Source organism: Leuciscus leuciscus (assembly GCF_965113295.1).
Source record: "Leuciscus leuciscus genome assembly, chromosome: 14".
Lineage (NCBI taxonomy): Eukaryota > Metazoa > Chordata > Actinopteri > Cypriniformes > Leuciscidae > Leuciscus > Leuciscus leuciscus.
This window is the reverse complement of record NC_138738.1, coordinates 7,078,024-7,222,202: the sequence shown is the minus strand read 5'-3', so window position 1 is coordinate 7,222,202 and position 144,179 is coordinate 7,078,024. Positions and strand designations below refer to the sequence as shown.

At 37.3% G+C, this 144,179-nt stretch overlaps 5 protein-coding genes and 2 long non-coding RNA genes across 11 annotated transcripts; 4 read left to right on the top strand and 3 right to left on the bottom strand.

Moving 5' to 3' along the window:
- Positions 1–26,925: 26,925 nt before the first annotated feature.
- LOC309513700 lies at positions 26,926–29,863 on the bottom strand. Its single transcript, XR_014211517.1, has 3 exons — positions 29,548–29,863; positions 29,147–29,219; positions 26,926–28,877 (listed from the first exon to the last, which is right to left on the bottom strand). It is a non-coding gene; the product is annotated as an uncharacterized lncRNA (long non-coding RNA).
- A 12,620-nt stretch (positions 29,864–42,483) lies between these two features.
- Positions 42,484–54,305, top strand: sun2 (Sad1 and UNC84 domain containing 2). Its single transcript, XM_082189624.1, has 18 exons — positions 42,484–42,767; positions 44,454–44,574; positions 44,671–44,798; positions 45,608–45,685; positions 46,511–46,570; positions 46,654–46,747; positions 47,053–47,114; positions 47,296–47,402; positions 47,524–47,601; positions 49,478–49,531; positions 49,709–49,752; positions 49,860–49,977; positions 50,093–50,311; positions 50,400–50,484; positions 51,948–52,063; positions 52,140–52,307; positions 52,388–52,477; positions 53,097–54,305. Exons 2-18 carry the CDS (start codon positions 44,456–44,458, stop codon positions 53,208–53,210), a joined length of 1,734 nt encoding a protein of 577 aa, XP_082045750.1. The 5' UTR covers positions 42,484–42,767; positions 44,454–44,455; the 3' UTR covers positions 53,211–54,305.
- A 2,900-nt stretch (positions 54,306–57,205) lies between these two features.
- Positions 57,206–74,178, bottom strand: slc2a1b (solute carrier family 2 member 1b). 2 transcript variants are annotated; one of them, XM_082189631.1, is made up of 10 exons: positions 73,809–74,178; positions 64,490–64,588; positions 61,821–61,981; positions 61,438–61,678; positions 61,169–61,331; positions 60,880–61,067; positions 60,679–60,783; positions 59,929–60,030; positions 59,587–59,790; positions 57,206–59,491 (listed from the first exon to the last, which is right to left on the bottom strand). In XM_082189631.1, exons 1-10 carry the CDS (start codon positions 73,821–73,823, stop codon positions 59,294–59,296), a joined length of 1,476 nt encoding a protein of 491 aa, XP_082045757.1. In that variant the 5' UTR covers positions 73,824–74,178; the 3' UTR covers positions 57,206–59,293. The 2 variants fall into 2 exon arrangements, with proteins under 2 accessions (XP_082045757.1, XP_082045758.1); XM_082189632.1 differs by having other exon boundaries at positions 64,490–64,585.
- Positions 74,179–75,037: 859 nt separating this feature from the next.
- On the bottom strand, positions 75,038–99,304 carry LOC309513692 (uncharacterized protein; the record flags this gene model as incomplete). Its single annotated transcript, XM_082189660.1, has 6 exons — positions 75,038–75,649; positions 89,611–89,676; positions 90,462–90,592; positions 93,773–93,870; positions 95,380–95,515; positions 99,286–99,304. 6 exons carry the CDS (start codon positions 99,302–99,304, stop codon positions 75,611–75,613), a joined length of 489 nt encoding a protein of 162 aa, XP_082045786.1. The 3' UTR covers positions 75,038–75,610.
- Positions 82,946–86,464, top strand: LOC309513706. Its single transcript, XR_014211523.1, has 2 exons — positions 82,946–85,911; positions 86,253–86,464. It is a non-coding gene; the product is annotated as an uncharacterized lncRNA (long non-coding RNA).
- On the top strand, positions 93,533–124,448 carry phc2b (polyhomeotic homolog 2b). Of its 4 annotated transcripts, none has more exons than XM_082189604.1 (15): positions 93,533–93,671; positions 104,191–104,440; positions 107,668–107,826; positions 107,923–108,000; positions 108,146–108,307; positions 109,670–109,819; positions 110,575–110,857; positions 115,857–116,215; positions 116,306–116,465; positions 120,018–120,226; positions 120,834–120,966; positions 121,477–121,597; positions 121,782–121,908; positions 122,046–122,322; positions 123,332–124,448. In XM_082189604.1, the coding sequence occupies exons 2-15, from the start codon at positions 104,252–104,254 to the stop codon at positions 123,484–123,486; spliced, it is 2,562 nt and encodes an 853-aa protein (XP_082045730.1). In that variant the 5' UTR covers positions 93,533–93,671; positions 104,191–104,251; the 3' UTR covers positions 123,487–124,448. The 4 variants fall into 4 exon arrangements, with proteins under 4 accessions (XP_082045730.1, XP_082045731.1, XP_082045728.1 ...); XM_082189605.1 differs by having other exon boundaries at positions 107,923–108,039; positions 109,670–109,759; XM_082189602.1 differs by having other exon boundaries at positions 107,923–108,039.
- A 790-nt stretch (positions 124,449–125,238) lies between these two features.
- On the top strand, positions 125,239–143,675 carry cttnbp2nla (CTTNBP2 N-terminal like a). The gene is made up of 5 exons (XM_082189627.1): positions 125,239–125,361; positions 129,692–129,799; positions 138,558–138,830; positions 138,997–139,104; positions 141,552–143,675. The coding sequence occupies exons 1-5, from the start codon at positions 125,347–125,349 to the stop codon at positions 142,602–142,604; spliced, it is 1,557 nt and encodes a 518-aa protein (XP_082045753.1). The 5' UTR covers positions 125,239–125,346; the 3' UTR covers positions 142,605–143,675.
- The last annotated feature ends 504 nt before the right edge of the window (positions 143,676–144,179 follow it).

Here is a 144,179-nt window from a genome sequence, read left to right as displayed (position 1 = left end):
GTATGATATTACTTTTTCCGTAGAACATAAAAGCTAATTTTTACAGAACCTTCAAGCTGCTTTTTTTTATACAAATGACAAGGGTGTTTATTCTCTAGGAGCATCCATCACAGAATTTAACTTTTTCTTTTTGCTTCATAAAAATCACAATAAATCATGTTTATTTGTTTATTTGTTTTAGCGCCGTCGCAGAATTTTCATCTTAAAATATAAAAATCTAATGCCGAAAATAAGCAGTTTTCAAAGTTGCACAATGTGGGACTAAAAATGTGCATTTGACTCTTGCACCATATTTCAAGCTTTCTAAAGCCATACAAACAGCTTTGGAATTAGAAAAAGTTCAAAATTGAATTCATTTTGAAGCTTAATGGTCATGGTCACCATCCATTTTCAAAGTATGGCATTTTTTTTAAATGCTAATGAATTTTGACTTACTTATAACCCTAATTCTTGCTACAACTCAATAGTGTCCTCTCCACAGTATACCAGTTGACGTAAAAACTCATTCTCAGACCCACAGGGATTAATTACATTGTGACGGGGCTTAGCCCAAGCACGCATCAGGCTGTTTGTCTGGAATAATATCTCCTGGCAGCCTCAGAAAAATGGTAAGCAACGTGAACAGACCTCATGAATATCAATTAAGCAGTACCGTGGTAAATTAGTAGGCTGGTCTACTGTGGAGGCAATGGGAGCATGTAGACTGTTGCATATTCATAACGGTTCACGGAGTCAAAGAAACTCTGATTTTTGCTTGAAAAACTAATCATTGTTGAAATTGATTCATATTGTGCATGCACTTATGGTTAATTCTGAAAATAGTTACCACAGTAACTCCATTAGACAGCAATATGCATATTTTGTTTAATTACCAGAAGACCATTAGTAGGACACCATTATATTCCCACGGGTTGAAAACATCATGGTGAACAACAGGTTTGAACTGCTACTTGGTTGCGTTTATAAATGTATAAACTGAATTTGCAGCATTTTTTACCGAACCATCACAAGGCAATTAAGATAATGATGACTGTAATTTGTTTTCTGTGAAAGGGCCGCCATCTCTATTAATAGGTGCTGTTGTTGTGTGAGCACTGTTCACATGCCTAATTAGTGTCTAATGGAATATCGCTTATGATCTGTGTGTCTGGGTGTGGGTAACCGACAGGGAGGGGAAAACACAGAAGATATGAAATATACACATCTATCCATTCTTCTATCCATCCATCTCTACACAAAAACTTGTTTTGGGGTTTGGGGTCGGTAAGATTTTTGGTTACACTTTATTTTAAGGTGACGTAGTTCCATTGTACTTACTCAAATAAGTACTGAGTAATATTAATTAACTACATGTACTAACTATAGAGCTACGGTTAGGGTTAGGGTTTGGTTTAGGGTTAGTTACTTTGATTATTCATAATTTACTGTTACTAGTAATTTATTCCTGCGATGCAAAGCTGAATTTTCAGCATCATTACTCAGTCTTCAGTGTCACATGATCCTTCAGAAATAATTTTTAATATGCGGTTGATTATGCTTGCTGCCCAATAAACAATTCATATTATTATCAAAGTTAAGAAACAGTGCTGTATATGTAAGTATATGCACACATACTGCTTCACAAGACTGTCTCTATTTGACTGCTCAATTCTCACTGCGCACTACAAGAGAGTGCAGTAAGACACTGCCGGTTGTCCAGAGCCTCCATTAAATTGATCAATGATTCAATTACACTACTTCCTGGATGTAGGTGTGTGTGTGTGTGTGTGTGTGTGTGTGTGTGTGTGTGTGTGTGTGTGTGTGTGTGTGTGTGTGTGTGTGTGTGTGTGTGTGTGTGTGTGTGTGTGTGTGTGTGTGTGTGTGTGTGTGTGTGTGTGTGTGCCTTCCTGTAATGAAAGCCCTCCAAAACAGTGCTTTAGTTAAAGCAGATGGGTCTAGAAAGCTCATAGCACTTGTGGTCTCCTCCAGTTTTTTGTATTCAACTTTCAGGTCATTGATTCTGGTCTTTAAATTGAACTTCTCCAAAGACTGCATTCACAGCTAGACATATTTACAATAAGATGCTTCAGGATTAGACTAATGTTTTAGCTAGTCAGCTTCACGAGGTTTTTATTTGCTTTCATAGTTTCCCCCAAGAAAAGTTCACACCAAAAAAATTATATTCTGTCATAATTTACTCACGCTCATGTCATTTCAAACCTGTATGACTTTCTTGCTTTTGTGGAACACAAAAGGAGAAATTCTGTGCTCTGCTGGTTGCACTTTTCCATCCAATTACAATGAATGGAGACTGACAAAAAAGCACCATAAAAGTGTCATAAAAATGCTCCTTATGAGCCATGCACGATTTCCCAAGTCTAAAAGCGTCTGCTAAATGAATACATGTAAATGTACAATAGCTTTGTGTCAAAAACAGACTAAAATGGAAGGATGAGAGAACTATAAATTCAGACCAGTTTTGTGAAACAGATCAACTATTAACTGAAAAGATCTGACTGAAAAAGATGATTCGTTAAAGAACTGAACCTCACTATTCCTCTTATGAGCATGAGAGCTTTTATTATACAATTATGATGCTTTTTTGCATCCCATTTGAAAAAATAAAACAAGCAAGACATTATGACAAGTAAATTATAAAAATTATATTTTGGGTGAAATACTACTCAGTTACAATTTAAATATAAAGTATACTTAGTTATATCCCCATCTCACAATCCCTTAGGAGAAAGAAAAATAGAAAGAAAAGAGAGATGTCAGAGTGCAAATCAAAATCTCTGACTTTTGAAGCTTCCTTGGAGACATTTTTGAGATTTCAAAACAGTCTTCTTCCCCAGAGGAAAACTCTGAGCAACATGCAACGTCTCATTTGCACCCCATTTAATCTTGAAGAAACAATTGAGATGTTAAAGGTTTTTCCTTCCTATTTGCAGTCGGTCTGCAATGTTTCCTGTCACTGTTGGTATTTGTTCAGGAAGTATTCCTGATTCTAAACATGTTTGTATGGCATGTTAGCCTTCCATCTCAAAGTGACAACAACAGCAGCATCTGCTGGAATTGATGTTTTAACATCTGAGACGTCTGGAAGCTAATTGGGGTCATGCCGTCAGAGAAAAGAGCTCAAACAAAAAGCGCGGCGAGCAAAATAAGTTCATTTGTTCTCACTATAACACCAGCTGAGTGGCAAACATCACAGTGATGACAAAATCCTTTTATTACATTGTATGCTTTTGTTGAGATTAGAAGAACAGCAACCCATGGGCAATTCAAATATAATGGCAGAATTAAACCAATCAGGAATATTGTATTATGTCAACACAATCGCAGAGGAGAGCTTACAGCAAATAAATTATTCATATAGCTCAGAAGCAACCTAAAACTAATGACAATGCTTAATGAATTCATCATGTTGTGCTCCCTATGCCTACAAATAATTCCCCTAAAGCAGGGCTGTAAGTTAACCTTTATTTTGCATATAACACTGGGGCTACAGAGGTTAAAGGTTTTGTAGCACAGGCCACACAACTGTAGCACATCTGTTACCATCACTACAATACCACAAGTAGTGCAGTTAGATGTGACTGACCAAGGACATTTCTATAGAGGGCAAAAAAAAAAAAAAAAGAGAGAAAAAAACGTAACAAGAAATGTTTTCAGCCAAACATTTTCATTCGTTTTGGTTGAGCACTCAAAAAAAACTTCATGTTCAAATAAATCATTGGACTGGTCTAAAGTTTCATTGTACAATATTAAATTATGAAAAAAATCTGTAATTCCTTAATTTTTGTCAGGAAATTGTATGCATCCACTGAGAGAGAGAAAAAACAATTTTCAACACTGGAAAAAAACATATGGATTCGCAAATGTTTACTTAAAACTTTCTAAGAAATTTTTATTTTATTATTTTTGAGCATTATTGTGTACATGCATATAAAGTAAATGAAGTGAAGTGAAATGAAGCCACGTCATATTACAAAAGTTATTTTTAGTTATTTGTTATTGAAACAATTGAAAGTTATTGAAACACTCGACTGATGTTATGAAGTGACTTTGGAGTAAAAACATGTCATTAAAGTCCAACTGAAATCAAAATGGACCGTATTTACTTTGTTAGCGCATATTACTAGTCTTGTGGTGAACAATTAATCCGTGCAAGTTAAAACACCCCAAAAAAATTTTTGGCTTCGTAATCTTTAATCAAAATCTGAAAATGCCCCTCCCCTCTGCATTGGAGGACCTTCCCTGATGACGTAGGTTTGAGGACTTAGGTTGGGAAACGCTTAACCACTCCCCTCAAATCGTTAGTCTGTAATGAGCGAGAGATGGAGAGGAGGAGCGCTAGAGTAAAACCCTGCCCTCTGTTCAATATTCCTTTTCACTGGGAAATACGTCACAGCACTGGAGAAAAGTCGTTTGCAACTTCCGGTTCACGCGGACTTTAAATGTTATTTCTGTTGGACAGCAGATTTATAAATGCTTCTCATTACAAGTTTGGAAAGATGTTTGGCACGTGTTGCTTTATCAAATGCACGTTATAAGTGCAATACTATATTCCTGCAATACAGTTTCAGGACCGCAGTTCTAGGAGCATATTTCTAGTACCCTAGTTCTTTGTGACTCTGCAACCTTACTCCAACAGAGGAGACTTGAATTGAATACCGTACTCTTTAAGTGACTCAAACTCACAGAGATGAAGAAGCATTTACTGCGAACCGATCGATCCGCTCTGATCACAGTGCTGCGCTTCACCATTAAACACGGTGCACATACAGTGGGTACGGAAAGTATTCAGACCCCCTTAAATTTTTCACTCTTTGTTATATTGCAGCCATTTGCTAAAATCATTTAAGTTAATTTTTTTTCCCTCATTATTGTACAAACAGCACCCCATATTGACAGAAAAACACAGAATTGTTGACATTTTTGAACATTTATTAAAAAAGAAAAACTGAAATATAACATGGTCCTAAGTATTCAGACCCTTTGCTCAGTATTTAGTAGAAGCACCATTTTGATCTAATACAGCCATGAGTCTTTTTGGGAAAGATGCAACAAGTTTTTCACACATGGATTTGGGTATCCTCTGCCATTCCTCCTTGCAGATCCTCTCCAGTTCTGTCAGGTTGGATGGTAAACGTTGGTGGACAGCCATTTTCAGGTCTCTCCAGAGATGCTCAATTGGGTTTAAATCAGGGCTCTGGCTGGGCCATTCAAGAACAGTCATGGAGTTGTTGTGAAGCCACTCCTTCGTCATTTTAGCTGTGTGCTTAGGGTCATTGTCATGTTGGAAGGTGAACCTTCGGCCCAGTCTGAGGTCCAGAGCACTCTGGAGAAGGTTTTCGTCCAGGATATCCCTGTACTTGGCCGCATTCATCTTTCCCTCGATTGCAACCAGTCGTCCTGTCCCTGCAGCTGAAAAACACCCCCACAGCATGATGCTGCCACCACCATGCTTCACAGTTGAGACTGTATTGGACAGGTGATGAGCAGTGCCTGGTTTTCTCCACATACCGCTTAGAATTAAGGTCAAAAAGTTCTATCTTGGTCTCATCAGACCAGAGATTCTTCAGGTGTTTTTTAGCAAACTCCATGCGGGCTTTCATGTGTCTTGCACTGAGGAGAGGCTTCCATCGGGCCACTCTGCCATAAAGCCCCGACTGGTGGATGGCTGCAGTGATGGTTGACTTACTACAACTTTCTCCCATCTCCCGACTGCATCTCTGGAGCTCAGCCACAGTGATCTTTGGGTTCTTCTTTACCTCTCTCACCAAGGCTCTTCTCCCCCGATAGCTCAGTTTGGCCGGACGGCCAGCTCTAGGAAGGGTCCTGATCGTCCCAAACGTCTTCCATTTAAGGATTATGGAGGTAACTGTGCTCTTAGGAACCTTAAGTGCAGCAGAAATGTTTTTGTAACCTTGGCCAGATCTGTGCCTTGCCACAATTCTGTCTCTGAGCTCTTCAGGCAGTTCCTTTGACCTCATGATTCTCATTTGCTCTGACATGCACTGTGAGCTGTAAGGTCTTATATAGACAGGTGTGTGGCTTTCCTAATCAAGTCCAATCAGTATAATCAAACACAGCTGGACTCAAATGAAGGTGTAGAACCATCTCAAGGATGATCAGAAGAAATGGACAGCACCTGAGTTAAATATATGAGTGTCACAGCAAAGGGTCTGAATACTTAGGACCATGTGATATTTCAGTTTTTCTTTTTTAATAAATGTGCAAAAATGTCAACAATTCTGTGTTTTTCTGTCAATATGGGGTGCTGTGTGTACAATAATGAGGAAAAAAAAAGAACTTAAATGATTTTAGCAAATGGCTGCAATACAACAAAGAGTGAAAAATGTAAGGGGGTCTGAATACTTTCCGTACCCAGCTTATAGTATTTTAATAAAAACTTTTGCCATTCCATAATCACAGTATAGCCAAATCACGATTAATTTTGGTCAATCTTACAGCCCTAGATTAACCACACACACAAACAAGCACACAACAAACGCTTACTTCACACACATGCCAAACTGTATCGCATGCATGCTAATGCTACTGTGGTAAATTTATTCACAGACATGTCGCACTGTACAGCCCTGCCTAAAGGTACAGCAGGAACATTTAACAAAAAAAAACTAAACAAAAAACATCCAACTGGAAAAATAAAATAAAATAAAATGAAAGTCATTTATATATCAGCAAGCACTTGACAAGCACTGTTTAGCTATTACAATAAGCACTGTTGCATGCAAAAACAACATAAACCATGGTTGGTCATTGTAAATGTCGCTCAAAAGTACATAGACAAGCTGAATATGTGGACTAGAATTCATGATGATGGTTAAAAGTCTGACTTCACAGACTTTTTAAAATACTTTGTGGTTTAATAAAAGATACTGTACCTGATATTTTTTCTTCTATTTGGGCAAAATGGTTTAAAACCCAAATAATCTATTTTAAAAGCAATCATCTGTAAAAAAACAACAACAAAAAAAACAGGCTTTATGATGCCATTTACTGTTTGTTACAGAGGATTGTAACAGATGTGAAGCTTGTTCCAAGGACGGAAAGTCTTGGCCAACAACATGGACTCCACGCCTGCGCACATATATTCAAACGCGCATCCCTGTAGACTGAACTCGTAGAACGCATGTGCACGCCATCAGCGTTCTCACAGGTTCGCGTTTTTAAAGTTTGCGTAGAGAGAACTTAAAAGAGTTTTCTGTTAAAACGGTGTCATGTTGGCGGCCCCTAAGTTAATAACTAATGATCGTTGCGACGGAAGTGAATCAATCAAAACTAAATTTAGCTGGACAATAACTTTATTCTAGAGCTGCTGTAAAGCCAAAACAATCTCTGTTACTTTAATTTCCTATTATCACTGTAAAGCCGCTTTGGAACAATCTACATTGTTAAAAGCGCTATATAAATGAAGATGACTTGACTTGACTTGACTTGACTTGACTTGACTTGACTTGACTTGACTTGACTTGACTTGACTTGACTTGACTTGACTTGACTTGACTTGACTTGACTTGACTTGACTTGACTTGACTTGACTTGACTTCATATTGACTTCACAGGTTGCGCATATTGAACTCGGGGACAAAAATTATTAAATGAGCGAGTACATCATGAATCCATTTTCCAAACCGTGTTTTGGTCTTATCCTGAATCACTATGGTCCACCTATAATAAGTGTTTATATTCTGACTATTTTAGACTGGTTCGGGTCGTACTGCTGCGGAGTATAGTCCATGCGTGACTCCTCATAGACATAAACAGAGAGAAGGAGCTCCGGCTACAATGTTCTTACGCAAGACGCGTGCAGTTCTGTTTATTAACCGCTAGAGCGCCAAACGTTAAGGACTGTAGCTTTAAAGAAAGACTCTCTAAACAAAGACACTGAAAGACACAAGATGAAGAAATTAAGGGCCCTATTTTAACGATCTGAAACGCAAGTGTCAAGCGCAAAACGCAAGTAACTTTGTGGGCGGGTCTCGGCGCTGTTGCTATTTTCCCGGCGGGATAAATGACTCTTGCGCCAGGCGCAAATCTAAAATGGGTTGATCTGAAGTAGCTTCATTATTCATAGGTGTGGTTTGGGCGTAACGTGAAATAAACCAATCAGAGCGTCATCTCACATTCCCTTTAAGAGCAGACGCGCTTTTTCCATAGCGGATTGCTATTGTAACGGCGGATTTGCCAGACGCACGCCAGGAGCGGTTCACAGCCAAGGAGAGCAACGCTCTCGTCACGGCCGTAAAAGAGAGAAGTTACATTGAAATGGAGAAACCCACCCAAATTAACTTCGGTTAAACAGGCGTATGATAATTTGGGTAAATGTGTAAGCTAGATGTATGCTTTTCTAATAAATTGTCTATCTATCTATCTATCTATCTATCTATCTATCTATCTATCTATCTATCTATCTATCTATCTATCTATCTATCTATCTATCTATCGTAATAATGTATGATTTGCAAAAATGAAAACTGCTGCTTCTGTGTAGATGAGAGAATCAAAGTGTATGCGCGTTGTGCACACGCTACATTGATTATGGCCAAGCATGCGCCCTTAAAATAGCATATGAATAACATGCGCAACGCTCCACTGACTTTAAAAAAAAATGTCCTGATAGTGGCGCAATTGTTTTCTAAACCTGCAAAATAGCATGAAGGAACGTTTGCGCCGGAACACGCCTCCTCTTTGCGCTGAACCGCCCCGGGGAGCGCAAGTGTATTTCCTAACTTAGCGACGTGCTTCTGTGGAGGGAAAAGTCCGCTTTGCGCGGGTGCAAAATAGGAATGATACATGCGTCGGTGTACAAAGTCAATTGCGCTGGGTGCAAGATAGGGCCCTAAGTTTAAAAGGCAAGTAATAGTAAGGAAATTACAAGTTATTGTGAAAGATTAAAACTACAACATGACAGAATGGCACATGAACAGATTAACAAACAGAAGGAAATGCTGAGATACAGGGAACAAGAGGCATTCAGCAACAGAGCATGATGGGAATAAACACCACTGGAACACAATTAAGATAATTGCTCTGCTTCGGTTTCTACTCTCTGGGGAACAACTAAACAGTTTCACTTATCTCCTTGACATTTCACTCCAGACACTCTTGTGTGCGAGTGTTTGTCTGTTTGTGAGGGAATAAAATAATGTCTGTGTGTGTATGGCATGTATACTGTATGTGTTTATTCTTACCAAGCCCTATTGAGGTTTTGAGAACCTGACCTAGAAGTCTCACTCTTTAAAGTTTTTAATGTTGTTTATATGTCTATGTGGTGTTTTTAATATGCTTTAAGACTAACCATGAGGAAATTCATAAGTCAATGCCATTGCTGAGTATTTTCTCCTTCAAACTTCAGTTTAACAAAGACAGTCTCAAAAACGCGGTTTGAAATCGCCTGTGTTTCTTATGTCACAAACTACCTTGTGACCACATCATGGTAAAATGTGATCACATCAACGAGAAGGCGGGCTTTAGCATATCATTGACTGCTGCGAAGCAGGGGAGTCTCAAGAGAAGTCAGGTTATCCCGCTGTATTTTTCTGTTGATATGAAAATCAGGTACATTTAGCAATATAGCAGGTGAATTATGTATATGATATTACACTCTTCATGTATTTGTATGTTATGATGAACTATATGCCTTTCTCCACTGACGTTCTAAGTTGTTCAAAGTGTTTCTAAGGATGCTGATTTTTAGAAGGCATACTGAGATGGCGAACGGGAACATGGTTTGTGTAACATTAGCATTGTGTAAGAAAAATATTAATATTTAAAACTTTATAAAGTAAAATAACTAGCTTCCGGCCAAACGAACATACGGATTCCAAGTGTAAAGCGCAACTTATGCGAGTAATGTGACGTACTGCTGATATTTACGCTATGCCATAACGTACTATGCTACTTCCGATGTCATAGATTTCATAAGTTGCACATTAGGGGCAAGTAGACTGCGTATGGCCGTTTTGCCGGAAGCTAGAATTTTACATTGTAACGTGTTAAATATGAATATTTTTCTTACACAAACTCATCGTTTTTGCTTCAGAAGGCCTTTATTAACCCACAGGAGCCGTGTGGAGTTCGTTTACGATGGATGGATGCACGTTTTTGACAGCTTATGGCAGCCACAGTCTAATAGATTCCCCCTTTGAATTTAATATGAAACTGTTACTAAAGCAAAACAGTGATCATAATTATGCTGAGGGTGCGTAGTTTGAAAAGTATTCAATTTGTGTTGGTACATGGCACTGGACTTATCTCTGTTACTCGTCAGTGCTGTTTTGTCGGCCATGTCGCTTTAAAATATACCATTCTGTGTAGAATTCAAATGGATCCGATATGTTTTGTGGTCTGTGCCGATTCGCATATGATCATCTGCTCTGTGCAGTCGTGTCTCTGGACCGGAGCAGACTGTGTGCGTGACACTAACGCAAAACCAGACTTCATTCGTCTCAATGGAAACATATTTACACTGTCTGAATCGTTCCCTATCCACTATACAGTATATAGAGCACTATGTGCCATTCACAATATAGAAAATAGTGATTGTGTGAATAAGTGACCAATTTCAGCTTCAGCTTCAGCGTCTATTTAATAATGTAGCGGGCAAGACGCTTTAGATTCTAGAGAGCATTTGTTTGGAGGGAAAATCTGATGAGAATCTGAAGTGCAGACTGATGTCATCAAAATCGATGATCCATATTGATGAAAGTGAAGACTATGTTTTGAATGCTTATATCTTATAAATGCGAATTTTGTGATTGTTTTGGAGCACACTAGCTTATAAAATAACCTTAAGGCTAACAAATTCATACTAAAAGCCAAAAAACTTGGGGACTTTATGGAGGACTCTTTTGACTAGTGCCAGTAAACGTATTGCAACCACCCAGAACACCCAAGCAATCACACAGCAATGTGCTAAAACTAACTCAGAACACCTTAGAAACTGCATAGCAACATCCTGCTAACCACCCACAGCACCGTTTATCTTTCTGGCAACCACACAAGCACCACTCAGATTTTCACCAAATCTAGTTTAAATTCAAAAATACACTTTTCAAAACCTTGTGTGGGAGCATAATGCACTCTTTACAAGAGACAGATTAAGATTACGCAACCCGTCCTCACGAAAACACCCGAGGTTGACACGTGCATTCTTTTCTCAGAGCATCCTTTTCATCAGCATGCCTCCTCTGAAACCTTTCTTCCCGTCAACCTCACATCCATCCCGGACTGAAGCACTCTGACAGGGAAGGTAGACATGATAAGAGAATCTAATCTCTTCTGTTCGTTTGCCCCTTTCCTTTCATCATCTATCATTCCATCAGACAGTGAGAGGCGATTGAGGATCTGTCAGTGACAAGTCTTTCAAATCGAGGCTGTGCTCTCAGAGAATTGTGAGGGTGGAAGTGGAGAACAGACATGCAGCCTTCCTCATATCAACTAGATCAGTATTAATGATCTAATCAGAACTAACTCAATGGAACAGGACTGTGCACACAGGCACTCACAGCTAAGTCTTGTTGTAGTCTAGATTACTCTGTCAATGTCATCGTGTATTTAGTATTAGGATTGTATGTTCAAGTGTTTGAACATAAATGTGTGTCGGCAGCGTGTGTACACAGCCACCCTATACAATTTTTAAAATACACCCACTCCTTTTTTGCCATTTGCAGATTCTGTACAAAGCACAGGCCCTGCCTACGACTGACGGACTCTGCTGAATTAGCATTGACCCCGTCCTGAGCGAGTTGTACACTGTCTGCCATTTTCAGCACAAACTTGAATATGCACCTAATAATAGTTCACATTTATATAAGCCATGAAAGTTGCTACAAATCACGTTTCAAATGATAAGCCATATTTGAGGTCGATGTTTTCCTGCACATATTGTAATTAATACAAGGACCTGCCATTAATGATCTGTCCCTCACGGACTGCGTGACTTCACCATGAGTTTTTTTTTTTTTTTTTTACTAACCAACTAATACAAATTTTGGTCGACTTAGCCTTTTCTAGTCGACTAACTATTAGAAAACATATAACTATAGAAATAGTAGATTTCTAACTATAGAAAACAGATGCTTCATCTTTTGTGTGAAGTAATAAACTTCATGAAACTCATCAGTAAAGTTTTGTCCATAATTCGAACAGCAGCAACAGGCTTGCACTAATAGGTTAGTGGATAAAAGCAAAATGACAACATAAGTTATAACCATAATTAAACTGAACTATACCTGTTCTATCTCCATACAGCATATTCTCTGGCTCTAGGCATCCTTTTCCGATTCCGGTTCGAACTGAATACCGATACTAACAGTTTCTGACATTTTCAGTGCGTGAGATTATCCTGTTTTGTTGTGTGCTGGAGCAGGAGCTCTTGAAGCTCTGCCCTCTTCTTTAAAGTTGGGGCCGGAGGCACCAGCTCATTTGCATTTAAAGGGGCACACACAAAAGCGACACGTTTTTGCTCTCCCCCAAAAAGTGGCCATTTTAACATGCTATAAAAATGATCTGTGGGGTGTTTTTAGCTAAAACTTCACATACACACCCTTGGGACATTAGAGCATACCTGTCAAGTATCCCGTTTTGGCCGGGAAAGTCCCGTATTTTACCCTTCTTTCCCGCCGTCCTCCCGTATTAGTATTTTCCCGTAAATCTCCCGGTTTTTAACCTTATTAAAAATAATAATAGCTACGGGCCCGGACGGAGTAAAAAAAAAAAAAAAAACCATTCCTAATCTGAGTCTGTCAGTAGCCTCGCTATAACTGCCACCTGCAGTAGCCTACTACAGGTACTGTAGGTGGCAGTTGTCGCGAGGTTAGTGTCTGAGGTCAGATGATGAGTGACAACCCTTACAGTCTATGGTGACAACGCGGGAAAAAAACAGAAGAAAAAAAACAGAGACGGATGATGGACGCTACAGAGACGGAATGGCACGCACAGTATTTGTAGTGTTCTCTGTACCTATTATCCTGTGCATTGTTCATAATAAAGTTCGTTAAAAAAAAAAGAAAAAAAAAAAGACGGAAGGCACTCCTGCCAAAAAACAAAACCCTCATGTAAATACCGTGAATGCAAAGTCTGCAACAAATTTGTACAATAACTCACTAAAAGAGTAAAGAAAAGTTAGGCTATGTGAAATGAAAAACTGTAAAAGAAAAGCAGTATGAAAAATGAAAAAATTGTGTGGATTGAAAATAAATTGTAAATGTAAAGACAAGCAATGAACAGAAAATATGCAAATAAGCCTTTAAATAAATGCTCTTCATATACACCATTTTGTGTTTTCATTTAGGCTATAATATATTGGGGGGGGATTTCCCTTATTTTCAAATCCAAAACTTGACAGGTATGCATTAGAGACCTATTTTACATATTGTAAATATGACATAATAGGTCCCATTTAAGGGGATTAAAGGAGCAGTTCACACAAAAGTGAATGTTTTGTCATCATTTAGTAACCCTAAAGTTGCTTTAAAAACACACTCAGTGCGTGTATTCTAGGACTGCATGATTAATGGAAATAAAACCAAAAGTGTGATTTGGGAATGCACAATTTAAGAAAGCAACATGCGGCAATCGTCTTCTCAAACTTGTATTGAAAAGCACTTATAAACCAGCTGTTGTCAACAAAAGGGAAGCTTTACGAGCTCCCTGTGGTTTTCATTGAACATTTGGAAATAAAGACAACCAACAAATATTGGTATTGTCATTTTAGTTGTACAATACATTAAGTGCCCCTATTATGCTGTTCAGATATTACCTTTCATACAGTGTGTATAGCTGTTTGTGAATGTAAAAGGTCTGTAAAGTTTTAAAGATCAAAGTGCACAACAAATAAAGTAATTGTCTCCCAAAAGAAAGAACTGACTCTGAACTGCCGAAACGAGTCGTCAGTAATTCCAGTCACACATCCGTAACATTCATACGAAACAATGTAACAAATTCGCATAATGCCAGCATATGAAATAGAATTCATTCTTAATTTTGGAGTTCAACAGCCATGGTTTCCATTCTCTTTCACTGTTTGGAAAACATCAGTAAGGACCTTCTGCAGAAAAAACAACAACAACAACAACTCCTGTTGTTCTGCTCCTGTCCTAAAGATAAATGAGGGTAAGTAGATGATACCAAAATGTCCTTTTTGGAGGAACAGTCCCTTTAAAAATTGGTACTGTGCATTTTCTGGTCACAAAAAAAATAAATAAACCCCACTGCCTCTGGTACACTGAGGTTAATCTAATTGAAGTAGTGGAAGTTATTTATGGAAATCTGCCACCTCTAATACAACACCAAAAATGAATAATGCAAAAAAAAAAAAAAAAAAAAGCTGCAAAACTGACTCAGAGCTGCAAAAAACAGAGCTACATTAAGACAAGAACCGTAATCGGAAATGTTCCAGGAGCGTCTGATGGAGTGCGATTTGCTAATCCAATACCTCTTGACAGCTCAGACCATTCCTGCAATCAAATGCATATTGAATCATAGTGATTTATAAATTCCATCAAAGGCTATTTTATTAACATAACGCCATCTTGCATAAATGCTTAGATGTAGTGGCTATAAGCACTCTGCATGTATTGTATTAAGTGACTATTACAGCGTGGCATGCGTGTATCGAAAAAAAAAAGCAGTTTTATAATGCCAGTTTCAACGCTGGCAGTAGTAATGATCGTAATGCCAATCTGACAGTCCATGGACCATTGGTATTGTATGCTAAAGTGGCACATTGGCATTTTTAAAGGCGAGTTAGAGATGAAAGTTCTGTGATTGACATGTAGATAGATGGTGAATGAGTTTGCTTTGACCATGACTCATAATGACCCTAAAGGCTTGTATGTGTCTGTGTATTAGGGTGAGCACATCTCTCACCCACTCCGGCTGTCTTACCTCATGCCCACAGCATGTCTCAGGACGCCTGAAGCATATTTAGCAGGACTGTCTAGACCACTGGCACACACAAACACACACAGCAAGGACAGATACTGCAAAGTGATTTATACCACCATGTAGGCCTGCATATATAATATTCACAACTTTCAACCAATTAAAGGATATAAATCAAATAAAGTTACATGATCCACTTATTAATTCACACAATAAATTAATAGACATTACAAACAAATGGCTTTATAAGTCAATATATTGTTTGTCATGTAAATGTAATTTAACATACGCCTATTACTGACCTATCATTCATAGAAGATTGAGCTTTGAGAACTAGCACAGAAAGTATGGCCTGCATTGCCATCAAACAGATTGACTGACTAATAGAGCTGCATGATTAATCGTTAAAATATCACAATATCGATTCAAACACCCACGTTGGCGCTTGGTATTACAGAAAAAGGAATTTTCCATCATTGTTGTGTAGCAAAATGATAAAAAATGTTTGTCTTTCTTTTTGCCCCAAAGGTGTCAAAACCAGCTGTAGCGCCAAGGGGTCATATTGGCCTTACTCATCCTAAAAAGGAACTTGCCCTTGCTTATCTGTTCAAACTACACTGAAAACAATTATATGATCAATAAGTTAGGACAACACATGTTTTTACATTGCTTTAACTCATCAAAATAAGTTAAGCAATTTTCAACTTTTTTTTATAGGTTATAAATTCAACTCATTCTTTAAGTCAGTTTAATGTAATTTAAGTTGAAAAGACTTAAACATCCAAGTTGATTGTACTTAAAAATTTAAAGCAGCAACTTTTTTTTTTACAGTGTAATAAATAAATAATTTTTACCATTTCTCTCTTTCAGACTCAAAAACCTCTCTCTTTCTTGCATTCTCGCTCACTGCAAGAGAGCTCTCGTCCACTTTATTCTTCTTAGACAAGAATATCTTACTCAAGAGATATAAGTGATTTTTAACTGTAAAGGTCCTTGCACACTGAGTCCGAAATTTTCGTATGCGTTTTTTCGTAGTTGTCATTCGGTGGCTCTGAATTGTCAAAACACCTCTCAAAATGCTTGCTACTGATGCGAAAAACGCAGAAATTCGAACCCGATCTAAATTTTTTTATGACGGATGAAAATTTTGGAGGCAGTGTGTAAACGTGATTGACAAAACATGCGGTCGTATTTATTTTTTAATGTGTGAAAATTTCGGACGCTAATTTCGGACTCGTTAACGTTTATTTTTTTTATTTTAATTCTGATTATTCCAAAATATTTTACTCATTAATTGTTTTTACCATCTGCAATTAAGAAATAAAATAGATTTCTATCAGCATTCCTTTGCCTGACTGATCTCCTTGCATCACTGACCCAGAGAGAGCAGTTGTCATGCATATGAAACAGCTTCCCAAACAGTCTTTTCAGCCACACAGTATCGTTATTTCTGTTACGAATATTCAAATTATCAAAGAAGAACTGGGATGACTACGGTATAGCAATCAAAATAGTGCTTCAAATAACGATTGTATCGATTACGACGTTACGCCACATTTTAAAATGTATTTGTCATTGAATAATTTTTTTTAAAGATTTGTAAAAAAAAAAAATAAAAAAATAAAAAAAACACTGATTCATCCAGTAATGAAACAAGTGAAGTATTTATAAATGAGTAATTGATTCATTAATTCATAAAAAAAATGTATAGACTGAAGCAATTAGTCAATACCAGACTAATTAATAGTCAAAACCTTTAGTAAATTACATGTTATTTTGTTTAGTTTTCTTTGCGGAATTGTGGGAGAATCGTGTTCTGTTTGAAAAAATGGTAATTCTAAATTTATCCAGAATCGTGCAGCTCTACTAACTCTATTAGACTGCAACAGTGATTCTACTTTTTCCAGAATATGTTTGTCCCAAAATGTGATTCGAAGTAAAAGTTAATATCAGCTGTATACATCGATAAAAGCTTGTAAAAGCAGTGACCTACACTGACATTTAAAATGTTGCCTCTTTTTAAACATCTCTTGTGCCTTCTAAAAAGGCATCTAGAGCTGTTTTAAATTTAGCTTATTTTGCCCTTTCAGCATGGAAACACAAACTGTCCTCAATGGCTCACAGTCAGGAAGATGTTCTCACTGGACTCAATTTTGCAGTTTTGAATATGTACGATTCCCTGCTACCTTAAAGCCAAATGTTAGATGGAAATGTGAAAGGAAACAAAAGGGAACTCATACTGCCCAGTATAGTGCCAAGTAGTAACACACAGTAAAACAGCATAATGCTATAGATGTTTTAAACTGCAGTATGCTACATGCAACGCAATCATGGGACAATTCATTTAGAGAGTGCTGTTATCATCTCAGAAAGAAATTTTTTTTGTAAAAAAAAATTCCTAACTCTCTAGAGAGTCTGATTAAATAAGAACATTTTAAATACATTTTGAATATAAAATATGCATACCGCAGAAATAGAAAGTAGAGAAGTATGTTAATAAAATAGTATGGCAGAATGCTATTCCGAAAATAGTCAGGGATTTTGACACACACACACACACACACACACACACACACACAGTCTTAAACCTTTCTCTTTACAGTTATTATTTGAAAATATTGGCTTGTGTTACTTCAGAATACTTAAAAAAAAATTATTCATGTTATTAAACTTTAATGTAAATTTTGAAGAAAAATTAAATAAAAGGAATTTGTAGCTACCCGGCATTACACAGGAAAAGCAATTTCAGGATAATCATTCTTTTAGTGGTAGGTGCTGCTTCAAACTAGCCCTTTCAATTCTACGCCTAAAAGTGTGGTTTGCAGAAGACTCTGTAGAGGTTAAAAGGTTTTCTCTTTTGGTTTTTCAAATGTTCACAAGAGCATGAATATATCAAGCATTATGTTTTTCAAATGTGAATCACTGCAAACTGTCTGCAAGCTTCAGTTTCTCAAGAATTCAATCACAGACAAAAAATTCAAATCATACCCTACAACCAATGCTTCTCCTACCTCATTTGCATGCATTTGTTGGCTTTGGACAAACAGACAGTGAAATAAGCACAGCCAAACACACGCACACATACCAGAACTAGAGTTTGCAGTTAAACCATTAAAATAACTGGAGAAACAAAATCATAGCCATTTAAAAAGATGTCCTATAGACAAAATCAGGACACAACAAAAAGCATAATTAAAATGTGCTCCACATTGCACTTTTTTAATGTCAAAATATCCAATACGTAGAAATATATACATATTTAGGTCAAAATTGTGGCTCTGTCATACTTTCAAGCAGTAGCGGTTTTTGGCACGGGCGAACCGGGCAATCGCCCAGGGCGGCATTTTTGGGGGGGCGGCGCCGCCGGCACGAGCAGCAAAAAAAAAAAAAAAAATCTGCGCTGCGCTGCGTTTTCTATTATCTATCATTTCACTGTGTGGGGAATTGGCAAATTTGCGCCCCCTGCAGCTGCAGGCGCCCTTGCTTGCTGAGAAGAGGAGAAGGGGAAAGGGGAGGGGGCGCGGAGGCGCGGGCGCGGATGACAGTTCACCTCTGGGTCTCTCCCAAATGGAACGGACAAGGGGGGGGACGGGGGATCCATATAGTTATCTAAGTCAGTCACACCTCGACTTTCTTCCAAATAACGCACATTTCATTCATAATATTATAAATACAGGCCTCTATATTTCATGCACATTTTTGTTTTTCTGAATTGTCTGAATGGCTAATAAAAATAGGTAATACAAAACGATTACTTGGTCACCACCACCAAGGTGAATTGGTTTAGTCTTGACTTCTGGTCGTGACTTAAAGGGTTAGTTCACCCAAAAATGAAAATTCTGTCAGTAATTACTCACCCTCATGTTGTTCCAACCGCGTAAGACCTTCGTTCATCTTCGGAACACAAATTAAGATATTTTTTATGAAATCTGAGAGCTGATAACTTCTCCATAGGCTGCTAGGTGGCCCAAACTTGCTGGCCCAGAAAAGTTATTAAAGAGATCGTTAATATAGTCCAAGTGACTACAGTGGCTCAATCTTAAGTATATCAAGCGACGAGAATACTTTTTGTGCGCAAAAACAAACAAAAATAACGACTTTATTCCACTATTCATTTCCTTCTCTCTGGGCCTCGTAAGTGTTTTTGCGCAGCGCGTCTGTGTTACACGTCACCACGTAGGCTCACTATTGGCCGACGCTGGTCATGTGTGTGACGCGCAGCGCAAAAACACTACGCAAACCAACTAGAGGCCCAGAGAGAAGGAAATGAAAAGTGGAATAAAGTCGTTATTTTTGTTTTTGCGCACAAAAAGTATTCTCGTCGCTTGATATACTTAATGAATGAATGAATGAGGCATTTATATAGCGCTTTTATATGTACTACTGTACACCCAAAGCGCTTTACAATCATATCAGGGGATCTCTCCTCAACCAGGAGATACTTAAGATTGAGCCACTGTAGTCACTTGGACTATATTAACGATCTCTTTAATAACTTTTCTGGGCCAGCAAGTTTGGGCCACCTAGCAGCCTACGGAGAAGTTATCAGCTCTCAGATTTCATCAAAAATATCTTAATTTGTGTTCCGAAGATGAACGAAGGTCTTACGCGGTTGCAACAACATGAGGGTGAGTAATTACTGACAGAATTTTCATTTTTGGGTGAACTAACCCTTTAATGGGGGGGTTTGGGGGAAATCTGTTGATTGTCGATGTCGAGTGCCAAATAAGAGATGGACAAGAAAGGTCAAAGCCATCAGGTGCCCAATTTAGAAACGAGCGAAAGATAAAGGTATACAACTATGTTTTCTCTGTATGATTACGGTATCCATGTCATGAATGAAGGGGCAATATTAATTGTTGGGTATAACTCAATTTGTTAGCCTTTTTGCTATGATTCTTGCTATGCTTAACAATAATTCGGTTTTAACTCAAACACGAGATCTAATTTCACCATAATATTGTGCTTTGCAACAAAACTGCTACAAGTTCAGTTATTACACTGCAAAAAATGCTTTTCTTACTTAGTATTTTTGTCTTGTTTCCAGTCCAAATATCACACATTTCTTAAATAAAGATGCATAAAACGTTTTAGTAAAACGTTATTTTACTAAAGTAGTAAAATGACATAAGATATTAAGTCTTGTTTTCTGGGGAAACAAATTAAAAATTGATTTTTTGCTTAAATCAAGCAAAACATGATGTGCCAATGGGGTAAGAAAAATTCGCCCAGCTCGAAGCGGGTCTCGCCCAGGGTGTAATTCAATGTAGAACCGCCACTGCTTTCAAGACAGCCCAGTTTGACAGACAGGGATTAGATTAAACCAGGATTAGGCCTTAGTTCAATTAGGACAGTAGTTTATTTTAAATTTTTAAACGTGCCAGTAAAGTATTACTGGTGTGCATCTTGAGAAAAAACAATGGCATTGACACATTATAAGATATGTCAGCGCAAGTTAATTTCTGTTAAGACATTTTAAACATGCATTTTAGTCTGGGACTAGGCTTAAGCCTTGTTTGTGAAACCGGGCATCAGTGCCCACAAGTCAACTTCTGGCTCAACCAATGGCATAATTTTGGGGCGATACTGTTCGTTTGTTCAAACAATGGCTGATGAGAATGGGGTGGAACTGTTAGGGAAAAAAAACTGCCCTGGTTTTATTTACAGTATGCACTTCCATTTCATGCCTCTAATTGACCTATGGCTAAGCCACGCCCCCAAACGCGATGAGCCAATCACAGTGCGCATAGCTAACCCAATACACTCAGACATTCTCTGCTTCCACGTCCATTGAAATGCATTGCAGTTAGTCAGTTTTCATTCGTTTTTATATGTTTTTTCTTGTCATTTTAAGTTTGAAATGGTCAAATGGTGTGCATGGGGTACATGCAACTCCGACACTAGGTATCCTGAGAGGCTGGGCGACGGTGTGTATTTTTTACCCTTTCCCACATCTCAACCGAGATAAGTGTCTGATCTGGATTAAGTTATGCGGTAGACCACAACACCAACTAAACGTGGATAAATGAAACAAGGATATCTACATCTGTTCTAAGGTAAGTCAACAACGTATTTGAACGTTATCTTTAACATCTCTAACGTAACGTTAGCCTAACATTAGAAAACGTTAGCTTCTAGCTGCATTGTACATCATGTCACTTAGCTTCATTAACGTATCTATAAATAACCGAGATAACAAATGTTAGCAATGTTGTGCTGAATGATTCATGTAAATACTGTAGCACCAAACTAACGGAGAGGTACTCTTGGTAAAGATGGTAAAAAGGCTTGTCCTGGAAACGTATGCAACTTAGACCTGTACATATTTAATTTGATCATGAACCATTAATTACATCTTGAAGCACAACATTTTATGTATGTGAGTTCATAACCCTCCAATGCATAGTAAGGCCCTTTTGGTGACTTCGAGATGATATATAATCTTTCTGTCTCCAAAAATCATCAATTGCCTCCTGTGAAATGTCTCCTACTGTGACAGCTGTCATAGCGCCTGTCACCGAATGTTGACTGTTTGTCCGTGTGAGTGGAGGGGGCGTGGCTTAGCCATAGGTCAATTGCACAGAGCTTACACAATAATAATAATGATCATCATTATTAAAAAAATGTTTAATTAATTAGAATTTATTTAAAATAAATGTTGGTATAATTTAGTCAAGTTTTAGATTTAAGTTAGTTTTAATAAAAAATTTACTAAAATAAAAGTATTGTGGCAGCAGTTTCTTTCTACACAATCTAATGTGAATGCAAAACACCCCACATGCAAAGCATCTGTCTTCAAAATCTTTCCACAAACAGTAGCAACATGGAGTCGTCCACAGACACAGCTGCTACTGACATTCAGCACACGTTGTGATACACGAAATGTAGCTTCACGCAGTGCAGGGATCAGAAGACCAGTAAGCAATATTATTGTACAGTTATCTTCATAACTGCTTTCACTGAGACAGATTTAGATGCTAACATTTTCAGCCAAAGTCAACATAAATTGTAATTCACAACTCATTATATTTAAAAAAAAAATAGTAAGGTAGAGAATGAAAGACAGAAAGGATTACAAACTACACCGTGAGAGAGAGGCAGAAACAGAGACAGAATTTTAAATCGAATGCAACACATTAGTGTGACATGGGTCTTTGGCCCGACCCGGGTCTCCTTCAGTTTTAGCCCAGTGAACCAGTGTGGCCCCCTGAGGACCTCTGTTTAAATCTTTCACACTGAGAAATCATTACTCACATTGTGCTTGAGGTGTCCCTACTGACCCCAGCACAATGACTAATAAGACTGGTTTTCTGAGGAGACTTTACCCCAGAGGAGAACAAGAGAGAGAGAGAGGGAAAAAATAACCATGTTATATCTCAGTAGATTACTCCCAGTGACAATTACATATTCAACACCCTCCTTAAGTCTCTTTCATACACACACACACAGAGACCGATGAATTCCACCAGCATGAAAATACAAACTAGCAAAATTATACCTTGAAAGCATTGCACAAGCTGCTTTGAAAAGTCTATCAAATGCATATATGCAAATGTAAAACTGTGACATTCATCTATCTATACATCTGTAATGAAACTGTCCATTTTTTTTTTACATATTCATATTTTCTATATTGTCTTGATAAATCTGATTTCAGATAACCTCCTGGATGACAGTGATGGCATTTGCTAGAGATTACTAGCTGTACGCTCCAAAGAAATCTGACATTGGCAATCTTATAAAAGCACATTATCTTTAATGGACAAGAAACAGTTTCCTCTGCATGTTACCTTGAGTTGCAATGGTGCTATCCAACTATCTGTCTACACAAGTGATATGAACGAACTGTTTTTATAACCTCTGCTTTATCCAATCTATCATTTTTACCGCCCACATCACCTCATTTCTTGAAGGTCAACAGACAGTCCATCATCAGCTCTCGTCAAGAGCACGATCACACGTCTCATCTTCAGACAGTAGTGTCACGTAAAGACTGTAAGGCTCAATATGCTTCATGTCAACAATTTAGTGCTAGTAATTGTAAGACTGGAAAAACTGGAAGAGAGGGCAACTCTCTGAGAGAAAGGAAATTAACATTTGAACTCACTCTTCTTGTGCACCATTCGACATGCAAGTCTCACCTCAGAATCATCCTAATCTACATCTCTTTCCCTCTTCCGCCATTCCTTCTCTCTCATGCTGAGATCACCAAAATTCACCCATGAATATATATGGTTTAATGTGAATAATTATCATACAGTATTACACATGTTTGGTATCATTTGAAATGTCTCAGTGCGACTGGTACAAAGCTCTCATTCCCAAAGAAGAAAAACAAAAGGTAATCAAGTTTTTAAGAGTTTAGAGATAAATTGCACACAAAGGAGGATGGCTCCTGCTCTCAAAAGGTGTAAACTCTGAATGCAAATTCCCATTGTTAGCAAATGTTTCCATGTCTTGGTCTGTGTATATAATGAATTGCAACAAGAGGCTCGGGGCGATTTGTAGCTCAAATTAGCCTGTAATGCTGAGAGTGGTCGAGACTCTCAGCATCATGTATTTTCTGATGTCAGGTTCGCAGAGCATTTGATGTTTTGTATTTATTATCTTTGAACTGATTATGAAATTGGCATGATACATTTACCTGACATAATAAATTATTACATTTATTTTATTACGACTGACTCAGAAATTGTTTTCCCAAGTAGATTAAACGGATTCGTATGTTCCCGCAAATTTTGCGTCAGATTAATGACGACTAATATTTGGCATCAATTCAAGTGTACTTGGTTTGCAAAGACAAGAAGTGAATTTCCGTTTAGAACAGCAATGCTGCTTGACCAATCTAAATTTGGGTGTGTCTTACCTCTGTTTTAATGTAATGTTACTTTAGATAAGTGTATGTGGGAAACCACAGCATGGCCTATCCAAAGCTATTATAAGAGAAGTAATGTTGGTTAGCTTTTATCTGTAATAGTGGCCATACCTCTACTGAAGAAAAACATTAAGTTAAATTCAAGTGAATGCAATTCCATGGGGGCTATACCAAAGTATCTTTGATTGTGTAAACGTGAATGTGACCAATCTCAGGTATATAGCAAGCAATTACCTCTGTTTGGTGATCAAAACTGATGAGCTTGTGTACGTGAGACCCACATTAAACAGAAAACGTGAGGACCTCTGAGCGACATAGTTTCCTAATCTGAACGGGTTAAATATAATTAAAGAGTTAAAAAGAATAATCAAACATCGCTCACTTTTAATGATGCTCAGATATTATTAAAACCTTTTTCATTTATGGAGTCAGATGAAATAACGAGGTAATACATTTGAGAAAATGTATTTCATTTAATATTGTTGTGTTGCGTAAGAGGAAAGACAGTAACGTGCAAAAACCTTCACCCGTCCTACCGGAAACCCCCATTTGGACCGTTAGACAGGCTTACATAATAAACATAGATTTTCACTTAGTCTTTGATGAAAATCTTTGGAGAGAGGCATCACTCCATATATCATGTTTTTCAATATGCTGATAGCTTTACAATGGGAAGGACTGTGTGAACGCAGTCATCTTACTTTTCTCAGGATCTTTACATGTTTAAGGTAAAACTCACTCTTAACATCAACAGAACATCACTATCTAACCAAATGGACAAATTCAAACAGCTGCAAGAGCGTCAATCTCATTCTCAATCTAAACCAATTCTATAGCAATTAAAAGGAATTCCAAGCAATCCCAAGTCAATCTTTTGGAGGAGATGAATCTGTCGGTCTAAAAACATTTTTAGTATTATGTTTCATTTATTATGTTTAATAAATTACGTTTAACCACATCCTGAAGGCCAACAAATTGACTCACCTAAGGTGATTCAACAAAATATTACAACATGACCTACAGGCTCAAGACTTAAACTCCTTTGATTTATTTCCAGAGGCACTGGGAATCAGAGCGGAATTCAAAGCAATCCCTGCTGGAAAGGCAGGCCAGGATCCTGGAAATCAGAAGGTCTGGCACAACTGGCCCAGATAAAAGCAACTGATCTATCTGTATGAAAGGAAAATCAGCTGGAGCGCACTTTAACATTTTACATTTCAAACATGTTTTTTATTAATAATCCCAGTCAGATTTTTATCATCAGATTTTTTATCCACTTTATATCATCAAATTTTGATATTCACAATTTAAAGTTTGAAAATCCTACTGTTAACCAATAACGTTTTTTTTCTCCTGATAAATGCCTTCTGGTTTTTCCAAAAACTTTTATAATTCATTCATTATCAGATTTTTATAATGCATTACATTTGTGCTAGACATGCTTGAGATGTTCTACCATAAGCTAAGTTACTATTACTATTATTAAAATATTTAAAATGCACATTTTTATTGTTGTACAGTAGTATGTAGTCTAAGGAACCTTTAGTCATTGTGACAAAAATATACAATAATTAAAAACTGCTTCCGATTATTGGTTATCGGGCAGAAAAATAATCTGTATTGCAACAGTCGCTAAAGAACAATAGCGGTCGATCTCTCCTTATAATGTTATAATGTTGATCTTTTATGGTGTCACTGAAACATTTGCATACTGAATTACAATTTGGCTGCATCCAAAATCGCATACTTTCCTACTATATAGTCGACGAAAAACAGTATAATGTGACCCTGGATCACAAAACCCGTCACAAGTCGCACGGGTATACAGTATTTGTGGCAATAGCCAACAATACATTATATGGGTCAAAATGATCGATCTTTCTTTTATGGCAAAAATCATAAGGATATTAAGTAAAGATCATGTTCCATGAAGATATTTTGTAAATTTCCTACCGTAAATATATAAAGCATTTATTTTTGTGAGTGAATGCAGCACAATCGCGAACATAAATGGACAATTTTAAAGGTTTCGATTTTTTTGCACCCTCAGAATCAGTATCTCGACCAAATAGTGTCCTATCCTAACAAACCATACATCAATGGAAAGCTTATTTAGTCAGCTTTCAGATGCTGTATAAATCTAAATTTAAAAAAATTGACGGGTGTGACTGGTTTTGTGGTCCAGGGTCCAGGTGCATTTATTTGCATACTGAATCGTGATGGTTCTTGTCTTCCATATAGGATACCATTGATAATCATCCTTATCTGGAGAGAAATCAGGACATGCTGAGCATCAAGACCACAGTAAAGCAGCATTTAAAACTTCAGTTGCCCAAAAATTTGGTATTTCCTTCAAGAAATGCAAATAGTAGCTGTTATTGCTGCAATAAATGTATCCCACAAAGTCATTTCACAAGGTCCAGCATCAAGGTTCAGTGTAAACTCTAAAATGATGGTGCTATAAGAAGTACAGCAGGTGGGATTTTGCAACAACACAGAATTAAAAGAATGTCTCAGTCCTACAGAAGTGGTTCTGATCACTAAAGGTAAAGCTGTTGTGTCTTGGGCATGCAGGAAACATTCACTCTCTCTCTTCCAATCCCTCTCTCCACAGAATGCACACTCTACATCATTGGCCTTGATTGCCTTTGATAAAAAAAAATACTTGCTGCCTGATGCTTTCAACACATCCTTTCTATGTCCTTGTCCCAAACTATTTTTTTTTATGTCAACAGGGTCTAAACTAAAGGTGTGTTTATTTGAATAAGCACCAATAGGTTCAAATAGATGTGGACAGTATCTATACTGATTGCATCATCCTCATCTTACATAAACCAGTTTTAACCAGTGTTAAACCAGTGTTTCGTTAAACACACCACTCTGGCATGATCTTAATAAGTCATCAACAAATATTTTATTTTATATAAAATTAGAAGAACTTTTCCAGTACACTGTAAAAAAAAGTTCACCTATTTCAACTTAAAAACTTAAGTTCAGTCGCTGCCAAAAAATGTTCAAGTTAAAGTAATTTCAACTTAAATTATAATAAACTAAAAAAAAAAAATTTACATATATATATATATATATATATATGCATATACAATACATACATACATACATACATATATATAATTAAATAGTTGAATCTTGTATAACTAATAAAAAAGTTGAACTTAATTTATTTTGATGAGTTAAAGTAATGTAAAAACATATGTTGCCAATGCCATGACAACACTACATTGACAATTAATGACTGCGCTAATGCCAGTGACAAGTGATATCCTACTTGTTCATGAAATATACATGCTAAATAAGTTAAATATAGCATGTGCTATGACAAACGTGGATTTTAACAGAAATGGATAAGATTAATTTGTTCCAGGGCTCAAGTAGCTGTGTTACTGTTGCGTTAATTTTTTTGTTTTGTTGAGCCAACATATTATTTTTTAAAGGTTAATTCTGTATTAGTATTAACATTTTAACTTTTGTTGTCACTTTCCAAATGTCACTGTTCAAAGTTTAACATTTCCAATCAAAATGTAATCTAATCAATAGGCCTATATACTGTATTTAAATCAAATATATTTGTACACTTTCTGTAATACTTCATAGAGTAGCTAAATCATTGATTAGTTTGCTTTATGCAAAGTAAATAAAGCACATCAAATTAGATTGATGTAAATTGATTGATGTCAAAATAGACTGATGAATTCACCCTGACATCACATTGCAAAAAAAATTACATTTTTTATTTTTATTATTCCCATTTATGGACAGTATGTTTTATTGCATGAGGCTGATTTTGAGTATAGACAGCATTCAGGTTCACTCACAGAAACCCTTCCTCATAGATTCTGCTCAATTATCGTTCAGCTCATCTATCTTTGCCCTTTCACCCATTTATTTCTCGTCTATAACAAGGCCTAAAACCTACAACAACATTGAACTTTTAGCCTTGGCCAACAGCAACTCTGAACGGTCAATACTCCTCCACTCGCTCTGACTAATCTAATAGTGTTATTTTTCTGTAGTGGAAAGTGCTGCGGGGTCATTAGACTTGTGAGATGGGGAAAAAGCCAACAATCCAGCAAATAGCTGCAGGAACTCTTGCCCTCCGTGGCATCTCGACAGCTGTCCACCACTTTAAATGGACGGACCGCAGAATAATGTTAGCCATAGGCAGGGTGTTAGAGAAAGAGTGCAAGGAAAGAAACAGGAGGGAGGACTGGAGGAACAGACGATGAAAGAGTGTGAGCAAGAGAGAGAGCAAGGGAGAGAGAGGAATGGTGGAGGCAGATAAGAGACACTGAGGAGACAGAAGGGAGGGTGAACAGGGGCGATAAAGGGGTGGAAGAACCAGGGCATTGGACAAACACCAATCGTATGTCTCACTACATGCAGGCTCAAATAAGATTCGGTCATTTCTTATAGTTACACATTAGAAGAAAAGCTATAGTGACAGTGCTCAGAACAGCTCACTGATATACTTTTAGATTGGATTTTTTAAAATGTTATGTATGAATTTCTTTCTACTGCTGAACACAAAAGAAGATATTCTGAAGAATGTTGGTAACCAGACAGTTGATGGACCCCATTGACTTCCATATAGTATATATTTTTATCCTATTATTAAAGTCAATAGGGTAGATCAACTGTCTGGTTACCGACAGTCTTCAAATATCTTCTTTTGTGTTCAGCAGAAGAAAGAGACTCATACAGGTTCGGAACAACTTGAGGGTGGGCAAATGATGACAAAATGTTCATTGTTGGGTGAATTATCCCTTAAATACTGAATATTCTTCAAAATGCAATGAATATGAATTGGTTTACGTCTAAAAAGGAATTATTTCTAATCAATCAAATTTGAAAAGAATCTAATTCCAAACCCAATTTTTCTTCTGTTTCGTTAGGCTCCAAAAAAAAACACAAAAAGCACCAGAAAAGTAGTCTATAATCCACTATATTTCAAGCCTTCTGAACTCACATTGCTTTGTCTGAGAAAGAGGCATACAATGTCGGATTTAGGCCTAAAGTCTTCTTCCTCATTGGTCCCGAAACTCATTTGTGCTTGAGTTCAATTCAAAACAATCCAATGCATTACGATCTGTCAAGGGAAATGTGAGAACTAATGATGTTTGACATCACTTTGACAATCATACTAGCTTTTTGTGTCCTTTTTTGGAGCTCACTTTTATTATGGAAAAAAAGCAGTTCAGACATTATGCAAAACATCCAATTGTGTGGTCCATGAAAGCAAGACAGGTTTGGAACAACATGAGGGGGAGAAAATAATCAATACTATTCGTTTAACACAATGGGATAAGCATCATCACAGCTTGAACCCTTCTAATAAAGCAGAGATGCTGAACACACCTGACTGAATCACAATGACAGGCTCAAAACAGCAAGTTTCCTCTGAGCGCTTCTCTCAGAATTCCTCTCATCTCTGTACACACAAAAAAAGCAGCATTGTTCATTTTTACTGGCAAGCTAGCTTCTGAAATATTTTACTTCACATTCCAGCAACAACCAACCGAGTGTCCGAGTTAAATTATAAGGAAAGACAAAATAAAGCTCCAAATAAAAGACTGAATATTTGAGCCTGACCTGACAGGTTGATGACATGCAGCACAACAGTTCATTCACATAACATATAGTATAACACATAGCTCGTTTAAATTCAATTGCTCCAGCGTGGTGTTAAGGATAAGACAAGCAACTTTAACATCATTGCAGAAAATATGCATAAAGCATCATAAAGTGATGTGGCTTACCGTCAGGTATGTGGAATCTCACTCAGATGATGCTGGGACAGGTGTAAGTGTTCGAGGCAAGGTTGGTTGATGTACCTAATGGCTGTTGTGCGAAATAGTGCTAAAATAGCGAAATTGTAAGGTTTGAGGAAAACAAATGAACGGATGCCCAGGTTTGTTAGTGAACTGCAGTGTTAATAAACCAAATATGTTTGAGCTCTGTGCACTCAGAGATGATGCCAATGAGGAGTGAATGCGGAGCGTTTCCTCTTTCAAAGAATCAAGCCGAGGCTACAGTACAGAATGCCCGAGTCACGTGATCGTCACTCCTCACTCTCTCACCGCGCGCGGGCAACACAATGAACACATTTTCCTTTCTGCTGAAGATTTTCATATATGCTCTGGGGATGTTTTATTGATTCTTTTTATTAAAAAAATAATTACCTGAGATATTTGTACAGTTGAAATGTATTTGTCAGATTGCATTTCGATTTTTTTTTTTTTATTATTAAAAAGCATACAGATTATTAAAAAATAATTATAAACTTGGAGAGCAGTCACAGCAGAAAATATGTAGTCCCTACATATGGGTCAGTTAGGAGACTTTTTTCTATCTTTAATAGATTAAAAATGCTGTTCATAAAATGTTCATATTTAATATAGACTATGTATATTGTTTGTGGGGCTAAAAGTCTAAATGGTCTTGGTGGTCTAAATGACTGGAGATTGTAAAAAAGAAAAGAATCACACACAAAAAAAAGCAATTTTGTTTTTAAATATGCAGTCATTGTGGCCAACATGCAGGAAGCCATTTTTGCTGTTATTTGAGAGGAAAACTATAAATTACCCCTTTAGACCTCCAAAATTCTGTCACTGTCAGGGTTAAATTAAGTTTAAAAAATATATATATATAGAGAGAGAGAGAGAGAGAGAGAGAGAGAGAGAGAGAGAGAGAGAGAGAGAGAGAGAGAGAGAGAGAGAGAGAGAGAGAGAGAGAGAGAGAGAGAGAGAATTTTTATTAACTAACATGCTTTGTAAAAATCAAGCAGATTAAAAATATTTGAAAACTTTTTTTTGAAAATAATCATTAATGATTAAGTTACATTTACATTCTGTATTCAAGGTACAGTATTTGAGTAAATTTATAATAAAGGAAAGTATTTTGAGTAGTTTTTTCTTGACACCATTTGACATTTTTGGTGAAAGTCATTAAATCAAGATTTATGTTGAAAATAGTAGCCTACACACTTTTGATTTTAATGTATGAAACCAACATGAATGCAAAGATATAAAGATTTTCAAGTGTGTGGACAAGTATAGGCTTATAATGTTCTCATCTAATAAAATACAATATCTGGATTTTTTTGTTCCTGAAACCTTTCAAAGGAAATTACACAAATCCCATATGCTAGAAATAACTATAGCTCACAGTTCTCTCATTACAATGTGAATATTTTCAAACAAGAACCATTTATAGTTCACTCTCATAGTCACTAACACATTTTTACCATGACCCATGAGGAAACAACTCACTCTGATGTATAATTATGTTCTCACCAACTACTTGTGGTCCATCGAGCAACAGCTAAGAGGCTGTTAACTACCGCACACAGAAACCCATTATTAATGGCATTGCAGTTGTCATCTCTGCCTGAACCGTCAGTCGCTGCATGTACAACACACTTTTTCCATAGAATTTGGAGACCCTGTGTGCAAAAGAATTTGCTGCTGACTGTTTCTTTGTCTGTTAAATACATGCAAAAGAGCCTCCGGCAATGAAATCTCTTCTCATGTTGTGGCACCAATTAACAAGCTTTACTGCCAGCTTAATTGAAGCATAATTACTAGGTTTGTTCAGTTCAGGGTAAATTTAAAACCAACACATGAGAAAAATGAACAAAGGTAATGCATGCCACAATTAACATTTGTAATACTTTAATGTGTGCACCATTGTCCAGTTGTGCAGCCGGCTTTGGAAAAATAGCACCCCGGTTTCTGTTTTGCCTCATTTGCATTTGTTAGTTTTCAAGCATGTGTATTTTTAGTGTTTGCTTACATTTATATAGGTGTGTTGAGGATCCGACAAAGAACTGAAAGCGTCCCTGAAACTGACCATCCATCCGAACAACTGGCAATAATAAATACTGTTCTTTCACAATCTGTGAGTTTTTGTATCTCTTTGGCAGTCTGCCATACCTCCTCTGTGCTCCCACACACACAGGTAATTTTGGAGCTTTGTGTGGGCAGCCTGCATGGTCCAGATTTCTAATCATAGTAAGATCCAGATCAATAGGTGCCTGTAAGATGGAGTTGAGAGCAGCTGGAAACAAAGCTGTGGAGAGGAGACTAGAGAAATAAATAGAAGAATATGTGGGAAAATTCAATCGTTCAAGAGCTTAAATGATTGCTTATGCAAGTTGAGGAGTGAAGCTCTCAAAATGATCAATTTAGTCCCATATGTCAACAGTCAGTCACAACTCTGCAATGTGTATTATTATATATAATAATATATAATTCTAGTACACACAAGACTGAAGCTTGTCACTGATTGCCATTTCTTGCCATTTCTTTGTAATTATTTGTGAAATTTACTAGTGTAACCGGTCCTACTTGACACGCTCAGAGCGGAACTCAAACCGGGGTCTCCAATGTGTGGGGCTGGCCCGCCTCTTGAGATCAGGGGAGTGAGGTTTACACGGACAACTCTCATTGGCTTACATCTGTTACACTCACCCCCCTAAACCTCACTCCCACCCGGGTCACGGCACCAAATGTAACCGGTCCTAATCGACCCGCTCCGATCAGGACTTATTCTGGCGTCTCCAGCGTGGGACCCGGGCACGCAAACAAGGAAGTTAAAGACCGTAGCCTCTAGCATCAGTCGCTAGCGCGCCTCTTGATGCCATGGGAGTTGTAAATGTTGGAGCACTGCCCACAAGGCTATGGCTCAGACCATTCAAATGACCTTGTAATTGATCTTGATATTATCTTTTAATTGATGCTCACTCTGGTTGCATCCAAAATTGCATTCTCTCTTGAGTAGGCACTTATTTTGAATGAGTACTTACTTAGCGAGTGCTAAAAAAAGTATGTTCTATATAGTATGAATCTGTATAGTATGAATATAATCTGGATGTACATTCGCCATGTTGTCATTATCATGTGACCTACCAGCGTCAGTTGTATCACTTCACTGCCATTCATAAATCCTCTCCCGTGGCCTCATGGGATAGTAAAGTATCCATCGAATGCACATTACTGCAAATTCTTTTGTCAAATACTGTTATTTTGTCACCCAACTATACAGTAGGGAAGTACAGTATGCGATTTCAGACAGCCAATGAAACCCTTCTGCAGTGTACTCTTTACTGCCAATCCTTCAGTAAATTCTGGATATATTTTGCCCTTAGATATTTGTGCATCCTTTTACTGTAGCAGAAGGCAGTGAGGACTGGAATGATAGGACACATGGGGATGCCAGTGTGGTTTCACCTTGGATTCAGCCTGACTGATTTCCCACCTCACTTTAAATAGCAAGTGAACGACTCCCTTGAAGCGCTAGTATGGGCCTTATCTCCAGCAGATTCAATCAGCATTCATTTTTGCCTTACAAAACGTAAGAGAGAGAAAATCAGAAATGATTGATTAATGCTGCAAACAGGATGTGGATAACTAGATTAATGTTTCCTTCCTCAAGTATCTGTGATTGATGTTGCATAGTCTATAGTATTTTCATTTATCATTTATTGTCTGATTGCTTTTAAAAGTTATAATACACATCTCCTTATACAAACCATTTAATTTAACACCTCATTCATATCTGTAGCACAAATAGTGCAAGTGTTGAAAACTTTGATTGATTCAATGCATGGACAATTATACTTACTCTAGTCTATTCCTTGTCTGTACACAAACATGTGCAAATGCAACATGTGATGGGAACTGTGTTGCAATACAAATTATTTCATTTGACACTCTGTAAAGCTGCCATTACTTTCTCATTTTATTTCATACAACCTGGAGGGTGGTTAAATTGTCCACAGGCAATGGAGAGCACACACTCTAGTGACCCAGAATGCACTGCAAGAACATAAGAGCCCACTTTAGTTTCAAAATGAGATAATTGGGCCAATGAGAAAAGCTCCAGTAGAGGAAATGACTTTTAGTCCCAGAGCATGGTCACATCAGAGTGCAAAAATCAGGGGGAGGCACTAGTCATTGTGACCTGAATCTACAAAAAGCCTGCTTGTTAGTGGAGGCGCTGTTACTAAACACAGACAGAGAATGAGGCACATGATGATGTCTCTGAGTCACAGTAGGATGTTTTTTAACTGTTTTGAGTTTCATTGAGATTTTTTGTAAGGAATAAATATTTTGGAAAAAAATATAAGATAATTTAAACAATAAATACATTAAATGCATAAATTAAATTTTAAAACAATTCTTGCAAAATGTGTTTACACAGATTTGTTTAGAGAATAAATGCAATCCAATAACTGTCTTCAACTAGCCTAGATATATGCAATATTGTCATATGAACAACCAGTCTGTACAGCGATTTAAATCAGGTCTCAAAGATTCAAAGATTCAAAGAATCAAACATCAAGATTCATGTTTTGAATTCACTAAAATAACTGGCTTATAATATAGTTCTGCATATGCTTTTTTTTTTTTTTTTTTTTATTCAAGTTATAAAGTCCGAATTGTGAGGGACAAAAACTCGCAATTGTGATGAAAAAATTAAAGATAAGTGAGATAAAAAGTCGCAATTTGTTAAATTAAATATCTGTTTTGGAAACAAGTTTAGCTTGGCTTAGTTTAGCTATAGGGATGTTTTTGATTCAGCTCTGTTTTTTTTTTAAGAGTCCTTCATTCGGGAACTGGACTACACCTATCTGTAGATTCAAAAGTAGTGCAGGAGTGATAGGGATTTTTAGCAACTCTTTCTGGAGTGTGTGGTGACAAGTGATTTTGAGTGAGTCACTAGGCCTGACCCAAATGAAAACCTTCACGATCTTCCTCCAGGTCCACACTTTTGTGACGTAATGCCGCTTGGTGGCCATTGTAAGTCCACAAGACTGATGGCCGTCTTTATGAGGGAGTCATTGAATCATTCACTGAACTGATTTTGCTCTAAAACATTGAATCATTCCGAGAATGAAACAACCACCATATTGCAATCGTAACAAATTGGGTTTAATTGAAACTATTAAAATACGACAGTAATCATCTATGACTATAACATATGAATTATTTCCCTTGAAATTGAAATTCTAAACCAGAACTCTGATATTTAAATTCAGAACCATGCTGTAGGTAAAGTGCCAATCTTTCTAAGCTTCTGTTTATACAGTCGCTCCACTTATCAGGTATTATCTGCACGATAATTACAATTTTGAATCACTAAGCTAATTTAAATTTGATCAATATTTATTAAATGCCCTGTCATCTTTGTAGGGTATAGGCTGTTAGCCTATGTGCTCATTTGACAAGGGAATTGTCTTATGTTTTTTTGTGACTATGATAAGAGAAAGGCAAATACATTATGGTTTCCAGGCTGATTGCATCTTTTCATGGTAGAGTTTCTCCGAAACAGAAAACTGTATATAGATTGTTGACTTCCTGTGAAACAAATTATGCAATATAGCTGTCGTAGACGGTTCCTCACAATTGTCTGGCAAACTAGAAAGATTGACTGTCATTAGGCTGATCACCAGAATGACAGTACAGACTCTGACTGCATTGGGAGAGAGAGAGAGAAAGAGAGGGATGGAGGGAATATTATGAAGGAAGTGAGGGGCACAGAATGCCATGAGAAAGAAGCAGGCCAAACGGGAAAGACAGAAAACAGATTAATTATTCATCAGTACTCCAAACCTGGTGCAGTCCCTGTGGGGGTTGTATATGGAAATGTTGTGGCACGCTGTCATATGTTTCCCTTCAGCCTGAATTCCCCATCATTCTCAACTCTTGACCCAAAGAGTCCTGAGACTTGTAGTATTTGAGCTCTCAAACGCTACTCCAAAGGACCACTTCATCCATGCAAAGTGAAGCTACAGTCTCTTCAATTTCTGTTCTTCCACTTCAGGAAATTAATCCTTGGCTTAAATGTACCCAAATATTATGATACAGAGAAGTAATATGTGGGATCAGCTTCTAGCTACTCCAAAGGCTTAGCTGGAAATGAATTGACCACCGCATTTATTTAAATCTCAGATAAAACCAGAGAACAGAAGGAACGCTTTCATTTTTGTCATCTTGTAAAGATGATAATGCTGAAACTAATTGTGGCCGTGAATAGAATGTAATATTAAAAGTAAAAGCTTTCTGACTTCAACATACTGCTTTACTTTGATAATTATGAAAGTACTAAACTTGCAGCAGTCTACTTAAAGCATGAAGCTGTTTTATTCATCCTTTGAACAAATTTTCTGATTTAGTTCAGTTTATAAATACTTAAAGATTTGTTGCACTGTAATAGTATCTGCTTGTAATTCAACTTAAACACTTAAGTTTAGGTGTACTTAGATTTTTTATATAATCAAATTGGCTGTATCATTAAAATTATCTTGCCTAGTTGAATCAGTTGAAATTGTTGAAAAGTCTAAACTATTTGTCATAAAACAATGACACAAACAGGTAAAGTGAAAGATGGTTTATTTAAAGCACTTAGGAACAGACACGGCAGGTGAGTAGATGAATTGAAGAACGATTTAGATAATGAATGAAGATTCTGGAATTGACTGAGTCTCTTATCTGGTGCAGGTTTGGTGATGTCGAGATGGGAAGAAGATGGACGACAGGCAGAAGACTGAAGGATCAGAGTGGCTGAAGGATATCTCATGGACACCAGGTGAGTATAGCCTACACGATGCAGGAAAGTCTGCTGGAGCGTTCCTGAAGGTCATGTCAAGGTAATCACAACAAGACCAGACAGTGAACTGAGGGAACTGGGGTGTCTTTATGGTGCTGGTGATGAGAGAGCAGATTGCAGACAGGACGCGATGACAGGTGAAGGTGATTAATACTCAGGAGACATGGAACGAGTGGGCGGAGGTCTGGTGCTGTCGATGGTGTTTCCGTGACACTATTTAAATTATTTTGATGAGTTAAAGTAACGGAAAAACATATGTTGCCATGATCATGTAGTTTTTACAGTAACAGAACTATTTAATTAATAGATTACAGGAAGACATTGTTCCACTATTTCTTTGTTTGAAATATATATATAATTATAATAAAAATCATATTTTATTTTTTTGCATTTGTTCAAATTTGTTTGTTTGATGATAAGTAACTGGAAATGTTTAAAAGTTATAGATTGTTTGGATAAAACACCACATCTTGTTAACAGCTTTCTCGTAATGTTAACCTGGTATCCAATTCGTTTCCATGGAGACGAGAGTGTGATAAACAGTCTGTCCTCTTGATTCATCTGTCCATTTGTCAATCCTGCTGTCATTCAACATGTAAAAACACTCAAGCCTTTCCACCTTTTTATGATATTTTAAATCAGCCCATATTGATAGTTCTTGCAATCTGTTAATAATGATTCAAGAGTGACAAAGACTTCTTATTGCGTTTTTATCTATTTTTCCTTATTGCACAAAGACCTGCACACATGCATATCTTGCCCTCCCCTTAAAACTCTACGGTTCAATAGATCAGATTTTATCGATCAGAAGGGTAACGGCCCAGAGAAAGCAGCTCTCTCCCACACTTTCAGACTGCTTGTGAGTGTGTAAAATTTATCTCTACGCTTTATTCCCCTGGAGGAGTGAAATTTTATTTTTTATCTCCATCAAAGTGCTGCCCACTTCAGACACTTCACAAATACTGATGTCTCTTTCCACAGGGCTCTAAACTAGCTTGAACCAGGCAGCCCCCACAACTTCAAAATCCTCTCAAATGATTAATCAGCAGGTATATCTTATAGCCAACATTACGTAAAAATCGAAGAAGCTAATGCAAGATCAAAAACTCAGAATATGCTAATAGAATTACATAAGGGAGATGAAATGTGATAAAAGAGACCCATGCAGGGAAAAGAAATGAACTGAGTGCTCTAAGGAAGTTTTGAAGTTGTTAGTGGTTCTGATGTCCACTAGAGAAGAGTTGATGTTATAATGAGAATTTGTCTTGCACTGTACACATATTAGGCTATCCAAAACCTACAGTGAGCTGCATAACATTTTATGGCATCTTATGATTCCAAGGCAGCATAATTTTCACGTCCCAGAATGCTCTGCAAAAAGCTCTTTAAGAAAATTATAGCTGAACTATTTTAAACAGTATTTATATTTGTTATTATGTATTTTATGATTGCTGGATTATTGCAAATATAAACATGCTAAAGCCAAACTTTAAATGCATCAAGTGTGAGTAAATCACAGTTTCTTCAAAATTATCTTTTGAGGTTCAATTTCCATTTTCTGTCAATGGTTCTTTCATGTGTATTCTTCCATAGACGCAGAAAGATGGCGTACTGTTGGTGCTTTCAAGTCCTCCTGGGAAGTTCATATTTACGAGTTGGAAAGTCGTGTTTACGACATCAGGTAACCTATACGTCAAGTCACTTTCGCCGGAGCAAGATGGCAGTGAACCTTCTCTTAAAGGTATAGCAGAGGATGTTTTACTTCCTGGTGGGTAGTCTAAACTATTGGTCCTCCTAATTGTCAATCATTCTGGTGAATCAATCAAACTTTTCAAAAAGTGGAGAGGGTGGGTCTTATCTAAAATTTGGAAAGATCCTCCGCTATACCTTTAATTAACTAGCTACACAAAAAAACAGCAAGGTTTTCAAACTCTACTTCTAGAAAATGAAGAACAAAGAAAGTGCATCAGGTGTGTTTTGCTTTTTTATGTTGTGCATTTATGTGGTGAAGCCACTGTAGTATCATTACATATTATATTGTTATAATACAATGCTATTATATTTTGTGCAGGCAATTGGCTTATTTTGTAGTAAATAAAAAAGCCTGACAATGTTACAGCAAAAATTGTGGTATTCTGCCATGTTTCTCACTGACACGTCCCCAGCTCGGAAAGATCGGAGCTTAAAGAAAATCCCGAGCTTTGTGTTGGCATTCATGTGCATTCAGCTCAAATACTATCTTTCCGACATGACTCAACGCACCATATTTATGCTCCCTTCACATCTACTAAAGTCGTGATTACGAGCTCGTCACATTCAAGTGCTTTGTTGTCGGAAAAAAAATGGAATCATGGAGAACACTTGGTTTATTCATGCCTATTTATTGTGAAGATCTTATTAAAACAATAATTGGTAACATTTTATTGTACAGTGTCCTTGTCCTGGTTGAGACTTCAGGACTGCGTTGTCATCATGTCCAGGCGCAGGTCCTTGATCGGATCTGGATCCGGCCTGGATCCGGCGGACTGCGGTAAACCTCGGATAAACAGAGAGACTAATATTAGCGCAGACGCCATTCTTCTTACGATGTAACGAGTACATCAGGATTTATGGGAAGTGTTCCCGGTTCCGGCTGACCTAAACTATGCAGCCTAATATTGAATTATAGAAGTCTATAATGTGTTATGTGTAGGTCAAAGAGATGTGTTTTTAGTCTAGCTTTGAACTGACAGAGTGTGTCTGCTTCCCGGACAATGTTAGGAAGACTGTTCCAAAGTTTTGTCCCTGTTCCAAACCAAATCCTAATCCTACCCTATAACCCTATAGTAAGTACATGTAGTTGCTTAATATTACTCAGTACTCAAATATACAATTACACTGTAACAATGACACCTTAAAATAAAGTGTAACCCAATAATTATATTTAGCATCCCATTCATTAACAACCAGGCCTATAAACATTCACCACACTATCTCATCAGCTTGCTTACTTCTCGACGATTCTGCAATTACAGTCAAATAGAGGCTAAAAACAGGATATTTTCGCAGTATATAAAACATACAATATGCTTCAAATGATTATTCATAAAATGTTGTTCCAAACCTGAGATTCTTTCTTCTGTTGAACACAGAATAAGTTATTTTAAAGAATGTTGGTAACCAGTTGACGGCAGCCATTGACTTCCAGTATTTTTTTTCCGACTATGAAAGGCAGTGGCTGCCGTCAACTGATTACCAGCAGTCTTCAAAATATCTTCTTTTGTGTTCAACAGAAGAAAGAAACTCATACAGGTCCGGAACAACTTGAGGGTGAGTAACAAAATGTTCATTTTTGACTCATCTCAATGTGAAATGCACTGGTCTGTGTGTTGTCTGTTCTGTTGCCCAATAGCAAACTCTGTGTTTTTTCTCTTTGTTCTCATAGCTGGAACATTTTCAGACAAATCTATATGCATCATTATGGGAAAAGGCTGTGATTCAGCGTTTCACATCTTATTAAGGACCTTCGTGGTTGTTAGATGCACAAGTGATCTTGATTACCTCTCACATACATTTGAAAAACTGATTCATCACGACTGGCTTAAATAATGAGAGAGAGAGAGAGAGAGAGAGAGAGAGAGAGAGAGAGAGAGAGAGAGAGAGAGAGAGAGAGAGAGAGAGAGAGAGAGAGAGAGAGAGAAATCACCCAGTTTGAACTATAGGCAAAGAACATCTATGGGACAATAGCTTTAACCTTTAACCTGATGTCTTTTGAAATAAAGAGTCATATTTGGGTCCAAGAACTCAGTTTTTTTAATTATTTTTTTTTATGTGCATCTGTGTGTGAAAGGCAAAAAGAACAAGTTGATTAGTCTTTCCTTTAATGTGACCTTATAGCTCAGCTGCTATACACAAACTTCTTTACACACACACACGCACACACACACAGTTTCCTTGGCAACAGCAGAAAGGCACTAAAAACAATTAGGGAAGCACTTCTGTTTTCCTTGCATTCTTCATCTGCTTTTCATTCAAGATGACCTTTAAAATGATTGTACCGCGTATAAGTGAGAATAATCACATTTTCAGTTACAATTGATCCTGACATCATGTACAGATCAGTGTGTATCTGTGACCTTGAGCAAAGCATCTATAGGTGTGATAAAGCAATGTATTGAAAAAAAAAATATATATATATTCCTTTTGTTATTATTTATTTATTGATGAGATATATAACTTAAATAAATTATGACAAAATATGTGAAAGTAAAAATTTTGTGTTTATTGTCCTTATAGCTTGTGCCTATTTAGCTGGTATATGTACTGGATACATTTGTAACAGTAAAATGTTTTGATGAAGCAAAACAAGGTAAATAAAGTAGTGTTGGGGGTCTTTGCAAGCTCAGTTAATGTCATTAATCAGACATGGTCAAACATTGGAAATGGTTCTAAATGCAGAGATAAGGATCTGCCCTTAAGGATGTACTATTGAATGTTTTCTTCAAGGTGAATGCAGCTTAAGGTGAGTGCGACATTTTAAACATTCATCCAATCCCTCTAGACTGCATCAGAGCTGATAGCTCTCAGTTAACCCCCACTGACTCATTGAGAAGAGTACAAATTGCATTACTAGATGACAGCAGAGCTCTGAATACATTAACCCTGTCTGTCTGCCTTTAGCAAAAACCTCGTTCACAAAATGTCTCTTGTCACAGCCAAAGCAAATCTGTATTTATTTAATTTAAAGCAGTATGACTGTGAGGATTTGCTTCTGTGCTGAACAAATGTTCAGTATTCAGCTGGAGCAAACTTGTGTTAGGTTTATTTAAAAGTCAGTGTGTGTTTAATGTAATGATTTAGTTAAATGTTCTACTAATTTAAATGACTTGCTAGGCAAATTCATTTAAACCCTGAATGATTTAAAACTTCATTAAGAGCTTGAAGGAGGATTGGGATTTGAAAGATAAAAAAAACTGCTGACGGAGGCTAGCATGGACAAACAAATGTATGCTACAGTATATGCTTTAAATGAATTTAATTATATCTGAAAGCACTTGCTCCAGGTCTGTGGGTTATGTGCACAGCATTGAACAATTCAGGTTTAACAAAGATCAATGGCGCCATCTTCTGTAGCCTACATTATATAAAGAAAAAATAACATGCATAACCTTAAAATTTGGGGTCAGTAAGATTTTTTGAATGTTTTTATTTGATAAAAAAAAAAAAATGCCATAAAACAATTATTGATATTTTTTAAATACTGTTGAAAACAGTTGAGAAGCGTAATACTTTCTGCTAGTCACATTAGTGTGAGAAGCATTTTTTCTTTAAAAATCACTTGCTTTTTTTTTTTTTTCTTATTGTAAAGTGTTACCAACAAAATAGCAATACAGAAACAATAGGCATATTAGCCCAGGGGTTTTCAATCTTTTAGCCATGGACCCCCGAATACGATCATCTGTGCAAGGGCCCCCCATCCTAAAATTTAAAAGGCAGCTATATATTTTCATGTATAAAGACTAAATTAATAGTCTAAATTAATTAATAGTAATAATATATATATTTATATATATATATATATATATATATATATATATATATATATATATATATATATATATATATAGCCTATAGGCCTACTCACATGCATGTGATGTAGCCTACTGTAGGCCTAGATTAATTCTGTATTGGTTTAATTTATTTTAATCAATTTATTTAATTTAATCAGTGTTTTATTTTAATCAGTGCGACAGAAGGGTTAATACAGTTTGTTTATCTAACTAGCGATATAAAATGACGTTTATTATTTATTTCTGAATTTTCTCACGGTTAACTTAAACCGCTCGTATTTGCTGCAGTTGCGCAAAGTCACTTGCTCGTGAAAAGGTAAGTTTGACTCCAACATAAAAGTTATTAAAACAGCAATTTGAATAAACAAAGAAGTTATGTAAAATGAATATTTTGTGAATTGTGCGTATTACGGGTGTGAAACATAGCTCTCGTTCGACGGGTTATATTTCCTGCGTAACTAACGTAAGTCCACCGGCAGGAGGCGCACATGCAGTGGCAGGACAGTAACAGTGGCCGTCGCTGACTGTCTACCTCATCTTTCTATAAACAACCCAGACGACATCGAGAGGTGGAGCCGCCGCGCTGACAACTGTCAAAAGACCCTTCCTGATAAGAAGAGCTCTTCCGTCCTCACAGCATCTTGTCGTATCGCTTTCGAAACCGTTATAAGCCACATAGTTGGAGCGGGTATAGCGTACATTCCGAGGATACGACGTGTCTTTCGCTATTCCGTTATTGCGGAGCCGTTTCGGATGAGCGGTTCGCACTTTGGCAGGTTTTGACAGGCTGCATGTCTTCCTGGAGACCCACTGAGAAGGTGAGACGACCACGAGTGTGTATGAATATGAACTCTTGCTTACATTTTCTAAAGCATCGTCTAGTTGCGTGCTTATGAGACTAGTCATGGCATTCGAGCTGTAGAAATGATGCTGATGGAGCATTTCAGAGAAATGTGCTACAAACTAATTACACGTGCTACAACTATATGTAGCCTACTACAGATATGTGCTACTACTAAATACTAAATACGCGTATTTCCATGCAAAGATGTATAGCTACATAATGTGTAGTTGTGTTCTCGTTTGGGAAGTCTGTATATAATTGTTTATCAAAGAACTGCTATTCCGTCCCAGAAAACATTTAATTTGCATCCAAGTCAAGGAAGTGAAACAGAATGACCCCGTTTTACTAAGAAACCTTCCTTTGTGGTCAAAATTGGCGCTAATATCAAGAGAACCGCCAATCTCTTGCAAAGTTGGAATGGAAACTTATTTTGAAACAATCGGCACAGTAACTTATACCACAGTATATAAAGGATTGTTTGTGTTTGCATTGATACTCATGTTAATATATATGTAATATAATAATATTTTTGTTGTCGGCCATAACATAAAAATGATTATTCGCCAAATTTTTGTCTGTAGTAAAAAATAAAATACTTTACTTTTACCTTTAACCTATTATATATATTTATAGGTTTTTGTATATAAGTAGTTTTTTTCAAAAATGTGCATATATTGGATGAAGAGAGGAGAGTGAAAATAGATTCACAGGTCCAACAGTTTACAAAAAACATGTTAATCATGTGTTATAAAAAACAAAAGAAATGAGTGAATGATGAACTCAATGAACGCAGACGAGCTGTTCAACAACACTGTCAGTTTAAAATAGCCATTGGAGGGATTATTAGCTAAAGACGAGGATTTAGTTTTAAAGCACTGGACGTGTTGCATCAAACAGCCTGAAGTGCTATTTACTTAAGCTCTAATGAATCGTTTCTATTTTGCATGACTAAAAGCACCTATTTCTCCTCTGAAATGTATAGGTTCTGACATATATCTGGATAGCCGTTTAAACGTGGTTTATCCTCCAACATTGTCCATTGAGTGGTTTGTAAGTGTGCTGGCATGTTTTTAATGCTTCATGAGAGTATTAGTTGAATCAGGATTAGGGATTTGTATCGAGGAAAAGAATTGGTGCTTTCATTACAAATCATAAATGCTTATGCTGTATTAAAAAGAATAGACGATAGGAGCACAGAGTGAGTGTTTGTATTTCTCCATTCGCACAGAACTGTATTCCTAGCTTATTAAATTGTAAAATGCAGTCTGTTGTTGAGACTAACCACAATTATCTAACTAAAAGGACTTAATGTAACTGACTGAAGGGGAACTTGAGGTCTGTGGTTTGCTCCACGTGCTTTCCTTCAGGTAATCTTCTGCTAAAAGCTCCGTCACCCCGCACGAGATGAGCCTGCCGTTGGAGATTAGGAATTACGCTAAGATCAGTATCAGACTGCGAGAAGCTGTGGAATATTAAATGTCACGCTTATTTTGGTCATCTGATTCACAGTGTATTATTGTTTTCTCATGAGTCAGGAAGGTGTTTGCTAATGAGTCAATGTAATAATAAAGAGTTAACTCATAGTGATGTTTGAGTTATCAATAACCACTAATAAGTTAAAGCACTTTTTACACAATCGATATATGTATGTGTTCCACAGTGATGTCAAGGCGAAGCACAAGGTTAGGTCCCAAAGGGACGACCTTTCCTGATGATGACGCTGCCAGCACCAGCTCCACTGAAACCACTGGCCACGTCTCTTACAAAGAGAGCCCAACCAGGTGTGTTTGTGTGTGCTGGAGCTCTCAGTACATCACATATATAGTTTGCATGTGTGCATTAATGGCAGTGAACCTGAGACAGATGCTTTCCTGCAGGATCTTCAAGAAGAGGACCGGTCGCAAGAGCACAGGAAGTGTTTCCCGTAATTCCAGTCGAGCGAGCAGCGTGACTCAGAAGCAGACCGGGCAACGCGGTGACATCACTGCCACTGAAAATAAGAATGGTTAGTATCTACACACACAGAATCTGCAAAAAAAAGTGTATATATATATATAAAGAAAATAGAAAATAGAAACAGACAGCTTTTGCAACATAGTAAATGTCTATACTGTCACTTTTGGTCAATTTAATGCATCCTTGCTGAATAAAAGTATTCATTTCTTTAATTTCTTTCCAAAAAAACAACAACAAAAAACTCTTACTGACCCCAAACCTTTGAACGGTAGTGATAATGTTACAAAAGCTTTCTATTTCAGATAAATGCTGTTCTTTTGAACTTTCTATTCATCAAATAATCCTGAAAAAAAATTGTACACTACTGTTTTCAACAGTGATAATAATATATGATTTCTGAGCATCGAATCATAATATTAGAATGATTTTTGAAGGATCATGTGACACTGAAGACTGGAGTAATGATACAGAAAATTCAGCTTTACCAACACAGAAATAAATTGCATTTTAAAATATATTCTAACAGAAAACAGTTATTTTAAATTGTACAATTATTTCACAATATTACTGTTTTTGCTGTATTTTGGATCAAATAAATGAAGCCTTGGTGAGCAGAAGATACTTCTTTTAAAACATAAAAAAATCTTACCGTTCTAATAATTTTGGCCACCACTGTATATAAATATATATATACAGTATATGTAAATGAATACATGTAAAATCTACTTACATGTATTTTAATTTACTATGAATAATATAATATTAATAAAAAAATTATGATATATAATATAAGGAGTATGTAATATTTTAAATATGAGTAAGATATACAACATACTTTTGACTGTCTCTGGGTTTCAGGCATGCCTGTTGCTGGATTCTCCTCTGGATATTCCTCTGCCGAGGAGCATAATGAACAACCCTTAAAATCAAACCCTAGTAAGTGTACATTGCACATTTTTTTAATAAAAAAAAAAAAAAAAGGCTGGTTTGTTTGGCGTGCTGGAGCATTGTAGAAATTTCAGTAGCACCTCACTGCAGTACACGAGATCCAGGGGGCGGAGTTGGATCCAGATCTAAGGGGTGGAGATTGGTAGGTTTAGGGCTGGGTTTAGGGATCAGGGGGTGGAGATGGGTAGGTTTAGGGGTGGGTTTAGGGATCAGGGGGTGGAGATTGGTAGGTTAAGGGGTGGGTTTAGGGATCAGGGGGTGGGGATGGGTAGGTTTAGGGGTGGGTTTAGGGATCAGGGGGTGGAGATGGGTAGGTTTAGGGGTGGGTTTAGGGATCAGGGGGTGGAGATGGGTAGGTTTAGGGGTGGGTTTAGGGATCAGGGGGTGGAGATGGGTAGGTTTAGGGGTGGGTTTAGGGATCAGGGGGTGGAGATGGGTAGGTTTAGGGGTGGGTTTAGGGATCAGGGGGTGGAGATTGGTAGGTTTAGGGGTGGGTTTAGGGATCAGGGGGTGGAGATTGGTAGGTTAAGGGGTGGGTTTAGGGATCAGGGGGTGGGGATGGGTAGGTTTAGGGGTGGGTTTAGGGATCAGGGGGTGGAGATGGGTAGGTTTAGGGGTGGGTTTAGGGATCAGGGGGTGGAGATGGGTAGGTTTAGGGGTGGGTTTAGGGATCAGGGGGTGGAGATGGGTAGGTTCAGGTATATGTAAGGTGGGAGGAGTTGGATCTGGATCCAACTCCTCCCCCTGGATTTCGTGTTCTGCAGTGAGGACCGTCTCAGAAATTTTTGACAATTTATTTTTCCTTTTCTTTAGGTTTTACCCCGTCTGTAGCTGAACCAGGCTTTGGCATTATGGACGTGTTTCACTCTCCAGGTATTGCATGTTTAAACCCTCGAACATGAACAATCAGTGTTTTTCTCCTGCAGTAGTCATGCGCTCGTGTGTGTGTGTTGCAGCTCAGGCTCTGGTAATGCTCTACTGGTGGCTGGGCACTGCGTGGTACAGCCTCACCTCACGACTGTCTCTGATCAATGTGTTTCTGCTCAGCAGGTACAGTGATCTGTGTGTGTGTGTCGTTATTACATTAAATATGTGACCTTAAGAACATAGTTATGCAATAACTCACTGTAACGTTCCTGGAATTTCCAGGCCTGGAAAAGTCTTGGAAATGTTTAAAAACATAAATGAATGAAGTTAATTAATTTTTTTCTAGGTGCGCTCAGCTCTAAAACGTTTTTATGGCTTGCTCATTTTTTAAATTTATTTTTAAATACTACAAAGAAACATTTAAGAACATTTATTTTTAAATTCATTTTTATTTTTATTTTTATCACCAATCCTGTCTTTCTCTGTAGATGCACAGCAGATATGAGGAAGGCTATCCTACTGGTTCTCCTTCTCATCTTTCTCATTTTTGGTGAGACAGCTGATGGACACTCTTCTAAAATATCAAAAATGAAACTTATATATTTCAAGATAACATGAGAACCTTCAAGACTGTGTACATGTAGCTGTAAAAAATACTTCTGCATGTGTTCATCCCTAATAATGTCTCATAGAGTTATCAAGAAACGTTAATTAGCATTTACCTATTGCAGGAATATGGTACTGGTTCCCGTTTGCTTCTCGTTCTCCCCCTCATGTGGTTGTTCCCAGGACTTCATCTGTCAAACACACAGATGGACCAATGAAAGCAGCTTTTGATGTGAGTAGAACATCTCCAGTTCATTTAGCCCTCAAAAAGCTCCTGTTTCATAACGCTCAGTTATTGCATGTTTCTCTTAAATGTATTATTATTTTAGTAAATGCAATTTTTGCTCTTTTAGGACCAACTCCAACATGCCAGCCTGTCTAACTTGAAGGATGAGATCGCCAGCTTGCACGAAAGGGAGGAGAACCTGATGGTAATTAAAATCTAATCACAATCATTTATGTTGGTGTCTGTTAAAAAGAAATTGTCAAGTCACCTTTATTTATATAGCGCTTTATAAAATACAGATTGTTTGAAAGCAGCTTTACAGTAATGCAATCGCAGTGATGCAAACAGAATTCCATTCTGCTGTAACGCAGCTCTAAAGGAGACAATAGTAACCCTAACTTTCATTATTCAGCTGAAGTCAGTTCAATTCAATAACTGTAAAGTTCATCAATTATGAAATGAGTTCAGTTCAGCTACTGTAACCCTTATGGAAAAGAAGTATACTTCAAGTTCATTTTATGAAGTATACTTAAGTAATGTTCAAGTATATTTCAGTAAGTATACTTTATGTAGTAATTATACTAATATAAATGTGTACTTGTAGTAAACTTGTAAGTGTACTATTTCAATACTGCTTGGGACTAAATTGGCCCACTTTTAGTATGTAAAAGTATACATTAAGTGTACTATAAGTGTAATAGTAGTAAACTTTAAGTACACAACTAGCTTTTTCATTTGTAATGCATCTGCACTACACGTGAACTTTTAAGTATACTAGTAGTTTACTATTTTAATACAAGTAGTTCATTTTTTAGTTTATGAAAGTACACTCTGAAGTGTGCTCTCAGTACTGAAAGTATGCTTGTAAGTTTTCTTTAAGTGAACATTACATTATACGTATAGTTTTCTATTTATATATTATTTTAGCACTTGCAGTATACTACTATGTTCAAATGTAGATATTCTTTTTTATACTTGAAAAATACCTTTAACTGTACTTTAATTTTAAAAACATTTTATTAGCTTCATGCATCCTTTTTTATCAACACTTGAATGTCGATAAGTTTCATAAAGAAAGGCAACATTTTAAACAAAAAAGTTGAGAAAATCAAATTTTTGTCAAAGATTACGCCTTGATCTGATTCAGAAAACACAGATGGAGTAGATCGAGTCCAACACCCAAAGCTTCACAGTCGTTTTCTCTTCATGGGTTACGCTTCATTTCATTTGGTAATATTAAGCAGTTTTGATTTAGATGCTGATGAATACATTATTTTACATTTGAGTGAGCAATCTTCTATCACTTGTTTTAGCTTCTTCTTCACCTGTGTTTTGATCCGGAGATTCTGTACTAGAAGATGTGTCATAGCGCCCCCTACCGTATACCAGTGAAAACATGGATAGCTGGAAAATTCAGTCAATGGCGGGGAAAAGTAGAATTAGAGTAAATTCCTATACATTACCAGTGGAATAGCCTACACAAAAATTCAGATACGCAGAATTATAACATATCTGTTTCATATCAATATTCTAATCAACATTTTCAAACAATGTAAGTTTCATAAGACTATATATGAAAAACTATGTAAAAAAAAGTATATTTAATAGGCTACTCGATCAAAAGAGTTAACACAACTACATGCCAAGTATACTTTGAATACTTAATTATACTTTTAAGTATATCTTGATCATAAGATTGAGTACAAGTACAGGCCAAATATACTTGGACTTTTCTCTCAGTATAAGTCAAGTACACTTAAGTGTAACTTTAAGTATATTTCTGAGAAGTACATAAAGTATATTTTTGAGAAGTATATAAAATGTAGACTGAAAGTATACTTTCTTATTTTTTTGTTTAAAAGAAGTATACTAATAGAACACTTGAATAAACTTCTTTTTCATAAGTGATATGAGTTCAGCTATATAGCAGCCCTGTAGAAAACATCCAGCGCATTAAATTAATAATATTAGACAAGACAAAAAATATAGACAAGAAACCCAAACTGCATCAGGTGACAGAAATGGAGGAAAAACAAAAGATCTGTCCCAATTTCTTTCTCTTTGACTATCTGTTATCTCAGAGAGACATCGAACTACTGAAGATGGAGAGCACAAAACAGAAGGTCAAATCTGAGGTGAGGAAACCAGACCTTCACAGTTTCTGTATATTAGCAACTATATCATTTCCACTGACTGTAAAACGTCATGCATCTTCCTTTCCACCTCCTCTGTTTCTTCTGTCATAGCAACAAAGCACAAAACAGGAAATTATGTCATCCACCTAATTTGTGTTTTTTCGGTTTGTCTCCTAGATGCTGCAAACCGATCTGAGGTCTATGAATAAGCAGATGATGAAGTTAGTGTCTTTTCACTTTGATTTTGTAGACTTTTTTATGTTTAGTCTTGTGCATGTTGCATCATTATTATCTGATCCAGTGATGGCATATGTTGAATGCTCCCTAGTGTTGAGTCTGAGCACGGGCAACAGATTTCTGAGCTGAAGTCCAGTCTCTCAGATCTTCAGTCAGCTCAAGACCTTCTCAAGGACAGAGTTGATGCACATGACACTCTCAACACCAACGTAAGGACACACGCTTTTAGCTGGTTTAAATTCAGCGCAGAGATTTGCCTGTGACTGGATTGCAAATTGCAATTACTTAATAATCAATTATTCCATCATGTCCTTTCTTCTGCAGCTGAGAGCAGAGCTATCCGATTGGCTAATAACACGCCTGAAAGATCCAAGCTCACTGGACTCAACTATAGTGCTCCGTCCTGAGCTGCAGAGGGCGCTAGAGGATCTGGAGAAACGCATACTAGATAAACTAGTGCAGGAGAAAGAGAGCGGCAGAGACGTCTGGAGGACTGTGGGAGAGACGCTGCACCAGGAAGGAGCCGGAGCCGCCACGATACAAGTGTGTATAGCTGAACTCAAATTCAGACTGAAGTTTACATGAGGATCGTGAAGTCTTTTAATGCCCGTTTTTTTTTAATGCATAACAGGATGTGAAAGAAATCGTCCAGAGGGCAATTAATCTGTACAGGGCAGATGGGATTGGATTGGCGGACTATGCCTTGGAATCTTCAGGTACAAATTTCCTGCATGAAAACTTGTTCATTGACTATATTATACTTTCAAATTAAACTTTATATATACATACATATACAGTATTCAAATATACATACATACGCTACTGTCGAAACAGTGCTGTTGGGTTTAATGTTTTTGAAAGAAGTCTCTGGGTGATCCAAGGCTGCAATTGATTAAACAACAGTATTGTCAAAATTTAAAATAACTTTTCTATTTTAATATATTTCAAAATTTAATTTATTTCTGTGCTGGCAAAGCTATATTTTCAGAACCTTCACATTTTTATGTATAATAAAAAATAATAATAATATACATTTATATACACCATACTTTTATATGTAAATGCTGAAAAGTTTAAAAAACATTCTAATCATCAAAGAATCCTGAAAAATGGTTTCCACAAATATTAAGCAGCACAACTGTTTTCAACAGTGATAATAATAATAAATGTTTCTTGAGCAGCAAATCTGCATATTAGAATGATTTTTGGAGGATCATGTGACACTGAAGACTGGAGTAATGATGCTGAAAATTCAGCGTTGCCAGTTATTTTAAATTGTAATAATAATTCACAACATTATATTTTTTACTGCATTTTTGATTAAACAAATGGCGCTTTTCCACTGCATGGTACGGCTCGGTACGGTTCGACTCGGCGCGGAACGGTTCGGCTCGCTTCGCTTTTCCACTGCGTGGTACGGCTCGGTACGGTTCGACTCGGCACGGAACGGTTCGGCTCGCTTCGCTTTTCCACTGCGTGGTACGACTCGACTCGGTTCGTTTTAGCTCGGTTGCTTTTCCACTGCAGTTAGTACTGCTTCAAAGTGGGTGGGACTGATCATTATTTGCCGTCTCTACTGCCATGACATCATCATATTAAATGCGAATTTTTCATTCCGTGTTTCCCCATCCGCTCCTCGGCAACCAAGGAGAGGAACGTCTGCACCTCGTCCACTGACCACGATTCAGCCATTTCTTTTTTTTAAGTTTATACAATTTTTTTCAAATACTTTTAAAACAGGCGCTACAGCGTTGGCTGTTGTCTACTGGCTATTTAAATCTAGCGGGTTTAGTGTCTCGTGTTGTAAATACAATGACGCTGGTAGTGATGATTCTGTCTGACCAATCAGTGATCTGCAGTGTTTTCACGTCACATTTTAGTATCGGTACGGTACGCTTGGAACCTCAACAGAGGTGGTACCATTTAAAGCGAGCCGAAGCGAGCCGTACCGTACCGTACCATGCAGTGGAAATGCGCCATAAGTGAGCCGTACCGAACCGAGCCGTACCGTACCATGCAGTGGAAAAGCGCCAAAGCGTGCCGTACCGAACCGAGCCGTACCGTACCATGCAGTGGAAAAGCACCAAAATGCAGCCTTCGTGAGCATAATTCTTCCATAAACATTCAAAAATCTTTACTGTTCCGTACTGTACAAGTCTCACTTTGTGTGTTTGTGTAGGTGCCAGTGTGTTAAACACTCGTTGCTCTGAGACATATAAGACCCGATCTGCGTGTCTGAGTTTATTCGGCATTCCTCTCTGGTATCATTCAGAAAGCCCTCGTACTGTTATACAGGTAACCCACAAACTCTCACATCACACAAACACAGTTTAACACATCTGACTGTCTAAGCTTTGTGTGTGTGTTGTAGCCGGAGCTGTATCCCGGGAAGTGTTGGGCATTCCGAGGCTCCCAGGGTTTCCTGGTGATCGCACTATCTTACCCAGTAAGAATCACCCACGTCACACTCGAACACCTTCCCAAAGAGCTCTCGCCAACGGGACGCATTGACAGCGCGCCTAAGGATTTTGCTGTCTACGTGAGTTGATATTCCAACGTTTTTCTTCATAACAGTGATAAAACAACAGCATTGAGATTCCTCGCCTGTCCTGTGTTCAGGGTATGTCTAATGAGACTGAAGACGGAAAGTTGCTCGGGACATTCATGTACGACCAGGATGGAGAACCCATTCAGACTTTCAAGCTTCCGGTGAGTCAGAAATAGGGCCCTATTTTAACGATCTGAAACGCAAGGATCAAGTGCAAAGCGCAAGTAACTTTGTGGGCGGATCTCCGGCGCTGTTGCTATTTTCCCGGCGGGATAACTGCCTCTTTCGCCCGGTGCAAATCTAAAAGGGGTTGGTCTGAAGTAGCTTCATTATTCATAGGTGTGGTTTGGGATCAAAGTGTGCGTTGTGCACACGCTACATTGATTATGGCCAAGCATGCGCCCTTACAATAGCAAATGAATAACATGCGCAACGCTCCACTGACTTTAAACTAGTTTTCCCTGTTAGTGGCGCAATTGTTTTCTAAACCTGCAAAATAGCATGAAGGAACGTTTGCGCCAGAACACGCCTCCTCTTTGCGCTGAACCGCCCCCGGGAGCGCAAGTTCATTCCCTAGTTTAGCGACGTGCTTCTGTGGAGGGAAAAGGCCGCTTTGTGCGGGTGCAAAATAGGAATGATACATGCGTCGGTGTACAAAGTCAATTGCGCTGGGTGCAAGATAGGGCCCATAGTCTTAATATGTCTATTAGTCATTCTCTGATAGGCTAGATAAGCTTTTGTGAATTCATCCTAAAATTCTTCCTGTTCTCTGGCCTGTAGGAAGCCCCAGACAACTACAGCATGGCAGAGCTGAGAGTGTTAAGCAACTGGGGTCACCTGGAATACACCTGTGTGTATCGCTTCAGAGTTCACGGAGAACCTTCACTCTTCTGAGAGCCGAAGAGACTCCGAGATCATTCGCTCTTGCTTTACGTTATGCAAAAAAAAAAAAAAAAAAATGTAAAGCTCAAATGCACTGGACTCTTATAGAAAGAATCAGTCAGCTTCCTAATGTACGAATACCAAAAAGCGCTCGCGTTTGACTGATACCAGAATGAAGATTGTTCGCCCTCTTAAAAAATATTCAATTTGCATTCCTCAAACATTAATTTTCAGACAAATGCTGATAGGAGATTTTAGTTTTTTAATGCAGTTTTGAATTAACTGTTGTGATTTATTTATTTTTTTATGCAGGAAGGCCTGGCTTAAAGGGATAGTTCACCCATTTTTATAAAAATGACTTGTTCAACAGAAGAAAGAAACTCATACAGGTTTGGAACAACTTGAGTAAATGATGACATAATTTTCATTTTTGGGCGAACTATCCCTTTAAGTTATGTGTAAAAGTAAATATGATTTATAAAGCCGAATGAAGGACAAAAAGTGTCATGCTTAGCTAGAATTACTATAAAGCAATTGCTCTGCCTTTTACATTTGTTTTACCCTCAGCATTGTGTTTTGTAATGTTCATTCACGAACCATATACCTCTTAAGAAGCTTGTAATAGTTGATTGTTTAGGTATGTCCTTATGGATCAATACTGTTTCCTTTGAGCAGAAGTTGGGATTGCACTCTGAGACTGTTATTTTCCGCCCTGGGTGACGAGTACACATGGGTACCAGAAATGTCAGATGGTGTACGTCTCCTCTGCGGGACGGGGGAGGTGTGGAGTCAAACTCAGGTTTTGGGTTTTCAAACCAAAGTGCTCTTGAACGTCACGCTCTTGTTCTCTGTGTATATTTGTGCTTGATGATGCCGTTTCTGCGGTGCGTTCTCGAATGCATACTTAAAACTCCTTGAAGGTATAAATATTTGCATCGTTTTATTTGATTTATTATTATTTTATTTTGGGATCCTTCTACATTTCTCATCAAGCTCTGGTGTTAATTTGGCAAAGTTTACAAGAAGTTTCTGTAACATTATTTGATATTATTTTGTAAGAATTTTTTTTTTATATATATATATAAATAAATTTGAGATGGTACACAATATGGTGTGAATGCAAATATTAATGCATGATTTCAAGAGTTGCACATGAGACATTTTCATGCACATCTGCATGTGTAGTACTGCACTGATCTTTCCATGCTTCGTTTCATTATTCATGGCTAAACATCAGCTAAATCAATTGGTTTTATACACAGGCAATTCAGCAACATACTTTAGACTTAGATCAAATTTAATTTGACTTCAAATTCTACCTGCAATGCACTTTTTTGTTTTTATGATCCTGCAAGTTTGATAAAATTAACAGAATATAAGGAAAATATTCTAAAGCTACAGGTTTTATTTTACTATGCAAACACACACACATATGTGTATATATATATATATATAGAGAAAAATAAAAAGCTCAGAGGAAAAGGCATACATTGACTACAACATAATCAGTTATTAACATTTCATTGGTTTTCTCTTGTTTTTGCATGTTCATAATTTCTTTATGACAGCCTGGCCAAAAATTATGTCTGCACAATTTGTCAGGTTTAATTGCGTTATCACAAATAAAACAATTGACTCCAAGCACAACTACGTAAATGAGCAAACCTTTAATCATATTTAATTAAAGGGTGAAGATGCTAAGGCCAGACATCATCACTTTTGGCCACTACTGTGTGTGGGTGTATATATATATATATATATATATATATACACTGCTCAAAAAAATTAAAGGAACACTTTGAAAACACATCAGATCTCAATGGGGAAAAATGTCATGCTGGATATCTATACTAATATGGACTGGGTAATGTGTTATGAACGAAAGGATGCCACATCGTTTGATGGAAATGAAAATGATCAACCTACAGAGGATTGAATTCAAAGACACCCCGGAAATCTAAGTGAAAAAATGATGTAGCAGGCTTGTCAATTTTGCTGAAATTTCATTGCAGCAACTCAAAATGGTACTCAGTAGTCTGTATGGCCCCCACGTGCTTGTATGCATGCCTGACAACGTCGGGGCATACTCCTAATGAGACGACGGATGGTGTCCTGGGGTATTTCCTCCCAGATCTGGACCAGCGCATCACTGAGCTCCTGGACAGTCTGAGGTGCAACCAGGTGATGTCAGATGGACCGAAACACAATGTCCCAGAGGTGTTCTATTGGATGTAGGTCAGGTGAGCGTGGTGGCCCTTCAATGGTATCATTCCTTCATCCTCCAGGAACTGCCTGCATGATCTCGCCACATGAGGCCGGGCATTGTTGTGCAACAGGAGGAACCCAGGACCCACTGCACCAGCATAGGGTCTGACAATGGATCCAAGGATTTCATCCCGATACCTAATGGCAGTCAGGGTGCCATTGTCTAGCCTGCAGAGGTCTGTGCATCCCTCCATGGATATGCCTCCCCAGACCATCACTGACCCACCACCAAACCGGTCATGCTGAACGATGTTACAGGCAGCATAACATTCTCCACGGCTTGTCCAGACCCTTTCCTGTCTGTCATGTGCTCAGGGTGAACCTGCTCTCATTTGTGAAAACCACAGGGCACCAGTGGCGGACCTGCCAATTCTGGTGTTCAATGGGAAATGCCAATCGAGCTCCCTGGTGCTGGGCAGTGAGCACGGGGCCCACTAGAGGACGTCGGGCCCTCAGGCCACCCTCATGAAGTCTGTTTCTGATTGTTTGGTCAGAGACATTCACACCAGTGGCCTGCTGGAGGTCATTTTGTAGGGCTCTGGCAGTGCTCATCATGTTCCTCCTCGCACAAAGGAGCAGATACCGGTCCTGCTGATGGGTAAAGGACCTTCTACGGCCCTGTCCAGCTCTCCTAGAGTAGCTGTCTGTCTTCCTGGAATCTCCTCCATGCTCTTGAGACTGTGCTGGGAGACACAGCAAACCTTCTGGCAATGGCACGTATTGATGAGCCATCCTGAAGGAGCTGGACTGCCTGCGCAACCTCTGTAGGGTCCAGGTATCGCCTCATGCTACCAGTAGTGACACTGACCCTAGCCAAATGCAAAACTGGTGAAAAACAGTCCGAAAAGATGAGTAGGGAAAAAAAATTCAGTGGCCTCCACCTGTAAAACCATTCCTGTTTTGGGGGTTGTCTCACTGTTGCCCATCTAGTGGACCTGCTGTTAATGTCATTAACACTAAAGCAGCTGAAACTGATTACCAACCCCCTCTGTTACTTAACTGACCAGATCAATATCCCAGGAGTTTAACTGACTTGATGATATTCTCTGATTAAAAAGTGTTCCCTTTATTTTTTTGAGCAGTGTATATAGACACAGATATAATTGTATACCTCAATCACATACAATAGTATCTAATGCTAAAAAGGTGGTAGTAATAATTTCACTCACATTTCTCATAAGTTGTTTTGTCTCTTCATTCCCTTGTGGACACATCTATACAAATCCCGAACAATGGTAGGAATCCGGTTTCCTTTATCCATGACTGACCAGAGAATTTCAGCACACCCTCGCAAATGCTTTGTTCTGAGAGGCCGACGCTTCACTACATTACACTGCAGGGATTCATCTGCTTTTCTGATTTATAAATTAAATTGTTCAGCTTGCTTCTCTTTCTAGATTTCTGCAGCTCTAACGGGTGAAACACATCAAGCTCAAGCAGTGGTTACTGTAGATGTCTCCTAAATCACACCAGTTTTAGTTCTTGGAGATTTTTCAAACGAGTTAAATCAGGTGTGTTTGTAAACCACTGAGCTAAACTACCCACTGATTCTCAATTCATTCACACATACAATGCTGTTTTTTTTTTCCTAACAATTTTATTTTCATAACAGATGTAAAATTGAAAGCAAAAAAAAAAAAAAACTAAATAAATTAAGTGGATCTAATAAATACAGTATGGTAAAAAAAAAAAAAAAGTAAGATGCTATTGTCTTACAGTACTGAGTGACTACCATGATAGTGCATCAAAGAGAAGAAATTCTACGTTACAAAAACAAGAAAACGACAAATGGAAATGTTTCATGTACAGCTATTACAAGGTCTTAAACATAAAGTAAACCAATTCTATTTTACATTTATTATTTACAGTTACAGCTGGGAACTTTCCATAGGCTAAAAAATGTTTAGATTTGTTTCTTTGAATATACAAAACACACATCATTGATTTCAGTGGGACACTTTCATGTGAACATGCATATGATCTGCAAAAGACACACTCATGTACAAAATGTCAAAAACACACACAAGATGATTTCATATGGAATGCTGTGAGGGTGAATATATTTTCTGGATGCTGGTGTTAGAACACAAAGAAAATCATTTTTAAACCTGTTGTATCTCTGACCAATTGGCCAAATATCACATGCACACACTCAAACTCCACTCAAAGTGAAAAAAACCCCACCTAATTTACATGAATTTGATGTCTAAGAACAAATAGGTGACTTAAAAGGGTTTTCTTATAAAAAAAAGTCAGAAAATCAGGCATATTCTGGAGTGTTTAAAAACAGCTGATTATATATGTTCACAAATGGATGAATCATCAAGGGTGAACATTCTAGGTGTAAAATAAATTTAAAAAGAAAGAAGAAGAAAAAAATGGAAAACTAGAAATCTAAAAAACTTGACAAGGCACATTGGAGCCAGACATACTGTTTTACACAGCATCATCAATGGTGTCATTTCCAGCTCGGTGAGCAAAGGAAGGCTGTCAGTGCATTTTGGTCTCTCTCCGTGTTTCCCAACTTTTCCCTCAGCTGGAGGGAGTCGACTGTGCAAAACGCATTTCAACTACTGCCGTCTAAACGTTTCCTGACGTGCGACTGAACTGGGACGTTATGAATGTGAGATATAGCAGTATTTATGGGAGTATATGCTGTATTTTATGATCAACATTCACTTGTGCTGATGCTAATACTTTCAGTATAGAGTACATCTCTGTGCATTATAAAGTGACCGTCTTTATATTAAGAAAGTTGGGTAGGTGTGATATTTGCTGACATGTAACATAATTAAACGATTTAAAAAATGTTCAGGTTCTCTCAACCTGGAGTGATTATACTATATATACACTATATATAGTACACTATATAACTATCTGCACTCCTGGAGAAACCAAGTGAATTTGTTACAAAAATATAAATACATTTAAAAAGATGTGATGCATCTTAAAAGCACGAACAGAAGAAATAATTATATGAATATAGGGATAAAATACCCTGTAATGTGTAAAAAAAAAAGAAGCTTGCTAAGCAAAAGAGTTTTAATATCAAATTTACATGATGTCACATTGTTTCAATTGTGACATTATCGATAAAATGTAACTAAAAAAGAATCCTAGAATATTCGTTTTTTATTTTCGGGGTTAAATAAAAAGAAATTAAATATAATTGCTATATATATATATATATATATATATATATATATATATATATATATATATATATATATATATGAGTCAAAACTATTTAACATGCAAAATATATATAAATATATTTAATCCTATTATTTAAACGTTTTTTTTTTTTTGCATGTTAAATAGTTTCGACTGCTAGCCAAGGCCAAGCTGATGATGATAACTGTGGTTTATCAAAGCCACAAGACTTTCATAATAGTGATACAGTAACATGGAATACAGTATAAAATTGTCAGTCGCCGTACAGAAGTCACATTTGGCCTGTTGATTTCTGACATCAACAGCGTAGAGTCTAGCTCGGGAATGACCAGGTGACCTCCGTCGAGTTTTCACTCATAGCACAGCAGAAGTAACAGTTAAGATAGTTTTAAAAAACATAAAACCTAGTAAAACAAGCCAAAACACTCCGACGCAAATATGACACCTCAAACCTGTCTTAAAACGATCATCTTTGTGATAAGAGTATGAGAACTACTCTTACTACCCCTTGTCTCATGCCCAGATGTCTCACGATTATCGGGGAGTGCGGGGACTAAGAGGTGAGTGCAGCCGTGGGATGGGGGGGAAATGTTTGATTGACAGCCCGGTGACCCCCTCTCCTCAGTAGTTGTGTGCAGCGGGGTCAGAGGAGGGGTTTAAAGCTGAGAGTCGGCCCCCAGCCTGTCAAACTCTTCAGACGAGTTCTTCTCAGCAGCTGATGCTGCCTGGCGGAAACCGGCCGAGATTTCATCGAACGTCCGGCCCTTGGTCTCTGGGACTTTGAAGAAGGTGAAGACGAAGAAGCCAAGTAGAAATATGGTGAAGATGATAAACACGTACGGCCCACAGAGCTCCTGTTAAAGTAGAAGACAAAGAGAGAGAAAAGTCAGCCAAACCAGCCAAAATAAATGTGCCAATATCCTTCTGTTAATTCCCACAGGCCTCTCACCTCGACATACTGAAAGCACATCCCCACGATAAAGTTTGCGGTCCAGTTGCAGAATCCAGCGACAGCAAAAGCCGAGGGTCTTGGGCCTTGACTGAACAGTTCAGCCACAATGAACCATGGGATGGGGCCGGGTCCAATCTCAAAGAAGGCCACAAACCCAAAGATAGCCACGATGCTTGTGTACGACATCCAGGGAACCTTTTCCTGTTTAGAGAGATGGGCAACAAAGCCAACAGATCAAATATATTGTAAACCTTTGGACCACAACGATGCCTCTATAAATGATTAATAACTCTGAAACTGACACTTGGCCATTTATGTAAATATATATTATGTGCATACCAGCAAGGCAAGAGCAATGGTCATCAATACAGCAGATCCAGCCATTCCCAGCAGTCCCAAGAGGTGCAGGGACCTGCGGCCCGCTCGCTCCACCACAAACAGCTGCATAAGGATAACAAATCATTAATATTATGTCATTTTATATTGTATATACACAATATACAGCTGATTAATGTTTGGTCATTTTAAGATTAACAGCATCAATATAACAATAAAAAGAAGAGTTAGCACTCTCTTGTGTTTTGAGTGAATTTTATGGACATAAATTAGTGTAATAAGTAAAATAAACTATTTCATATAACAATATCATAATATCAGAAGGTATTTTATATAACATATTTAAATATAAATGTAATAAATATCTAAAATAATCATGCAAAATTTCTGATACACTTTGTGCATGAGTGAATTTTAAGGAAATTAGCAAAAAATGTCAAATTAAATAATAATAATACTTAATTATTATTATTATTTATTATAAATATAGTATATATAATTCATGTATTGATTCTTTTATTTTATATATTTACATAAACATGTATATATATATATATATATATATATATATATAATTTATTACTGATTAAATATATCAAAGAATCATTACATTAATATTTATATATATAAATAGTATTTTTTAAATATACATTTTAAAATGTATTTTAAAAAATACATTACAAAAATATACTATTACAGTGACAGCAATGATTCTGTTGATCATGCTCATGTCTGTGTACTAATGATACTCACCGACACTACAGTGAAAGCTGTGTTGACGACTCCTGCTCCGATAGTAGCATACACCGGCTGCTCCACACCTGCCTTCTGAAAGATCTTTGTAGAGTAGTAGAACACCTACACAACAACATTAACACAAATTAGATGTGGGTTTCAATTAAGATTAGGTTGTCTTCATTGAGCTAGTGAGTGTGAGTGCACGCAGGTACTCACAGCATTGATTCCAGACAGCTGCTGGGACAGCTGCAACATGATGCATATAAGCATGGGCTGTCGGTAGAGAGGAGATCGGAACAGTTCAGGAATGGTCACTTTCTTCTCTCTCATCATCTGTCTGCTCTCCTCCTTCATCTCCTGCATGTCTGCGCCCACATCTGTCGTCCCGCGCAGCTTTTTAAGCACTAAATGCACATCAAAACATTAGTTTACACTAATGAAAGCACTCTGCTGCATCCTATGTTGGATACATGTGGATGTGTAGGTGATGTGGGTCCATGCTCACCTGTTTTGGCTTTGTTTTCCTCGTTGCGGATGATGAGGAGAAATCGAGGGCTCTCGGGGCAGATGGGCAGTAAACAGCACTGCAGCAGGGCTGGGATGAAGGTAAAGCCCAGGAGGAACGGCCACATGGTGTCGTTACCCATAATAACATCCATACCAAAGATCTACAATACACAAAACAGAACATAAATATAGAAAAACAAATCAAAATGCTAACTGAAATGGCAGAAATGTCCATGTCAGATTTATTTAGATGTCCAAAATGTGTACCTGTGCCATGAGGATGCCAATAACAATGCCCAGCTGATGGAGGGTGCCAAGGGCTCCTCTGAGGGCTGTGGGAGCCACCTCACCCACGTACATGGGCACAAAGCCTGTGGACAGACCAGAGTAAAGGCCCACCACGAACCGTCCAATAATGAGCATCTCCCAGGACGCAGCCATCTTAGAGAAGCCCATGAGTGCTGCAGCGATGAAAGCCAGGGCATTAGCCATGAGCATGGAGTTCCTCCTGAAATTAGAAAAATAGAGTTTTATCATCAAACAATCCAATAACCATCAGAAACCAGGACTGAATAGTTCAGGCTGTACACAAGGCCTTAAATAATGTAAAAGTGCCATGAATAATTTTAATGGTTACAACAGTACTTCACCTTCCAAAACGGTTAACAAACAGCCCAACTGAGAAGGATCCAACAATGCCGCCCACAGAGAAGATGGCCACAGACAGAGACCAGAGCGTAGTCATGGTTGTTCTAGGGATGATCTCCTCATATCGAGCTAACCATGTCTCATTGTAGAACTTCTCAATGACCTAAAACACAAATAGAGACAATTATCATTCAAATTGTGACAGACAGCACGTTGAAATTTACAGAAATATTACATACAAGGTCTGAATATATTTTATAATTATAATTTTTCTGATAATGTAGTTCAGCACATTTTATTAAAAAAAAGTTAAGAATAAAAACATCAAAATTAAAATCCTAATTAAAATTGTATGTTCAATCACATAAAATAATGTACAAAATTCTTTATATTAAAAAATGTAAGTTATAATTTCATGCTTTAAATAATTTTTTATTTGTTTGAGATTTATGTTGTCATGAGCAATTCTGTCCAGTAGGGGGCTCGCTGCCCAGCTCAGTGTTAGATAACATGATTTTGTGCTGGAAAGTGAGACGCAGAGAGGAGTCAGGTTTCTGAGTGTTTGTTGATAAACAGAGACTGTCTGCAGCTGACCCTTATAAAGCACTGGTGGCTTTTAGAGGAATGTCACCCAATGACATGCAGCATATAAAATAAAATAAAGAGTTTGATCTGTATGATCTGTTGATGTATTAAGGTCAGCAAGCCGGTTCTACAACTACTTCCTGTCTGTCTTCTCTCGCCATCAGCTGTCTGACACTTTAGGCATGCAGAAAGCCCCTCAGTGCATTCATCACCGAAATATCAGGCATGGTTAAATTCATGTGCCTCATGGCTTAACCCCTCATTATACAAACCTGTTACACAACGCTGTGGTGTTTTTAATAGAACCACTGTGAGCTAAAGGAGTGGAACTAGTTATTGGTTATATTCACTGTGCAAGTTGACTGGTTTCTAACAAACCTATTTTTTTATGCTAAATGTAATCGTATTTGCATCTGAGGAGCTAAATTGCTTATGAAAAAAACTCAAGTTTAGTTTATGTTTAGTAAAAGTAAAAGACAGCTGTTCTGGGGAACGACAGCTGTCCCCGGTCCCAACCCACTGTCACTGTATGACAAATGAAAGTCAAATGGGTTTGAAAAGACATGAGGGTGAGTAAATGATGACAATTTTTATTTAATCAGGTTGACTACTCCTTTAAACTCTTTAAAAAGATCCACCTGGTCACAAATAATACAGTCCATTCATAGAGGAGTTTCAGGATAGATAGTGCATTGTGACACAATATAGTTTGGGTGATTTGTGCAGTGTCAGTGAAGGAGGTCTGCAGACAAGGAGCCCTTGAGGTAATCTTATCGAAATGATTATTTATAGAGAGGGTCTGCGTCAGACCCACACCCCCACACGTTAGTCCTATTTTGGCATCACCACAGCCCTAAAACTGTTTCACGCACTAAAACTATTGTTACAACTGTCAGCAACACAAAGAGTGAAAGCAAACATGCCAATCACTACCAGAGGCCGGTGTGTATAGTCTGTTGGTATTTCAGTAGTTAAAACTCTATGGATGCACCTATTATAAAATTCAAGCCGATAACAATTGGCAGATAAATGGCCAATGTTAAAATCATATTCTATTTTGTCTAAATTAAAAAAAATATATATATATAATTTTTTTAAATCCTAAAAAATTAAATTTGAGACTCATCTTAATTTGAGAAAAAATTACATTTTAAAATAATTTAAAATAGAAAACAGTTTTTAAATTGTAATAATATTTCATAATATAGCTGTTTTTACTGTGTTTAAACGCAGCCTTGGTGAGCATGAGAAACAATCTTTGAAAAACATTACATTTTAAAGAACCCCAAACGTTTGAACGGTAGTGTGTGTGTGTGTGTGTGTGTGTGATACAGTTGCAAACAAATCAAATTCTGCTCTGGTTTCTCTAATGCCGGGGACACACTTAACGACTAGCTAAAACATTGTAAGACTGAACTGAACACACTTACTTGTTGTTTCCAACGACTGGAGCAGATTTTAAACACTGACTGTGAACACCGACTGAATGCAACTGTCTCTGACTCAGCGTGTTTGGGCATGATCAGTCATAAGTATCAAATTACATTCATAATCGGCCTTCCAGTCATTAAGTGTGTCCCCGGCTTAAGTGAGAATATAGAATCTCTACACTGTGTGTATAATGTCTAAAAGACAGAAAATCTCCATTCACTTCACATAAGCAAAGCCTGGCCCCTAGTTCAACATGCACGTCTGAACAAGTTGTGCTATGTTGTGAGATGACCTTCACCCTGAACCAGAACAGAGAATATATTTAATATTCATTTGAGAGGCAAAAGCTTATCATTTAACAGATGCAAATTGCCTAATAATATGTAGATGAAAGGCAAAATGTCCCAGAGGAGCTGTATAGAGTAACTCTAGGTTTAACAGGCAGCATTTGGGTTGCGTTGGCATGAGTGTGTATGTGTGTGTGTGTCTACTGACAGACAGGGATTTGGAGACAGCTGCAGCACTATATAATAAATAAGTGAGGGGGTAGCGTTCCCGATAAAGTCAAAGTACAAGGACACGGGATGTTGGGGTGAACAGTAAAGAGTTTGTCACTTAGACTTTGTGTGTGTGGGAGCATGTACTTGTCACTCACATTTTGCGGGGCATTGATTACACCCGTGTTGTAGCCGAACTGAAGTGAGCCGATCACAGCCGTCCCCACAGCCAGCATCAGCGGCCAGGTCAGTTGCTGCTGAGGGAAGCATAAAAAAAGAAGAAGAGTGAGTCATTTTTTGATACACAATGAATTGTTTTGAAACACCATCTCATTGTCCCAATGGAGCTCTATTACCCTCAGGCTAAAAGCAATGATTGGCCAGACCTGACTGTATTAAACAGAACTATTCTCAGAGGTGTGGTAACCTATTGTTTGACATTGTGATAATTGTCATGGTAGTTGAAAACTCGTTTTAAATCTGTCCTTCCTCAAAAATGAAAGACAGTAACAGCTCCACATTTTAGCCAACTAGCGCTAATCACATAGTTTATGAGGGCCTTTGATCTAAAAGGTTAAAAGACAAAAGCAATCCAAACGTATTTATAAATCATCTTCGGTATTCCCAAAAGAATGGTATTGTTTAAATACCCAGCATCCCCCCCCCGCCTTCCTGGTGGGGCATTAAAGATTTGTGTTGCACAAAATGACAAGAATTTCCTTCTCTTTCAATACAATGGAAAGTATTCTCTCACAGAGATGACTTCCTGAAAGTTTTGTTTATTTTTCTTTAGATTTTTGAGATATATTTCAATATCTCTCAGGGAAGTGCTCAGAGTATAAATCACTTTCCTCATTCCAAAGAAAAAAAAAGCTGAAGTATGATTGTTTTCGGACTGTCTGGTTTGAAAATGAATGGACAAACTGTGATGAAATCTGTCTGCAACACACAAAGCCTTGAAGGTGAAAAGGGAACTGAAAACTCATTCAGTTTGTATATTGTGCTAATATTGCTGTAATGCAATGTAACATTCAACATTTTCTACTCAAGTTTGGGTGAATGGATTTCTGATGGTTTCCTGACCTGAGAAACTGTTCCTGTGAACTACAGTGACTGAACCTGAACCTGTGAAAGATTATGAGACTCTACTGGACGACTTAGGGAAGAGTTCTAGTGGTTTAATCAGCACCTATAAAGAAAGGGTTTGTGTAAACCCACTTCTTGTTTGGGTTCCTGTTATTTTAGGAACTCACTGGATTGGACTCACTGGATCGGATTTTTATTTACACAGAGAGGATCTGGAATGGACATTTTCTTTCACATGGTTACCCAATCCACAAGACCCAGGCAGCTTTAAAACCGGTTTAGCTCAGCTAAAGCACATTGTTTAGTTCACTGTTTACAGAGTCACTTGACGACCAAGTCAAGCCTTTTGACAGCTTAACAAATATGAATATCTGATGACGAACTTAAGCCCAAATAGTGCCATTGCATCACTGTCTGGTACATACATAAATCATACAGAGCATCAAGCACTCATTAAAATAAAGTTCACTCAAAACTTTTCTGGGACAGCAGCAACAGTTTGTACACTTTTTTTCTTTTTCTTTTAGGGAATCAACCCACAAAATAATTACTTAAGAGATGTATCTAAATAATAAGATGGGATAAAATACAGTATTTACTTCTGAAAAAGATCTTGTAGATTCACCCTATAAGCTAAACTCTAAAAAGTAGCTTTAAATGTCAAGCTGTTCTGCATTTAGCAAGCTCGATGAGACTGTAAACAGATCTCCATTCTGAACATTTTTCAGAGCTTGCATTCCTCCTTTATAAACAGACAGTCAGCGATGCGAAATATACCAGTTTTGGATATGTGCACTCCTGTCATTTGCACACACATGTGTACACCCCTCTGCCCAAGACGTAAGAGCTTAAAAGGGGCGGGAAATGGACACACCTTCTCTGCATGTTGGTGTAGAGGCTGCAGTTCATTGAGTTCAAGACTTTGTTGTTTAACCAGCCTCGAAACAGGAAGCCATACACACACACAAACACAAAACCTCTAGGAGGCACTTAAATATTCATTCGGTAGTGAAAAAATGTGCAATCTCCGGTCAAACTCGCACACAGGTCCACACAAACGAAAATGCAATAAACAGAATCCTCGGCTAAGTCGACTTCCCTAAGAAGTTAAGTATATCCTTCCTGCTGCTAAAACATCAATGCTGATAGCAAACACTGCTGAGAACAGACACAGCAGAGTGCTAGTATCTCTTTAAGAAAGATGAACCTTCTAAATATGGAAGATTTGACTAAAGTCTTACTCGAGGGGAGGGCGTAGGTTTGGCTATGAAACATTCCTCTTCAGATTCCTGCCTAGTTACACACTGCATACATGTAACTACATAAACGCTGTTCAAACAGATATATAACGTAGGCCTGGCACTATCCATGAAGCTTAGTGTGTGAGTGACAATTTCTTAATGGTTGCATAATTTTTTTTAGCTTCGTCATCCTGAATCTACGCTGCTCACACCGTAAACAGTCACGCCCTTCTGCTGATATCACACACTGACAGTTGACTTGGACGCATATTTTGGCTCAGTGCTTATTTCATTGTGTCAGCGTACTGGTTTGCATTAAGGATTCTTTTTTTAGCTGTTTGAATAAGAATAAAAAGGACTTTTCTAAATGTCATCATCACATCCACAGTATAGGCAAAAAAAAACTTGATGACTTCCTGTAAAAAAATGCAAAAACAAATGCCCCTGTAACACAGGCAACTGGACGCCAGCTCTGTTGGAGCAACCAAATTAACATGCAAATAAACCTCACTATTCACGGCAAAGCTCAGAGGCTTTTTATCCCTCTCGATTTTGGGCCCCTCAGAGTTACAAAACAAACTTGAGCTGATCTTTACGGTACATTGCTTAAGACATTAAAAAGCCTTTTGATTCTGGACTCAGACTTTTAATTTTAGGGGGGAAAACTTTTTTATTTTATAAGAAAATATTTGTCCAATCATTTTTCATAACAAAACTTTCATAACAGGGATGATTGGTTCCCCTCAGAAGAAAACTATTTGAAATCTGTCGGTTTATCGGTCATCAAATTATTATTTTTCTGCTAAATATTATGTCTTGATTCATAAATCTGTTTAAATTAAACATTTTTAATTTTTAAGGCCATTTGTGTGTGTGTGAGTGAGAGAGAGAGAGAGAGAGTGTGCGTGTGTGTGACAGAGAGAGAGAGAGAGAGAGAGAGAGAGAGAGAGAGAGAGAGAGAGAGAGAGAGAGAGAGAGAGAAGCAGCAGAAATAAGAATGGAACTGCTTTATTTTTGTATATATGTGAGTTTTTTAAATATATTAAAACTTTTAATTAAAAAAAAAAAACTTTTCTAAATACACAACTAAGTCCCATTCCCACCCATTCTCAGTCTTTGCGGATATATGCATGTCTGAATTATCAGTCACTCAGGCTCAATACACATCATAAACTAGGTGCAATAACAATTAAATTAAAGATTACCACCTTAACAACAGCAACGCTACTGAACGTTTACTTACATCCTCAGTAACTTTAAGATCTGCATCCTTAGTTAAACAAACAAAAATGTTATCTTTTAGCACTTTTTGCTCAGTGATGATCAAATCTAAAGGTGCAAGGTAACACTTTATTTTAAGGTGGCGTAGTTATATGTTACTACTACACTACACATAATACAGCAATAACAGTTAATTATGCATAATTTCAAGTCTAAAGTAAGTACATGTAGTTAATTAATGTTACTCAGTACTTATTTAAGAAGCAAGTACAATGTAACTACATCACCGTAAAATAAAGTGTAACCAAAAAAATCATATTTCATACAATATGATAAAAAGAGTACTGTGATGTACTAAAATACCGGCTCATCAGGAAGAGAACACGATATCGTACGTACTCATAAAACTGCAGTGAGAATGACATTGAACAAACCTGTTCTTAGAAAGTACACTGAACAGGGCACAGTATGACATTCTGCCAGAAACGCATTTATAGCAACTGAGAATATTACTTAACTGATTCCACTTGCCAATTCAGTGAACATCAAGAATTTGTACATGACACTAAAATGCTTTATTTGTTCTTCCAATTTCAGTTCACAAGAAACACGCTCACCTAGGATACCATGATTCCTGTCACAACTTAAAGGAAGGTTACTTATTTACATCAGTTTAATCATATAATCTTGAGCCGGACTAATCATTTCCGGTGCTTGTACTTGTTGATTTTCCAATCAATTTATTCCTTTATTTATTTAACGGTTAATTATTGCTAGGTTCTAATTCGGGACCTTGATATGTTGATATGATATAATTTTGAACAAAATCAGGCCAAAAATAAGTTCGTTTTGGGAGTTCGAAACAGCTTGCCCAAGCGAACTTTCCCCAAAAGTTCCCTGACTGGTAAACACCTTTGAACTATCATTGGTCTGTGTACGTAATTGGTAGGTGTACGCAGAGACGTCAGATGTTCGCTAACAGTATATCGCTGGTCATATATTTCAAACGTTGTTTTACCCCTAAATGAAGAACGAAAGAAAAAGAAAAAAACCCTCTGCTGCAAGTATATCGGGGGATTAAAGGGATACTCCACCGAAAAATTCTGTCATCATATACTCACCTTCATATTGTTTCAAACCTGTATGAATTTCTTTCTTCTGCTGAACAGAAAGGAAGATATCTAGAAGAATGTCAGTAACCAGACAGTTTTAGATACCATTGACTTCCATAGTATATTTTTTTGGTTGTCTGGTTACTCACATTCTTCTAGATATCTTCCTTTCTGTTCAGCAGAAGAAAGAAATTCATACAGGTTTGAAACAACATGAGGGTGAGTATATGATGACAGAATTTTCATTTTTCGGTGCAGTATCCCTTTAAGCCACAATAAAAAAATTTTTTGGGGGAATGTAATTGCACCAGATAACAAAATATCAAAACAAGTGGCATTTATTTGAAAGAATAAAATAATTATTTTAAATTAAAAAACAATAAATATACTGTACAAAATAAAAGAAAACTTTCTGGTTGGCAAAATTTATGGGAATGGCAAAAAATTCTCAAAAAAGTTAGGTTAGATCTGAGAAATGCAGCTTTTCTTTGTAGATGCCACTTATGTTTGACATTCTGTTATCTAATGCACTGACATTAAGATATTTTAGTTGGGTTAAGTGTCCAAAAACTTTTTGGAGCCAATGAATAATGAAAACAGGTCTGCAACATGAGGAAGAGAAGCTGTCTGGTTCATACTCAATTAGAAGAGCTTACTCTGCAACAAAAACAAAGATCTCTCTCTTTCTGCCTCTCTCACTCTCTCTCTCGACTGGCACGTCCCCCTTTTCTTTTCAAGCAGCATCTTTCTGCCAGCTTCTTGTTCAGTAAAGTCTGGGAGACACTCCACTAATGACATGGTTTAAGCCACTCACAACTCCACTGAATTGTTTTTAACAGACATCAACATTTACAGTGCTAACAAACACTATCCTTTACTGAAACACAACCCCGCTAGGATTTAACACTGCTTTATTACAAACAATATTATGTAACCTACAGTAAATGACCTCAAGTAAAAACTCTGCACTCCCTTTTCAAACGACTCGGATTAACAATTACAGCTCAGCACCGATTTGCCCCTTGATTTTTCATGGAAATAAATTACCTCAATGGCACTTGGAATTCCATCGTTCCATAATCCCTTAGAAATCCCTTTATTAGCGCCCATTAGGCTGAAATGACAGTAACAGCCTGACTTGAGAAGGCAAAATAGAATCAAGTCTTCTGACACTTTGCTTTAGGTTTAATCCTTAATCAACTTCTTCTCCAAATGTCTCTTTGCAAATTGAGAATTCCACTGAAAGCTTGTTAGTTCCACTTGATGAAGTACAGGTCAACTGTACACCTGCCCCCAATTACCTGATCTTGTGGCCGTTCTGGTGCTCAGCTGTACATTTTCAACAGTTTGAACTGATTAGACAAAGTAACATGTTTTCAGCCATGAACAAATTCTGAAAAATGATTTCCAGTATAGCCAGTATATGATGGTAAGAAGACAAAGGCATGTCTCAAATGAATAACTCAAATGCCTTTATCTGGTTTGTTTATCCTTCGCAGCCAATAATAATCCCACAAACTTGTGCGCGTGGTTTGGTGGAAGGAACAGTTAAAAGAACAAAATTAATTCATAACTCTCAAGTTTTTCATTTTATCTTTCCATCTCTACCAGGAAATAATCATTGTAGCATTAAATATTTGCTTGGTAATGCCTAAAGCTCAAAAGAATTCATTGTAGATCATTAGACATGACACATGACTCTTTGGAAGTCTGTATGAAACCAGTTTCCTTCATAAAAAAACAAAATGCTCACTTGGGAGTTGCTTTTTGGTTTTAAACAACCAAGGTATCAGGAGAACAATTAGGAGCTATGAAAGAAAGCGAGAAAGAGAGAATAAAAAAGTTGTCCTCCTACGCAAATACTCAAACCTGACAGGTGAGTGACAGGTGTGGCAATGATGCCTATTCATACAATACATGCTGATAAATGTACTTCAAATGCCTGAGAATGTTTCAAGGTCAAGCATAATATCTAAGGCCCTGTTTACACTTGGTATTAAGGTGCACAAAAGTGGACGACGCTAAATACAGGTGTAAATGGGGTCTAAAACTTTTTGAGCTTGTCCACTTTCCACCAATTCCAGAGGTAGTCGAAAACGCATTCGACCGGATTGCTTTTGTAGAGTAAACGCTCATGTGGTCAAAGTGTTTGAACAGCAACAAAAGACATCTACTCTCCGCCTATGACCTAATGCGTAAACATCACGAGAAGCACGCAAGCCAGGGAATGTGTCTCCCTCGTCTACTTGTGATCCGATCGACGAAAACGCATCTTAATACCAGGTGTAAACAGGGCCTAAAACCTTTCCGACAAGCATACACTCTTCACACTGGTTTAATATCAGAAGCTGGTTTGGAATGAAAAACCCAAGCACGAGTGTTGTCTTAACCAACAATGTGCGTGTACGTTTCTCTGGTATTAGCGAGGCACACGACTGTGCACAGTGAATGAAGAGTGCCGTCCAACACAGCCAAAACACTAGGCAGTGTACTGAGAACGGGTCAAGAACATGACCTCTCTAGCAGGGCTATGTCGAGTGTTCCCTAGATAGAAGCCAGCTGCAGCTCTCCTCTCCATAGGGACAGCTCCATCGTTCCCAGCACGTCAACCACAAACTAAATTAAATGCAACAAAACCATAATGCGCAGCTGAATTTAATGTTAGACAGAGTATTGGCCAAAAGTGATGTCCGGCCTAGGGAAAACTGACATATTCACCCTTTATTTAAATATTATTCAAAATGTGTTAACAATTTTGTAATGATATTACGTAGTTGTGCTTGGAGTAAATTGTTTTATTTGTGATAACGCAATGAAACGTGTTAAATTGTGCGGACATTTTTGGCCAGGCTGTCAAAACAAAAGAGAACCAACAAAATATTAATAACTGATTATGTTGTAGTCAATGTATGCGTTTTCCAGTGAGCTTTTTGTATTTCTATGCATTTTTTTATTTTTTTTTATAGTAAAAATGAAAACTAGCTATAGTTTGACTTTTCTTTACCAAATAATTTTGTCAGAAAAACGTTTAGTGTTTTTCCTTCTTATTTAAAAATATATGAATATTTTCCTCATTTAATCGAACTTGTAGTGACATAAAAAATAAAAAATATTTCCTCCAGACATCACATTTGGCCACTACTGTATTTTTAATACTTGAAGCCTTATTTTATATCAACCACGCTACTTCTAGTATAAAGCCACTGAATTTCACGTAAGCATTCATCTTAATATTTAATAGCCTTACCTTACTGTTTATTCATCAGTATTAGACATATTCTTACAATTTATGTGTATGTAAAGTAAAGTGGGACGGTAGCCTACTTCTGTGTGTGTCAACCATTTTCGAAAGCAAATTTTTATTTTAGATATATATATATATATATATATATATATATATATATATATATATATATATATATATATATATATACATACATACATATATACATACATACATACATACATACATACATACATACATAGAGGTTGTGTTGCAGCCTAATGACCACAGGAAAATGTGGGTCTCATGATCAAACCAGTTGAGAACCACTGCTCTAAAACATTCTGGTTGTTTTTATGGTCTGCTTCTGTCTGTTGTGATAAAAAAAAAAAAATAAAAAAAATAAAAAAAAATCAACCAACAAGACCTTATAAAGTCTGTAAGCTCAGGAAATCTGAAAGACACTTGATCTATCATGGGTGATCATCATGCATCTGTGGTTAGGTTAGCCATATACAACAGCCCACTAGTCACGTACTAGTCTCTAGCTCAGTATTAGTCACTAGTTTAAATAGTGCCCAAAAAAACTGAGAGATAGAGTTTTCCAGTTAAAACATACTGATGAATTTTAAGGTTATTTTAAGGTAAACTCAGCCAATAAGATGCAGTCATATATACTTATTTATTTTCAGTAATATTTACAATACTTATTTTTGTCTGGAGGAGATATTTGTTTATATATACACATATACATACATATATATATATATATATATATGTATTACCAAAACGTTTTCATAATTACAATCATTATGAAAACAAAATCTTTATTTTCATTTTCGTTATTGTATTTATTTGTTCTGTGTAATAATGTTTTGGCAATACTGTATTTAAACACATCATGCCAATAAAGTACTAAATTGGAAAAGAAAAGACAAGAAAAGAAAAGAAAAGACAAGAAAAGAAAAGAGCTGGCCACCGATGGATTAAGTGGGCACGTACACCACGATTCTCTGTCTGTGTGTGAAAACCTAGTATGCCTCCAACAAAGACAGCATTTTTGGGCATCACAGGCGCCACCAATGACACCTAAAGACGCTGTCTACATATGCATCTTACTGTGCTTTAGAGACATAGCCAGCGAACGCGCCAAATATGTCCAAATGTGTAGTCTATGTAGGCAGCATACAGCCATACTCGGTTTGTGAATTGAAACACAGCCTCTCTCTTTATACACACGAGTTCCCGGCATTGACGCGATTAACACCTACCAATTCATAGGAAACTGTAACACACTGATGTTAACTTATCACAGCTCGGCTAGCCATGTGACATCTCTCAACATGTGGCACGGGTTTATTTAGGTTTTTGTCACTAAACTAGTTTGTCAACTTTCCAGAGCTGGAGATGAAGGCTCGCGAAGCTTTGCGGCTAATGTAGTTAATAACTGACTGGCATTCAGAAAACTAAACTAGACACACATAAATACCAATACTGACCAATAACATGTTCCACATACTGTTTTATTAAGTTTTTATCTCTTATCTTTGTTTATTTTTGTTATTTGACTGGGAAAAATGAGTTTTTTAGTTACCTTTCCGCCCTCCATCACGTCTTGTCAAATGTTCGATAAGGTTTCGACGCACGTTGACTCAGCTGAGACTTCGCCTCTTTTTCCTCGGTTTTCCTCAGAAGTCGACTTGTAAATAAATGTAACAATAAAAAAAAAGTTGTATAAATAAAAAAATAAATACAGCTTCGACAAGTATGATGTAGCTTCAGAGGGAGGTCGAGTAAATGCCTGCAGATGCCTCTCACGAACTTCTTTCTGACAACTCTCTCTTACTTAAGGTGGTTCTCCTCTTTTTTCGTATCTGGTCTACTTCTTGAAACCTAAAGTTATCGGCTCGACCCGGTGAGTCTGAGATGCTGTGCAGTTTCTTCTGGTTAATATGTATGACGCAACAACAATGTCGGGAGTGGACTCGGAATGTGCACTGTGATTGGCTAAAGGGTATGACGAAATATAGAAGGCTATATGAATGGGCAAAAGAGCGTTATAAAACTACATCACCAGAAATCAGTCTTATCAAACAATGCTTTGACGCAGTCTTTCAAGATTAACCATGGCACATGTCTGTGGCGAGACGGTGATGAGCTATATGTGTTTGGAGAAATGTAGTCAATGTTTCTGCTAAAATAATATTTTTTGGGGGGTTTTTGTACTATTTTTTACAAAAAAAGTATCACATTTTCAAAACTCTGTTCACTAAGCAGAACAGATGCTTTCGTTATGGCTGTGTTTCTTTTCTTAATAACAAAATAATTATGTGACATAATAAGAATATTTGGCAAATACACAGCAAAATAAATGTTCTTGAAAAGACAGTTTAGTTGTGAGAGGTGCATACTGAAAATGCAGATGTGTGAGTGAGTTTCTGAACCTTAAAAAAAAAAAAAATTCTTCAAGGGGAATTTAAGGAAGTGCGTAAAAAGAAGAAGAGGAAAACAAACTGTTTGCATGTTCAAAATAGAAAGAACCCTTTCATGTCTTATTCCTTTGAAATCTAATGAAAACAATAGTATCTGGCGACAGAAAAGTCTGGGTAATCAGAGAGCGAAAAGACACTTGTGAAATGCCAATTATTACTTTTTTAATAGCTTACACTTTATTTCTCAACTCTTATTCAAACTTCCTTAATTTGTGTTACATATTAGATTCTAAAGGTTAGTAAATAAACACTAATCGCCAGATCCACTCCAATATCATAAGGTAAAGATTTTGGGAGATGAGGAGCTAGACACCTTCATTTAAAACCACTCTATTTAAAACAGAGCAAGTCTTGAAATATCATTCTTGTGTGGCAGAATCAAATGCAAAGACATCATGTCCTGCCAAGAGAGGAAACGGGTGTCCAGGTAACTGTGCGGCATGAGTTACCTCAAACTGCAGTACCAATGCCCATTCAGTGACCCTTTATACAAAATCAGTCATTACGCCACCAGATTTGAACAAGCATTTGGAGAGAAGCTCAAAGAGCGATTGTGTCTCACTCCTACAGACAATTCCCTTTGGATCGTGGGAAAACAAGAGATGAGAGGGGGGTAATACGTAACAACTCATTTACAACACAGAGGTTTTCTTTGAGTTGGTGGGGAAGTATCTGCTTATCGCACAAACAAAATAATCAATCTGCAAGAGCAGGAAACAACGTCGCATTGGCAAAACTACACATGAATAAGAAAAAACTGACGTAAGTTATAAGTGTGCACCTTTTGTCACATTGTTAAATTCGTTTGATATTCTAAGAAAAACAAAAACAGACATTTATGAACAATCATGAATCAATCATGAATGTTTCAAACCTGGGAGACAGTTCCAGGATGTCCGTCACCTCAAGCCTTCAGAAGAGCGTAAAAGTGAATCAAGTAGGCCTATTGAAACAATACAATGCAGGAAAATTCAAGTTAAAATGAGAATAACTATTATATAAGATTATGTACACTTTTATGAAAAAAAAATAAAAAAAATTTATATATATATATATATATATATATATATATATATATATATATATGAGTAATCCCTCATTTTACTTTTTTTAAGGGAAAAGTAATTAAATTACAGTAAATAGATTACTTAGTAATTTCTCTCTCTCTCTCTCTCTCTATATATATATATATATACACACCAGTCAAAAGTTTGGAAACATGACTATTTTTAAAGCAACACTATGGAACTTTTCCTCTGCGGTCCCCCTACAGGTTGGAAGCTAAATTGTCCATTACCGCTGTCGTAAATCATTTAGCCCACCGCAGCCTACTGTCGCACGCCCACTGTTTATCCAGCACCGGCTTTGGAAAGAACGATGTCCACAGACAAGGTAGAGTATGATGCATGATTTTATGAAAGTATGATGTATTGCGACATCAGAAAAGAAGAAAAACTAAATAATGACTATTGTAACGCTTGCCATAAAGCAAGTCAAATTTGTAGTTTTCTTATGTCTCATTAGAACTACAGAAACGCGACCCGATCTGGCAATCTTACATAGTGTGATTATAGCAGATAAAGGACCGCAATGCGGAGGCATAAGTGCCTTTCGCCCCGCTACGACTTGATGAAACGATTTTGGAAACATTATTTTAAGGTAAAAAATTTTTTACATAGTGTTGCTTTAATGTTTTTGAAAGAAGTCTCTCATGGTCATCAAGCCTGCATTTATTTGATCAAAAATAAAAACAGTAATGTTGTGAAATATATTAATACAATTTAAAATAATGGTTTTCTATGTGAATATTCCAACATTGGTAATAAATCAGCATATTGGAATGATTTCTGAAGGATCATGTGACACTGAAGACTGGACTAATGGCTGAAGAAAATTCAGCTTTGCATCACAGAAATAAATAATATTTTAAAGTATAGAAAACCATTATTTTAAATTGTAATAATATTTCACAATATTCATGTTTTTTTCTGCATTTTTGATCAAATAAATGCAGGCTTGATGAGCATCAGACTATATACTGTATGTGTAATCAATAACTAAAATAAAATAATGACTTTATTTTACATTGACCAGGATGAACCCCTGGTCTTTTGTTTATGTACAAAATATTATTTTATGATAATTAATTATTAAATTAATAATGCAGTTTGAATAGCATGATCACTCTTTGGCTTTGTGACGAATATTAACATTTTTAGAAAAAAAAAATTTTTTCTTCTTAAATCTGTTCCTGCTTGGCATTCCCTTTGTAGGCAGCATGCAGTGGTGTGTTGGCCTCATTCATAAATACACCCTAGTCAGCCTGTCAAAGAGGGAACAAGTAGCCATACACTCTCTTGGCAGGTTTAGTGGACTCCTGCACGTAAGGGTCTTACTAATATGCGCTAATCTGCTTATCCGGCATCTAGACTCATTCCATAGTGCGTATCAACCGCACCAACCAGCAACCATTGTGCTCTGCTTCATTCCCTACGAGGAACTCGAAGGTTTAGAGTGAGCGGTGAATTTCTGGGAATTTGAATACCATATGTTTACCTTCATCAGTAAATAATAGTATTTCATTTGACGTCAACTTCACCTCACATTTCATTCTGCTTGTCAAACAGCAGGCCCAGAAATCTGTTCTCAGAGACTGTTTTCAAAACACATAAGCTGCTCGTGAGGATGATATAACTTCACATTTTAGAAAATAAACATGACCTGTGGATCAGCTGACAAATAAATGTTTCTTTATGGATAACAGGCCTGGAAATAGAAAGCTCAGCATGGATATACACTCTTCTCTAAGCCATGCTTTAATTTAAATAAGTTGTTTTTATTTTCTGTTAACTCATCCATATTTGCAAAGGATAATTTTAACATGAAAGTGAAATGTTTTTACGTTGATATGATCACAACGATGACTACAGTGCTGGTATGTTTTCAGTATGTTGCTGGTGGTAACAGGTTTTATTGACTGGCTTCTGAAAACTGACCTCTGAATTCGGAAACTGGACAATAGTTCGGTATGTATCAAACAACATCGAGATACAACAGACAAATAATCACACCTTGCATCCAAGCGGGTGGTTTTCCTTCATACGCGTCTTGGGACCGCCTCGGGCCTAAGTTCAGGATGTTTTATTATGAATCTATGTCAAAAGGCTTTATTCACACCTCCATGTAGTATTTTACCATAAAATTGAATTGAATGAAGTGCACACATCAGCCAAATTAATACTTGTTCTATAGCTAATCTGTGTATGAGTCATTACTTTAGAAAAAAGATAATACATAATATTTTAATGTTGAAACTATATGAACGTTATCATGACTGTCATTAATAAGAATTGCTATGCAGAGACTCAGATGTTAAAACAGGATGATGCATGTATAACTGTGTAAAAGGGTGCACCTCGCACGACCTTTTACCCCAATCATTGTTAAGAGGCCAAGAAAAGCAAATATGAAGTTTAGTTAGCAATCTGGTGTTACTAGCCAAGGAATGGTTCCGGTAAGTGTTAGAAACTAAGTGTTGAAATTGCACAGTCACTTTAGAATCAGAAAGGATTTTATTATTTACTCACCCTCATGTCAACTTTCTTTAAAAAATAAATTACTATAAATAATTGTGAACAATTATTGCAATTTTTTTTAACATAATGAAAGTAAATAAGGACTGTGTACGTGCTGACAAAAATCAAAAAGATCACAAAAGTAGTTCATATACTGATGCACTGTATTCCATGTCTTTTGAAACTATACATGATTTGTGTTAAAAACAGACATCATATGAATAACATAAATAATATGGAAGTAATTTGGTTACCCCGCCACCCGCACTTGAGTTCTGTTGTTCCTGTACTAGAAAGTTAAAAATGGTAAAGCAACGTAATGTACTTCATATGTCAAACAATTGTAAAATTCAATATGCTCTTCCAATAAAAGATAATAATAAAAAAATAAAAAACAGACATCATTCACTCTATTGGGCTTTTTAAACAGGAACCCCCAAAAATAATGACTAAACTTAATCTGACTACAGCTATAGTACTTTTTTTGTGGTGTTTGATATAATTCTATAATGCAGAATTTGCTAAATGCACTGATGTTTTATGATTGTTGAAGGTTAATTGGATATTAGTAGGTATGAGATCAGAAAATAAGTAGTTATGCCCATCCCTAAAGACAAGTTTTTTCAAGAACAATCCTTACAGGTGATTAAGTTTAGCAAGTCTGGGAAATTTTACTCTCATTTTGAATCACTTCTAGCTGTAAGATTTCATTGTACTTTTTTGCTTTGCAAAAAAAATTAAAATTACAAATAAATCACTTCAGAGGTGGAGTTGGAAAGAGCATATAGGCATTATTTTTCTTCATAAAATGTATATGGGCATATAGTATACACCAAAGCATAGTCGAGGCCAAAAGGTCACAGAGCTGAATTAGCATATAGCATCATGCCAGAAAATCTGGCCAGTCAAGACCACAGGCTGACCTTTCATCTATATATACACTCTTAAAAATAAAGGTTGCAAAAGGGATGCCATAGAACCATTTTGTTTTTTAAAACAACCCCTTTTTTTTCCGACCTGTCCAAACTGATACCCAGTCAGCTGGCATCCTTGACCGCAATGCACAGAATAGATGTCTCTGTATCAGTGACTGTCACTGGGAGTGAATCCAGCCACAGTCCTGCATGGCCAGCTCATGCTTTGGCCTTGCATATGCACGTTCTTACCGGTAATCTAAACTTCACTCTACCTATGACATTTTAGCACCGGAGCAGTTGAGGCAAGGGCTTTCATAGCGGTGAAATCTGATACACTGGTTGCAGAACTGACAAGCCTGGAACGCCTAGTGCCCTCTCTGCCAGTTTCACCCAGCCGAGTCACTGCCCTCATTTAGGCCAATTGGAGAAGGCATGAAACCGTTCCCATGTCTCGTGGGTTTGTTAATAAGACCACTGCAGGGCATTGTTTAATACTGCACCTCGGCAGATGAATAAAGACTTTTACTAAAAGACAATGAAATAACAGCTAAAAACCTAACAAATGATTCTTCTTTTTTAACATTAAATTAAACTACATATATGCATGCACAATGTTTTACCAAAAAGTGAAGTATATTTACTGTAGTATTTTTTTTTACCCTCTAAAAGTACATTATTAAACCATCAACAAAAAATTGAGTTCTAGTACATTTTCTAATTTATTCATTTATTCATTTTGTTCATTCAGATCAATTTTGCATCATCATTATGCATCAGAGGGTTAGTTGCTGACATCATCTGTCAAAGGAATTATATTTTTGTAATATTTCATTTTCCACAGTTCCTATCAGTCTTTAAGTCAGTGTAACTACTGTAACTACAGAGCTACTATAGTTTTTAGAAATATTTTGAATAAGTTTTTATTTTTATATTTTCATTTTAGTAATTTTGTTGTGTTTTTGTCATTTAAAAAAAAAATGTCTATACATTTTTATTGAAAAAAACATCAGTTTTAGTTATTTTTTAAGTTACACTAAATGAAAATGAGAAATGTTTCCTTGAAACTAGCAGTTAACTGAGCTCGCCTTAGGACACCTGCGTTACTCAGGGCTAACAGTTAACCTTTATTGTATTACAAGAGATACTGTATTACAAGTAACTGTAAATGTATTTTATGGTGTTAGTTTCAGTTTGTTTTAACTATAACAACAACTATAATGTTTTGGTCTCTAGAAAACTTCAGCTCCAAAAAATTGACAAAATTAATAATTGTTATGCCATTGAAAGGTTTTTTTTAAATGAAATGCATCTTTAAAGGTTAAAAACATGCACCCATAAAGATTTCATTGTACATACAGTTGTGTGCATACAGCTGAGCTACATAAGCTAATTTTCATATCGGGTCACAAAGGTCGATGTTACACCTCTAAGCCTATTGCGCTTGTTTTACAGGATGAATAGAGGCTTTAGAAGTATTTACTTGATATGTTCCAAGAGGCACATTACATAATCAGATAAGCATGAAGGAATTTGAAGAGATATAATTTTAACAAAGAGGTATTTGTGTCTAATTTTGGTCTTTTTTTTTTTTTCTGAAAATGTACAAATGTGTGTGTAAACTTTATCAACGTTCAGTATTTTATTTATTGAGGCACACTCCCCTCAGTTAATACAGAAACAGTATAAAATAGAAAAAGTGTAGTCTAAATAAAATGTCAGTGCTAATCTGTAGGTCCAAAATATTTCTTAGCCAATCCATAGTATCTTTCACCAACTCACTAAATAAACAAAACCTTAGTTTGATACTAGCATGTTGCATAATATTGCCACAAAAATGTTATTCTAAAACATCAATACATTCTTAAACAGCAAAGTTCAATTTGGAAAGCTTAAAAGATCAGAATATAAATATGAAATGGTATTTGTTACATGGTTACATTTGAAATGGTATTTGAAACCTCTTGCCAAAGTTTAATTCTAAAGTTAATAATACTAATTTCAAGATATTTATAATCTGAAACAATATCAAGCGCATTCACCCCTGGTAACATCCATTAAGCCACGAGGTGAACCAGCACAAGCACAAGCCTCCTGAAATGGTTCTGCTGGATTTTTGCCATTATTGTTATGTTACCTAATGCCAGCATGTCTCCAATTGCAATCGCAAACTGACTGCAAAAATGAACATTAGATTTTCATTTGATGAACATATCAGTATTGGCTAGCAATTTCAGCATAACCTATTAGTATTCATTTAATACTAATAGGTTGAATAAATGTTCTATGTCATAATCATTTGTTAAACATGTATTTATTACTTCAATGAGCTCATTGTTTCTGCCTTAAATTATTACATTGTTTAAATGAATACATGTTTAGATAACTGTGATCTGTATATGTACATTTCTGAAATACATAATTAAGACAGGCACCTCTGATAACACATCACTCTAAATTGTAATATGGATTTATGCATTTTCTGTAAAGCTGCTTTGAAACAATGTGTATTGTGTATTGAATTGAACATTAGGATTTTTGGGGGTTATTGCTTTCAAAAATCCATTCGTGAAGTTTTTTTTAACTCTGTAAACACACAATTGACCACAAATTCTATTTATTAGGTCAATATTGTGCAAATACTAAATACTGACATCACAGTAAAAGTGCTTTGCTCTACATTCAAAGGCTTTTCACTGGTTTATTGAAATCCTTCTCACACAGTTGGGAGCTCTTCTCTGATTCAGACTGAATTAGGTGGAGTCACACAAGGTGCTTTTAGTTGTGGTCGTAGTAACTCCCGGTCAACATACAGGCTTGTTCAAGCCTGTTCTGAGCCACAAAATAGACTCAGGATTGCTTGATATCAATAAAAAGTTGTCTGATTGTTTTACTGAGCATTTCCTTGATAAAATAAAAGACGCGCAAGATAACACAAATGAGGCGGGAAATGACTAGCCTTCTTTATTATCAGGGAATGTCTGGCTGATGCAATACTGACACGTCTATAGCTTTACCCCTGTGAATAGTAATGCTATGGCCCCTGAACTGTGAGTTACTACATTCCCCATTTACTCAATCCACTTTGGTCTGATAATGTCATGGGATGACCAGTGAGAGCCTCAGCATGATGCACAGGTTTATATCAGTCTGGGGAGCAAAGTTTTGTTTACAAGTTACCTGGTTGCAGTAAGCACTTCCGAGGAAGAGTAAATGAAGCCAGCGAGGTTTATATAATCAAATATCTGAAAGAGTCAGCAACTAAACAAGAGTAGCTTGTCTCAAACCAAATATTCTGTTTTATTTTGTCCACATGCTGAGAAAAACAGTATGTAAAAGATATTATAAATCACCACTAGGCGATTCAAACCTTCCTTTCATAGAGAATGCTGTACAATATTTGAAATGAGCAAACCACTTTCATTACTGCGCTACAATCGATTTTACTCCATAAACGTCACATAGAAAGTTGTGGCTGGTTGCTTTACGCTAATATATAACAATCTTTTAAGAATTTTTTAATTCTTGGCTTTGAATTCGTGCCTATTAGCTCTGACATTATCTAGATGCTAGCATATTAAAAATTGCAAATGCACAAATACAGTATATGCATGTAAAATGTACAGTCATAAAAATGTATACAAAACTGATCCCTAACTCTCTTTTCTGATCAGCAATAGCAGTGCTGGGTACATTACTTACAAATTGTAGTCCGTTACTTATTACAAAGTGCATGACGGAAATTTAGTAACGTAATCTATTAGATTACACATTTTACGTAATGTATTCTGACTACTGTTTGAAAATAAAAGCAGAATATAATAACAATGACAGCAGAACTATTCCTTTAAATATGCTTAATGTAATAATAATAAAAAAAATAAAAGAATAAATAAAAACATTCCTAACTACACCAGCTGACAGCTGTCACTGAAGGCATTCGGTAACACATGAGGATGTTTGGTTTGGTTCAGTGTAAACAGCGGCCGCAAACACATTTGGAGGAACTACTCAGCTGATTCATGTCTGGAGCAAATAGGGCCTGAGTTGTTCATCAGGGTGACTGGAAGAAAGAAGCTTGAAAGGTGACCATGGGTTACTATATCGACTGCTTGGAGTATCACTGCTGAATTTTGGGTCTAATAATGTTAATTAATAGGGTAAGGGGGCTCAGCTGTGATAAGTGTACTTGCATTCACACATGGATTGCTACTGTTGTGTCATTAAGAGCTTCTTCAGCAGGGATCTTAGTGAGCCCTCAGTTCATAGACTCATATTCATGTGGTCTGGTATAATCCAGTGACTTTCAATCCCTTGAGAACTGGGGGCCCACGTTGATTGATTGAGAGGGGTTTACAGGCAACGGTTAATCTCACAGTATTTAAAAAGGGGCATTGGAAAGGGGACAGTCAGAAATATAGGGGCCTATTGTAAACATGCATCCCTTTTATAGATCTTCCCAGGGTTCCTTTGCTACGGGCAGCCATTTTGTTTGGGTAATGTGCCATTTTTCTTGGCTCCAACTTGAACGCAAAGGGTTCTGTAATACATGCCTTTATCATTCAATTCTGAATGGAAAGCTTCGTCTCCATGGAGCATCATCAGGTTCTCTGTGGACTTCCTGTTAAACTATAAAAAGATAGTGACTGGTAAGAAAGTTGTAACTCATTCTTGGCTGGGCCGCTAAAGAGATCCATCCTACGTGACATTAAGTAGGTAGACGCTGCCCTCCTGAAAACGTAGCCCTGGTTACGGTGTTTTCTATTGGCTGATGCAATTGTGAATTTTTTTTCATAGCGTCTGACTGTATAGATAGGTGAGGATTTATAGACACTTAATAAACCGCGTCACACAAAAATTCTCTTTATAAAATATGAATCTACTAAATTCCAACTTTAATAAGTAAAGCATGCAAAAAAGTTAAAATAAATAATATAAAAACAAAAATTAATTTATTTCCAAATAAAGTTTCATATATAGGCTATATAAAATTTGAACAATTATTTGGACACTTAAAAATAAAAATAAATCTGGGCTAATCATTGTCTATGCTTGTACTACTGACTTTTCAATCAATTCATACAGTTAGTACTTTATTTATTCAATGGCTGATTAAGGCCCTATTCAACATCTTGAAATGTGCATAACACGCTCTTGACAACATACCTACATTACACTGAAGAATTGCATTATATGCCTTATGCCTATTGCTTTTTAGACGAATTTGGACACGTGCCACACTGAAAAATGTATAGAAGTCAAAATATCAAACTAAAAGGCATTTATTTTAAAGAAACAGCACAAGCACACATTTAAAACATTTCAAAAGAAGTTTGTCTTCAAATGATAAAACCGTACACTGTTCAAACATTTGGGGTCAACAAATTTCTTTTTTTGCTTTTAAAGAATTTAATACTTTATTTAGCAAGGATGCATTATCAAAAATGACAGTAAAGAGCTTTATAATGTTATAAAATCATTTTATTTCAAATAAATGCTATTCTTTATATTCATCAAAGAATCTTGTACAAAAGTATCACAGTTTGCACAAAAATATCCAGCAGCACAACTATGTTCAATTTGAACATAAAAAAAAATTCTTGAGAACCAAATTAATATTTTAGAATGATTTCTGAAGGATCATGTGACACTGAAGACTGGAGTAATGATGCAGAAAATTTGGCTTTGCTGAATACATTACATATTTCAAATATAATAAAATCTAGTAATATTTCTGATCACATACATTCTTTTTAAAACATAAAAAAATAAATCGTACCAACCCCAAACTTTTGAATAGTAGTGTACTGTTCAAAAGGAAGATACTTTTTTTAAACCCACTGTAAATTTTGTATGATTTAAATACAACTGAATGAGCTAGACTGATGAGGAAATAGTGTGCGACCACTGAACTTAGTCATGCACCATCCCCTCCAGCATTCATTATGTCCAATTAAGCATCTGCCACTCCAGCTTTTCCCTGCAACTGGGCACGATATAAAAACAGGCTGTCATTCAGAGTTAAGCCAAGGCACTTTTAAACCAACGGAGCATCAGAATACCATGCTGGCTCAGACGAGAGAACACTTCGGAGTTTGAACAACCTGTTTTTCTTAAAGCACACACACCGACAGACTGAACAAATGTAAAAACATATATAACTATATTCACATTTAGTTGATTGAGAAAGACTGAGAATTTGAATTCCACGTATATATACATTTGCATAGAGTTTATGGGCCCTATTTTAACGATGTAAGCGCATGTCTACAGCACAGGGCGCAACGTGTCTCCAGAGCGTAAACGGATCTGCTGCTCGTGCACGAGGTTAAAGCGCGCGAGCAGTCCATCTACGGGACAAGCCGGATTCCACGATATCTTTATGTACACAATAATAATATTTTACATTGTAATCCTTTTATTTTTAATATCTGGCATGTTTGTGTGCTGCTGCGCACCCCTGTGTGTGTGATAAGCAGAGTGTACGCGCGTTGTGGACCCGCCTATAGGCGCACATTACTAACTCGCTCTTTAAATAAAAAAATTGCATTGCACCAGGTGTATGATAGGGCCCTCTATGTTTTGTACAGCTGTCGAGCATAATTCAAAATGCTTGTCCAAGTCCCTGATGGAGCAGAGTTTTCATCAGAACAGTTTGACAGGAAAATCCAAAAGTGCATCCCTGAGGGACACTTTAGACGGGCGCAGGATGAATGGTGAGCATTTAAAAAAATATATTAGCATTCCACTAGCAAACAGAGTGCTTTTGTGACATGTTTTAAAAACATGTGGATATACCAGAAATATAGATCAGGTTTATGACTGCAGAGTAGTCTGTGATTATACAGGAAGTGACACGCATTATAATTTGAGTCATCAAGTGTCACCGTCTCTGTGTGGGAAGTGGCTCTTTCATGATAACCGGGTTTGAATACGTGTTTGTAGTCAGGATCAGACTGGTTTAGATTTACCAGCACACGAGGGTGACGTGTAACACAATTGTGTGACACCTATCACATCTCTCTTTCTTTTACCCTCCTCCTGTTACAACCCCCAGTGATCCAGCTATCCGACCATCCATCACAGTCTCCAATTCAACCTTTCAGTCTTAAACCTCAGCCTCATCTTGGGACCAGAATATCTCAAGTAATATCATAAACCTTTGACTTGGCTCCTGGAACCTAACCATGCTCTAGCAACCACTCACAACAATGTTTTGCACGGTGAAACACACGGTGAAAAGTTTCTTTCACTTCAGAAAAAATAAAATTAAAATAATATTGCTATATACTTCCATTATTTGTACCTTTTTGTCTTTTCAGTTCTTGCATTTTGAAAATTGTGCTTCTTTTGCCACTCTCTTTCTCGATCACACACTCTCTCTCTCTAACTAAACCTAATCCCAGTACTGGGGAAGTAAATGCTCTCGCTGACACATACACACCCTGAAAGCCAAACCCACTAGATGTGTGCGTGTCTGTGAGCACATGCACGTCTGCCATCTGACGGCACGTCCCCTCCTCTGCCATCTCACATCTATTTGTTTAAACAGCAGCTCAGCCTCTGAAGTGCTAACCACGACCTGTTATTACTGTTGATCCTGCCTTATAGAAGCATGGAAAATTTTAATGCCCTCACAGCATCAGGCTAGCTTCAGTCAAGATCAGCTGAATGGAAATGGTGATGTTTTGTGGTGACTTAACTAATTGTTCTGCTTTCTTAAACCTTTTGTCACGAAGACAACAATCACCAGTTGTAAGTTACATGCTTCAGTTTATGAACAAATGAAGATATACTTCCTATACAGGAGCAACCACTTAAACCCTCTGAAAGTCCAGTTTCCACCTGTACTTTCATGAGTGTGGCTTTCACATGCACATACATGTCTGTTTCAGTTGCTTCATTTTTTGTCAAAGGAATAAATAAAACTTCTGCCATCATATACTCACGCTCATGTCATTGCAGTCCATACAACTATATATATGAGAATATTTATTTTTGCATTAACTGACCATCCATCATTTAGCTTCGTAGACAAATATAAATTGTGCCCATGCACAGTATAAGGAAAAACAGCCAATATGTACTTTAATAATGCTCAAGAAGCATCTCAGATAGACAACGTGAAAGATGTAAAGAGAAAGTGTAGCTAATTGAAGCTAAAACAATATATTTTTATATAATATTTAATAATATATTTCAAATACTTCCATTTGTGTCAATTCATAGTTTTGATGACTTTACTCAGTCTAAAATGTGGAAAATAGTAATAATAAAGAGTTAAACATTATAATTAAAAGTTAAAAAAAAAAAAGAGAAGTAAACTTTATCAACAGTATAGTATCACTTATGTTTTATTTCTTTTTTTTTTATCAGTTCCATATTTCTCTTAATATTTAGCTTAATGACTGCAAAAATGGACCAATACATTACCCACAACTATCCTTCAGTGATGTACATCAAGGCTACGTGAGGACACAGTCACACTTCTGAAAGTGAAAACCAGACCTCGAGAACTGCAAATGCAAGAAATGCAAATATAACCACTACAGGGGAAATGTGAAGCATGGTGTGTAAGCACTAACCAACAGCACTGGAAATGGTGAAAGGTAGAATCACCTGCTGACAATTAAATCCACTAATAAGGAGAGGATAGAGTTTCCCCTTCAAGCACACAAACACATAAAAAAACAGACTCAAAGCTCATTGAACGTCACATTCGGAGCAGCGGCCAAGCGACTGAATTAAAAGACCTCATGAAGGCTTTGTATAGTATTTGCTTGTTGGTCCCTGCAGAAGCTTTGAGAGCATGAATGCTTTAATACATTTATTTGTTCCCACAGTAACTGTGGTAACTGCATATCCAGATTACAAATGCAACTAGAGGTTAGGATATCTGACACTTTTTAAAGGGGTCCTATTGTGCTTTTTTACATTTTCAATGTTGCTGTTTGAGCATAAAAAAAGGTCTGCAAAGTTACAAAGCACAAAGTCACTCCAAAGGGAGTTATTCTCTATCAATGCACACTGTTTCTGAACTCCCTGAAACACATCAATTGTAGTCTTGAGTTTTCTTCCGGGAACGTACACAATCACATAAGGCCTGGTTGAGTTGCATTAGTAGTGTGTTGAAACTCACGGTTATGGTAAGGGGGTGTGACATTTTCGAAAAAATGCTTGAAACGGCTGACCAATCACAACACCCTGGTCCAGCCAACCAATCAGAGTACAGTACTCTTTTTGAAGGAGGGGCTTCGTAGAGACAGAAACTAAAAAGAGTGTTACTGACAGACTGGGAAAAGAGGTGCTGCAACAATGTAAAATATGTGAAAAAGAATGTGTTTTTTGAACATTCAAGCTTGAAAATCACTTCTAGAAGACCTCAAAATCAAGAGTTTGAAAAGGGACATAATAGGTCCCCTTTTAATATTAGCTCAGTTAATATTACACAATTTCATTCTCAGACAAACACACTGGCATTTTTGTTCACTGACTAATCTGGTGCCAGTTCTTCAGTGTGGAGCGACTACTTTCACAGGTACAGCGGGTCTCTTTCTCACTAATGTCCTATGCCAGGTACTTTAGGTGCTCCAGGTACTCCATTTAATAAATGAGTCATGAATTGTTTAATTCATAAAAAAAGTATTAAATAAAAAAGAATTGCACATAATAATGATTACTTTCAAAATGGTATCAATAAATTGCAGGGTCCCATTATGACGACTTGCCCCAATACACTGTAAAACAATGATGTGATCAATAAGTTATGTTTTTACATTTTTACATCAAAATAAGTTAAGCAATTTTCAACTTTTTCAAATAATTTTTTTTTAAGTTGAAATGACTTAAACATCCAAGTTGATTGTGCTTAAAAAATTTTATTATTATTTTTATTAGTTTTTTTTACAGTGTATAGGGGTCAGCACTAAAGGTAAGAATAAGAAATAAGAAAAAATTACCTCACCCTGAGAAATATTCACTATATTACCATATGTACTACTGGACTGTACCTCAGTAAAAATGTAAAGACATGGCGCAGTATAATGATGCTGACTATTTAGGAACTTCAGTCAAGGAACTGGTAGGATGTTGTTTAATTTGTGTTATTTTGGCCACTCACCAATTTACTCTAAAACTTCACAAGGTGTCACAGAAACACATCCATCTTTCAGATCGGTTCATCCATGTTTATACCAAATCCTCCTTGGAAACAGCCCTTCCAAGTCGCCATGCAAAGCATCAAACAAACTCGTTTGAAGACCATTCATGACCATTCAAGCGACACGGAAAAGGGAAAGGCCTGCTCATGTCAGACTAAATATCCGGACTGGAAAAGTCACAAGTCAGTCGCGTAACTAGACAAATAAACGAGTAACAATGAGAGAGGAATACTGACAATCTCTATATAAATATACAACTTCAGTGACAATCCAAATCAAAGTTCCCTCCATGCTGCCTTTTAGAGACACTTCCTTGCAATTCTGAGAAAAAAGGAAGGTAAAAATGATCACAAATGCAATTATATGTATTCCAGTAAATGCATTCGACTTTTGCTATTACGGCTTTTTTTGTATTAGATAACCGGAACTGCTATATTTGTGATATCATGCATATTGCATAATGAATATTATTCATCACTGAGAACAAATTTTAAACAAAAATGATATAATATACATATACACAGTTATTATACATACAATTAAATGTTAGTCAGTAGTTAAAAGCATCTCTTGCTAGTAATTCAACTGGCAGTTAGGCAGGAAGTGGTTATGACATTAGATAAAAAGGATCATGTTTTTTTCTTCATTTGTGGCTAAGCGTGACATTTCAAAGTATGACTCTTGACTACCTGCATGCATCTAATCAAAAACACACTTTCTTTTTTTTGGTTGTTGTTGCTGCTGTTTTTTTTATTGTTTACCATTATTGTAAAAATATTGCATAAATTATTGCTAAAAAACTACATTTTATATAATACATTTATAGACTGTAAAGGTACAAACTGATTTAAAATTAAACTCAGCCTGATAAATGTCTGTTTTCACTGCAAGAATTTTTTCCCCAGTTGCTTTATGTAGTTTTGGTTGAGTGTGAAAAGGACCTGCCTCTTGTGGAAGAATGCGTTTCTTGTTCTTTTTTGAACAATGCCTCATTCTGATGAACAGATGTCACTACAAAAGATCCCGATCTTCAGATTCCCACAACCTCATCACCCAGTGGTCTTCTGAGACTTGCTTTTTCATTTCTGACCAGTGTCCTCACTAACCTCACATCTTTCCTCTGTTGCACATCTGGTATTTCGCACCAGGCCATTAGAGGGCACAGCGATGCCATAACCATCCCACAATGCCACAGTGGGTAGAGGGCGGAGCTTACCAGTCACTGCCAGACCAGAATCTGCCACAAAAAAAATCCAGTGATAGATTACAATTCAGTTCTGTTTGACAGGAGACACATGCACTATAATTAATGACACTTTCTGAAACCTGTCACATGCAAGAATGTGAGAGAACATCATTTATCAATGAAAATGCAAATCAACATTCCAGCTAACAATCTTGACAACTCCCCCTCCTAATGCTTTTTTTTTTGGTTAAGGACTTAATGTCATTTCTACAACTGATTTTTATTATATTTTTAAATGAAAAAAATTCTGTTGTATGCTGTTAACATTTTATAAAACATGAAATCCTGCTATTCCATTGGAGATTTGACTCCCTTTATATAATTTTTTTTAAATTATTGTTATTTATTTATTTTTCTTGGGATTGATGGAGGTAATGGGGCTGTTCTGGTTATTATAATTTTTTTATTCATTTAACCTTATGTAAAAATAAAACAGCAGGGTTGTGCTGACATTTGCCATGTATCTTTCACATATATTGTCATTGTGAAATCTGCTCAAAAAAAAAAAAAAAAAAAAAAAAGACAACAGCTCAAGATCCAACATGTAAGTCTTAATATGACCACAAGATGGCAGCCATAACATAGCATAAGTGTTTCCTCAGACTGACCTACTTTTGATATCACACCAGTCCACATGTACCACATTCTTATTCAACATACAGAAAAATTATACCGTAAAAACAATCTCTATGCTAAATAAACTGGGCTTCCTAGTAAGATTACAAATGTCAGACGACTTTGAATAGCGGTGATCTCATTTAATGGTAAATTTCCTCTTTGATTCGAGGTAAAATGAGGTGAAAACCTACAGACTTAACATTAGGAGCATTTTATTGACCTGGTAAACTAAAAGGTCATTTTTAAAAATGATTTATTTACTCATTTGGTCAAAAATGACCTAATTAAACCCTCAGTTCTCCTCAATTAAAAGCCAATTATGCTCCATGCAAGATCATACTGTGGAAAATCCTCAAGGGACATCAAAAGAACCATTGCAGGTATTTCTACAACAGGACATCAGCGGCACAGAGGGACTCCACATAAATATTTCATTCTTCTCGCTCATGAATTATGCATATTCTATTACACGCCAACATAATATGATGCTCATGTCAATTTGGAGGTCCATTGCTCTACAGGGTGACGGCTATGAAATCCACCTCTCAGGTGAAATGTGATATACCAACGGATGCCTCTGCTCCTCCACAGTGGGGCTTATGGGAATTACTGTTTTACTGGAAAACAGGTTGAGGCAGTGGGTCACTGTGTCTGGAAGCGGAGTATCAGGGGAGCTGTTGAGGGCCAGATAATTAAGTACCGGTCAAACCAGATAAGTCATATAGCAGATTAATTGTTTGGAATCATCCTTATAATGCATACAGAGATTTATGAATATCTAATGCTATAGGGAGATGTGAGAAATTAAATACAGTTTTGTATTTCTTCCAATCATATAATATTGACTTTCAAGGGCAAGATAAAAAGACAAGGCATGTAGTACAAAAAAATAAAAAAATCTACAATCAATTGAATTTTAAAATAGCTATTTTGGATGCTGAGAGGTTTTAATGTTGCTATGTGGTTGCTAGGGAGTTCTAGGGCAACACTAGGTGGTTGCTTACTTGCTCAAGTCAAAACAGCCCAGCTCCAAAACTCTGCTATTCTGGTCATAATAGTAATAATGATGCTTGTCTTTTTACCACCGAAAAATTGAGGAAACATAAGCAAACCTGGGTACATTCAGGAAACATCATTAATAAATTATAGCAGACTTGCATGCACAAACACATGGATGGACAGGCTAGATATATTCCAGTGGTTTCCACCTCCCCCCATGATGAGGAACACTTGACCACTGAAATGAAGACCGATCTCAGTCTGGACCAAACAACACACAGAATTAGCCTTTCGACCAATCAGCTTAACCCCAGGGCCCTGAGGACTGTGTTTTACTGTGATCTTCATGCCCCATTATTTGAATATATTTGCATATATTGCATCCCCATTGCCTACACAGAACCCAGTGGCCCATAGGATGTTAGCTTTGTCTTTATCTCAAAGAACTGAGGTTGAAGAAAATTGCTTAATAATAAATGAATGTGTATATAAATATTCAAATATTTTTGGTAATTCATGTTTGTTCATGATACATTAGCCAATGTTCATTTACATTACTTAAAGTGTAAAAAAAATTGTATAGTTAATAATTTAATTGTATTTAATAATTATTATGTGTAATAATGCACAATGTAATAATTTATGTGTGTAAATATATATATATATATATATATATATATATATATACACATATATATATATATATATATATATATATATATATATATATATATATATATATACACACACACATATACACACACACATTATATATATATATATATATATATATATATATATATATATATATATATATATATATATATATATATATATATATATATATATATAAAATTAACATTAAACAAGATTAACAAATCATGATACCTAATTTGAAACCATATTGAAACCATATCAAACCTGAACCATATTGTAAAGTTTTACCCTTATTTTTACATACTTGTCAACAACTACACTATATATTTGACAAATGTCTACGATTTCACAGGTCAAACAGTTCTTTTTACACAATATTTTAAGCAAACAGGTCATTATTGATGGCATCAGGCTTCAGGCATATGCTTCTCACTTGCGTTTTGTCATTTTATCAGTAAACTTTTCTGCATGCATTTCAAGCAAGCCGCCATGAAATTCGAGAGAGGAAATTAAAGCCCTTTGTGTTGCCATGGTGCTGGTAGACTGACAGAACAAGAAGCAGGGGAGGGATTTAGGAAGAAGGGGGAGGGTCATGAAAGCATGCTGTCTTGTGATTGGCTGAGGCCGTGTCACATGTGAACTGTGGAATGCTAATGCCTAGATTCCCCCCCTACTTTCTCTCTCTCTGCTCTGCGGTAAGGCTTACAGCACAAACACAACCCAGAAATGGTGTAGGATAGCAGGAAAGCAGGACGTAATCCAATCCTAGGAAGGAAAGGCAAAGCCAAAGCGTAAGGTAGGCATTATTTATGTGCATGTTGTGAAATTCCTTCCTCCTTGTGGTTCTTAAACAAGGTAGGGAGGAATTAGGGAGAGGGAATGTGTTTGTTTTCTTACTGCATGCTTCCAGACCTGTTTCAAAGAAGCCAATCCAGATCTGACAGCTCGAGGAACGACAGTGTGGATGTGAGGGCATTGGCCTGCTTTTGGCAAACCTGTGTATGCAAAATACACTTTTATTAGGACAGCAATCCTATTTTGTAACACAAAACCTGCCATCCTTGTGTATTAAGATGAGCTTGGGAATTCTAGAATGCACAACACATTATTTACTTTAGATTCATTCCAAATTCGAAGGACGATATGAGTATTATCAGGCTTTTCAACAGGGTTAAAAGCCTGTTTTTGTAAAAAAAAAAGAACAAATTCTGAAGGATATTCCTTTAAAGGCAAGTTTCTTTCTCGCCAAGTATAGTATATGTGCATCTGAGACGCCCATGCAGAGTAGAGTTTGGGGTCAGGAACGGGTCATTGTGCCCTTGGCATTCCGTGTGACCCACATTAGGCCAGATTATATAGAATGGATACCATGTGAATTAGTGCACCAGACCACAGTGCAATTGGATGATTGCACACATGTGCGTGTGTGCGTTCAAACTGCTCGTGTCTTTAGTACTTCCAAGTTGGTGATTCAGCCAAATAACAGCACAGCTGGATTAGAACGAGAGTGCAAATCATTCCAAACCAGATCCTGTTACAAAAACACTTTTGAATCGTATAAAATCCAGAATGTCCAGTTATGCTAGGTGTGTTCAGGCCATTTGTTGTTGCTGTAAATCAACCAGTTTCACAGTGTAAAGAAAAGCGTTAAGTCCTACTTATATATTGACATCACTTGCCTCAGCATTTCCATCAATCTCTGACTGGACAGTTTTGTTTGAGTCCTAATGGGTTGTTCTAAAGAGACTAAAATCAGTGATCTAGACTGTAAAATTACACATTTAGAATCAAAGTATCACATTTGAGTCCTGCTTCACCGTGCAAAACTCACTACTATGATGTTAGCATGTTCCTGATCCTTTCTAGGCTGTCGCTGGGTGGATTTATGAGGGAAATATTATCTACATGATTACATAAAAACTTTGTGATTGTGCTCTTATCATTTACAAAATATTTATTAGATTCTGGTCACTACATATGGCTTGAGTCCATTTTAGTGTCCACCAGGTAAAAACCATTTTTTTCCAATTGTTTAGAAATAATAGCACACCTCTCCTCAACAAAACACATAATCTGAGATATCATTCATGTCCATAACACAATAATAACAATAATAGTGATGCTTGTCTTAGCAAATACAGTCTGTGTAAAAGAATCTGCCTGTCTGCCCATCCACCCATTCTTTAATCCAGAAGCTCTTTCTCAAGCTGTCTGTTAAAGTGCTTTTATTAAATAAACCATCTTCCCTCCTTAGTGCAGTGACCCAGAATTCTTGTGAGTGGGACTGAAGGTTAATTGCACTGGGAGACTGGTAGCGTGCGCTTACTCTAACGTGCCGAAGACTTGAAGGAATTAGGGCTTTGAGTGTCTCAGTTTTAACCCAGAGTCAAAGATGGATCCCTCAGTGTGTATATAAACGTGTTTATCTGCCTAAAATTTTAGCCCATGTTGTCCCGGTAGATACAATCTCCCAGCTTAATTAAAGAAGTTGAAATGTAACTTACATGCTCTCAGATTTACTGACAAGTTTAGTTGTCCACATGATGTTCTCTGTGGGCTGCATCACTGACAGACGTGTGTTCCTGTGCTGACGTATACACTCTCCAGGCCAGCCACAGAGGTGTTCTGCTTTGTAGCATTCTGACATTCAAGAAAAGAGATGTTACACTCAAAGAACACAGGCTGGTTTTTCAAAACACTTGCCCAAAATCATTGGCTTAAAGGGATAGTTGAGAAATCCCCCAAAATGAAAATTCTTCAAATTTCAAACCTGTAAGACTTTCGTTCATCTTTGGAACACAAATGAAGATCTTTTTGATGAAATCTGAGAGCTTTCTGTCCCTCCATTGACAGCTACGCTACTACCACTTTGATGCTTCAAAAAGTTCATAAAGAGATCGCAAAACTAATCCATATGAATTGAATTCTGAAGAGACACAATCGCTTTATATAATGAACAGATTGAATTTCGCCAAGGCTTTTAACATTAATCAACTCACACATCAGATGTGGTAAACGGAAGCTCAAGCATGTTCGCTTGACGTGCGAGAACCAATGAGGTTCATTCTCGTGTTACGCAGCACGTTTGAGCTTCAGCAAGAACCAATGAGGTTCATTCTCGTGTTACGCAGCACGTTTGAGCTTCAGCAAGAACCAATGAGGTTCATTCTCGTGTTACGCAGCACGTTTGAGATTCAGCAAGAACCAATGAGGTTCATTCTCGTGTTACGGAGCACGTTTGAGCTTCAGCAAGAACCAATGAGGTTCATTCTCGTGTTACGGAGCGCGTTTGAGCTTCAGCAAGAACCAATGAGGTTCATTCTCGTGTTACGCAGCACGTTTGAGCTTCAGCAAGAACCAATGAGGTTCATTCTCGTGTTACGGAGCGCGTTTGAGCTTCAGCAAGAACCAATGAGGTTCATTCTCGTGTTACGGAGCGCGTTTGAGCTTCAGCAAGAACCAATGAGGTTCATTCTCGTGTTACGGAGCGCGTTTGAGCTTCAGCAAGAACCAATGAGGTTCATTCTCGTGTTACGCAGCACGTTTGAGCTTCAGCAAGAACCAATGAGGTTCATTCTCGTGTTACGGAGCGCGTTTGAGCTTCAGCAAGAACCAATGAGGTTCATTCTCGTGTTACGGAGCACGTTTGAGCTTCAGCAAGAACCAATGAGGTTCAATCTCATGTTACACAGCACGTTTGAGCTAAAGCAGGAACCGATGAGGTTTGAGCTTCAGCAATAGGTTTGTTCTCGTGCGTCAAGCAGGTTCGGTTGAGCTTCTGTTAATGTTCACTGATTAATGTTTATATGTGAATAAAAGCCTAAATTCAATCTGGTCATCATATAAAGCGATCAAGTCTCTTCAGATAATTTGGACTAAACCACTCAATTCATATGGATTAGTTTTACGATCTCTTTTTGAACTTTTTGAAGCGTCAAAGTGGTAGTTGCATAACTGTCAATGGAGGGACAGAAAGCTCCCAGATTTCATAAAAAATATTATCATTTGTGTTCCGGAGAAGAACGAAAGTCTCATGGGTTTGGAACGACATGGGGGTGAATAATTAATGACAGATTTTTTATTTTTGGGTGAACAAACCTTTAAGAGTTTGTAACAAAAAAAGGGTGTGCGATTCAGTGTAAAATCAATGGTACCACAATTTTTCTACACACTACTTACTACAAGATATATGAATATTGGCATCTGAGGTGGGACTTATTAAAAATACCTGCCTGGAATACAGCAACAGTTATTGATCAACTTATGCAAATTTACACCATTCAAACATGCATAACACAAATAAACATGTGTTCATGTAGCATCACACAAAAGCAAAAATGTTCAGTTATTGTAGAAAGCCACTGCACAAATACGATATTTGCAGAATTTACTACAAAAATGACCAACAACAGGGGGTTTACTAAGAGTGAGTTAGTAGTATTTGGCTGGTCATGTGATCTCAGTATGTTGTGACTCAAAAAATGACCGGAGTCTTCATCTCATGAGAGTATACATGATTTTAAACAAATGAAATTAAGAAAAAATGAGGAAACAATTACACCTTTAATTTAAATGTTGATATGTCTATGAAGGAGAACAAAACTATAGCCATATAAAAGAATAAATCAATGAACATTAAACAACCAACGGCAACCAATTTTTTTCACAATTATAATAAGGTTTGTGGTTCCAGAGGTGCTCATTACTGACACTCATATCCTAGTGTTCCCATTAATAAGTATGAGGGGCCTCCTCTTAGTGGTCATCATCAGTGTACTATATTCACAGCCTTCTCAGGGAGAGTTAATCCATCTCCGCTGCGGCTCTGCTGAGGGAAAGAGAGTCACTGGGGAATGTCTGTCTGGGGCCGTAGCGGCTCTACTGCCACAGAACGGGGTACCAAAGGGACACCAATTAACTGAGTCTCAGAGGAGAAGGAAAAGAGAGCAGGATGGAAAGAAGGTAAAAGGGTTACGGTGAGACTGTTCACTGTCGTACACTGCCATTAGTCAAGTAAAGCCCACTGAAACCAGCAAGTGTTCTTTGGCTGTGATTTGTTGTTCAAGCCATATAGTATGGCCTGCATATCTCAACTACATTATCACCCAGTTCTAATCTGCTTAATGCTATTATAAGACATGAAGATATTAATAATATAATATAAACATTAACATCATGATTTTCTGTAAAGCTGCTTTGAAAACAAACACAAATAAATTTGTATTTGAATAATGTATACGTATTGATGCGTGATTTCAATTTAAACACAGGACAGTTTGTTATTTATTATTTAGTATACAGATGGACAGTTTATTGGTGACCAGATCATAATCATCATATTATTTTATTGGAAGTCAGGCTGATTTTATAAGCAAATAACTTTTTTTTCCCCTAATTCAAACAATTTACTTTTTTTCAAAGCCAGGATTTCAAAGTAATACATTTAAAAATAGCATAAAATAAAAATTATTATAAATGAAAAAAATTACATAAAAATGTAAAAATATTTTTAATAAAAAATATTTTTAATATTGAAAATAAAGTATGTAACATAAAATGCAAATAAAAATGATGTATGATGAAATTGTAAAATATATGCATTAAAAATTTTATGCAATAAAAAATAATAAACAAAAAAAAAACTAAAAATAAATCTGTATCGGTTAGTGGACGCACTATTCACCATCAAACAGTCCTGGGACAAAAGTGCAAAACACCTCACTGATGATATATCCTTGTATTAACCAGTGCTCTTACCAACATAGCAGCAAACAGACTAGTTACCACTGACAGACTGAGGTTCACTAGGACTTTTACAGCAGTCTATTACATGCGCTAAATGAGTCAAAATGTAGTGATGTGAGAGACACTGTGAAATCAGCATTCCTCCATCTCTCAATGCTCTTGCATCTGTCCTCGCTCCCGATGGCTGCCCACCCCCGCCACATTTCCCTGCCCCCCACTCATTTCATGCTGAGTGGATGAGTGAGAAACTAATATGGATCAGACCCAGACCAGACAGACAGCAGCACCCCCATCCCATCCCATCCCATCCCATCCCAGTTTACTGCCTTAACCTCATCTGTCCCTCTTGATTTTCCCGTCCATCTCTTTTCCTTTCTCTTCCAATATTTCCGGTCTCTCTTTTTCTCGTTCACTCTCATTCTTTCTATCCTCTGTCTTCTGAATGGATGTAGCACATGTAGAAATGACGATGGAAAAAGGGGAGGTAAGGTGATAAACAACGTAAAGAGAAAGAATGAACAGAATGGAAAGAAAAAAATGATTTAAAAAAAATTGTGTGAAATCTGAAATCTATCCCCGGTCTCCCTTGTACGCAACAAACAACAGAATCTTCCCAATCTTCCTCTGTCCGTCCCTTTTCCTCGTGTTGTTTCCACCTTGCCTACCTTGTTTCATCCTCTTCATTCCTTCTCTAACCTTCCTTCTTCCACCTTAATTTACTCGGCCCCACCAGAAGCTAATCTATATGCTAATAAGAAGATGGCAATCAATGACGTTCATGCCCGTCTGTGCGCAATCAATGTGATATTATATGAGAGTATAGATGAAGGAATATATTTCAGGACACCACAGCCCAGAGGTATTGCACAATAAGTGCCTTAATTTACTTTTCACGACAGTGGCGTTTTTATCTCCTCCTCCAAGGTCAGAAAGCCCCCCTTGTATGTATATTTTCAATTTAGTAAAGCATCTTCAGAATGACCAGAATCATCTTTTGTTGTGCCCTGATTTAAGCAAGCCCCAAAATGCTATTCACACACTCCTGTTTAAATCTGAATAACACATGAGCTGCATGCGGTCTACTTTTCATGAGTGTGTGGTTTGACTGTGATTGCCACAGCAGTTGGGGGTATTTACCCTTTGCTTAGTGATGCTCTAATCGCTGATTATTAAGAGGCAGCTTCATCAGCACACAGCACTTAATCAACCAAGACTGTGAACTAGTGCTTTCCTACATCACCACGTCTGCGCTTTATGTCTCCTCTTTGTCTTTTTTTTTTTAGCACTGCCTTTAATTACAAAAATTACCTTTACTAGAATATTACATTTGCTTAAAACTGAGAGTGCCATTTGCTCCAGCTATTTGCTCCTGGGAGGTGCCAGGGTGTTGCTATGCGGTTGTTAGGGCGTTGCTATGCTGTTTCTAAGGTATTTTCAGGGGATTGCTATGCGGTTCATATGGGTGCCTCGATAGTTTATAAGGTATTCTATATTATTGCTAGGACAGAGGACTAGTCCATCGAGGACTACTAGGACATTGCTAGGTGGTTGGTAGAGTGTTATGGGTGTCTTGTAAAGTAAAAATCAGTGAGCTAAAATAAGGGTGTCTGTATCATAAACAGTTCAGGATGACTTGCATTCCAATATTTTTATACTCAACTTTAAGGGTTAATTGAAATTCCTAACCTTAAGTATTATCAAAAATAATAATGATTTTATTGACAATGATAAAATTATCAATCATGTTTATATTTCGAAATGCATTTAAATATCCATCCAATATTCATTCAGGTCTTTTTTTCTGGGACAGGCCTTTTCCTCTGCTTTGGCAGTACAAAATCATCACCGGTGAATATTCTGAAATGGGGGGGGGGCTGGTGGTGCTTATAGAGGGGGATAAAAAATCATTACCATCACCCTCATTAGAGAAGAACCAATTGTCCAATCAGCACACAGCTCTGCAATAGGGCTCCAAAAGGCACCCCCAGTTGGCTGTCGCTAGGAAACCACAGAACCGGGGGGGGTGGGGGGGGGGGGGTCTCGCATGCGTGTGTTAGATGGAGAAAAGCAGGGAGAGAGAAAGAGAGTGTGTGTCTGTGCCTGGCGACTGGGACGGTGGATGCTTGCAGTGATCTGGCAGGATTGGGGTGCAGAACGCACACTAGACAAAGAAGCATTAGGGTCCTGAGGCATGGGGCTCACCACGGGGCCAAACGGAGCTCGTGCTGCCCCTCAGAAAAGGTAGGAGCTGGGGTTTTGTCTGCGAGTCTGAGAGATGGGCCCTGGGCTAACCTGGATGTCTCTGAAATCTCTCAGTGCATGCATATTGATGCATGTTTGTTTTCTGTCATGCGTTTCCATCCTCATCCCTCCATCGTACCTAACACCCCTTTAACTTTTCTCGCTCCTGGAATGTTCTGTTAGTTAGTTCTGTGACAGATTTATTTTTAGCTCTGCTAAAGGTGACAGTGTGTTTAATAGTTGTGTTTAAACTGTACGCAGTAGACAGCCTCTCATTGGTGGGATGCGTATGGTTGGTTGGCTCGGAAGCCTCTGAGGGGCCCGGGACTTGGACTCAACATAACAGCTCCCCTCTCATTAGCAGAACCAATCAGCTGCTAAATATGAACAGAGCAGGCTTTAATCATGAATGCATGCGATTCCATTACACATTTCCAGCGTAGCACGTTCTGGTGTTACCATAGAACACTGCTCATAGCATCTGAAAAGGTGCATGATATTTATGCAGTATTAAGTATGCATACTTAATATGCAATATGCAAACTTTCTGAATGCATGAAATACCCAAAGACTGCCAAGCATTAATAAAACAATGTTTTAAACAAAATGGGATTAAAATAGCAAAAGAAAAAACTGTCTATTCCTTGAATTAAACATTCAAGGTATTGTGTTCATGAGACATTGAGCATACAATTTGAAGCAAATGTATTATATAGTTGTAAATATGAGTAGTATAAAATGTGCTAAATGTGTGTTTTATATATATATACACACACACACGTATACAAACACACATTTAGCATGTTTTTGTATATATACAAGCACACACATATAGCATATTATATACTACTCATACAAGTATACAACACAATTGCTTCAAACTGTATGCTCAATGTCACATGACCACAATACTTTGCATGTTTAATTCAACGAATAACAGTTTTTGTACAACGTTTAATAATATTCTAATTCTGTTACCATGTTTTCAGACGTCCCTATGGCCCTTCCATTAATGCATATTAATGAGGCTCAGGACTTATATTTAGATTATCTAATTACAATGCCCAACTCCATTAGTTCTTTGGAGCGCAGGAAATGGCTTACGGGGAGGGCTCACTGATATTACACCATCTCTTGGCGTAATAACAGACCTAGAAAGGGGGGAGGCATAATGGTTTGTTGTGGGTAAAAAGGGGGGCGATTTGGGGTAGCTGGGAAGGGGGTGTAGAGTGTGTGGGGTTAGTGGCTCTCAACCACGTGTGTGAGTAATTAAATGAGTATAATTGAAACCATGCCACACTTCCCCTCTGAAACTACCCCCCTCCCTCCCTCCCCTCCATCCCAACACTTGTTCTCCTCCTGTGCCTCATCTCAATCCCATTACCACTTTCTATGCCTGAATAACAAACCCCAAAGACCGAAAGGAAATGATAGGAGAGTCATTTAACAACAGTGCCTATGGCGACTCCAGTGAAGAGATTTAGATGGGAAACCCCTCAGCTTAGACACATATTTTTCATTCGATAGCCCTGAATACATGCTTAATGTTCGTATGGTGGGATGAACAGACATATGACTCTCTTGTGATACTTATTATTTATATTATTATTATTATATTTCAGGTTAAAAACAAGCTTGCTCTATTCACCACATCTGTGGCATGCTGTTGATTACCACAGAAAATGAGTTAGACTCTGTATAAATACAGGCATTATTATTACAGTAATGCACTTTCAATGGAAGTTGATAGGGTTACACATTCAGGAAGATTTAAATGCATAAATGTGCTGCTTGTTTCTCACACACACACGGTAAGATATTGTGAAACATTACCATATAAAATTACTTATCTATAGAAATGTATTTATTTCACCTTTTTATCATCAAAGTTGAAAATGGTTGTGCTGCTTGATTTTTTTTTTATGGAAACCAGTACATGGGTACATTGAACAGAACATGTTTTGTAACATTATAAATGTCTTTACTGTCACTTTTGGTCAATTTGAACAATCCTTGCTGAATAAAAGTACAAATTTCTTTAAAAAAAACATTTGAATGGTAGTATATATATATATATATATATATACACACTGTAATTACTACTGTTCAAAAGTTTGGATCAGTAAGTTGTTGTTTAAAAAAAACAAAAATAATTCTGTACAAAAATGTGTTATTTGAACTTTAAAGTTGTCTAAATAGCCTTGTAAGTAGTGGGAGTACTTTCTTTGGAGGATGAACTGATTATGCATCACCAATGTAATTCACGTGTAATTCATAATTCATTTTTTCTGTAAACAAACAGTCCTTTCTGGTATATAGCAAGTTTTGTACATCATAGGGTATCAAAATTGGATGTAAATTTGCAGTTAGTTAGTGATTCTATTGCATTAGTCTTATGTTAGTACATAATATATGGGTTTTGCTATGCTTACAAAATAACTTTCAGTTATTAAGGTGCGTACTGGTTTCTTGCCCAGTAAACTTGCCCAGTATACAGTATACCAGGTTTCTATACTTCCATTATAAATGCATTACTGTAAATGGAAATTAAATTTAGTTAAAATGATCTGTGGTAATCGACAACCTGCTAACAAGCTTAGATTGTATTGAACCCAGATATTTTAATAATATAAAAAAAAGATTGAACCAAAAAAAGTAATGTTTTGTTTGGCAACCTTTAACCTGATGCTGTATCGCATCTTGACACTAATCCATCTCCCATGGCTGTTCTTCTGGTGGTAACTGGAGACGGCTGGAAAAAAAAGATTTGCTGAAAATGTAACACTCATGATGACGGGATGAACTCAAATGCAATTATAATGTACAGTGTGTGAATGAAGCGACCAGCTCGGACATTTCCTTTATGCTTTTGTATTTTGCTCTTCCCCCCTCGTTTTATACACCTTTATAAAAGGTACTGTGATGGTATCAAATGGTAATACCATGGTTGCCATTTAACATGCTTAGGAATGATTGCCATATACACAGACCATGGCATTTACATGATACTTCAAAGTATTTCAAAGAATACTATGGTAAAACACGGTACTACCCTGGTACTCCTTTTGTTAGCGCATCCCATTTCATAACTTATGATCATATTTCATAACTATCAGCTAAAGAAATTGCAATTTTTTTCAGTATCTCCACAATCTCAACAGTTTTTTTTAGATAGATAGACAGATAGACAGATAGACAGACAGACAGACAGACAGACAGACAGGGGATAGACAGAGGATCCTTGCATATAGTATTGTTGTATGTATTGTACTATGGAAGAGGATTTTAGTAACAGGAATATTAAAACTCTTGTTCTCTGTCTCTCTCAGCTTGCGTCGAGTGTGGCAGCGGGGCGGTCGTGGGTCAAAGGTGAGGCATCGGGGCGGCACAATGGAGGGTGAGCAGAGCACTCCCGCCTCCAGTGCCAGCAGCACTACGGGCACCAGTACCTCCACCACAAACTCCACGGGCACCACCAGTGCCTCCACTGCCAGCACCGTCAGCTCCACCAGCAGCGGAAGACAGGCCGTTCCACAGATATCGGTCTACAGCGGCATACCTGACCGACAGACTGTACAGGTGCGTCAGACAACCATTTGGCAGAATCAAACCATTTAAATATAGACAACTGAGTGTTCATGTTTAAAAACACCACCTTTCTCTTTGTCAATCCTTCTTGTAATAATCCACTCACTGCATTGCACCAGACATCACTTTTTCTTGCTTAAAGGTTTAATTATTGGACTTTAAGTCCATACTGCCATCTGCTGGTGTGTATATGAGAAGGGAAAGCAGGTTGAGGAGGAAAGACAATGAAGATTTCCATGCCTCATAAACATAGACATATTCATAATCTTTCCCCTGCTGTGGAATGTGGTGGTTCATTATTAACTCAGGGTTTGGCCTCGCTCTACTTGTAACTAAAGTACTAGATTTCAAACAAATGTGATATAGATAAACTTATGTCTAAGTCAAACAAAGTATTGAAGTACATTATCAATAAGAATCCAAATCATTATTTAATAGTAATAATGTATAGTCCAATTCATATATAAAGTGCTTCACATGGCAAACTGAAAAATGGCAAGACCAGGGGTCAGGATGCCTGTTGCCTAGCAACTGTGCAGTTGTGGGCAGTTCATTGAGGACATTAAGGATGAGACAAACAGAAGTGCGGGATAAAGCAGAACATATTATAGCTGGAAGAAAACGATAAGAAGGTACTATCAGTAATGAGACCGATGAACTTATCAGCTACACCATCATCATATCCTGAAAGTGTTGTTTAAACGTCTGCTATCTGTTCAGGTATTTTGGCATCTTATTGATTTTGGTCTGAATGTTGTTTTTATGTTATTATGGGATGCTAGCTCAAGATCAATATTACAGAACAACTGTTAAAATAGGTCGGTGTTCATTTCTTGTGCAGATGGTTTGCAATAATTTTTAAGTACCATTATTATTGAAGTATCACAATACAAAATTGTTAATGTTCATATTGGATGTAAAAGTATATATTTGGGTGCCATTATACATAATGTCATAATGTAAGCGTTATCCTATACTGTAAATGTGTTAGTTTTATTGCAAGAGTTCATGCATTAGCATATGTGCATTTACAAGCCTTGTAATACTGTGGTTAATATTAAACATCTTCATATTAAATTAATATTAATATTATGATAATATAATCATATTCAACATCAAGGCTGACCTTGAAAGCAATATTGGAAGTGAAAAACAACAATTTCAGAGATCTACTTTTCTTTCAAGCTTGTTGCAGTTCATTTTCTGACCAAAAGGAGGAGACAAATGCTGGAAGAAAACAAAACGGTTGCTCAAGGAACATTAAAAGATTCGAATTGCAATCCTACAAATATTTGACCTCACCTCAAATCACATCTTGCAACTTGCAGCTATTTATGATTTGAGTATCAGCTTTGTCTCAGATGTTTCTGTCAAACTACTTAAGGTGAATACAATAGAAACACGTTCGACAGTTGTTGACAGCAAGTGTACAGAGTTATAAAGCTAAATGTAGACATGTCTTAAACTAAACTGATGAAAATGAGTTCATATTGAGATCTCTGACTTTGATTGCAGAATTTAGTATCTTGGCAAATCTGAGAATATTTTGAGACACTATTGACAAGTTAGATTTCTACCAAGGTCATTTCTCATTTTCTCAAAAAAAAAAAAAAAACGAATCTTGAGACTTGAGCTTAAGTCTCCATTTTCACTCCATTTAATCTCATTGTTCTCAGTGAAGCAGTTGAGATGTTAAATGTGCAGTAAGCGATTTCTGAGAAACACTTGATATGAAATCAACCCAAACAAACACACTCCTCCCTTCATTGCTCCGCCCCCAAAATGCACAAAAACGCAATGCAAGAGTGGATGTCGCTTTATAGCTAAAGCAAAGCAAAATAATGCTTTGCAAAAAATAAAGCGAAGGTGGCGAAAGAACGACAAGGAAGAACATTAAAAAAAAGAACATTGTTGTTAGTCACCAACAGCACAGCAGCTTCAGACAAACAATGACACTCAAAACAGTCCTGTTGTTACTTTAGCTAACATTACAACACAGTACAGATCTCGGCTCCGTGAAACATAGCAAAAACCAATGTTACCGGTACTCACGTATGGAGCAGAAACAGTGTAACCTCTGCATCCATTTTCAGGCCTTCCCACTTAGATCTCTCCAGCGCTGGAAAGCTTTTCTAAAATTAACGCGGGTCTTAAAGGGTTAGATCACCCAAAAATGAAAATTCTGTCAGTAATTACTCACCCTCATGTTGTTCCAACCCCGTAAGACCTTCGTTCATCTTCGGAACACAAATTAAGATATTTTTGATTAAATCTGAGAGCTGGATCACTCCTCCATAGGCTTCTAAGACACTATAACTTGCTGGCCCAGAAAGTGCATTAAAGACATCGTAAATATAGTCCAAGTGACTACAGTGGCTCAATCTTAAGTTTATAAAGCGACGAGAATACTTTTTGTGCGCAAAAAAATAAAGACTTTATTCCACTATTCATTTCCTTCTCTCTGGGCCTCGAGTTTTTTCACGTAGTGTTTTAGCGCAGCGCTTCTGTGTTGTACGTCACCACGTAGGCTCACTATTGGCCGACGCTGGTCATGTGTGTGATGCGTGTGATGCACAACACAGAAGCGCTGCGCAGTTACACTACGTGAAAAAACTCGGGGCTCAGAGAGAAGGAAATGAATAGTGGAATAAAGTCGTTATTTTGGGGGGTTTTTGTTCACAAAAAGTATTCTCGTCGCTTGATAAACTAAAGATTGAGCCACTGTAGTCACTTGGACTATATTAACGATCTCTTTAATGCATTTTTTTGGGCCAGCAAGTTATAGTGTCTTAGAAGCCTATGGAGGAGTGATCCAGCTCTCAGATTTAATAAAAAATATCTTAATTTGTGTTCCGAAGATGAACGAAGGTCTTACGGGGTTGGAACAACATGAGGGTGAATAATTACTGACAGAATTTTCATTTTTGGGTGAACTAACCCTTTAAAGCTCTTGCCTGATCATAACCCATCTTGATATTCCTCTGACCTTTTCCCTTTTGTAATGTCTCTCAACCATCTCTCTTTCTACAGTCTTCAAATCTCCCTTATGCTCACTCTCTCTCCTCCTACATCATGAGTGACACGCCCCCTACTGCTGATTGGCTACAAGTGTGTTGTGGTGCTCGGTCCGATCAACTTTCAACAGTGTTTGTCAGAAATTGCTTACTGCACCTTTAATTTGTTTTTTTCGCTCTTTCTCCGTCTCTCTTGAACGGTAGGTGATCCAGCAGGCTCTAAACAGGCAGCCCAGCACAGCGGCGCAGTACCTGCAGCAGATGTACGCAGCTCAACAGCAGCATCTGATGCTGCAAACAGCTGCCCTGCAGCAGCAGCACCTCAGCACAGCTCAGCTCCAGAGCCTCGCAGCAGTGCAGCAGGTCGCTTAGCATGCAGTCTCGTATAGCAAGACATAAGCGTAATGCACACAAATATACTCATACCTTTCTCTGTCTGTCATGTTTTCCCCCTCTCAGGCCAGTTTAGCAGCCGGCAGGCAGAGTTCAAACCAAAATGGGACCTCATCTACCCAGAGTGGACCATCACAGACCACAGTATGCTTTTATTTGGATGCATCCACTACAAATATGCCTGTATAAATCACGTCAATATCTTGTACTGGTCTATGATATTCAGTTTTTTCACGTGACAACATTCAGGCTGATTATGTCACAACTCTTGTCTCTCTTATTCCCACAGATTAATTTAACCACATCCCCTGCCGCTGCTCAGCTGATCAGTCGTGCCCAGAGCGTAAACTCCGCCCCCTCTGGGATCTCCCAGCAAGCAGTGTTGCTAGGCAACACCTCAAGCTCCACCCTGACAGCCAGCCAAGCTCAAATGTACCTGCGGGCACAGATGGTGAGCACACCTGTATTCTCACAAACACTAGAGTCTTTCATGTTTGTGAAGATGCTTATATATGCCAGAAATAAGTTGGATGAATTCAGCTAAATTAGGCCACTGATAATTAGTTTAAACAATATTTGACCTTTTTTTAACTAATATATCACAGATAAAGCACCTAACAGTGGAATTAATGTATTTTCTGAATAATTATACCAAACTTTTTCAGTGTATAGCCTAAAAATTTAACAGCCCCCCAAAAAAAATTCAACGATTAAAATTTGCATAAATATAATGGTTAACAATTGTATAAAACATTTTTTTTAAAACTGGTTCCGCATATTTTTTTTTATTGTATGTCATAAAAAGTTCAGCCAAACTCTAACAATTAGTGGCACTATTTATTTGAGTTCACCCAACTAAGAGGTTAAAATCAGGGAACAATAACACCGTATTCCTTATATGTATCCTTATATACAGTATAACTGACCTATAATAATTTTTGTAGGGATATGCAGTTTGACCATTACTGATAACTCCAATTATTTTTGTTTTAAAGCCAATAACTGATATGCTGGCCTGTCAATCTATGCTGCTTTTCATTGTTTTGTTCACATTTAGGGTGTGTTCACACTGTGTTCGGTTCGATTAAAACAAACCCTGGTGCGATTGCTCTGTTAGTGTGGTTCATTTGAATATGTGTGAACGCTGCCATCCACTGAAAAAATGCAGTCCGTTTCCAAACGAACTCTGGTGCGGTTCGAATTAAATATGAAAATGTAAACGATCCAAAAACAGGACATGTCACAAGATGTGACCCTAAAAAGCACAGAATGCTCAAGCATGCCTGTTTTTTCTCATTATAGTCGTGATGTTGCCCATCATAGTTCAGTACAGGCATCAGAACCACATCTCCTCGCAGCAGATCTTCGCTTGTGTGTGTGCCGGAGGGATTCTAGCTGCTGTTTTGACTCCTTTACACATTTTATAAGCACATCAAGAGTTCTCCGCTGGTCAAAATACCATCATATGCAGAATACGCACATACAACAAGCGCATTTAGCCCAGCGCACAGCATTGTTTTGGATGTGGTAAGTTCCGTCTTGAACTATAAGTCATAAAAGCCAACCAATCAGGTTGTGAACAAATCTCTATGCCTTTAGGTTCGGTGTTAAAAAAGCTAATATGAATGCTAAGCGGACCAGGACGAAACAATTTTCTTTTTTAAACCAAGCGAACCGAACAAGTGTGAACACACCCTTAAGCATCATTCTTAAAAGTGAAATGAGGGTTCAAATCATCATAATGTACTGAAGAAGGTCAATAAACATTTAACATTTAATGAATAATGAGCATGTTAATGTGTGATTATTTTAGGCTCAACAGAGTAATCTTGTGCACGTAGCCAGGAGTCTGGGCCGAGCCGTCCCTCTGTCCTCTCAGCTGATCCTGGCTCCCACTGCTACAGTAACTGCTCTACAATCTGACACTAATGCAACCAATAACACACAGTCTGCCTCTGCACAGGTGCACACATATACTGTAATACACGCACATCTCATTGAAGCATTCATACAATTGTGGATGTCTTGACAAAAATCTTAAAGGAATATACAGATTACTTGGGATTTCAATTATAATGTGAAGCCATTCAATTTACTGTGCATATATTCATTCAGCAGACACTTTTATTAGAATTACTTGTCGAAGGAACTAATCCTAAAGGACTTGATCTTGATCTTTTAGAACACTGTTTTATGTTTGTCAAAGGGATATAATGCTCCTGTAGGACATCAGAAAAAAGCCTGTAGATGTCCAATGCAATACTAATAATATTAAAATTCCATAAATATTCAAATAATATTAAAGGGTTATTTCATCCTTTTGTACTTATCCTCATGTTGTTCCAAACCTGTAAGACTTTTGTTGATCTGAACACAAATGAAGATTTTTGAATGAAATCAGAGCGATTTCTGTCCCTCCATTGACAGCTACGCAACTACCATTAATGAATAAATACACAAATAGATACAAAAAAATCCAGTTTATGCAGTAGGATCATAGTTCGTTTTTTGAAGATTATTATTTGATCACATTAGGATTAGATAATTATAACTGGCTCCAAATTATAATAGAAATTCCAATAGGGATTATTTACACATTCATTTAGGATCATTAGTCTAGGGGGGGATGCTAAATATTTATTTTTCAAATATTACAACAACTAAAATGTTTTTAATATATTTGAATTCAAACGTTTATTGACATTATGACTTTAATAGGTGCAGAACCTTGCCCTGCGCAACCAGCAGGGGGCGTCTTCCACCTCTCAGTCCTCAGGCCTCCAGGCACTGAGTTTAAAGCAGACCCCCATCTCCATTCAGCCCACCCCGCTCATCAAGACACCCAGCCAGAGTGCTTCCAGCTCAGGCACTGGTGCCGGCAAAGGCAACTTGAACACTGTTTCCTCTGGTGGAGCGAAGAAGGAAGAGGAGGCACAAAACGAGATGAAAGCAGTTAACATGAGTCGTAATGTCACCTCTTCACATCCCTTAATCGCACCAGGTAAATTCAAACCCATATGGACTATACAGTGACCCCAAAAATATTAGGAAACTTAAACCACACTTAAAAAGGTCTGAATGCCATTGCATTCTCTATGTTGCAAATATCTCAACAGTATGCAACTGCAAAGAAACGATATTAGAGATTTTCTATACACTATCATCATGATTCTGAGGCATTTCTTTGCAACGAAGAAGTCAGTTCCCCCACAAAGATGATCAACAACAAATACAGTTACTTCTAGCATTGTCTCTCACTTTGGAAGATATTTGATCTCCGTCAAGCACATTTTGTCCAAAGTGGTCCAGAAAGTGTTGCGTGTGAACATTGGGCCTTGGAACAAACTGAAAGGTTCAAGTCACTTCAACAGAAATGTTTTCTGACAGATCCAACTTCACTTGTCAGTCCATCATGTCACACACTAAGTACCAAAGAAGGGAGAAATCCACCCTAGGCTACATTTGTCCTGCATGGCTTATGCTCTAACGCATAAATGCATACGTGGCCTTTGAAGGGCACACACTTTCTCAGATGAGTCTTTCAGTGCCAGTCAACATCTGACATGCAAGCCATCCATCATTCCACTTGTCTCTAATCATAACAGCTCACACAGGGCAATTATCCTGTATATTTAGAGGCAGGTACCTGGGCGTGCCGAGGCCGGTAGGGAGTAGGGACTATCCTGTTTTTAGTTGTGCTTTGGTAGAAGAAGATACAAAAAAAGGCCTCTGATTTTCTACAAAAGAAAAAGAAAGTATCTCCAGTAGCTCCAGGGTTAAAAATAAGCCCCAGTCAAGTGCCAAGTGAAGGAAAAACAGGCTTCTTTTTTTTTATGTGACCAAATTAAATCCAAAAAAGGAGTAGGCCTATACTGTTTTTATATTTTTACCACAAAAAGGAGTATAAAACAATGTATATTTTATATATTTAAAATATATTTTCACATCCAGTCAAAAAAAAAAAAGTATATTTTCTCAGTATACTGTATCTGCTACTGGTTAGCAACATTTGTGTGAGAGAGAGAGAGAGAGCTGGACGGAGAGCTGCGTTTCTTTGACATTTATAGTATGTCAGTGATAATTTGCAGGTGTAAGGTGTGTGCCACTGACTGTGTACACAAATAACAGATAGAATAAAGCTTGAACATGTTTGAGAGGTTCCAATAGAGCCTCAGTGGAGAGGAAGGGTAACGAGCCACCTGATGTGTGTGTTGGGATGTAGTTTCCATGGCAGTGTGCTCCAGAGCGCTGATGTGATGCTTGGTTTTCCCCTTGTGCATTAATGATATTCACAGATCTGGAAAGTCATCATGGGCTATTATTCTCCTAGCTGAACCATGCCAGGTTGCTTTAAAGAAATGTTCTAATGTTTTTAAAATCTGAATATTAGATTAAAAATAATGTGAACGTGGGAATTGGATTGTAGATTTTGGTATTAAAAAAATACTATTTGCTTGGATGTAATCTTGTGAGATTTCACACCATGCTTTTGTTTTGGAACTGTTAAAGTCTAAACCAGTAAAAGCAGTTTATATAAAGAGTAATTAACTCTATGTTGATACTAATTGAAACTATCCACTGAATACAAACACTAGAGGGCTTGTTAAAAGCAGAAGAAAGAGCCACAGACATTAACATTCTGCTCTTGTGCATTCAAAATACTAAAGTGAAAAGTATACTTATTGTAGAGCAAATACACCCAAAGAGGAAAACCTTGCTCAAAGATTTCTCTTCATAGCAGGAAACTTAATGGAGTTAAGCTGAGAACAGTTTGAGACATTGATCTCTTCTTAAAGGTCCCATTGCATGAAAATTTCACTGTATGAGGTTTTTTAACCTTAATACGAGTTTCCCTAGCCTGCCTATGGTCCCCCAGTGGCTAGACGTTTTGATGGGTGTAAACCAAGCCCCGGGTATTTTTGAGAAAATGAAAGCTCAGACGGGCGAATCTAGAAATCCTCCCCTTACGTCGTCATAAGGGGAAAGGTTACCTCCCCTTTCACTTCTTTGCCCGCAAAAAGAATTTGGCCCGCCCATGAGAAAATGAGCTGCGCGAGCGCGATATTGGTTTTTCCTCGAGAGACATCATGGCTTGCAAACGAGCGAAGCATGGCAGTTGCTCAGTGTTTGGATGTACAAATGAAAACAAAAGTATTTGTTTAGTTCCTTCATCCGAGCCTCTGAAGAACCAGTGGTTTATGTGAATTTCTGATGTGTAATTGTTCAAGTTCCGACAGATAATCTTTCTCTCAAAGTCGTTCAATACTGTTTATGCATCAGTAAATCAAGCCAGTGACTAAAATATAAACTTCACATCGTTTCTCTTTGTAGGATGAAAATAATCTTACTTAAACTGTGATTATATATATATATATATATATATAGAAAGCGATCAAAGAACAATCCCTTTCCAATCACCCAAGCTGTCAATCACACAGCGCAAGTTTATCTGGACACTTGCCAAAACACGTTATGAAATCAATGACGCTGTTACGTTGCACAACGAAGCTCTTACTGTACTTACCTCATGTTTGCATTGGTGAAATCATTAGTGAGAGTGTAGAAACTGCGTTGCAATGATAAGATCTTCATTCACGTGATCAACAGAATGTCATCTGCTCAATGCCCATCACTGCAACCTTTTATGTGATGGGAATAGATCTAAATACTTAAACTTCTCACGATTCGTTAATCCCGATAGCTAATAGTAAAAACGTATAATAGCTGTAATAGTAAAAGTTTTCGAGAGAGTTCCACATGTAATGCTAAATATTTAATATGCAAGCATGTCAGCCAATCACAGCAGTGGGCGTTTACACTGAAGTCTCACAGCAGACACGCCCCTTCAAACAGAGCGTTCAAATCAGAGGCTAAAATCAGGCTAGGAAATATGCCTTTTATTTCTAAATTATAACAACTTTTGATCTAAAAAAACATACTAACATTATGAGGGCACCCCAGGAAACATTCTAAAATAATCAAATAATCCATGCAATGGGACCTTTAAACTCTATGGAAACTCGTGCCAGATTACTGGGGTCTAATCTCAGGAAAAGCAGAAGTCTCCATTTAATCTCATTGCTGTAAAAAACAACAACATTTGAGATATTTAAAGGGGTCATATAATGCCATTTTTGTACAAGCTAATATGATTCTTTAGGGTCTAAATTAAAAGTTTGCAATATACTTTAATTAAAAATTCTCATTAGTATTGTAAGAAAACACTCATTTTACCTGGTCAAAAACAGCTTTGTTTTCAGCACGCCGTTTAAGTGCATGTGTCTTTAAATGATAATGAGATGTATGTATGTATATGTATACATACATACATACATACCCCGCGAGGGAATCCCCGCGTCAATGCTTTGGGCATATTCCCTTCAAAAACAAAACTCAGCCACTGCCTCTTCAGCAGTTCGGATTAAGGAACATCAAAATGACTGCTGTGTTCCTTATTACACCCAAGAATAGAACACCACAATCGATTAGACGCCATTCTTCTCCAGCGTATCAACAATGCACTATGATGACAGACAGCTCGCTCACGAGCGAGGGCGGGACTGTGTTGAAACGCTGCTGTCAATCAAAAATCATGGGAGGGGCGTCGATTTTGTGACGTCACAAAATCGAACGGCTTGATTTGAGAGAAGGGAAAACATATAAGGAGATTTTTTAAAAAAAACCACTGGATGGATTTTTATCATTTTATGATGGTTGTGTACAGGCACTGCCAACACACATTTCAGTACAATCAACTTGTAAAAGTGCATGTACCATTATATGACCCCTTTAAGAGATCGAATTTGGCCCAACATGTGAGAAAAGGTACAAGCATTTGTGATAGTTTTAATGTGTTGTGGCTTGGCTTATAGCTGAACGTTCGGCAGGAAATTTCGGGGTTTTCCAGGGTTGCGCTCTGCAGGGAATAACTCATCAACTCCTTATTCTGAACATCCGGAAGAAAGAAAGAGTGAGAGAAAGTGAGCACAGAGGATTGAGTCATCTGAACCCACCATCCCACACCATTCACATTAGACAGAAGAACATTCCCACACTGAACATTTTCTGTTTGCTATTAAGAGTTTTAAAGACAGACTGTATTTGTTCCTGCCGTCTGCTTCACATATTCAGTGTGCATTTCACATGACAGAACACACACGCATATATATATATATATATATAAACATTAAAACCACCCGCTAACTTTCCAACCAGTTTGTTTTTCAGATTCCTTTACCGCTCATAAACTTTTGAGGTTGTGATCTCAATGTGCCCAACTCCTAAGGTTTTTGTGTTTGAATGTTCTCCTGCTGAGATAATTAAATTTTAACACACTTTCCTGCAAGTCCTCCAGTCAAACACCTAATCACAGTTTTAAACTCATCCAGTTTCCACTGCCGTAGTCCTGGATACAGAAGTTGTACTGGAAAACCCAAGCACAGCAACTAATGTTTGACGATCACTGAATAAATAAAATAAAATAAAAAATAGGAAGGAATAAATTAAAAAGTTGACCAATGAACTAACATGACTTTTCCATGAACTAACATGACTTTTCCATGAACTTTCCAGATGTTTGATGTGTGATTTACAGGATAATAATTTTACAGAATAACATATTTATAGGCTGATTCACAAATGAATCAATAAGATGGATTTGTAAAACATTTTGAAATTGATTAATTGAAAATAACTAATTAAAATGAATTTGCTTACAAATCAGAATTCCTTAATTGCTTGCAAGCACGTTACTTTAACAAGAGCATTATTTGATCAGCATATTGAAATGACTGGAAAACACAATTTTAAAATTCCCTGACATATTCAATAACTGTGGGATACCTGTGACTTTACCTGAATGAAGCTGAATTTACCTATAAAAATGTCGAAATGTATTAAGTTCCATGTGCATGTTCCTGTCGTTTTATATTGCAACTGTCAGTTTAATGTGTAGTCATGTGAAACAGTATGTGTATGTAATAAGTGTGTGTCCTTTCCAGCGTATGCCCAAATTCAGCCGCAGGCCCTGATTAAGCAGCAACCGCAACAGTTCGTCATTCAACCCCAAGCCCCAGCCACCTCTCGAGCCCAGCCTCAGTTACTGCAGACCGCCTCCGTCCAGCCCCACCAACAGTGCTCCGCCCAGACCTCATCCGTCACAGGGATCATTCCGGTTTTGCCCAGACCAGTCCTTCACAACCAGGGATCCGCTCAATGTCAACACGCCACCATCTTCCATTCAACAATAAGCCATCATGCAGTTAGCCAGCACGGCTCACACATTGGCCTGGCCCATGCTAAAGCTCAACCGGTCCAACTGACAGCCATCAATCTCCAAATCCAACCTGCACAAAGCCAGGTAAGGGACTCCCTTACTAGAGCCATATAGTAGATTAAACAATGTATTGTATACAATTCTAAAGCAACTAACTATTTTTATCCTATTTAGGCTTCAAGACTGGCTCAGGATGACAAGGAGAAGCCCACCTCTTTGGTGGTAAGAGAGATCTGCCCACCGGTACAAACGCAACCATCCACTACGACCCAAGGCACCGACCTCCTTGAACAATCCAAAGCAGACACTGTTAATGCTACATCTCAAACACAAGGTACAGTTGCCAAAAAGAGTCGAAATGTACAAATATAGCTTGATAATCAAACAATGTATCAACAATAGACACAAGAGATCACTTCAGAGGTAATGATGATTACTAGGGCACAAGTCCTAAAACAATAACCATCTTTTTATAACAATACATTTTTTAAAACTTAATATGAATTGTTATTAATATGTATTATTAATATATAAATACAAATATATAGCCTAAAAAAATAAAACTATATATATACGGGCTGGGCAAAAAACTATTTTCGAGTAATCTTTTTATTTTTATGTTGTCGATTCAATATCGATTCTCAAAAGCCACAAACTAATCTTTTATTTCCGCATTTATTTCCACAATAAGTGAACATACTATCTGTTTGACGTTATTATTTATTACTAGTCTTCTCCACTGAATGTCATCCTCTTATTTACCTTGCACAATGTTAAAGCGGGGACCGTCATTGGTTCAGTGCTTAACATGGCGGATGCAGGTGCGCATCTCAGTGACAGCTGAAGGACCTGTCACTGTCCCGATCAGGCCAGTGCTGCTTGGTCACTGAAGATCATCATTTGCACATGTTAAGCCTTGCCAATTTAAACATTCAAGCACTGTGTGAGAAGTTTTGTGTGTGCAGAAAGCTGCGCATCTCAGACAGCGTGCAAATAATAAAATGACTTCTCTTTCACGTGTCTGTCTTCTCACGCTTGAACGGACATGTTACACAAAATTCTCATCACAAAAATGCCTGTCTTGGCTTGTATCCTAGTAAGCATAGTCAGTTATGGCTGAAGTGAACGTAAACCGCAGAGAAAGACTATGCATGTGTGTACATTATATTGTATACAACAGTATATTGGATCCGTGCATTCTGCCTTAAAGTGACTAATAAACCTTCTGCTGTCTGTGTTTTTAATGTTAATCACAGAACAAAAGAAAAAGAAAATCAATCACTGCTCTTGACTGAATAACTTTTGTAACTTTAATAATGATTGATTATATTTAATTTATACAGACTATGCAGTGTTATTTTACATTTGATTACTTTATTAAATTTCTATACCTGAAAACTACTGTGAAAGACCAACCTGAAAAGCACTATTTCATTTGTTTGTTCTGTTGTATTTATTTATCTGTGCTATCGCTTGTAGTTCAATAATTAGTTCTTTTTTTTTTATTAATGACTTTAAATGTTTGAAATTATATTAATTAGTAAATTTCACTGGTATCTAAAATTTGTGTCAACCTTATTTATTAAAATACAAGAATACATGGGTCAAAAACAATAACTATTTTCTTCTTTTTTTTTCTTCTTTTTTTTGTGTGGTGAGACCAGTGAAAATTATTCATTGAATCAAATCGAGAATCGAAATCTTGCAAATCAGAAACGGATGAAATTGGGACATCTGAATGGTTACCGGGCCAGCCCTAATATATATTGTATTTATCTATTTCACACCTATCAAAATCCAGAAATATGCACATACATCAACTTTGTTTTAAAGAATCACTGCTGCATTTAAAATACAAGGCTTTCGACTCCCACATGGTGAACCAGATTTGCTAAAAGAGAAGGAGGTGGCGTGCAATTCCCATGTACAGTAATATGAACAAGAACTGAGTCACATGACTCTGTGGACTTCCTTGACCTCCAGAAGGCACGACTTGCTGCCGAATCAGTCAGAAACTAGTTTTAGACCAGGGTGCTTTGCTTTCTAAGCTTCAGATAATGCCCATGGGCTGAGCAAAGCTGTGAAACTCTTGAACCTCTACGGAGTCATGTGACCTGCCACTTGAGGCTGCTGCCATCCAGGGAAAGACTGAACCGCCTCCTGGCGGAATGTGCAGTGCTCGTGCGTGGGAGTGGAGCATTGAAAAGGAGCAGCGCACACTGCATGTGGCGTAGTAGAATCGCACGCGTGGCGGAGCCTGATATTCTGTCTTTGATATCAGTGGAACAGGCGTGTGGGAATGAGGCTCCCCCCGTGTTTTGAGACGGAATTGAAGAGCGCCCCTGCGGGAAATGACTTTTTATTGCTCTTTGTCGGTAAGCTACAGTATGTCTTGTGTTGTGATGCCAGTAGTTTTGGTTAGTGGGCTTTAAAAAAAGCGCTGCGGTCTGTGTAGAGTTGGCACGCTCTCTTAAAACGCGACGCAACTGACGCTAGTCTAGTGCGTACATGGAACATACAGCGCAGACTGAACGCAGTGACGCGTCTTGTGTGAACAGGAGAGATGTATTTTCTTTACTTAATTTTAGTTTTTAGATGCAAGTAATAGTTCACACAAAAATCAAATCATTTACTTACCTTTTTCATGACGTATTTCCTTTCTTCAGTGAACTGTAGCATTTGGCAGCATGATAGTGGATAACATTAAAAAACTTTGTAAAAGTAGTTCATACTTTTTTTCTTCAGTGAACTGCAGCAGTGGTCCTTTGGCAGCTTGATAGTGGATAACATTAAAAACTTCGTAAAAGTAGTTAATACTTTAATATTTAAAGTATTTTGAAGTTATCGGGTAGCTTTGTGTGATGAACAGAAAGAAATTGCAGTCGTTATTGACTGATACTCTTCCCAGCTCAAATGGCAGGAAGTTGCGTTCAAATAAAAAAATGGCGCTTGTTATGACAAATCGGGTCCTCCCTCGAAATCGGTCTCCATCAACTACGCTATCAATTAATTAATGATTCTAGTAAGACGAACGATATAAATGTAAAATATGTATAGGTTACTATATAGTGCATAAAAAAAACAAAATAAAAGTTTTTCACTTGATAAACTGTTAATTAGCACAATAATAATAGCCTATTAGGCGAATAATTGGACGTCGTTATATTATTTTTATAACTAAAATATTTGGACATTTAACGTAATTTAAAACGTAATTACATTAAAGATGATTGTCATGTAGGGCAAGTGCAAATGCGTGTATAAACTAAGCTATCAGGCTAATTTGGGTATCTGTATGCTATGCTAGTGCATAAGCTAACTAACATAGACATTAATGATCTTTATAATAGCATAATTTTGTAGGAATTGTAATCAGGTGCTAAAGAGTACTCATTTAAAGTAATTTGAGCCAATGAAATCTCGCTTGGGGTCCTAATGGAGACTAACTAGTCACCGCCATGGTGCTGCTCTAGTTGGACGTCTTTGACGTCAAACGCCATTGGCTCTCGATTGGTGTCACTTGACTTGTAGTTTTTTTTTCACTTGACTGGTAGTGATATCTTCATTAAAATATTCATATAGTCGCTTTTTATAAATATGATACTGAAGAACTTCCTTTGTGTTTCATAAAAGAAATAAAACGCTTAAAACTAAAAACATCATCATAAACATCTTAAACCAGCTTAGACTGGTTTAAGATATATTATTTTCCATCAATGTTTGGTTCAAACGTTCATAAGTTACTTAATAAGCTCACTCTTTGTATTTTATTCCAGCAGCTGTGTTTTCCAGGCTTTTCCGACACTGGCGGCCGCTGATATTTGTGCTGCTGATGTTGTTGTGGTTGCTATAGTGATGAGTTGATGCTTTGTTTCTTTGCCGCCAGGCTCTGTGGAGACGGCCCAGGACCCCATGGGAGCACCGGTGACATCGACCATGACCTCGGCAGCCTCAAACGAGCCCCCTCCGGCAGCTGTGACAGGAAGTGTGGCACAAAACGGCGAGAACAAGCCACCTCAAGCCATAGTGAAGCCACACGTCCTCACGCATGTCATAGAGGGATTTGTTATCCAGGAGGGAGCTGAACCATTCCCTGTGAGTTGTAATAAATAAAAAAACAATAGTTTTTAAATACAACAATTAAAAAAAAAAAATATATGTATGTGTGTGTGTAAATATAAAATATACACACACACACACACACACACACACACACAAACCTTTATGGTAGCTAGATGTAATTATTTGATGGCACTAATAATAATGCAAGGCATCAACAATTTTATTATCATTATCACTATTCAGAATTTTTTTTTTATACAGCAACAATAATAAAACGTATTATTATTATTATTATTAACAATTCAGTAAATAATACAAATTATTAATAAATACTAATAAAAATTAAAATGGCAAATGAATTTATTAATACGAATTGTATTGTTCATAATAATACTATTACAATATTATTATTATTATTATCTTTATTATTTTATTCATACATTTTTATACAACAATAATAATACTATTAATTCAGTTATTTATTATTATTAAATAATGACTTATTTATTTTCAGCATCATGTATTTCTTTGTATGTTAGTGAATTTTACAATATCAAACTAAACTGTATAAACAATAATGTCAGGTGAAGGTATCCACAGAGTTACAGTAATCGCCATGACATCATCACTGTATTGTCAGGTGGAGAGATCTCTGGTGCAGGCCGACAGCCCCAAGAAACCAGACACACAGCTTCCCTCAGATCCAGAGAAAACAGCCAGCAGCAATTCCCTCAGTGCCACCAACTCAGACATGGAGGAGGTTGGACAACAAGGTACACGTTTAACTTTGGAGATTTTTACATTTTTATTCATTTTAGCTGACGCTTTTTATCCAAAGCGACTTACAATTGCTATATATGTCAGAGGTCGCACGCCTCTGGAGCAACTAGGGGTTAAGTGTCTTGCTCAGGGACACATTGGTGTCTCACAGTGGATTCGAACCCGGGTCTCTCACACCAAAGGCATGTGTCTTATCCATTGCGCCACACCACCCCGTGTGGTTGATTCAAACATCCTGCAGCCCACGGCTATTTTTCTAAGATGCTTGATCTTTTTAAGTGACAGGGTAAAGTTTTGAAAGATTGATGCACTGTTATGAACAAAGGAGCGTCATTATGCATTAGTTGGTTGGAATTTCCTGTTTGTGAACTTTACGATTGAAACCGTGCAATAAAAGGTGCGGCAACAATATAAGCCTTGCACCATTCCAAAGTTTACAAACAAACATTGTTTCAGCTAGTCATAAATAAACTGTAGATTAATACTTTATCATTTTTCATCAGACACAAGAATTCAGGAGGAGTCAGAGGAGCCCAAGCTCACATGTGAGCTCTGCGGATGGGTTGATTTTGCCTACAAGTTCAAACGTTCAAAACGCTTCTGTTCCATGGTCTGTGCTAAAAGGTTAGACATTCAAAACATTAAAAAAAATGTTTTAGTGAAAATATCTACAAATGCATGCTTAAAGCTGTATGGGTTCATTTAGGAACTTATGAGATATAGCTGCTCCCAAAATGAGAGCTAATAATATATTGTTGTGATGTGCAGTAGTTTTATCTGTATGCTAACATACAACACTCTTGATCAGGTACAGTGTTAGTTGCACGAAGAGGGTTGGTCTGTTCCACCCCGACAGAACTAAAACAACCAATCAGATGAATCAGTGGAGAAGGAGAAGGTCTCATAGTCCCAGAGGCAGGGAGGCCAAAAAGCAGGTGAACAGCTACTATAATCCAGTTGTGCCCGTCACAATGTTTTTGTATCACTATATTAAAGTAAATCAGGATATCTTTGTTATTACTTCACTTTAGTGCATGTATATCATCTCTTGTTTTATTCTTTATCCCATCAGCGGCTCTCTGTATCTCAGCAATCTCAGGGAGAATCTATATCCTCACCCCTCCAATCTCAGCCTAGTCAAGGAGAGTCCAGCCCCTGTTCGGATATCTCCAGTTATGAGGAAGCAACTTCCCCGCTCTCTGCAGCCAGTTCTGGCCCAATCGTTTCTCAGGGTGGGGTCTCTGGTAATGATCCAGAGGAGCTTCCTCTCCTAAGTCAGCACTTCCTACCATGCGACCCCACCAAATGGAATGTGCAAGAGGTGTTTGAGTTCATCCGGTCTTTGCCAGGTATGTGGCTTTTTATCATATTCATATTCACACACACACACACACACACACACACACACACACACACACACACACACACACACACACACACACACACACACACACACACACACACACACACACACACACACACACACACACACACACACACACAGGTTGTACACTTGTTATTGTGGGATTGAATGAGTGCACTCATAACGTCCACTATGGTTTCGGACACCACTGCAAATGGCTGCCCCCTCTAATAGTGCCCTATTTAAGGGTATAAGGGGGCGATTTCGGACACAGCCCTAGTCTCAGTTTGCCTTTTTAATGATGAAAATAGATACCTGCTGATATAGATGGATATTTACTTACACGCAGGCGCAGGACGCACTTGCTAGTTGACAGTCGCCTTTAGTCCTTTTGATGTGTTTAAGCGCAGCTTTTTGGTCGAGATGCAGCCGACGAGAGGCGACATCGGTGTGTCCCGGGCTATCAAAAGTGACAGTAAAGACTTTTGCATCCTGAATCACAAAAATAAAATCACAAAAATATTAAGCAGCACAACTGTTTTCAACATTGATAATAATATGAAATGATTCATGAGCACCAAATCATCATATAAGAATGATTTCTGAAGGACCATGTGACACTGAAGACTGGCTGTTGAAAATTCAGCTTTGCCGTCACAGGAATAAATTACATTTAAAATATATGAAAATAGCAAACAGTTATATTTTAAATTGTAATATTTCATAACAATGCTGTTTTTAACAAATAAAATCAGCATTAGATGCATAAAAGACTTTTAAAAACATTACAAAATCGTACAGACCCTAAACTTAATAACAGTATCGTATAAATACATGCACACACATTTGATATGATATTTTGCCATCAAATATTATATAATGATGGCAAAGTTGATAAAAGCAAAGCTATGTTGAAAGTTGAAATTTCTACAGCAATATATTTTATTTACAAATATGGTATTTAATAATGCAAATTTTTGTGACTCCACAATTAGGTTGCCGGGAGATTGCGGATGAGTTTCGTGCTCAGGAGATTGATGGACAGGCCATGCTGCTACTGAAAGAAGACCACCTAATGAGTGCCATGAATATTAAACTAGGACCCGCCCTCAAGATCTTCGCTCGCATAAACATGCTGAAAGATTCCTAGCCTTAAAAAGGCAGTAAGTGTATGAGTATGTGTCCTCAGATGTCACTTAAACTTGACCTAGTGACTACAGCACCCCAAACTGCACTACAACATTTTTTTAAAACAAATAATTAATAACTAAAAACTTTATTTAAAAAAAAATTGGGCGAAGCCCTGAACTGCACCTCCTCAAGAGAAGAACTGAAGTAAATTCAGCTGGAACAGAAAATGACCCGACTACCTATGAAGATCCGCACAAATAGTGACTTATACCAAATGAAAGGCATTATGAATCAGTGATTTGGAATTCAATTCTGACTGGGACTCGCAGATCACTCGACTTAACTAGATCAGAAAAAATCTTTGTACGTACGGATAATGTACGTATAACAACACCGCAGTCCAAACAGAACTAAAACTATCATGTGGTTTCACAATCCCACATTTTGGCCCAGATATCTCTGGAATGTACATTTGTTGTTTTCAGGTATGATTTTGTCTTATTGTACATGCCAGATGCTTTTGTACAGTATAAATATGTTTTAAGTAAATTATTCTTACCTATGTGTGTGAGTATTTGTAACACAACAGAGTTGAATCACAACAAACTGGTGCTATTTCACTTTCACCTTTACTTTGAGAGGACTTGAATAACAGAAGCACAGTAACAGAATATTCAACTTTGAACCTAAAAACCGATACAACCTAAAGGAAGGGATCCAGTTTGAACAAATCCTGTCAACAGCGCCTTATTCAATGTGTGTCTGTACGCTCTGGTTTTGAGATGCACATTAAATTGTATTTGTCTTGGATATTGGGAATGACACTATGTTTGGTTTTAACTGTGCCCAAATTTGTTATTGTATGTTGCTAGAAATGATTGTGATGATGGGTTGTGTTTTTTTTTTTAGTACAATGCTTTGTGAAATGCCTGTATTTATCAGATGAATGAAATTTGTAATATAACATTTTTAAGGAAGAAACTTGTTTAATTTCTTGTTTTTCACCTCAACTGCTTGCACAGCTTTATTCATTAATTTATTTATGCCACACTTCATTTTTCATCACATTGATTACATAACAAAATACCCAACTAAGTCACATCTAAAACATATAGGCCTGGTTTCACAAACAAGGCTTAGATTAAGCCAGGAGTAGACTTTAGTTCAATAAGGACATTTAAGTAGCTTTTATAAATGTGCCTTAGAACAAATCTACGTGTGCATCTTGAGACAAAACAATGGCACTGACATTTTAAGATATCTCAGTGCAACTTGCTTTCAGTTCAAACACCTCAAACATACATTTTAGTCTGGGACTAGGCTTAAGCCTTGTCTGTGAATAAAATGCCATGCAGTTTAATATTTTGTTAATGAGATTTATCCCATTTTAAACTGTGGTATGAGTATCAAAATAATTGTTTGGGGCTACTCTGAATGTGTGCTTAGAATTACAATAAAACACCACTAGGTGGCACACATGTATTCCGTCAAACTATCCCGTCTACATTTTTTCAAAAAATGACTTTTAGAGTGGTCGGCTAGCTAACTCGACCCTGATACTACAAAAACTAGATTTTTTCACAGAAACCGTTTTAAATGTGTCATTATTAAAGTCACGGTGGGAGTTGAGGACCTAAGACTGCTTTCAGCTCTCATCGCCGCACAAAGAATCCCATCTTATAAACTTTTCACGTTAAGTCCCGCCTCCTGTCTCTGCGTCTCGTTTCTCATTGGCCCTTTGTGCCTAAACACTTCGATCTGATTGGCTGTTTAAGATGTCCGTTTGCGTTCTTTCACAGCAGATGAACTTCTTCGGTGAAGCCGATCTTCAACAACGGTGCTGCTCGATGAGCGATATTGGAAGCTGATCAAACCTGGCATGGCACCCACAACGGTGAGAATGTCCTCTTTATAACATATGACTTAATATTTATAGAGAAAGAAAGTAAGTAGAATAAAATGAGCTCGAGAGGAAGAGAAAGTATTTTTTTTTGCAAAGACAGGATACAGATTGTATGAATAGTTAATGCTGATTACAGTTACAAATAGCCGACAGTTCTGACAGCAACTGTTTTAAAAACGCAAAAGTAGTTTGGGGTTTTGTTATATGAGCAGCTGTACATAAAAAAAAATAAAAAAAAAATCGTTTTTTAAAGTAAACTGTAAACTGATTTTTTTTTTTTTGCGTAACTGATTTTTGTTTGTCAGATCTGCATATTTGTAAAAGGCCGTGTCTTAAAACGGAGTGAACTGTCTACCTAGGCAGCATTTTGTCTATCAATAGGCGCGTGCATCAGAAATGAGTCCAGAAATGCTGCATGCACATATGATGCCCTAAACTGCATTCTAGATAGGCAGTAGTCTGGGTTTCAGGCATAACGCCTCATTTGAGGAATGTCGACTAAAAAGAGGAACTTTGGGTCACACTTTAGTTTCGCGTCCAATTCTAACTATTAATTAACTAACAAGTTTATGTTAAATTGAGGAATAGGATTAAGGGAAGTAGAATATGGTCGTGCAGAATAAGGAATTAATATGTGCTTTATAAGTACTAATAAACAGCCAATATTCTAGTAATATGCAAACTAATTAACAGTGAGAATTGCTAAACTAAAGCGTTACCGAACTTTGAAATCTTTTACAGTATAGTATAAATATATTTTAATAAATACAATAAATGTTCAATATAGTATATGCTCAAAATACTAAAAACAATTGCTGTATATTTGTACAGTAATATTTTGAACTATTTAAATGTTTTAACAGTTAAAAATATTAGACTTTATGCAGTCTGTACAGCTGATCATCACATCAACAGGCAGTTGACATTGGGCCATCTGTTTTGGAGCTCACAAGCAGCTTGAGGATTAAATTAATTACCCTCTGACATGTCGGGTGAGCTTGGACTCAAACACTGACTGCTTCAGTCTAGCTCCAGGGGAAAAATGTTGGGTAATTTAAGAAGCATTTGGGCCGATGTTGAATGCTGTAGCACCCTTTAATTCAGAGAGGCATGGGCACCATTAAAGAGGAAATGCCAAATTAGTCAACCATGAAGAACACTATCGGATAATCCCCAAGTGCACATAAAAGAAAGGGTCTGTAGATGCATACAAATCTCTTTTTATCATCTTTTCCTCATGTCCACATAATGATTCATGCTGAATCACAAGTTTTAGTAAAGAGACATTGGCTAAAAAAGCAAGTGTGTCTAGTCTACAAGTATTTTTCACACTTGATCTGTGACTTTAGTTCAGTGCATCATATAATTTTCCTTTGGTTCTATAAAAGGCAAAGTGAAGTTGTGAAATTAGCTTGTATATAAAGTATGGCTTTGCGTTGAAGCGCTTCAAATTAGCGCTGTTTGAATGGGTAAACCGCAAACCATGAAAGCTTTCTTGCATACTCATGACCTCAGATCTAGCACGCAGTTCCCTTCGGTGCACAATACACCAAAAGGAACCTGACTGCGATTTACAAGGACAAGTTTGACTAAAGGTTGCACAACACAGATGAAAAGGAGAATTTGAATGCACTACAAAGTACAGTAATGCGATTTTTATGGGAGCTCAGCTCTGACGTGGAAGTCAAGCTTCCAAGATTCAGCTGGAGCACAGTAGCTGGACGTCCTCCGTCTCCGGGCATATTATGTAACACTCAGAGACTCCTGGATCGTGACTTCATGATGTGGAAACTTTGGCTAACCACACAAATCTCAGCATGAAGCACCATTAAAAGCAAAGTGGGGTCAGAGCGAAGAAATCTTGATTCAGTTTCATAAGATTATTTCAGCTGAGGCTTGCAGCGCAGGGTCAAAGCATTTATGGTGCGCAAAGCTATATGGGAAAGTGAAATTCGATGCTTTCAAACTTGTCCATGCGCAATTACTGAGTATTTAGTGTGAGGGCTCGGAAAGGAATTTCAGTCAATCTTACCCTACCAACAACAAGTCTCTTTCACTAGCTGTCTATCAATAGAAAAGTCATGGAATGCTGCTTTAGCTTTGATGTATGAAAGATGCTTTGACTCATAAGAATAAAATGGAAAAAAATGACCTGCTTTTTTCCTTTTTTTCTGTGAACTGCACAGAAAGAAACACAACATGGGAATGGGAGTTTTTCCTGAGATCACAACTCTGATCTATAAGCCATTATGTTCTCTGGAAAGCCTGTTAAAGGGATAGTCATCATTTAGTCACACTGGTGTTGTTCTAATGTCGTAAGCTCTTCTTTCTTTTATGGACCACAAAAGGAGAATAAAAATAAAAAACAAAATCCCACTCGCGCTCATCCATATAATGGCAGTGAATAACGACCAACATAAAGCTTTAAATAAAACAAAAACTGCAAAGAATGATCACATGCGACACGTGCGACATCTTCCAAGTGTTCTGGGGATATATGATATGAAATTTTCTAAAATGTACAGACAACCGAAATTGGATGTATTATTTAAGGAAAGTCTTGACCGTGGCCGTTGGTCTTCTTTGCACGACTTCATGACTTTGTTAGACTCTATTAGCACCGCAGTTCACTCCGTCTTGCCCAGAAAATACACACAAGTTGTGAGAAATATAAAACAAAAATATAACTGAAATAAATAAATGAATTTATAGAAATCCCCAAAAAGTATCCATGTACTTTCTTCATTGAGTCAAATATCACTTGGTGAACTCCGTTTGTCTGATGGCAGTCACAATGACAGTTGACGATAACTTATTATTATTACGAACACAACGGATATATTTATCTCAGAGAAGAAGAAGGCATAGGCCTACGGGTTGTGTTTCATGTCGTATTTTTGTTAATCTTGATTTCTCACAACTTGTGTGCTTTTTCTGGGTAAGTTGGAGTGAGCTGCGGTGCTAATAGAGTCTCACGAATACGCATGTCGTGCAGAAAAGACCAGCGGCAAAGGTCAAGAATTTCGCTAAATTATACATTCAATTTCAGTTTGTTTTTCACCAAACCCTATTGTATACCAATGGGATTAATCTGTGATACTTTTGTGGGGCATGTTTTAAAAATTCTCCTTTTGTGTTCTATAAAAGAAAGTAGGGCATACGGCATTAGAACAACACCAGGGTGAGTAAATGATGACTTCATTTTCATTTTATGGTGAACCATCCCTTTAACCCTTTGATTGCTCCAGGAGGACTGGCTAACAGTATTGCTCTTGATAATGCATAAATGGCTACCAACAAAAGATATAGAGACTTAATATTGTGATGGGTTTAATTCAGGCTGCCAATTTAGTGCAAGTTCTAAAAGAATAAAGTAATGAAAAAGGGCAATTTATCATACATAATGTATTATCATTGGTACATACATTTTCCTACTATTGAAGTATTGAACTATTCAATTTTGTCTTTCACCCTGTTAAGAGCACGGCAGAAACTAAATATTTATAAATTTATACAATATTTTTTTCAAGAAACCTAAAATGTGCTTCTAAAATAATTATACTACCATTCAAGGTTTTTTTGAAAGGCATTAATACTTTAATTCAGCATAGATGCATTCAGTTGCTCAAAAGTGACAATAAAAGATATAAAAAAAATATATATATCTATTTTTCAATGCTCTATTTACATTAATAATTAATAATAAAATAAAAGTTTCTTGAGCAGCAAATCAGCATATTAAAATGATTTCTGAAGGATCATATGACACTGAAGACTGGAGTAATGATGCTGAAAATTCAGCTTTCAAATAGAAAACACTTATACCTGTCCAATCAGCGAACAGAGGGAGTGGCTGAGAACGATGACGTTGAGGTCATACGTCACGACCAAACGTTAAACGATTAAACGGCAAACGTTAGCGATTGGTTATGGCAGATCCAGAGTGGCTCTGGGCAGATCCAATAGTTTTAAACTTCAACAGAGTATCCGCCTTCAAGGAAGTTAACGCTTGTCAATGGGGAATATGTCAATGAAAAATATATCTATTTTTCAATGCTCTATTTACATTAATAATTAATAATAAAATAAATGTTTCTTGAGCAGCAAATCAGCATATTAAAATGATTTCTGAAGGATCATATGACACTGAAGACTAGAGTAATGATGCTGAAAATTCAGCTTCCAAATAGAAAACACTTATTTCAAATTGTAATAATATTTTACAATGTTACTGTTTTTACTGTATTTTTGATCAAATAAATGCCACCTTAGTGGGTGTTTTTCTAACACTCATTTGCTCCGTGTTTTGTTCTCTTTTCAGGAGGCGAGGCTAAACGTGGAGGCTCTGAGTAAGAGAGACGTGCTGCTGCTCTTCAGTGTTCTTGAGGGAGAGCTGGAGGCCAGAGACTTTGTCATACAGGCACTCAAGGTTAGGCTGAGAAGGGTGTGCTGCCATTATACAGTTTGAGAGCGGCCTCTAGAGGCCAAATAAAAACTATCACTGATCCTCGTGGAGTTTGTTTTAACACGCGAGGCTGCATGCTAGCCTGGCTCCGGCCTCCTACGTACTTCCGCTCAATTTTCATTTTCCTTCATTACGTCGTCTGGGTTTGCGGTATATTCACGGCTTTTCTCCGGCCAATTTTTACCTGTCCAATCAGCGAACAGAGGGAGTGGCTGAGAACGATGACGTTGAGGTCATACGTCACGACCAAACGTTAAACGATTAAACGGCAAACGTTAGCGATTGGTTATGGCAGATCCAGAGTGGCTCTGGGCAGATCCAATAGTTTTAAACTTCAACAGAGTATCCGCCTTCAAGGAAGTTAACGCTTGTCAATGGGGAATGGCCAGACTCTCTGTACAAATGAAATGTACGAGAGTCTGGTAGGACCAGGCTAGCTGCATGCTGCACTGAGCGGGACAATTCCTTAATTTCAGTGCTGTGGCCTTTGTGTAGATATTTAAAGATGGCCATCTTTTAGCATGACTGTTATGATTTATCTGAAAAGCTAACAGTTTACAATAAGATTCGCAGATTTGCAACATTAACCAAAGTTAATAAAAGTATTGGTCATTGTTAAATTCAATATTTACAAATATATTTACATTTTAAAGTTGTATCTCTTAACATTAGTTAATGCACTATGAATTAACATGAATGATCAAGGTATAATTAATATATTCATATTTTTTATATTTAAAAAGTAAAGTACCGTTTATTTTCATGGTACAGTACTGTTTTTATTTTTTCTTCAATTTTTATATTAAAGGGATAGTTCACTTTGAAATACATTTTTGGTATGTTTTAGCTTACCTCAAGGGCATCCAAGATGTAGGTGTCTTTTTTTCCGCAGTAGTTTCAATTTTGATATTTTTAGGTCAAACCGTTCTTGTCTGTCAGTCATATAATGCAGGTCTATGGTCATTATCTCAAAGAGCATGCACAGAGTCCAAATTAAAACAATTCCCCGTCGTCCAAATTAAACAACTCCCCATCGTAAGTACACATTGATGGCCTAAGACACGAAACGAGCGGTTTGTGTGAGAAAACGAACAGTATTTATATCGTTTTTACCTCTTATACACAGCCATGTCCAAGTGATCTGATCTGACGTGTGCGCAGACTGGTGCATAGATATATACACTAGATGTCGCCTTAAAGACATTCGTTCCAATGAACTGCCGTAGACAAGGCGACATCTAGTGTGTATATATCTATGCACCAGTCTGCGTACACATCAGATCACTTCGACATGGCTGTGTACAAGAGGTAAAAACGATATAAATACTGTTCGTTTTCTCACACAAACCGCTCGTTTCGTGTCTTAGGCCATCAATGTGTACTTACGATGGGGAATTGTTTAATTTGGACGACGGGGAATTGTTTTAATTTGGACTCTGTGCATGCTCTTTGAGACAGTGACCATCGACCTGCATTATATGACTGACAGACAAGAACGGTTTGACCTAAAAATATCAAAATTGAAACTACTGCGGAAAAAAAGACACCTACATCTTGGATGCCCTTGAGGTAAGCTAAAACATACCAAAAATGTATTTCAAAGTGAACTATCCCTTTAAAGTTCAGCACTTTTTTATGTGTTATGTTTGTTTTCATACATTATCCATTTTACGAACTATCGGTTGATTAATCGGTTATCGGACAGCGTGGTCCAACCAGTTATCGTTATCAGTAAAATTCACTTTCGGTCGACCTCTAGTAGCCGTATGTCATTCCAAACCCATATGCTTTTACTTTTTGTGGAGTTTTTGGAGAATCTTCACATAGCTCTCAATTTAGACCAAAAACACCATAAAGAACCACAACAGTGGTTGATATGACCTGTGCCTGAGCGTTATCCAAGTCTTCTCAAGCTATGTGATAACTTTGTGTGGAGAACAGGTCAATGAACATCACATAAACATAATTAAACAAACATAAAAAATTAAAAAAATCCCTGTGTCATCATGTAGAATTTATTCAGGAGCATCTGGATTTATTTAACCATTCAAGATGTTCAGATGTTCAACTACTAACAGTGCTGCATGTTTTCCGAGTAGCGGCGACCCAAGTCGTAATTTACACCATTAGGGAGGCTCCTCTGTGATTGACAGCTCTTATGATCTTGTGGTGTGTATTCCTTGGAGAGTTCCCTTCATCCATACTCAACTTAGGCACGTGAATGAGAGCTGAAACATCTCAAACAAACATATAAACAAGCTGAGATTGTACTCAATAATATTCATTTAAAATAATTTTTTGTCAATACTAAAAAATCAATACTTCATTAATGATATGCCTCAATTATTGTCTATTGACAGTCAGTAGTTCGCTTTCAAACAGGTTTAACTCTTCGCACAGCAGACTAGATACCCAGGAGAGACATTATAGCTGTATCACTCAATGAAATCCAGATGTCGGCCTGGTTCATAGCTCAATCGTGCACGCTAGCATATTAACGCTAACATCCTGTCAGTGTATTAAACATCAGTGCACAGTTTATCTACGACAGAAGCTCAGTTTATATAAGATATGTAAAAGCTAAACATTTATAAAGATAATTTTAGCCTTCGTATAACCAGGAATGATGGCGTTGCAGAGTTCTCGGTTAGCTGTGCAACAAACATCTCACACGGTTTTTGGGATAGTTACCGAGAACCTACACTCAAATAAATGGCATAGTGATGGATATTTGATCATACCCGCCGTTTGTTGTTCTTCCTGTAACTTAAGTGTTTTGCTATTTGCTGCCTTTCCAATTTAACTGCTTTCTCAAGTTATTTTCAATTCAACGTTCATCGACTTTTAATTAAAGCCGACTGGATCTCATTTTACCTTGCTTTCCCATCAGACTTTTTCTGTTTAAGACTCCTACTACATTCCAGCACTGTTCCTGGGCCTCATCCCACTCTTCTGGTGGACACCAGGCTTACAAACGCAGCTCAGCAGACACAACTACACTTTTTTTTAAAGTACTTTAAAGTACCAACTCAATAGCAATTCAGTACTATTATATTGGTGAATCTCACACACACAAAAACTGTTGTGTGTTTGATTAGGGTTGAAGCAGAACAGTGGCTCTCCAGGATCATCCCTGATGTACACAATAAGTGCATTGTATCAAATGATACATTTAAATGTAGGACATAGTAGTTAGAGACACCTAATATAAAGTGGGACCCATATTATATATATATATATATATATATATATATAAATGTACTTATTTGGCAATTTAGGAATGACTCAGAATCCGCCAGACAGTGAGCAAGACAACTTCCTTTCTGAGCATATCATCTGCGTCAGTACAAACGGCAATACTCTGGGCCCCTGGTTTTATTCCAAAATATGCTTTGAATGTTATTTGTTCTCTGCATAAACACACACAAACATGTCAAACATTATTACGCACATTTCCTGTTGTCTAGTATCAGCTTTAAACTTTATTGTAGTGCCGTTGGTTCATCTGATCATGTTAGCACGGTAATAAAACTCAGCATCTGTGCTCTCAGATCATGTTTTTGTGTGGTAAAGCTGTCTGGAAGGCTGCACAGATATTATCTGCTGCATTCCTGTTCTTTAAAGCATTGGACTGAGGCTATGCGAGTGTCACAAATGGTAGATTTGGGGTATTAACTGCTCTTTTGAATCCCTTTTAAGTGACTTCTCAAGTAGATAGCGTATATTTAACCCAACTGCATATTTCTTCTAAAACTCGATGTGGTTTTTAGGGGCGATGTTCTGGCATGCTGGGATTACAATCTCTGTCACTCATTGCCTGCTTTGAATGAGGTCATTAAGGCATGACTTTTCTGCTTCGACTCTCTCAAACACATACACGCATTACACATTGTCCCTTATGCATTTGGTCAAAAGAAAAAAATCAGGAGGGCAGAAGTAACATCACAACAGCCCCTAATCTCGGTATAACTTCATTAGCCATGCTAATAGTACATATAAACACAATTCATTATTTCCTTATGGTGCTTTCTCTGAAAAAAAAAAAAAAACTGGAACTAAATAGTATATTTATCTACTTATTTATGCCCCTTAGCAGCGATTGACTTTTCAAGGAAAACTTGAAAACATTTCATGACTAACAAGAAAATAGTCTTAAATAGTTAGACTTTTGAGTTCAAGAAAGAATGCCTCCCAGGTGTCCATCTCAAAGTTGAAAGTAAGTTTTATGAATCTTATCAACATTCAAAAATAGCTTCATATGTTTTTTGTTTGTTTTTGTCATTTGAGGAGCTAGCATGGAGGATGTTGGGAGTGCAAATAGCAGATACCAAAAGTATCTCACTGTTGTCAGTATGTTGTGTTGTTTACCTTAATCCCTGGTCTCTTTAATTTTATTAGTGAAGATATATGTTATCTTTCTCTATCAGGTACACACGCTCTCTCTCTCTCTCTCTCTCTCTCTCTCACTCTCACACACACACACACTTTCTTGTACATCTATCTTTATGAGGACATTCATTGACACAATGCAATCTCTAGCCGCTTACCCTAACCTTACCCATCACAACTAAGTGCCTAACCCGAACTCTTACCCTAAACCTACCCTTAACCTAATTATAACCTTATCCCTAAAACCAAGTCTTGACCCTCAAACAGGCCTTTAAAGGGGTCTCAGAAAGTGAGGACTGGCCAAAATGTCCTCACTTTACTCTCTTTGTCCTCACTCTAATGGTCTAAAACTCAAACTGGTCCTCACAAAGTTGTACAAGTACACACACACACACACACACACACACACACACACACACACACACACACACACACACACACACACACACATATAAAGGTTGTTTGAAGGCACCAGACTGGCTGACTTATCTTAAGTCATTAGTAAGGTTAATCTTCCCAAGGCCCCCGTAATTGCTCAAGCTTTTAGCCTAAAAACACACACACACACACACACACACACACACACACACACACACACACACACACACACACACACACACACACACACACACACACACACACAATGCATCATACATATAGAATGGAAAGTAGACATCCACTAACTTGACAAACAAAAGATTTTGCATACAGAACAGCTGTTGTTTATTTGGAGCTTACATTGCCTTGTATTAAAGTAAATAGCTCGAATAGTACTTTCAAGTCCCTTTATTTTAGATTAGATTTTGCGCCAGATTTGTATTGCCGAATAGAAGAATATTAAAACAAGAAAACATAATAATCTATAATAAAATATATAGAATAGAATAAAATAGATCAGAGTGTTGTGTATCAAAGTACAGCAATGACACATTGTCATTTAAATATTTAATGGCCACTAAATTCTTCTTTTTAGGACTAGACTCAATGCACCTTTTAGTCTGATTCTTCTTTTTAAACATCTAATACTGGATGTTTGTGTTGGGCTTATTTTTATTTTGCGTGATTCGAGAATTAGAAGAGCTTCCAAGACAACAAAAAGTAGCTATGGAATTCTACAGGTCTCGGTACCATTCTGTCTTTCTTTTCTTTCCCGTTTTGTTTTTGACTTTCTTTAAATTGACCTGTGCCATTATCATATATATATATATATATATATATATATATATATATATATATATATATATATATATATATATATATATATATATATATGTTGCAATCCCTTTTTACCTTTCTTTCCCCCACTTTTCTTTTTGACTTCACTATCAATTTAAATCAAAGCGGTTAAATAAGATTTTACTTATTATGTAACAGCTCCTAGATGCTTATCTTCAAGATATCTACTTCAGAAACGCCTTTCCTAACTTTTTATTTTTTCCATATAATTTACAGGATGTTTTCTAAAACGGGGAATTTAGCCCTTTGATTTGCCCACTAACTTCCAATATGTTTCAGTAAGGAATACATCATAACTGGAAAGAAAATTGCATTCAGCAAAGACCAATGGTATTCATCTTTAAAGCTGCTGTGTGTATTTTTACAGTATTAAAATGCTTTTTAAAGCACCAAGCTATCATTAAAGTATTGGTGATAAAGTTACCCACCTTCATTCTCATATTCTCCTATGTCTTGTTAAGCACCTCCAGGTTTTACTCTCTTTCTGCCTCACCCTTTCTGCTTCAGAGACTGTAAAACACTCATTCATTGTGTCACGTCTGCACAGCACATTTATCTGTTCTAGCATCAGCACCAAAGAGGTTCACAGAGAATCAAAGTGTACACTTATTTACCACATTCATCATGGCTAGTGTGTGAGTTTCTGATAATCCGGTTTCTGTAGACTTTATTGTTGCTGAACTTTAGTAAACCATTAAAACACAAATACTTTCACACACACTTACCAGATGGACATGCATGTTACAACTTGAATCTATCAATCTAAGAGCAGATTAGTCGAGTAGATTTAACAATGCAGTAGAGAACCGCACTGTCATTTCTGTCATATATATATATATATAATGACATGTTAAAAGCAGTCTTAAAAACTTTTAAACTGTTCTATTCTACTATATACAGCTTTGTGACTGATAATAATTATTTATGGTTATATATTTATAATATAATAAGTATTAACAAACTTAGAAACAGCTTGCCAAAGTGAACTTTCCGGAAAAGTTCGCTCTGACTGGTAAAAACCTTCGAACTACCATTGGTCTGTGGCGATGATGTAATAGGTAGGTGTGCTCTGAAGCTCCGCCTTCTTTGACGTGGAAATCTTCTCCGGTTCATTTCTTCCATTTAGTTTGTCGCAGTCAGACGTCTCAGTAAAAACATGAATACACTGGAGAGACACTTTATAGTAATTCTAATTGAAAGAGACACTGAGACAAAAAATCTGATATTTTAATCACATCTGACACAGATCGGAATTTTCGGTGTAAAAACTAAAATCCGCACGAGATCCGATTTTTTTTCGCATCCGTTCTGAGGCACTTCCTAATATGGTTTTAAATCAGAAACATTCAGGAGCATAGAAACTGGTTTTATTATTTTAATAAAACAGCTTCGCTACTGAAATCTACATTATAGGCTGTTTCTTTTTTTTTTCTTTTTTTTGATTTTCCTTTTATTGTGACAGGACAGTAGAGAGATGACAGGAAACGAGGTGGGAGAGAGTCAGGGGATGGGATCGGGAAAGGTCCACGAGCCGGGACTCGAACTCGGGCCGCCCGAGCGCAAAGGTGCTATATGTCAGCGCACTGACCACGAGGCCATTGGCGCCGACATTATAGGCTATTTCTAAGCAATGAGGTGTTAACTTTGCTGTTTTCGTAAATAAACTGACAAGCTTACATGCAGACTCACACAGGTAATTCACACTTACAGTACTCTCTCTCTCTCTCTCTCTCTCTCGTTAATTCCTTTGAATTCATTCAAATAAATGAAATCTTACCGCGCTACTAAAATAACAACGAAAATTAACGCTAATTTCCGGTCTATTTCTATTCAGTCAGATTTTGCGCTGCTAACACATCCATTAACTTTTAACTTGTCCATGCTGGCAAATAATCATGGCCACACGACGTGTATTATAAATCATTTTAGTACGACCATTTAAAACCATGTTGCATAGTAAAGTGATCACTAACAGAATCATTTTGGGCCGGGAATTAAGGTAAACACAGATATCGGTCATGTCTAAAGTGAATGTAAATAGGTGGGATAAACTAAATATGGTCAAAAGATCAGATCTGTGCATGATAAATATCAGCCTGACACTATTTCTTCATGTTCTCTAAAGTCATTTGCTTTAAAGCAATATATTGTATAAAATGGTATATAAATAAACGTGACGTGACTGGAGCACCAAATTGCTGGGCTTGTGCAAACATGTCGCTATGATCAGACGCTTTCTTAACTGCTGTTTTCTCACCCTTGGCTGTGTGTTTAGTTTGGTGTTGAAAGGAAATCACGCAGTACATATTTACATATTCATCTAATCGCCGCTCACAGGGAGGTTTGCTAACAGTATACCGCTGCGGGGTCGGGGCCTTTATGCATCACAGTCCGGGCAACCCTGGGTAACCTTAGCAAGAAAGTATTTTTTATTTCTCTGTTGGTCTGGAATTGTCAGCATTACTTGAACCCTGTAATATAAGACTCTTCCTAGCTATTGGTGACTCTCTCTTTACTGTTCCTTATCCTTGTGTTGTTGTTGTTTTTTTCTGGGTCAAATCTGAGCCCTTTTAGTTCAGAGTCATTTCAGGAGGTATTAAATTACTCCAGCTGGAACTTTTTTTGGTGTCCCATTCACTGCATTGACCCTACCTAGACTGAAGCAATTGTTTTCATCCCTATATGGACCCCTTGCTTGACCTCTTGCTTAAAACAGCAAACACAGAGAGCTGAACACATACACACACTCACACACATATACACAGAGCCTTAGAGAATGGTTTATGTTGCTTTTGGCAGGGTCATATGCTCTGTATCATCTCATTTCCTGTTTAGAAAGCAAGTATGGACTGAGCGTGTCTGTGTGAAAGAGAAAAATGGAGGCCGCTTTACAAGACTTGCAAAATGAAATGGAAGCTACAAAAACGAGCCACAAACTCTTACCCTTAATACGAAGATATCAGAACTCATGTCAAAAGATTATGGACATTTTAATCTCTTTAAACACATTGTTTAAACTGAAATGTGCAGATATCTAATAAAAATCATCTAAAATAATCAAATAAATCCCTGTTCCTCTGTCTCCTTCTCGCTACAGGCCCAGCGTAGAGATTCCAACATGTGGGAGAGATATGGCAAATACAACCTGAGCGACCCGTTCCTGGCCCTGCAGAGAGACAGCGAGGTCCTCCAGAGCTCCGGCCAGACCAGGGGAGACGGAGGAAGTTCCTCCCAGAGACGAGAGGGGGTCTGTGGGGCCACGGCTCGCTTGGACCCTTTAGCGGTGCTGAAGCTGGTGGTCGGACACTGCAGAAGGATGCAGGAGAAGATGCTGAAACAGCTGGCAGCTGCCGAGAACAGACACAGGAGGGTGAGTTTATACTGCATAATAGCTAAAAGCCTATCATCATCATTACTGATGTGTACATCATATCGTTTAAATTGGATTTACCACAGTGTAGCAGGTCAAGGAGAGATTGGATTGGTTTATAAGCTAATCTTTGTCTCATTCTGTCGCCCCTCTGTGGTGGTTTCAGGTCATTGCTGATCTGGAGGAGGAGAAGAGAAAGCATGCTGAAGACACTGCTGAAGGAGATGATGTCACTTACATTCTGGAGAAGGAGAGAGAGCGCCTCCTGCAGCAGGTACAAAGAACTGATCATATTATAGTCATCTTAGGGCCCTTTCACACCTACCTTGTTTGGTCCGGATTTTCGGACTTTTCAGTTTGGTCCAAATCAAAATTACAGGTGTGAAACCTCCCCCGGACCACGGTCCGGACCAAACAGACGAAATTTGGTCCGACGAAAAGAGGTAGTCTCGGTCCGGATCAAACTGAACAAAGGTTTGGTTCGTTTCTAGTGTGAAAGCATTTTCTTTTTGGTTCGGACTTTCAGACCATTTACAGGAAGTTCCGGTGGTTCCCGCGTAGCCCCACGTCCGTTTACAAACCAATCAATGTCAAGATGCAGCCCATATAGATGATGACGACAGGACGCAAACACGTCATGTAAAGTTCTTTAGTGCACTCGCATAATTGCAATGTGAAACCAAAACAAAACTAACCGAATGTATACAATGTATAAAAACATGAACTTTGGTTCGGACCTTGGTGTGGACTTTCAGGTGTGAAAACACCCTTAATTTGAGGTACTCCTAGGAAACAGGCTACACTTTTCCTTTACCTTAATCAAAATGAGTCTTTGCTCTATTAAAATATATATTGAAACGTGTTTTTTTAATGATTTTTACACATTTACATATGCAGGCTTGGCATCATCTTATTAAATGTGCACATTTTTGTATATAACATTAAAAGTGTTAAGGGCGTTTTCACACCTGAAAGTCCACACCAAGGTCCGAACCAAAGTTCATGTTTTTATACATTGTATACATTCGGTTAGTTTTGGTTTGGTTTCACATTGCAATTATGCGAGCGCACTAAAGAACTTTACATGATGTACTTGCGTCCTGTCGTCAACATCTATATGGGCTGCATCTTGACATTGATTGGTTTGTAAACAGACGTGCGTCTGACGTCAGCGTGTTGTCAATTCGGCGGGTAACTTTGAATGTTGAATGAATCACAAGAATGAATGAACAGATGCATATCGTTACCACTATACTTTATTATTATGGCATTACTCCCTGCAGCACCAACTATACTCGAGGCTAGTTCAAATTCGCCAAATGAACGTCCTCGTTGTGCGAACATTTTATCGTCGCCGGCAAGACGCAGGACATATATATGTGTGTGTGTGTGTGTGTGCGCGTGTGTGTGAATCAGCTGGAAGAAACGCTGTGGGCAGGACTGACAGATCTGCACATAAATATTCTTCTTCAGTTGTTTAGGCTACACGGGAACCACCGGAATTTCCTGTAAATAATCTGAAAGTCCGAACCAAACAGAAAATGGTTTCACACTAGAAACGAACCAAACCTTTGTTCAGTTTGATCCGGACCGAGACTACCTCTTTTCGTCTGACCAAATTTCGTCTGTTTGGTCCGGACCGTGGTCCGGGAGAGGTTTCACACCTGTAATTTTGATTCGGATCAAACTGAAAAGTCAGAAAATCCGGACCAAACCAGGTAGGTGTGAAAGGGCCCTTAGCAGGGCTCCCACGGGTCCTTGAAATCCTTGAAAGTTTGTGAATCTGAAAAAAAAATATTCAAGGCCCTGGAAAGTTTTTGAAATTAATCATTCATAGATACAGGTCCTTGAAAGTGATTGAATTTATTTTGTGCGAGAAGTTTTCTGGAAAAAATTCCATATTATTCCCTCAGGTCCACTAATGTGTTATTTCGCCAACACTTCGTGGCTTATGCATACTAGTTTGCTTGATTTACGCTAGTTACGCGCATTTATACGTTGACATGACAAGCGAAAAAAAAAAAGCATAGTTTTTTTTGCCTAGTTGTGTTTGACACATGAAAACTGTAACAATGTATCTTACAAGGTAACACGATGTAACCTTGCTGTCACTTGAAGTCTGTCCCCACATTAAGTCCTTGAATTTGAGGGTATTGGACCTGTAAAGTCCTTGAAAGGTCCTTGAATTTGAAGTTAACCAAGGTGTGGGAACCCTGCCTTAGATACCACAGAAAATTTTGTTCATTAAAAGACCTGATTGTTAAAGCCTTTGTCAAAAGGTGTTTTATTTAACAGTATTTAATTAAACATGCTTTTTATACACATAAAATTTCAAATAAATGCTGTTCTTTTGAAATTTCTTGATAATAATAAGAAATGTTTCTTGAGCTGCAAATCATTAGAATGATTTCTGAAGGATCATGTGACAGAAGACTGAAGTAATGATGCGGAAAATTCAGCTTTGCATCACAGGAATAAATTATATTTCAAAATATATTAAAATTGTTTTAATATTTCTGTTTTTACAGTATTTTTGAGTAATTTATTTTGAGTAAATGCAGCATAAGAGACTTTTTAAAAACATTTAAAAATAAATGTTAAACTTTTGAACAGTAGTGTATATTCTCTGAAAAAATATCTTATCTTACAAAATGTTTTTGTGTAAATCTATGAATCTACCAGTGTATTTCGATCTGATTTAGTTTTTATACACATGTTTAGTTGGAGTTTGAGAAGGCAAAGACGCCCCGAATGGAGAGGGAGAACAAACGACTGCACGATCAGTTAGAAGACCAGCGAGTCCAGCATAAACAGCTCATGACGGCGCTGAGTCGGGAATGCAAACGCTCCGGCACCCGCGCACACGAGGAGTCCCAGCGTGCCAACGAACTCAGCCATCGCCTTGATCGCGAGCGAGCGGCCAATCAGACTCTGAGGGCGGAGCTTGAGGAGGAAAAGAAGCGGGCTATGCAAATGGAGGCGAAACGAGAGGAGCTGTTGGCTGAGTTTGACACTGAACGGGAGCAGCTTGGGCTGAGAATACGGAAAGAGGAAGCACGCTGTAACGCACTACAGGAAGAACTAGAGCGATTGAGGAGAGAGATGAGGGATGCTGAGGAGAGATCAGATACAAAAATGAACGGACATCTTACTCCTCCGGAGGAAGATGCGAGTGTTGAGAAGCAGAGTATGTTAACCAATGGGAGCTCTCCGACCAGTTCACAAGCTCACAGCCCTACGACAAGCAGTCAGTCACCAGACGTGCCTAGTGTACAAGCTGCGTATCAGGCTGGGATCAACCAGCGCTTCCACGCAGCCCGTCACAAGTTCCAAGGCAACAGTGATCAAGATTCTCAGGCCGTCTCTTCCCCTCCGAACAGTCCGCAGGACCTTTTGCCCTGTGTGGCTCCACCAGACAACGTTTCACCTAAACAAGCAGCCCGCAGCACCGTCACACAGGTCCTGAGTCGCTTCAGCACTCAGCAAGGTCCCAGCACACCAACATCCCCCAACAGTTCCCCTTTCGGCACAGATTACCGCACGTTGGCCCACTCTGGGATGTTGTCTCCCACCATCAGGTCTCCAACTATTCCCAGAGCCGACAGAGGGAACCCACCTCCGCTCCCACCCAAGAAACCAGGCCTCGCCGAAACGCCACTTTCTCCGGCCACCCTGCGAGCTGCTCACTTGGCTCAAATGTCGTCCGGTTGCGGACACAGCTGCAACTCAAAGAGCAGCAAAGAACCAGACCTGGTGCTGTCATCTAGCGGCTAGCAAGCACAAATGATGAACGATCACGTCAAACACTGTTGATTACTTTTTGTAAGGGATGTTTCAGGTTTTTTAAATCATTTTGGAAGATTTTAATGATATATTTTCTATGTAAATCTGCAGTGTTACAATATCTCATTGAAATGCATGTTGATTGTGTGCATGAATACATTATACATTCTGTGTTTTCTGTATGTCATCCATGAGAAAATAAGACTTGTTTATCGCTGACAATCACCAGCTTCTATAAATAGTTTTATATATTGTTATTCTGACAAATATTTATACTTAGACACACTACCATTCAAAAGGTTTGAGGTCAGTAAGATTTTTTTGAAAGAAATTCATATTTTTATTCAGGAAGGACGCATTACATTAATCAAGACACTTATGCTACAAATTTCAATTCATCAAATAAACCTGAAAAAATAACAAAAATAAATTATAATATTTTTCACAGTAATATAATTTTTTTTAGTCAAATAAATGCAAAATTGGTGAGCATAAGATACTTCTTTCCAAAACATTTTAAAAAAGTTACCAACCCCAAACTTTTGAACTTCTGACCATTTTACCCTTCCCTGTCATCTGGTTTATACACTGAACTATATATTTACAGATTGCATGTGCAAACAATCCTTTGCTTTCTCACATAGCAGTTTGTTTTTTGTATATCTAAAGACATTGGATATTTAGCCTAAATATTCACATCTCGCTCAGAATCATGTTACAGATGTTTGTATCACCTTATAATGTTTTGTTCTGTTTATCTTTGAAGTTTTTGTATTCTTTTTGCGATCTGATATGAATGTTATTTTTGTAACCAATATCATCTATAAATTCTTTGTTAAACTTGTAGACATGGGCTGGAAAATATTTTAGATTTGCATATCTGTACCGCCTAAATCCAGCCAGCAGGGGCCACTGGGTGGTAAAGTTACAGCATCACCCATCCTCAGCCATTCATAGGCTAACACTAGCACACTAGCTTACTGCGCAGTATACACTGTATACTGCATTCTATTTTGTAAACAAATAGTATGCAAAATAAAGTTATTTTGAGATTAAATCAGATTTTGTGTATAAATGTGGTACTTGTGGTAGTCTGCACAAATAATGGTGATGTAAAAAAAAACAAATTACTTCATTTGTCACACTGGTGCATTGCATTATATCACAGATTTTTACAAATTTCATTAAATATTCTTTTTTTCATACATATTCAGATTTAAAACCTATAATGACTTTTTAAAAATGTTTTACATTTTTTAAGTAAAACACACCTTGAATGTGTTTATTTTGCAATAATGACTGGCTGATTATATGTTATCCTGCCTAAACACACACATATATAAATATATATATATATATATATGTGTATATGTGTGTGTGTATGTATATATATATATTATGTATCTAGATATAATATGTATCTATCTATAATCTATCTATATCTATCTATTAATCTAACTGTCTATATATATTTATATCTATGTATCTATTAATGTGTCACTATATGTACTCTGTCTGTCTCTAGCCTATCAGTCAATGTGTTGTGTAAATTTAAATGTAAGCCTA

Excerpts from the sequence above, each read along its gene's own strand:
- sun2 (XM_082189624.1), top strand. The coding sequence starts at position 44,456 with ATGTCAAGGCGAAGCACAAGGTTAGGTCCCAAAGGGACGACCTTTCCT. Across the intron at positions 49,753-49,859 it reads ATGAATAAGCAGATGATGAA|TGTTGAGTCTGAGCACGGGC; the intron begins GTTAGTGTCTTT and ends AATGCTCCCTAG. Across the intron at positions 52,308-52,387 it reads CTAAGGATTTTGCTGTCTAC|GGTATGTCTAATGAGACTGA; the intron begins GTGAGTTGATAT and ends TCCTGTGTTCAG.
- slc2a1b (XM_082189631.1), bottom strand. Across the intron at positions 61,982-64,489 it reads TAATCAATGCCCCGCAAAAT|GTCATTGAGAAGTTCTACAA; the intron begins GTGAGTGACAAG and ends TTTGTGTTTTAG. Across the intron at positions 61,332-61,437 it reads TTGGCATCCTCATGGCACAG|ATCTTTGGTATGGATGTTAT; the intron begins GTACACATTTTG and ends TGTGTATTGTAG.
- cttnbp2nla (XM_082189627.1), top strand. Across the intron at positions 129,800-138,557 it reads TTGTCATACAGGCACTCAAG|GCCCAGCGTAGAGATTCCAA; the intron begins GTTAGGCTGAGA and ends TTCTCGCTACAG. Across the intron at positions 139,105-141,551 it reads GAGAGCGCCTCCTGCAGCAG|TTGGAGTTTGAGAAGGCAAA; the intron begins GTACAAAGAACT and ends ACACATGTTTAG.
- phc2b (XM_082189602.1), top strand. The coding sequence starts at position 104,252 with ATGGAGGGTGAGCAGAGCACTCCCGCCTCCAGTGCCAGCAGCACTACG. Across the intron at positions 116,466-120,017 it reads TGCTACATCTCAAACACAAG|GCTCTGTGGAGACGGCCCAG; the intron begins GTACAGTTGCCA and ends CTTTGCCGCCAG. Across the intron at positions 122,323-123,331 it reads GTTCATCCGGTCTTTGCCAG|GTTGCCGGGAGATTGCGGAT; the intron begins GTATGTGGCTTT and ends CTCCACAATTAG.